This window comes from Schistocerca americana, chromosome 7, assembly GCF_021461395.2.
Source record: "Schistocerca americana isolate TAMUIC-IGC-003095 chromosome 7, iqSchAmer2.1, whole genome shotgun sequence".
NCBI lineage: Eukaryota > Metazoa > Arthropoda > Insecta > Orthoptera > Acrididae > Schistocerca > Schistocerca americana.
The window spans coordinates 599,502,161-599,636,874 of record NC_060125.1 but is presented as its reverse complement, the minus strand read 5'-3'; the positions used below and the strand labels follow the sequence as shown (position 1 = coordinate 599,636,874).

General features: G+C 44.2%; 1 protein-coding gene across 1 annotated transcript; it reads right to left on the bottom strand.

Annotated features, from left to right (window-relative positions):
• Positions 1-51,310: 51,310 nt before the first annotated feature.
• LOC124623138 (paired box protein Pax-6-like) lies at positions 51,311-123,462 on the bottom strand. Its single transcript, XM_047148929.1, has 7 exons — positions 123,396-123,462; positions 87,873-88,040; positions 73,048-73,130; positions 67,110-67,262; positions 59,287-59,481; positions 58,953-59,172; positions 51,311-51,405 (listed from the first exon to the last, which is right to left on the bottom strand). The coding sequence occupies exons 1-7, from the start codon at positions 123,460-123,462 to the stop codon at positions 51,311-51,313; spliced, it is 981 nt and encodes a 326-aa protein (XP_047004885.1).
• Positions 123,463-134,714: the final 11,252 nt, after the last annotated feature.

Here is a 134,714-nt window from a genome sequence, read left to right as displayed (position 1 = left end):
GATAGTTCGTTTAGAGTGTTGAATAATGTTTTGTTGCGACATGTTGTTTGATCACTTAAATCTTTCTTACCCTTCGTGACAGCTTTTTGAATGCGGTGATTTTCTTCTATTGTTAGAAAATTGTGTAGATGATTACTACGTTTTAGGGTCTGGAGGTCTGTTTCTATGCCACTGGGGTCTGCAAATGTGGAGTCTGTGCCGTCAGTTTTCAGTGCTCTTAAATGTTCTGATTATCTTATCCTACAGTTTCTACATGTCTGTCCGGTGTATACTTCGCTGGTTATTTGGTATATACCTGTTTTGTTGTACCGGCTTTTTGTGTATGTGATGCTGAGCGTTTTTGATGTTTTCTGCAATGCATTGTTGTTCCGTATGTCACATCACATTTATACCTCATTTTTTCATAATGTTTCCAATTTTTTGTGTTATTTTATTGTCAACTAGCAGTGTGTGCCAAGGTCTCCTATTGACTTTGGTTCTTCATCTTGTGTTCTCTGCGGGTTCTCTGTTGTGTGGTTGTTAATGGTGTGTAGTGCTGTAATACTGTTGTGTGTGTTCGGTGTCAGTTGTGTTGCAAGGGAATTGTTATGTCCCACGAGAAGTAACGTTATTAATACAACTGTTAAATGGAGCAATAAATAGAAATTGAAGGTGTGGTACAGAACGAACAACGGTATTAGGCCTTTCATTATGGAAAACACTAGTTGTATCGGGACTCATAAAGCACAGACCGAACCTGCCCTCTGTGTATGTGAGTGCGGAATGTACCCCCTCCACTTTCACCCTTCTCCTCCCCTCCTCGGAATAGATGTGCACGACTGCACGAGATCATTAACAAATCTCTAGCGCAAATGTCGTTTGACAGGGCTTAGGGTAAAAAAAAAGCAGCACACATACAATATAAGTGATTGGGTCGCTGCATAATCACAGATCGTGGGATTAATGAGCCTGAGGCAACAGTTGTGTCTTTATGCTGTGGAGGCAATATAGATACACTCATTATCTATCTCCGCCACTGAAAAAGAAAGTTATATGAATACTACATGTACACGGGCATACAATGCTGTCTCTCAGGCTGAATGGAAAACAGCTAAATATGTACGGGAAGTGGATACACGTGCTCATCTCCTTCTCGCCCCTGTACCTGCACTCTTCTCTCTGTCCATCATCTTCTCGTCCTTCTTATTTTCTCCTTCTCCCTCTCCGCATCTCCTCCTGCCCCTCTTTCTCCCTCTCTCTGTCCACACTTCCCCCCCCCCCCTCTCTCACCATTTCCTCCTGCCACCTCACTGTCCATCTCCTTCTTTCCGCTTTCTCTATCCAATTCCTCACACTCCTCTGCCCATCTCCTCTTTCCTCCTTTCTCTGACCTTGAATCTTACTGCAAATTAAAATCCTCTAGTAATATTCTAATCATAATCCAATAAGCCATTTTTTTCTGACACCCGGCTGAAAAGTCTTTAAAGTTTGTGGCGCCCTCCATTGGTAGTGCTGGAATTCAATATGGTGTTGGCTCACCCTTAGCCTTGATGACATCTTACACTCTCGCGGGCATACGTTCTGTCAGGCGGTGGAAAGTTTCTTGGGGAATGGCAGCCCATTCTTCACGGAGTGCTGCACTGAGAAGAGGTATCGATGTCGGTCGGTGAGGCCTGTCACGAAGTCGGCGTTCCAAAACATCCCAAAGGTGATAGGATTCAGGTCAGGACTCTGTGCAGGGCAGTCCATTACAGGGATGTTATTGTCGTGTAACCACTCCACCACAGGCTGTGCATTATGAACAGGTGCTCGACCATGTTGAAAGATGCAATCGCCATCCCCGAATTGCTCTTCAACAGTGGGAAGCAAGATGTCTGCCTGTTACACATTACGACCCTCTTCAACTGTCGGCGGTGGCTGTCAGTCAACAGACGAGGTTGGCCTGTACGCTTTTGAGCTGTACGTGTCCCTTCACGTTTCCACTTCACTGCCACATCGAAAACACTGGACCAATGGATATTTAGGAGTGTGGAAATGTCGCGTGCATACGTATGACAGCCGGCCGGTGTGGCCGAGCGGTTCTAGGCGCTACAGTCTGGAACCGCGCGACCACTACGGTCGCAGGTTCGAATCCTGCCTCGGGCATGGATGTGTGTGATGTCCTTAGGTTAGTTAGGTTTAAGTAGTTCTAAGTTCTAGGGGACTGATGACCTCAGAAGTCCCATAGCGCTCAGAGCCATTTGAACCATTTGAACATATGACACAAGTGACACCCAATCACCTGATCGGGTTCAAAGTCCCTGAGTTCCGCGGAGCGCCCCATTCTGATCTCTCTCGATGTCTAATGACTACTGAGGTCGCTGATGTGGAGTACCTGGCAGTAGGTGGCAGAACAATGCACCTAATATGAAAAACGTATATTTTTGGGGGTGTCCGGATACGTTTGACCACTTAGTATATATATACACGGCTATAAGGGGAAGTCAAAAAGTAAATGATCTTTTGCATTCCTTGCCTAGGGCTTGGTAACACTGCTAGTATCCAGGACTGAAGTATTGTCGTCTGCAACAATTCTACACAACGTGTCACTCCATTCCCGCTTAGTCGTTGTATTGTAGCACACACTGATACAGGACAGTTCCATTGTCGATCTACAGCAAGCAGGAAATGAGAACAGTGATTCGCTTTTTGTTTTTGAAAGGTGTTAAACCTGCGCGTATTATTCGTCGAATGCAAGCGCAGTGTGGTGACACCTGTTTATCGCGAAGCAAGGTCTACGAATGGATAGAAATCTTCGAACAGGGAACACTTTCTCTATATGATGAGGAAAGATTGGCAGGCCATCGACGGCAACAACTCAGGACAATTTGGAAGCCGTTGAGAGTACGGTGACAGAGAACAGATTAATCACAGTGGACGAAATCGCCAGTACCTTGCGTATCAATCATGGTTCAGCGTATTCCATCTTACACGATAGGCTAAATTTTCGGAAATTTGACACCGAAATAATTGTCAGCGCTGCATAAGACGCAAAGGATGGACATCTCTCGTAAGCATTTGGCCCGTTACCATCGCGAGAGACATGGACTTTTACGACGAAACGTGGGTTCATCTTCACTAACCGGAAAGTAAGGCGGCGGACGTGGTTTGGAAACATCCATTATCATCAGAAGCTAAGAAAATTTAAACGTCAGCCATCAGCTGGTATGATTATGCTAACACTATTCTGGGACGTGGAAGGTGTGGCAGACGTTCATTTCACTCGAAGAGGCGAAACTGTGAACAGTGAGAACTTTTGTGATGTGCTGCGAACTAACCTACAGCCTGCAGTCAGATCCAAACGTCGCGGAAAACTGCGGAAAGGTGTCATCCTGCAGCAAGATAACGCTCGGCAAAATTCTGCCAAACGGACGGCCGAAACAATAAAGAAGTTGGGATTCGAATTGCTGGAACACCCGCCACACAGACCAGACCTGGCTCCAAGCGATTTCCATATATTTGGACTATTCAAGGAAGTGCTCGTGGGAGGAAGATTGGCAACCAATGCAAAAGTCATAGATGTGATGCAAAATTGGTCACAGGTGTAACCAAAAAGCTTTTTCTCAGAAGGAATCAAAACACTTGTGCGTTAAAGTGCAGGGAGATAATGTAGAAAAATAATGTTTGTTCCAGTTTTCTATCATTAGAATAAATATTTCTTTTCTCAAAAGTCCCATACTTTTTGACTTCTCCTCGTATTAAACGTATATAGCCTGTATGTATCCAAAGGTTTATTAAAGTAACGTGTACAAATTTGAAGTTCAGCCGTCAAGCCAATTTTTCAACTGAATAGATATTTGGTAATAATGTTTCCCTTTTATGAATTATATATCCATTGTAGCTATATATTTAAAAATGTATATCCTATGTTCGTCTGAATTTTCATTAGAGTACCGTGTAAAATTTTATGTGAATTTATCAAGAAAATTTCGAGAGTTTTTGGTACCAATATTTTCAATTTATGTACTACATATTTATTTATAAATTAGATGTATTTAAAAATAGGTTTATAAAAACACGCTCGTATATGAAGGCAACTTTGTCTCAAAATTTCACGTCAACTGACCAACTACATTTCGACTTCTGCGAGGACAAACATCCGCAGGCTGAATTTTGGTAACAGCCAACAGGTTAAAAAATCGCTTGTAATACCAAACCTTAACCAGAAATGGAATGCTGTTGAAACGTATTGATATTTCTTATGCTTGTAATATTTTTGTTTGTAGTATGCAGTCTACGGTCATCGCTTTTACATTTCCATTTTAGTCCAACGCGATTCGGAGTTACAACTTTATTTTTAGGAATCCGTTAATGTTTTTTGGGCGTTAGATGTGCTTCAGATTGTAACTTTCATTTACTCACGAAATACATCGGTGAAAAACATCCACATTTGCATTTACACTAAAAAAACTGGCCAATATAGTCTTCGAAAGTTGAGTTGTAGCTCCGAAACCCGATAGACTGTAACAAGAAAATAAAATACGTGGACTGAAGACGATTTATGACTCATCTATGAGCTACAGTCATTGGCAGCCCTTGGCGAAATGTCCCATAAAAAATCAGGGTCGATAAGGACTTCCATCAAAATGATTTTAATCTCTGAATAAAATCTGGCTGATGTCTTAAAAAGATGTAAACTTCGTGCACATAAGATTTCCATGCAGACAGATTCTTACAACGTAGCGGGACTGCTAAATTAAATCAGCATCCACCTATATGTAAGAGCGAACAAGTTAAGTATACAAGAGACATTTTTCAAATGATTTGTGCCCTAAATAGTTAGGCAGAAGACAGAGTGCTGAAATTAACTTCTTCGAGTGTATAATCTCTGCCAGTAGGCAGCAACTTTTATTGTTTTACTTCTGCTGCAGATCGCCAGATGACGATGCTTCCGTTTCTTTTAAGTGAATGTAGAGGGATCGATGCACTCAAGGCAGGTGATAGCAAAAAACTAAAATCCTCACACTGCAGCACTCAACTGGATCATTGTAGTTTGTAACTGTCGAACAAAAGTATCCACCTGAGGATATTAATCTTTATTTCTTCATGTCGCTTCCCCCTCTTCGTTGAAGTGCATCTGCAGCACTGACTTCACGGCTAGTGTATACGTTGTCATATTCTTCTGCCAGCGCTATATCTGCTGCTACGGCGTCCGTTGTCAGAAGCAGCGAAGGAAGATTGTTAGATGTTCTGAAGTTTACTGCTTCAAAAAGTGAAAACGAAGAACGCGTTCTGATATATAACACCAGAACCGTTTATTCGTAACCACAAAATGGTCAATTTGTCGTGTCGTCATTCGAACGTGGTCGAAAATCACCGATTTGTGGCGAAGTAGGTGCTGGAGTTCGTTGGGCGGATTAGTTATCGATACTTTGTTTCAATACCTGTATTACTAAACGGCTAACCCGGTTCGTGATCATGGTGCACGTATCTGGTTACTGATTGCCTATCTAACGGTTTACAGGGACAACAAAAATGTGATTATCGGTGTTTCATGTAATTATTTACCGATCAACAAAATTTAAAATGTTGTCATAAATTACTCACTAATAGGAACAATATTATGACAGAGGTGCAACATAGCAAGGCATTACATACAATTTAAACCTTCTTGAAACTTTTTCTCGCTACACGCTGCCCGCCCCTCCCCCTATACAAACACAAAAACAAAATGATGAAAGGAAAAAACTTTAACGCTTACTACATAATCGCTGTTCGTGCAGTAAAAATTGAGCATCAGACATGACATTTCAGTTTATTACTTCTCTAATACTGACACTGTGCATATACACTACTGGCCATTAAAATTGCTACACCAAGAAGAAATGCAGATGATAAACGGGTATTCATTGGGCAAATATATTATACTGGAACTGACATGTGATTACATTTTCACGCAATTTGGGTGCATAGATCCTGAGAAATCAGTACCTAGAACAACCACCTCTGGCAGTAATAACGAAGTGGCCGTGCGGTTAAAGGCGCTGCAGTCTGGAACCGCAAGGCCGCTACGGTCGCAGGTTCGAATCCTGCCTCGGGCATGGATGTTTGTGATGTCCTTAGGTTAGTTAGGTTTAACTAGTTCTAAGTTCTAGGGGACTAATGACCTCAGCAGTTGAGTCCCATAGTGCTCAGAGCCATTTGAACCATTTTTTGATACGCCTGGGCATTGAGTCAAACAGAGTTTGGATGGCGTGTACAGGTACAGCTGCCCACGCAGCTTCAATACGATACCACAGTTCACCAAGAGTAGTGACTGGCGTATTGTGACGAGCCAGTTGCTCGGCCACCATTGACCAGACGTTTTCAATTGGTGAGAGATCTGGAGTGTGGGAGGTCAAAAGACACAGAATATTCAGTTTATTAATTACTGAAGAAACTGTCTAACAAAGAACTAGTAAAGGAACTTCTATTACTCTTTAAGGGCGCTGGCTGGCTTCACTAGAATCACAGTGAGAGGAACCACACAATAAAGTGAGTTTTCGTGTGGGCGATAGTGGTCCAAGGCTGCTGTTATTTTGTCCTCCCGCACAAATAAATCAAATACCTCCCCCCCCCCTCCCGCGTGCGCTCTGCCGTGCACAGCTTAGTAACCCCCCCCCCCCTGGAATACATTCTGATACTACCCACACAATACACCACTGAAGCAGTGTAGCCCTGATGTCAGGTGTTACCAACACTTTTCACCCCACCCCCACTCCGACTCTTACAGGAGCTAGGTGGTTCTTTCCCCTACAGTACTACTTTAGAAACAATAAGTAGTATGGGGTACCAGAGCTGGTTAAAATCGATCTAGAAGGAAACTCAAAAAGTTAAACACTTTTAAAAAGTTCGGTTACCAAAAATCAGAACTTGTAAAACAACATTCAGTGACAACCAATAAAACCTATGCGTAAGTCGTGTCAACTTGGCTCAGATTTTCTTTACGAAAGTAAAAGTTCTTCATTTTTTCAGTTAATACCTATAGCTTTAAAATTATGGGTACAGTTTCAATTCGTAAATTAGCTTTTCAATTTGCAGCAACAAGTTCATTTGGAGTTTACCTTAATATGACAAGACCTCATCAAATCTGTTTTACAATCATATATGTACAGTAACCACATAAAACTTCAGTATTACATATATGTACAATAACCACATAAAACTTCAGTATTACATATGTGTACAATAACCACATAAAACTTCAGTATTACATATACACTCCTGGAAATGGAAAAAAGAACACATTGACACCGGTGTGTCAGACCCACCATACTTGCTCCGGACACTGCGAGAGGGCTGTACAAGCAATGATCACACGCACGGCACAGCGGACACACCAGGAACCGCGGTGTTGGCCGTCGAATGGCGCTAGCTGCGCAGCATTTGTGCACCGCCGCCGTCAGTGTCAGCCAGTTTGCCGTGGCATACGGACCTCCATCGCAGTCTTTAACACTGGTAGCATGCCGCGACAGCGTGGACGTGAACCGCATGTGCAGTTGACGGACTTTGAGCGAGGGCGTATAGTGGGCATGCGGGAGGCCGGGTGGACGTACCGCCGAATTGCTCAACACATGGGGCGTGAGGTCTCCACAGTACATCGATGTTGTCGCCAGTGGTCGGCGGAAGGTGCACGTGCCCGTCGACCTGGGACCGGACCGCAGCGACGCACGGATGCACGCCAAGACCGTAGGATCCTACGCAGTGCCGTAGGGGACCGCACCGCCACTTCCCAGCAAATTAGGGACACTGTTGCTCCTGGGGTATCGGCGAGGACCATTCGCAACCGTCTCCATGAAGCTGGGCTACGGTCCCGCACACCGTTAGGCCGTCTTCCGCTCACGCCCCAACATCGTGCAGCCCGCCTCCAGCGGTGTCGCGACAGGCGTGAATGGAGGGACGAATGGAGACGTGTCGTCTTCAGCGATGAGAGTCGCTTCTGCCTTGGTGCCAATGATGGTCGTATGCGTGTTTGGCGCCGTTCAGGTGAGCGCCACAACCAGGACTGCATACGACCGAGGCACACAGGGCCAACACCCGGCATCATGGTGTGGGGAGCAATCTCCAACACTTGCCGTACACCACTGGTGATCGTCGAGGGGACACTGAATAGTGCACGGTACATCCAAACCGTCATCGAACCCATCGTTCTACCATTCCTAGACCGGCAAGGGAACTTGCTGTTCCAACAGGACAGTGCACGTCCGCATGTATCCCGTGCCACACAACGTGTTCTAGAAGGTGTAGTCAACTACCCTGGCCAGCAAGATCTCCGGATCTGTCCCCCATTGAGCATGTTTGGGACTGGATGAAGCGTCGTCTCACGCGGTCTGCACGTCCAGCACGAACGCTGGTCCAACTGAGGCGCCAGGTGGAAATGGCATGGCAAGCCGTTCCACAGGACTACATCCAGCATCTCTACGATCGTCTCCATGGGAGAATAGCAGCCTGCATTGCTGCGAAAGGTGGATATACACTGTACTAGTGCCGACATTGTGCATGCTCTGTTGCCTGTGTCTATGTGCCTGTGGTTCTGTCAGTGTGATCATGTGATGTATCTGACCCCAGGAATGTGTCAATAAAGTTTCCCCTTCCTGGGACAATGAATTCACGGTGTTCTTATTTCAATTTCCAGGAGTGTATGTACAATAACCGGATAAAACTTCAGTATTACATATATTTTTTCCTTAACATGCTGCTGTGGTTATGAAAGCTGTGTATAATTTTATAGTTATGTGTGTCTAATACATAAAAAGTTTGATATAAGCAGTGAAATTTGCATAAACACTATACTAAAAAGTATTCGTCCTTTCTAGCCTTATTATGTATAACAAACATCTCTCATTCTTTGTTACTTTAATCTCAACTAAAGATCTGACGAATGCTGTAGCGAAAACGACATTATAAATAAAGTAATAGATGTACTAAGCGATCTGGACACTTTCACGAAGTATCCACAATGATCACAGACTCGTTCTGGAAATTTATTTCCTTCATTAATGTTACAGAAGCTACTGTACATGACATGTGGTGATTTGTCTTTACCTTATGCTCTCTCACTGAAGTACATTATAGGTAGCAAGTATCTATTAAGAAATGATGGAAGTAATACATTTGGTGATTGCTAAACTACAGTCTTGAGCAGTTTTATGTTTTATTTTATATGAAATTGTGCTCCATTTTTCCTCCACTCCTCCCCCTTCCATGAGAATGAGGAGTTCCTTATTTCTGTTGACATTTGGTTCAACAAGGTCTTATAGTAATTCTATCTGTACATTATTACTACGGTCATCTTACATTTCAAATAAATTAAATAGCATTTCTTAGAACCTAAAGTGAAATCATCATCTTTCACTGAGTTGGCTAAGATATACAACTATCGAAAACACATATTTAAATAATGGAATTAAACTTTAGGGTCAGATGTACTACGAGCAATAAAAACAATAAATTGATAAGAATATTACTTTCTAGAGTAAACCTACTCATCTGTATAAACTCGATAAGATTGTAATAATTCTCAGATTATCGTAATTGAAAGACAAATTGATGTCTCGTGAGAACGGAACACACAATGCTCTCACTTTTTACTCGGGTTTGTTTCTAGTAACATATTTTTATCGAATAAGACCAAGTAAAGACTAATATCTCACCTCTTCGTATTTTCACTGTCATATAATGGCGTTTCGTTGGCGTTCATTCTATAATGAGGAAGAGATCTGTGACCAAATATCAAACTGAAAATCACGGTCACAGTTCGTCTTGAGAAGATACAGCCTTTAAATTATATCTTACACGAGTTTTGATATTGAAAATCGGATCCCTAATGCCTTCCACTATCGAGTTTTCTCTTAAACTGGACGACTTGTGGGTTTTGGTTACTGAACCAGTAAATCCCCCATCCGCCATTCCTTACAGAATCGAACTCTTACGTATAAAAAAAGCTTCAAACTTCTGATTAATTTACAACATTGGCGAAGCTCTTCAGATTTTTTTGAAACTTAGCCTAACCTAAAACTGATAGAAGATGTAAAGTTAGTTAGAACACAATTAAGCAAAGAAAACAGTGTAAGTTGGTTTTGTATCTTATTACAGTTTCATTCGATCTCACCATTAGTTGAGAGTTCACTGCGTTACGCATGTTACCCAGTTGAACAGTTGGCTAGAGGCTTCTAGAAATAGCCTCTTGTTTCCATGCTTCTGGCGAAAGGGCGGCAGGCAGTCGTGCGTGTCGTAGGAGCGTGGCAATGAGGATTATCTCAGAAGTGAAGATGTGAGTGATTTCGGGCGCTGTTCAGTCCTGCCTTAACAAAACTCGTTTTAGAATCATAATTCGTGAGTGCAAGTGATTAACTGATTATATTATGACTTGTGCAAAGGAAACACTTTTATCTTTATTTCGCGAGTTAGATGACAAACCATTTTCAAGCTGGAATTGTGAAACAAAATGCGCTTATAAAATGTAGGTAATTCACACCATTCTTAGACATTAAAGTAATTGATCGGAAAAAATCAGAAAATTTCAAATTTCTCAGTATAAAAAAGTATCCTTGGCTTACAGGTTGCTCTGTAACAAATAAATTTTAATGTTCCGCATGTACTTGTTTGTTCTGTCTGGGAGTGCAAAAAATAGACTTCGGCTTCTTTCGGAGTACGCGTGACAAAAAATTTTGACGGAAAAGCCGAGAAACGCCAGAATTTAAGAACGCACCTTCACGATCAATAGAGTTTTCAGTTGTTGGGTCATGGACGAACTTAACATCCAGTTTCTGAAGGAGCCAAACTTCTAGCCATAAAACATAGTGCGACTGTGAAACAAAATAGATTAGTAATCGAGGGACTTATTGATGTCATCAGGCCGACCGCGGTGGTCTTGCGGTTCTAGGCGCTGCAGTCCGGAACCGCGGGACTGCTACGATCGCAGGTTCGAATCCTGCCTCGGGCATGGATGTGTGTGATGTCCTTAGGTTAGTTAGGTTTAAGTAGTTCTAAGTTCTAGGGGACTGATGACCTAAGATGTTATGTCCCATAGTGCTCAGAGCCATTTGAACCATTTGATGTCATCAGGTTGCCGTCAATGGGTTGGGTGCACGCAACGACTGTGCTTATATTGGGCTAGATAGAGCAGCAATCAGTCGTGAAATTAGGTTGCTTTAATATGACATTTATAGTCACAACGCAGATCAGATTTCGACCTGTTTCAGGTCATTATCAATGCAGTGCGGAATTGTAGCAGTTGTTCGTGCTCAAGTGAATGCTTACACAGTTCAACCATTACTATTGATGTTCTTTGTTTCTTCGGAAAGCAAGAGCTTGTATTCAAAGGACACTTTCAACACGAAAGTTCCGTGAAAAATTCTGACACCAAAGGCAATTATCCTCAATTATTGAAAGTTTTGCCTACAGGAACAGTTTATTCGTGATCACTTGCAGAGCTCTTCGGCGTACAAAGGAAACTCAAATACAGTTCAAAACGATTTAACTGAATCGGTTACCGATCTCGTTAATGATCGCATTAAAGAAGAGTTACTCCCATGGAGTTTGAGTGCAAGGAGATGAAACGCTGGATGTTTCTTATAAGTTATATGTGAGTATTATTCTCTGGTTTTGTACGTAAGACTGTCCCATAGACATGTTTACTGGTCTTTACAAAGTTACTAATGAAAATTTTGTCAGAAATTCTACTCGGAGCAGTTGATGTTCGGGGAGCAACTGATAAAATAGTGGGACAAATTTATGGTGAAGCAGGTAATCGTCGAGCTCTCCAAAGTTTTGTCAAACAAAAATATCCGTGAGCTACATCTTTGCACTGTTATGCTCATAAATTTAATCTAGTTCTGTTTCATTGTTCTAAAAACATCAAAGCAGTTAGGTTTTTCATTTAGAGGCTTATAGCGTCCCATTCATTTACAAAGACAGATCTCGAAGAGAACATACATTTCAGAAAATAAAGGATTCAAGCTGCCTCGAATATGTACTACACGCTGGAATTTCAGTTCACGAACTGTTTCGACAATATTATCGTAAATACCATGAACTGAAAAACATTTTCCAAAATATCACCACAGATGATGAAGACTGAGATGGAGAGTCGTTCAACAGTGCTTCTAGAATGCTTCATATTCTTAATAGAACTCAATTCTTTTTCCTGCTTTGGCTTTACAAGGAAATATTCGTAAATGTTGACCGTCTCTACGCACTCTTCAACACAAAATTTCATGTGATATTAGTAGGTGCAATGCTGGAATCAAGACGACGATCAGCTTGTTAAAGGAGCTGAGTCCAAAAAGACTGTGCCCTCATCTATTGAAAGCTGTAACAAGAAATTTCACAGTGAAACAGATGTCAGCGACCGTGACTCCCAGCCCCTTAAGCTGCCATCCTATGAGATCTTACACAACATGATAATGCATATTGAAATGCGTTTTATATATCTTCAGAATATTCAGTTTATAGAGTTGCTTGATAAGAATCAGTTTGGAAATTATAAACAGAATTTCCCGGAAAGGAAACTGAACGGCCTTCTCACACCTTACCCATTCTTCAACAAACAAAGACTGGAAATTGAGTTAGAAAACAAAAATGTCAAATGTCTGTGAAATCGTATGGGACTTAACTTCTAAGGTCATTAGTCCCTAAGCTTACACACTACTTAACCTAAATTATCCTAAGGACAAACACACACATCCATGCCCGAGGGAGGACTCGAACCTCCGCCGGGACCAGCCGCACAGTCCATGACTGCAGCGCCTTCGACCGCTTTTTTTTTTTTTTTAATGTCATTTTGTTCGCTTTTGTTCGTTGCATCTGCTCGGGGCGGACGTCGTAAGACATCCGTTTTGTTCGTTGTTGATCGATTAACTCAGTTTTTTTTTGTTACAGGGGGCACGTAACCCTCTGACCGAACACGCTGAGCTACCATGCCGGCATTACTGATTCTTACATTCCCTGTTACTACAGCTTCTTCTGGAAGACGCATGAGCAGGCTTAAAAGAATTAAAAATTACCTTCGCAATTCAATGACAAATGATAGGTTAAGTTCTCTCTGCACAAGTGCACAGAAAAAAGTCTGGTTAAACAACTTACAAGTGACCAGAAATTTAAAGATAACTTAATTGATAATTTTTCTACCAAGACGGAACGACACAAGAACCTCCTTATCAAAAGTTATAAGGTAAGCTTACCCACAATTAATCCATTAGGTTCACCAGTGATTTATGAAGGAGTTAACGTGTTAAATATTTGACAAAATGGTTCAAATGGCTCTGAGCTCTATGGGACTCAACATCTTAGGTCATAAGCCCCCCAGAACTTAGAACTACTTAAACCTAACTAACCTAAGGAGATCACACACACCTGCCCGAGGCAGGATTCGAACCTGCGACCGTAGCAGAAATATTTGACATTAAGCATGTAAGCGAGACGACGTTTGGTACAGGTTTGAAATTTCCCGCAAAGCGGGAGGCAACGGAACAGTAAAAAGTATCGTTTCAGACAATTCAATAAACAGCGATGTACTGTCACTCCTGATAGTGTACGATGTGTTACACCGTTCCACTGTTGCCCAGAGCCGAGGAGGACGCACATGTGTCCTGCAGTGCCGTTCGGATGAGGCGTCGATCTTCTCTGGGGGTGGTGCGACCTGACTCAACTCGTCCTCTTCTACGGCCTTCCGTGAACCATTGTACACACACCCGTTGCTCTGCCGACACACTTCGTCCCACACGAGCAGCAATTTCCGGGTGGATGCAACACATTCTCTCTCACCAATAATGCGCCCTCTTTCAGACTCATTGATCCGACGATATGGTCCACGTGTACGTCTGCGAGGCACCCTGCACATCTGTTCAAGTCACACTGATCAGTTACCTTCGGTTTGTAGCGACAACGAGAGCCGAAGGCACATTTTACCGGTAGGTGGTGTTGCGCCGCGATATAGATGTTGACCTTGAACCCGCGGCCCGAAATGGTCCAATGCTAATCATTTCTGCAGAACATACGAATGTGCATGTCCTCTGAAAATGAACGTCCTACCTCGTTCAAGGTATTGCATTTTTTCTGCACATGAAAACATATAATTTTGCAGGTATATTTACTGGTATGTCCGAATACTACACTACTGGCCATTAAAATTTCTAGACCACGAAGATGAAGTGCTACAGACGCGAAATTTAACCGACGGGAAGAAGATGCTGTGATATGCACATGATTAGCTTTTCAGAGCATTCACACAAGGTTGGCGCCGGTGGCGACACCTACAACGTGCTGATATGAGGAAAGTTTCCAACCGATTTCTCATACACAAACAGCAGTTGACCGGCGTTGCCTGGTGAACCGTTGTTGTGATGCCTCGTGTAAGGAGGAGAAATGCGTACCATCACGTTTCCGACTTTGATAAAGGTCGGATTGTAGCCTATCGCGATTGCGGTTTATCGTATCGCGACATTGCTACTCGCGTTGGTCGAGATCCAATGACTTTTACCAGAATACGGAATCGGTGGGTTCAGGAGGGTAATACAAAACGCCGTGCTGGATCCCAACGCCCTCGTATCGCTAGCAGTCGAGATGACAGGCATCTTATCCGCATGGCTGTAACAGATCGTGCAGCCACGTCTCGATCCCTGAGTCAACAACCATCTGCACGAACAGTTAGACGACGTTTGCAGTAGCATGGAGTATCAGCTCGGAGGCCATGGCTGCGGTTACCCTTGACGCTGCATCACAGACAGGAGCGCCTGCGATAGTGTACGCAACGACGAACCTGGGTGCACGAATGGCAAAACGTCATTTTTACGGATGAATCCAGGTTCTGTTTACAGCATCATGATGGTTGCATCCGTGTTCGGCGACATCGCGGTGAACGCACATTGGAAGTGTGTATCCGTCATCGCCATACTGGCGTATCACCCGGCGTGATGGTATGGGGTACCATTGGTTACACGTCTCGGTCACCTCTTGTTCGCATTGACGGCACTTTGAACAGTGGACGTTACATTTAAGATATTTTACGACCCGTGAAGTCGATCCCTGCGAAACCATACATTTCAGCAGGATAATGCATGACCGCATGTCGCAGGTCCTGTACGAGCTTTTCTGGATAAAGAAAACGTTCGACTGCTGCCCTGGCCAGCACATTCTCCAGATCTCTCACCAACTGAAAACTTCTGGTCAATGGTGGCCGAGCAACTGGCTGGTCACAATACGCCAGTCACTACTCTTGATGGGCTGTGGTGTCGTGTTGAAGCTGCATGGGCAGCTGTACCTGTACACGCCATCCAAGCTCTGTTTGTGTCAATGCCCAGGCGTATCAAGGCCGTTATTACGGCCAGAGGTGGTTTTCTGGGTACTGATTTCTCGGGATCTACGCACCCAAATTGCGTGAAAATGTAATCATATCTCAGTTCTAGTATGATATATTTGTCCAATGAATACCGGTTTATCATCTCCATTTCTTCTCGGTGTAGCAATTTTAATGGCCAGTAGTGTATGATTCAGTTTGTACGGAACCCTTACAATGCTAGTCCTACTCGCACCTGACTAATCTTTTACAGTTATTGCTGTTTCTGAGTTGTCCTATATGTTTTTATTTGCTTACTAAATGTGATTTCTTGTGTTTAAAGTGACCAGTGGAAATCAGTAAAAATTAATGAGGTTTTGATATGGAGAACTATTTAGTGTGGTTAGTTATTCATAGACTTTGTTGCGTATTTTTAACAGAGTTTACTTAAGTTTTCTCGTGCTCATTGGTGAATTATGGATCTTATGATGTTGCTGTGTCTTATACACACTCTTCGCTGCACAGTTTACTTTTCATATGCGCTCTTGACAGTCTTTTGTTTCACTGTTTTTGATTGGAGGTCGTGAAATGTGTGTGTGTGTGTGTGTGTGTGTGTGTGTGTGTGTGTGTGTGTGTGTGTGTGCGACCGCGAATTTTATTTGATCAATGATGCCTTTTTTGCCCTGCATGATAGCTTTTTTAATGTAATAATTTTCTTCTGTTGTTAATAAAATCGATTTTTCAAAAATTTAATTTTCTTGATCTACACAGTTTAACCTCTGTTGTGTGTGAATTTTATCGTGATAGCAGCTGTGTAAATGCCTTTAAATTGTTAAACTGATTAACTCTGCACTGATGGCCAGTCCCACCTTTTCCGACATTTGGGAAACTGCTTGTTTCAGCGGAATTTTTATTCAGTGTGGAGGCTATTTTCTTTCGATATCTTTGGCTGACATCTATATCTCTGTCTGACATGTATCTCTCTGGCTGACATCTATATCTTTGCCTGAAAACTTTCTTCCATGTGGTTTGTTTACGTTTTGACAATACTAACACATATTAGTAGGTGGGAGGTTGAATTCGCAAACCTTTACTTAGAAGTCAAGATTTATGCATAATGGGTGGTGGAAAAACTGTATTTAGGAAACGGAGGTTTCGTGGAAATCGGTTTACCAACAAACAAAGAAAATGAAAGACAAAACAGCTCGAAATGAGGAACATAAGCTTTCAGCTTCAGCATCGAAACTTGGGACAGGAGAATTGTACAGGTGCGTGAATGATGTTGATATGGATTCCACTGGAGTCGTACTTATTTATTTTGAGCTTCTCTGCCAGGCTGTGAAGTTTTCATGTTCATGTGTTAGCTGTAAAAATACGGAATGCATGATTGTTGTTGAAGAAAGAATAGTGGGAACAGCTTGTGATTTTAAATTGATTTGTAAATCGCGTGGCGATGAATTTTCATTTTCCTCCTCCAAAACAACTGACGCTGGTACCTATGAAAGCAATTTTAGGTTAGTATATGCTCTGAGATGCCTTAGACAGGGCAGGGAAGGAGGTAATTTATTGTGTGGTTTTCTGAACATGCCTCCATCTTGTGCAAGGTTTGAAAATAAATGAAGGAATCTATGACGCTGTGTGCGATACTGCCAAAGTTTCTATGAAGAAAGCAGGGAAGGAATTGTTGGAATTAAACCAAAAAGAAATAGATGCTGGGATAGATAATCATGACAGTGAATCTCCTACAAATGTTACTGATCTGTGTGTGTCTGGATATGGGACCTGGATGAAAAGGTGTCACAAATCTCTGCATGGAGTTGCATCTGTTGTTGGTATTGACTCAGGTAAAGTTTTATATATAGAAAATATGTCTAAATACTGCCACCAGTGTGCAACAAGGAAAATATCCAGCAATGAAGACAGAGAGAAACTGTGGCAAGAAAAGAATGCAGTAGCATGCTGTAAAAATTGTAGTGGCTGAAGTGGGGGCATGGAGGTTGCTGCAGTTGTGAGGGTCGTCTCCAGACCTGAGGACGAATATGGTGTCAGATATACTAAATATCTCGGTGATGGGGATTCCTCTTCGATCAAAGCCGTAAAAGATAAAAATCCGTACAGTACAATAATAGAAACGTTGGAATGTGTTGGCCACATCCAAGAGAGGCTTAGTGGTAGGCTTCGTCGCTTGCTGAAAGAGAAGAAAGGTGAAGTACTTGAGGATGGAAAACCACTATGGGGAAAAGACAGGTTTACTCTTCAAATAGTTCAAATGCCTCTGAGCACTATGGAACTTAACTTCTGAGGTCATCAGCCCCCTAGAACTTAGAACTACTTATACCTAAGTAACCTAAGGACATCACACACATCCGTGCCCGAGGCAGGATTCGAACCTGCGACCGTAGCAGTCGCGCGGTTCCAGACTGTAGCGCCTAGAACCGCTCGGCCACTACGGCCGGCAGGCTTACTCTGAAAGAAATTGATTCTCTTCAGTTATTTTCAGGAAGAACACACACAATTTAGAGGCAATGAGGCGTGCTATGTGGACAATTTTTTTCCACAAACTATTCGCTGACCAAACACCAATGCACAGTCTGTGTCCGAAAGACTATTGGTGTAAGTTCAACAACAGAAATGAGACGTACTCACATAAACACTCATTACCAGAATCTATTACGAATGCAATTAAGCCCACATTCAGGTTTCTTGCAAACCCTGATTTATTGAGGAAGCGTCTTCACGGAAAGACACAAAATGCAAATGAAAACCTCAATAATTTAATTTCTATTAGATGCTCAAAAAGGATATTCTGTGGACTTGAAGTACTCAAAATAGATGTCTATATGCAGTTTTATGTTACATTAACGGAAATAATGGCAGAATTGAAATGCTGAAGAGAGTTGGTATAGATCCTGGTGTGTTTACAACAGAAGCATTTTACACCATCGACGAGAGCAGGGTCAAGAAAGCTAACAGACCAGTGTCTTACGTGCAAATGCAGGCCAGGCAGAGTCGAAGTGAAGAGAAGAGAAATCTGGAGGATGAGAAGTATCAGTATGGAGGACTTTAAAATTGGGGTAAGCTTATTACGTGTAGAAGTATGAGAAGAAAATCTTTGAACTTCATTTTCTCTGTTTTACATTTTTTTCGTTATTAGAAACCTTTTCTCACAAATATGAGCTAATGCTGTGAAATTTTCAGGATCTGTTCGCAACTTCTTGCTGTCTCCCTGGAACTAAATAATACGAGATCCTGCAAATACGTTCTGATTTTTAGATGATTTTGTGTAGAAAAAAGTTAATTTTGGATGTGCAAAATTAAAAACTCTGTTAATGTTACAATTTGTACCATAAATTAATAACTGTAGTTCAGTGGTCTTATAACCTTCTCAGAACACTACAATAAAATTTTCAGATTAATTGCATGATTAGAATTTGAGTTATGGCTTTTTATAAAAAAAAAAAGACAGTAAAATAATTAAAAATTCAAATTTCTGGCAAAATATTAATCCTCCATATTTCATTATATTTTTCCGTTAAAACACAGCTCTTTTGCTTCACACATGCAATATTTTAGATTCGTACATTGATAAATATCGCTGTAATGATTTTTTAAATGAATATTTACGTTTTCCGTTACGTCCCACCTTAAATGTTTCGAATACTTATTCTAAAATTTCTACATATCCGTCCAACATACAAAAAGCACTCCGTCTTCAGGTCACAAGTGGCCCATCGGGACCATCCGACCGCCGTGTCATCCTCAGTTGAGGATGCGGATAGGAGGGGAGTGTGGTCAGCACACCGCGCTCCCGGTCGTTATGATAGTTTTCTTTGGCCGGAGACTCTACTATTCGGTCGAGTAGCTGCTCAATTGGCATCACGAGGCTGAGTGCACCCCGGAAAATGTCAACAGCGCCTGGCGGCTGGATGCTCACCCATCCAAGTGCCGGCCACGCCCGACCATGCTTAACTTCGGTGATCTCACGGGAACCGGTGTATCCACTGCGGCAAGGCCGTTGCCCGTCCAACATACAGGGTGGCTATAATTAAACTTTCGCTGCTTGTAACCGAGAAACTATTTACCATATGAGTGCCCAACTTCACAGGAATGACGTTCAGCCTGTGCGCTGCAGAATTTGCGTGGTTAATAGTGTTAGTGTCACGACTCGCAATAGGCGCCGGTGCTTGTACGGCGACGTAGAGTTGAAACACAAGAATCAGTGTGAAACACAGTTGCAGACAATCAACATGCATCAGGACAAGATTAGCAGGGCTTTGCTGGTAGAGATGTTTTACCAAAACGACAGCAATAGTGGTGGTGCTCTTCGCGAGCGTCGATGCATTAAAGGAATACGGAGAGGTCTTCTTGCCGCACTGGTGTTGAATAACATGATTCAGAAGTCCGAATTAACTGGCGATTTGAGAATTTCTCCTGGGAGAGGATGACTGCCAATTGCGCCAACAAATTCATGAAGAACCTACTGGATTCATCAACGGGACATTAATACACGTTCGAGGTTGAAGATGAGCATAGTGAGGCGGGAAGCCAACATCCCATCTGCGATGTTTCGGGCAGCAGTAGGGCAGTCTCCAGCGCAGTTCCAGGCTGTTGTGGATGCACGTGGCCATCACGTTCAGCAACGTTTGGGAGGCAAACACTGTTACCCTACCCTCTCAAATGGAAATTAAAATATGTTTCTTTCAAAGGTCTATTCGTTGTTTCTCTTCCACGTGTCCTTACAAATGTTTCAAGTTCCGATCTCCTACGATCACTCGTTTTTCATGAGGGCCCTCTGCAGCAGCGAAAATTTAATCATAAACACCCCGTATGCTGCGTCGCTATCTTCGCAGATTAATACTGGACTGTGCTGACGTTATCTGTGGCGGTGTTGGGTGTTTTTAATGTTTAACGTAGTGTTGTTTGTTCTATATACAACGTGTAGTCCTTGTTTTATCGTAATTTTTTTTCATTCTGTGCATTATCTTACTGTCAGATTTCAAGGTGTGGCATGTTTCCCGTTTTTTGTGATTTCTTTATCTTGTGTGGAGGAGGAGATTAGTGTTTAACGTCCCGTCGACAACGAGGTCATTAGAGACGGAGTGCAAGCTCGGATGAGGGAAGGACGGGGAAGGAAGTCGGCCGTGCCGTTTCAAAGGAACCATCCCGGCATTTGCCTGAAGTTTATCTTGTGTCCTCTCGGTTTTGTGAGCATTGTTGGTGTGTCGTGCTGTAATACTGCTTTATGTGTTTGGTGTCAGTTGCGTTTTTATTTTTGGGTTCAGTTTGTCTACTAGGTTCATTTTGTGTTCGTTTTCTGTGGCGACCTGTTTGATTATGTTTAGTTTTTGTGTATAGCTATCTTTATCCATTGGAGTTATGTTTAGTCCGTGTAGGAGGTATCTGAGACTGAACTGCTTGTGTGATGTGCGAATGCTAGATCTGTTATGTATCACAGTATTCATTGATGGAGGTGTTTGTATGTTGAGAACCAGTGTTTATGGTTTGGTTCTCTGTTGTGATGCCTAGGAAGTGTTTTTTTTTATCTGTTCCGGTTTCAGGTGTGAAGTGGAAATCTGTGTTGGCGGTGTTGATTTCTCTGTGTAACTGCAGTAGACTCGGATAGTCATTTGTTTCATCGGCAAAATAAATTGCGTCATTAACATAGCGATACTAATGTATTACTTAGTACTGTTTAGGTTTTATTATTTTTCCAAAGATTTTGTTTTCAAGATAGTTCCAGAGGATACTGGCCAGTAAGCCAACTACGGCTGATCCCACGGGGAGTCCTCCATGTTGGGTCAAATAATTTTGCACTGTGATTTCTTTGAAAATGGTTGAGCCTTCTTGCGTCTGTGTTTCTGTTGTAATATTTCTCTGTCTTAGTTATTTTTCAATTATTTTAATTGTTTCTTCGGTTGATATCTAATATAAATTGATACATTGTCAAATGAGATTGGTGTAGCTATGTTACTTACATTCATGTCTTTGATTTTATGGGTTAGATCACTAGTGTTTTCTAAGCTTCGGCTTTTTGTACGTGTGTAGTGTTAATGTGGGAAAATATGCATGTATTTGGCTAACTGTTATGCTGGTGCAGCAACATAAGATCCAGAATTCACCACTGAGCAAAATTGTTTCGAGTTTAAAGGAAAGACAGTCGTTGAGATACTGTTCATGAAGAATGATTCGTGTAGTAATTAGTACATGGGTTGTGAAACTTCCTGGCAGATTAAAACTGTGTGCCGGACCGACACTCGAGCTAGTTCTGCAAGGTTCGCAGGAGAGCTTCTGTAAAGTTTGGAAGGTAGGAGACGAGGTACTGGCAGAAGTAAAGCTGTGAGGACGGGCCGTGAGTCGTGCTTGGGTAGCTCAGTTGGTAGAGCACTTGCCCGCTAAAGGCAAAGTTCCCGAGTTCGAGTCTCGGTCCGGCACACAGTTTTAATCTACCAGGAAGTTTCATATTGGCGCACACTCCGCTGCAGAGTGAAAATCTCATTCTGGAGTATATCGGTTGTTTTTATTCGCTGTTAGTATTAATTACATTTATACACTGAAGAGCGAAAGAAACTGCTACACCTGCCTAATATTGTGTACGGTCTCTAAGAGCACGCATAAGTGCGGCAACACGACGTGGCATGGACTCTACTAATGTCTCAAGTAGTGCTGGAGGGAACTGATCCCATGAATCCTGCAGGGATGTCCATAAATCCGTAAGCGTTCGATTTGGGGGGGGGGGGGGGGGGGGGGGCGGATGGAGATCTCTTCCGAACAGCACATTGCAAGGCATCCTCCCAGATATGCTCAATTGTTCGTGTCTGGGGAGTTTGGTGACCAGCGGAAGTATTCCTGTAGCCACTCTTTAGCACTGTAGCAATTCTGGACGTGGGGGGTGTCGCATTGTCCACTGGAGTTGCCCAGTTTCGTCGTAATGCACAGTGGACATGAATGGATGCAGGCGATCAGACAGGATGCTTACGTACGTGTCATCTGTCAGAGTCGTAGCTAGACGTATCAGGGAACCCATATCACCGCAACTGCACGCTTCTCACAACATTACTGAGCGTCCACCAGCTTGAACAGTTCCCTGATGACATGTAGGGCCAATGGATTCATGAGGTTGTCTCCCTACACGTGCACGTCCATCCGCTTTATACAGGGTGTTACAAAAAGGTACGGCCAAACTTTCAGGAAACATTCCTCACACACAAATAAAGAAAAGATGTTATGTGGACATGTGTCCGGAAACGCTTAATTTCCATGATAGAGCTCATTTTAGTTTCGTCCACCTACGCTCAATGGAGCACGTTACCATGATTTCATACGGGATACTCTACCTGTGCTGCTAGAACATGTGCCTTTACAAGTACGACACAACATGTGGTTCATGCACGATGGAGCTCCTGCACATTTCAGTCGAAGCGTTCGTACGCTTCTCAACAACAGATTCGGTGACCGATGGATTGGTAGAGGCGGACCAATTCCATGGCCTCCACGCTCTCCTGATCTCAACCCTCTTGACTTTCATTTATGGGGGCATTTGAAAGCTCTTGTCTACGCAACCCCGGTACCAAATGTAGAGACTCTTCGTGGTCGTATTGTGGACGGCTGTGATACAATACGCCATTCTCCAGGGCTGCATCAGCGCATCAGGGATTCCATGCGACGGAGGGTGGATGCATGTATCCTCGCTAACGGAGGACATTTTGAGCATTTCCTGTAACAAAGTGTTTGAAGTCACGCTGGTACGTTCTGTTGCTGTGTGTTTCCATTCCATGATTAATGTGATTTGAAGAGAAGTAATAAAATGAGCTCTAACATGGAAAGTAAGCGTTTCCGGACACATGTCCACATGACATATTTTCTTTCTTTGTGTGTGAGGAATGTTTCCTGAAAGTTTGGCCGTACCTTTTTGTAACACCCTGCATAATCCGAAACGAGACTCGTCTGACCAGGCAACATATTTCCAGTCATAAACAGTCCAGTGTCGGTGTTAACGCGCCTAGGCTTCGTCTCGTGCAGTCATCAAGGGTACACGAGTGGGCCTCTGGCTCCGAAAGCCCATATCAATGATGTTTCGGTGAATTGTTCGCACGCCTACACTTGTTGATGGCCCAGCATTGAAATCTGCAGCATTTTGAGGAAGGGTTGCACTTCTGTCACGTTGAACGGTTATCTTCAGTCGTCGTTGGTTCTATTTTTGCAGGATCTATTTTCGGCCGCAGCGATGTCGGGGATTTAATGTTTTACGGCATTCGTGATATTCACGGTACACTCGTGTAATGGAAAACTCCCACCTCACCGCTACCTCGGAGATGCTGTGTGCCGTCGCTCTTGCGCCGCCTATAACACCCCGTTCAGGCACACTTCAGTCTTGAAACCTGCCATTGTAGCATCAGTAACCGATCTAACAACTGCACCAGACAGTTTCTGTCTTATATAGCCTTTGCCGACCGCAGCACCGTATTCTGCCTGTTTAGATATCTCTACATTTGAATACGCATGCCTGTCCCAGTTTCTTTGGTGCTTCAGTGGGCAGTAAGACAGGGGTCACGAAAAATGCGTATGTTTGAAGGGGATTGACAGCGAAACTATTTGAGGAAGCCTAACACAGATGATCCATTAATACTACGTGTGGAATTTGTTTAATAAATTTAAGTGTTAGCACTTCCAACTCTATTTACGTGAGAGTTGGCGATGAAAATCGGCTAAACATTTACTGAACCAGGTGGCGAGTAGTGCTGCTGGACTTACATTCGGGAGATCTGCGGCTCAAATACTCGTCCGCCCATCCAGATTTTGGTTTTCCTCGGTTTCTCTGAGTTGCTTAAGGCAAATTTGGAGTAAGTTATTTCCAAAAGAAGAGAGCCAGTTTCCTGCATTATCCTTCCCCAATTCGTGCTTGTGCTCCGTTTCTAATGACGTCGTCCTCCACAGGACAATAAACTTTTGCTTTCTCCCTCCTAACATCTGCAACAAACGTCATTGGGAGAGTTTTACTTTAACAAAACGTCGGTGGGTGACTGGTAAATCCATTGAAAGTAAGACTATGAATATGAACACATGTAGGACAAGTGAAACATGGACCGTTACGCGAACTAGGAATGGGGCGCCAAATTTGAATTACGGTGGCGCAAATTACAAGCAGTACATTTGAATCGGGAGTATTTTCTGCAGAGACATCAACCATCGTGTACGACATTTGCACCAGTGTATCACAGCGTGCGTGATACAAGATCACTAGTGCCCTTACGTGTGAGTTCTAATCGCCCGCATCTCGTGGTCGTGCGGTAGCGTTCTCGCTTCCCACGCCCGGGTTCCCGGGTTCGATTCCCGGTGGGGTCAGGGATTTTCTCTGCCTCGTGATGGCTGGGTGTTGTGTGCTGTCCTTAGGTTAGTTAGGTTTAAGTAGTTCTAAGTTCTAGGGGACTGATGACCATAGCTGTTAAGTCCCATAGTGCTCAGAGCCATTTGAACCATTTGAGTTCTAATCGGTCCCGCTGTTAACAACCATCCGCCATTGACGAATAAATCTACAACCATGGAAAAGTATTCTGCTGAGAGTAAACGATAATTGGACCGTAAATACGTGTAAGATTGGTATCATTGTGGCCTAGGATACATGTCTGAGTTGTATTAATACCATTTGCGGACGGTACAGTGAGGTAGACTGATTTGTACTTATAGTCAAACTTCTCCTGGTGTAACCAAGGGAGGTTGTGTTGTGGTTAAGACATTGGGCCCTGACATCACATCCCCGCACAACCATCAAGATATGGGCTTCCCGTGTCTCCCTTGTATTGATAAAGGCAAATTCCACGATCATCCCTATGAAAAAGACGCGACCAGTTCCCTTGCCCTTCCTTCACCAGTCAGAGACTGTTCTCAGTTTCCAACAAAAAAAAAAAAAAAAAAAAAAAAAAAAAAAAAAAAAAAAAAAAAAAAAAAAAAAAAAATTGGCTCTGAGATATGGGACTTAACTACTGAGGTCATCAGTCCCCTAGAACTTACAACTACTTAAACCTAACTAACCTAAGGACATCACACACATCCATGTCCGAGGCAGCATTCGAACCTGCGACCGTAGCGGTCGTGCGGTTCCAGACTGTAGCGCCTAGAACCGATCGGCCACCCCGGCCGGCAGCAAAAACATAAACCGAAAGAAAATTTCCAACAGCCTCCACGTGATTTTAGGAGGGGGAGGACGTCAAACGGGCCGACTTGAGCAGGAGAGGCACCACAGGACATTTTATTTTCTGCTGTCTATACTTTTACAAATAAATTCATAAAACTATGTCAGCATGACCAGGAAGGACTCAGGATTCACACTCATAGCAGTGGAAGTGCAAAAACATAACAAAATAATTTTTTTTTAGATGTGAAATTTCATCTTTTTTTCACTTACTGTTTGCTGCATTTGTTGCTATAAGTACATTTTTCTTCACAAGTAAGAGAGATTCTTTGATGAATTTTGCACAGCATACAAACCATACTTACAGGTGCATAAAACTCTAGAATTTTCCAAATCTATTAAAAACTGTGGTAAAAACTGAAATAATTAACTACAAAATTTGATTTTTTTCTAAACTTAAAGTTTAAAACGTAACAGCTCATTCATTTTTTCATAACTTAAATAGATTCTAGAGTTTCAGACACCTGTAAGTATGGTTTGTATGCTGTGCAAAATTCATCGAACAGTCTCTCTTACTTATGAAGAAAAGTGTACCTATAGCAACAAATGCAGCCAATAGTAATTGAAAAAAATGATGAAATTTCACATGTAAAAAAAAATTATTTTGTTACGTTTTTGAACTTCCGCTGCTACGAGTGTGAATCCTGAATCCTTCCTTGTCATGCTGACAAAGTTTTATGAATGTACTTGTAAAAGTATAGACAGTGGAAATTAAAACTTCATGTGGTGCCTCTCCTGCTCCAAGTCGGCTAGTTTGACGACCTACCCCCCCTTAAACAGTAATCTCCATTCGTTTTGACTGTGATTTCTTTACATGGCTACTACACTGAACAGCCAAAGAAACTGGTACACCTACCTAATATCGTATCGAATCCCAGCGAGCACGCAAAAGTACCGCATCACGATGTGGCATATACTCGACTAATGTCTGAAGTAGTGCGGGAGGGAACTGGCACCATGAATCCTTCCTTGTCATGCTGACAAAGTTTTATGAATGTACTTGTAAAAGTATAGACAGTGGAAATTAAAACTTCATGTGGTGCCTCTCCTGCTCCAAGTCGGCTAGTTTGACGACCTACCCCCCCTTAAACAGTAATCTCCATTCGTTTTGACTGTGATTTCTTTACATGGCTACTACACTGAACAGCCAAAGAAACTGGTACACCTACCTAATATCGTATCGAATCCCAGCGAGCACGCAAAAGTACCGCATCACGATGTGGCATATACTCGACTAATGTCTGAAGTAGTGCGGGAGGGAACTGGCACCATGAATCCTGCAGGGCTGCCCATAAATCCGTGAGAGTACGAGGGTACGGCGCTCTCTTCTGAACAGCACTTTACTAGGCATCCGAGATATGCTCAATAATGTTAATGGCTGGGAAGTTTGTTGGCCGACGGAAGTGTATAAACTCAGAAGAGTTTTCCTGGAGCCACTCTGTAGCAATTCTGGACGTGTGGGGTATCACATTTTCCTGCTGGAATTGCCCAACGCTCAGTCCGGAACCGCGCGACTGCTACGGTCGCAGGTTCGAATCCTGCCTCGGGCATGGATGTGTGTGATGTCTTTAGGTTAGTTAGGTTTAAGTAGTTCTAAGTTCTAGGGGACTGATGACCACAGATGTTAAGTCCCATAGTGCTCAGAGCCATTTTTTTTTTTTAGTTGCCCAAGTCCGTCGGAATGCAGACTGGACATGAATGGATGCAGGTGATCAAGCAGGATGCTTACGTACGTGTCACCTGTATGAGTCGTATCTAGACGTATCAGGGGTCTCATATCACTCCAACTGCACACGCTCCACACCATTACAAAGCCTCCACCAGATTGAACAGTTTCCTGCTGACGTGCTTGGTCCATGGATTCATGAGGTTGCCTCCATACTCATACGCGTCCATCCGCTCGATACAATTTGAAACGAGGCTCGTCCGACCAGGCAACACGTTTCCAGCCACCAACAGTCCAATGTCGGTGTTGACGGGCCCAGGCGAGGCATAAAGTTTTGTGTCGTGCAGTCATTAAGGGTAGACGAGTGGGTCTTTGGCTCCGAAATCTCATATCGATGATGTTTCGGTGAATGGTTCGCACGCCTACATTTGTTGATGGCCCAGCATTGCAATCTGCAGAAATTTGCGGAAGGGCTGCACTTCTGTCACGTTGAACGATTATCTTCAGTCGTTGTTGGTCCCGTTTTTGCAGGATCGTTTTCTGGCCGCAGCGATGCCGGAGATTTGATGAATTACAGGATTCCTGATATTCACGGTACTCTCGTGAATGGTCATACGGGAAAATCCCCACTTCATCGCTATCTCGGAGATGCTGTGTCCCATCGCTCGTGCGCCGACTATAACACCACTTTCAAAGTCACTTAAATATTGATAACCAGCCATTGTAGCAGCAGTAACCGATCAAACAACTGTGCCAGTCACTTGTCTTATACAGGGTGTTACAAAAAGGTACGGCCAAACTTTCAGGAAACATTCCTCACACCCAAATAAAGAAAAGATGTTATGTGGACATGCGTCCGGAAACGCTTAATTTCCATGTTTGAGCTCATTTTAGTTTCGTCAGTATGTACTGTACTTCCTCGATTCACCGCCAGTTGGCCCAATTGAAGGAAGGTAATGTTGGCTTCGGTGCTTGTGTTGACATGCGACTCATTGCTCTACAGTACTAGCATCAAGCACATCAGTACGTAGCATCAACAGGTTAGTGTTCATCACGAACGTGGTTTTGCAGTCAGTGCAATGTTTACATGTGCGGAGTTGGCAGATGCCCATTTGATGTATGGATTAGCACGGGGCAATAGCCGTGACGCGGTTCGTCTGTATCGAGACAGATTTCCAGAACGAAGGTGTCCCGACAGGAAGACGTTCGAAGTAATTGATCGGCGTCTTAGGGAGCACGGAACATTCCAGCCTATGACTCACGACTGGGGAAGATGTAGAACGACGAGGACACCTGTAATGGACGAGGCATTTCTTCGTGCAGTTGGCGATAACCCTAATGTCAGCGCCAGAGCGGGGTCAGGGATTTTCTCTGCCTCGTGATGACTGGGTGTTGTGTGATGTCCTTAGGTTAGTTAGGTTTAAGTAGTTCTAAGTTCTAGGGGACTGATGACCATAGCTGTTAAGTCCCATAGTGCTCAGAGCCATTTGAACCATTTGCACCAGCGTCAGAGAAGTTGCTGCTGTACAAGGTAACGTTGACCACGTCACTGTATGGAGAGTGCTACGGGAGAACCGTTTGTTTCCGTACCATGTACAGCGTGTGCAGGCACTATCAGCAGCTGATTGGCCTCCACGGGTACACATCTGCGAATGGTTCATCCAACAATGTGTCAATCCTCATTTCAGTGCAAATGTTCTCTTTACAGATGAGGCTTCATTCCAACATGATCAAATTGTAAATTTTCACAATCAACATGTGTGGGCTGACGAGAATCCGCACGCAATTGTGCAATCACGTCATCAACACAGATTTTCTGTGAACGTTTGGGCAGGCATTGTTGGTGATGTCTCGATTGGGCCCCATGTTCTTCCACCTACGCTCAATGGAGCGCGTTATCATGATTTCATACGGGATACTCCACCTGTGCTGCTAGAACATGTGCTTTTACAAGTACGACACAACATGTGGTTCATGCACGATGGAGCTGCAGCACATTTCAGTCGAAGTGTTCGTACGCTTCTCAACAACAGATTCGGTGACCGATGGATTTGTAGAGGCGGACCAATTCCATGGCCTCCACGCTCTCCTGACCTCAAACCTCTTGACTTCCATTTATGGGGGCGTTTGAAAGCTCTTGTCTACGCAACCCCGGTACCAAATGTAGAGACTCTTCGTGCTCGTATTGTGGACGGCTGTGATACAATACGCCATTCTCCAGGGCTGGATCAACGCATCAGGGATTCCATGCGACGGAGGGTGGATGCATTTATCCTCGCTAACGGAGGACATTTTGAGCATTTCCTGTAACAAAGTGTTTGAAGTTCTGTTGCTGTGTGTTTCCATTCCATGATTAATGTGATTTGAAGAGAAGTAATAAAATGAGCTCTAACATGGAAAGTAAGCGTTTCCGGACACATGTCCACATGACATATTTTCTTTCTTTGTGTGTGAGGAATGTTTCCTGAAAGTTTGGCCTACCTTTTTGTAACACCCTGTATAGGCCTTGCCGACGCAGCGCCGTATTCTGCCTGTTTAATTAACTCTGTATTTGAATACACATGCGTAATACGAGTTTCTTTGGCGTTTCAGAGTACCATGATAGTGTTTGTTCAGTTATTTCTCTTCGTGGGTGGTGAAACATTTGGAAGGGTTAGGTGGTCTTCTGTAAACGAGACTGTCACAGGGATTGGACCCATGTCAGATGTACGATTGATGCTAATCGTCAACGACTGTACTGCACAAAAGTATTCCATGACACTCATGACTGGCATATTCTGTGCTTTTGTGATCAAAAACGTCTTGGTCATTGCCCTTTTGAACACAGAAATTGCCTACGTTCCGCCACGTCTGTAATGGAGGTAGAAGTAAACCTGCCTTCCCAGTGGAATTAAGTAGAGCATTCTCAGAGCTGTTAAGCAAAGGGTGCTGGGTCTCCAATTGTGAAAGAAACAAAGCAGCAGATACACACTAATCAACCTGTCAGCATGTCTCGAAGCGTTATTTCGATCTTAAACTGTCCAGGCACGGTCACCTTATGGCAAAAAAATGGTTCAAATGGCTCTGAGCACTATGGGACTTAACTTCTGAGGTCATCAGTCCCCTAGAACTTAGAACTAGATAAACCTAACCGACCGAAGGACATCACACACATCCATGCCCGAGGCAGGATTCGAACCTGCGAACGTAGCGGTCGCGCGGTTCCAGACTGAAGTGCGTAGAACCGCTCGGCCACTGCGGCCGGCCCTTATGGCAAGAAGAGTTACCAGCAAGAAGTAGCCTACCCATCTTGCGCACCCAGCGACGTCATTTGAATATTTAGTCGCTAGAGTTAGACACAAAACGTTGAGCATGCGTCTCAAGGGGTAGCCCGCAGTCAACAACACGAGATGATGAACGCTACCTACAAATTAAGCCTCGTAGCTCCCCAAAGATAATACACCAGTACTGCATACTGCCATTTTGGAAGCAACAGGAAGCGATGTGTGGACACGTTGAGTTCGCAACAGTCGCGACATGCCTGAATCGTGCGGACGTCCATATTGATACCTTTGCTCGCGCAACGTCTTGAGGTTTCGTTACCTAGCCACCTACGGTTTCCCTGGCACCCGGTAGGTGGCACCGTCGACGCGCCTCGAGCAGGATTTATTCGAACGCGCAGCTCGAACTAGAGGACTTGTGCTGTGTGAGGTAGTGTCCCCTTCGGTTCATTAAAACTCCTGTGCTTTCGTTGCTAAATTTTAATTTGATGTTCTTGGCGTAAGGTGATGCGGCTAACACAGCTGGTCATTGTTTTGGGTCAGCATCCCAGTAAAAGGCGCACGCCCAAGCTAAACATTTGTTCGACTCTAACAAAGCTTTCAATTTATCTTGTTTTAGCGGTTGACCTTCATATAGAAAGGTTAGTCTTTACCTGCACTACTGGTGTGAGGATTTTCTAATTTTAGATACACTCCTGGAAATTGAAATAAGAACACCGTGAATTCATTGTCCCAGGAAGGGGAAACTTTATTGACACATTCCTGGGGTCAGATACATCACATGATCACACTGACAGAACCACAGGCACATAGACACAGGCAACAGAGCATGCACAATGTCGGCACTAGTACAGTGTATATCCACCTTTCGCAGCAATGCAGGCTGCTATTCTCCCATGGAGACGATCGTAGAGATGCTGGATGTAGTCCTGTGGAACGGCTTGCCATGCCATTTCCACCTGGCGCCTCAGTTGGACCAGCGTTCGTGCTGGACGTGCAGACCGCGTGAGACGACGCTTCATCCAGTCCCAAACATGCTCAATGGGGGACAGATCCGGAGATCTTGCTGGCCAGGGTAGTTGACTTACACCTTCTAGAGCACGTTGGGTGGCACGGGATACATGCGGACGTGCATTGTCCTGTTGGAACAGCAAGTTCCCTTGCCGGTCTAGGAATGGTAGAACGATGGGTTCGATGACGGTTTGGATGTACCGTGCACTATTCAGTGTCCCCTCGACGATCACCAGTGGTGTACGGCCAGTGTAGGAGATCGCTCCCCACACCATGATGCTGGGTGTTGGCCATGTGTGCCTCGGTCGTATGCAGTCCTGATTGTGGCGCTCACCTGCACGGCGCCAAACACGCATACGACCATCATTGGCACCAAGGCAGAAGCGACTTTCATCGCTGAAGACGACACGTCTCCATTCGTCCCTCCATTCGCGCCTGTCGCGACACCACTGGAGGCGGGCTGCACGATGTTGGGGCGTGAGCGGAAGACGGCCTAACGGTGTGCGGGCCCGTAGCCCAGCTTCATGGAGACGGTTGCGAATGGTCCTCGCCGATACCCCAGGAGCAACAGTGTCCCTAATTTGCTGGGAAGTGGCGGTGCGGTCCCCTACGGCACTGCGTAGGATCCTACGGTCTTGGCGTGCATCTGTGCGTCGCTGCGGTCCGGTCCCAGGTCGACGGGCACGTGCACCTTCCGCCGACCACTGGCGACAACATCGATGTACTGTGGAGACCTCACGCCCCACGTGTTGAGCGATTCGGCGGTACGTCCACCCGGCCTCCCGCATGCCCACTATACGCCCTCGCTCAAAGTCCGTCAACTGCACATACGGTTCACGTCCACGCTGTCGCGGCATGCTACCAGTGTTAAAGACTGCGATGGAGCTCCGTATGCCACGGCAAACTGGCTGACACTGACGGCGGCGGTGCACAAATGCTGCGCAGCTAGCGCCATTCGACGGCCAACACCGCGGTTCCTGGTGTGTCCGCTGTGCCGTGCGTGTGATCATTGCTTGTACAGCCCTCTCGCAGTGTCCGGAGCAAGTATGGTGGGTCTGACACACCGGTGTCAATGTGTTCTTTTTTCCATTTCCAGGAGTGTATGTTCATTCTTTTTATTGTCTGTTAACCACGAATCACGAAAGAAGATTGTATACCTGGAAGAAGCCTGGAGATACTAGAAGGTATCAGATAGATTATATAATGGTAAGACAGAGATTTAGGAACCAGGTTTTAAATTGTAAGACATTTCCAGGGGAAGATGTGGACTCTGACCACAATCTATTGGTTATGAACTGTAGATTAAAACTGAAGAAACTGCAAAAATGTGGGAATTTAAGGAGATGGGACCTGGATAAACTGACAGAACTAGAGGTTGTAGAGAGTTTCAGGGAGAGCATAAGAGAACAATTGACAGGAATGGGGGAAAGAAATACAGTAGAAGAAGAATGGGTAGCTCTGAGGGATGAAGTAGTGAAGGCAGCAGAGGATCAAGTAGATAAAAAGACAAGGGCTAGTAGAAATCCTTGGGTAACAGAAGAAATATTGAATTTAACTGATGAAAGGAGAAAATATAAAAATGCAGTAAATGAAGCAGGCAAAAGGGAATACAAACGACTCAAAAATGAGATCGACTGGAAGTGGAAAATGGCTAAACAGGGATGGCTAGAGGAGAAATGTAAGGATGTAGAGGCTTATCTCACTAGGGGTGAGGTAGATACTGCCTACAGGAAAATTAAAGAGATCTTTGGAGAAAGGAGAACCACTTGTATGAATATCCAGAGCTCGGATGGAAACCCAGTTTTAAGCAAAGAAGGGAAAGCAGAAAGATGGAAGGAGTATATAGAGGGTCTATACAAGGGCGATGTACTTGAGGACAATATTATGGAAATGGAAGAGAATGTAGATGAAGATGAAATGGAAGATATGACACTGTGTGAAGAGTTTGACAGGGCACTGAAGGATCTAAGTCGAAATAAGGCCCCAGGGATAGACAACATTCCATTAGAACTACTGATAGCCTTGGGAGGGCCAGCCCTGGGGAAACTCTACCATCTGGTGAGCAAGATATATGAGATAGGCGAAATACCCTCAGACTTCAAGAAGAATATAATAATTCCAATCCCAAAGAAGGGAGGTGTTGACAGATGTGAAAATTATCGAACTATCAGTTTAATAAGTCACTACTGCAAAATAGTAACACGAATTCTTTGTAGACGAATGGAAAAACTGGTAGAAGCCGACCTCGGGGAAGATCAGTTTGGATTCCTTAGACATGTTGGACCACGTGAAGCAATACCGACCCTACGACTTATCTTAGAAAATAGATTAAGGAAAGGCAAACCCACGTTTCTAGCATTTGTAGACTTAGAGAAAGCCTTTGACAGAGTTGACTGGAATACCCTCTTTCAAATTCTGAAGGTGTCAGGGGTAAAATACAGGGAGCGAAAACTATTTACAATTTGTACAGAAACCAGATTACAGTTATAAGAGTCGAGGGACATGAAAGGGAAGCAGTGGTTGGGAAGGGAGTGAGACATGGTTGTAGCCTCTCCCCGATGTTATTCAATCTGTATATTGAGCAAGCAGTGAAGGAAACAAAAGAAAAATTCGGAGTAGGTATTGAAATCCATGGAGAAGAAATAAAAACTTTGAGGCTCACCGATGATATTGTATTTCTGTCAGGGACAACAAAGGGCTTGGAAGAACAGTTGAACGGAATGGACAAGGTCTTGAAAGGACGATATAAGATGAACATCAACAAAAGCAAAATGAGGATAATGGAATGTAGTCGAATTAAGTCGGGTGATGCTGAGGGAATTAGATTAGGAAATGAGACACTTAAAGTAGTAAAGGAGTTTTGCTGTTTGGGGAGCAAAATAACTCATGATGGTCGAAGTAGAGAGGATATAAAATGTAGACTGGCAATGGCAAGGAAAGCGTTTCTGAAGAAGAGAAATTTGTTAACATCTAGTACCCGCGATCAACACGCCAGTGCGGGTAACGCTTATAAGCGGTGCGTACTCAGTTTAGTTTGTTCGGCTGTGCACTCGTGTTAGTACAAGCAACCAACGAAATATCACATAACGTTTTCCTGTCTGCAGTTGTGTGTTTTCGTCTTTAGTCGTCTGTGTTGTGCATTGTTTGCAATGGCAGCGAATCAACCGACAGCGGGGCCTTCTAACCCGGAAAAGAGTAGGAAGAGTGAACAATATTCTAACCGTGAGCTACTGAGTGTGTTAGAAAATAGTGATGTTGAGTTGAGAGGGGACGAACCAGAGGACGGTGGCTAGAATTTGGACACTGCAGCGACATATCATAGTGATGACAGTGTGGAAGCAGAACTGTCGAATATGTTTCGCGACAGTTCGGAATCGGTCGATACGGACTACGAAGATGAGGAAATCGTCGACGATAAAGAACCCGCGCTCGCAGAAGTAAGCAAACTAGGTGCGACTTGACATGAAGAACCACATGGGATGCAGTATCATCCGTTTACAAAAGCAGAATATTTGCAGATAAATCCTGCTGGCAATACGCCAATGAGTTTCTTTTGAGTACTGGTTACAGATGACATACTGCAGCTCGTAGTTGATGAAACGAACGGTAACGCACGCGATATATTTGCGAGCGAAAATACGAAATTGGAGACCTGTAGGTATAGGAGAAATACTAGTCTTCTTTGGTATTTCATTACATATGGGTAATGTCAAATATGCCCAGTTACAAGACTACTGGAAGGTAGACCCGCTGTTCGAAAATAGAGGAATAGCGATGAGTATGGGTAGAGACAGATATTTGTTCATCTTACGCTCACTGCATTTTGCGAAAAATCCAGAGTCAAGAGACCCGAAACCAGATGATAGACTATGGAAGGTACGCCTGATATTGAATTATTTAAAAAACATAATGTGTCAGGTGTATTATCGAGGTAGGGATCTACCTTTAGACGAATCAACATTTCATTGGAGGGGACGATTGTCATTTAGACAATATATAAAGTACAAAAGGAATAAATATGACATCAAATTGTACATGCTAAATAATCCAGACGGTTTCGTAAATAAATGCGCTGTGTACACGGGGATGTGTGGTGATATGGGGGAAAAGGACATGCTGAAAAGATAGTATTACATTTGTTGGAAGAGAAGCTGCATGTTGACCATCACGTTTACGTGGACAATTTTTACAACAGCTTTGCTTTAGCTAAATCCCTGTGGAATGGAAAAACGCATTGCACCGGGACACTAAGGGTAAATAGGAGAAATACCCCTAAAGACGTGGTATGCGCACAACTGGGGAAGGGAGACACTATTGCACAATATTCTGACGGCATAATGTTCGGCAAATAGGAGGATAGACGAGAGGTCTCCTATATTTCCACAGAATATCCTTATACAATGGGACGTGTGCCGAATGCACGACAGCAAATAGTCTCGAAACCACTGCCAGTTATCAAATATAATAGTATGTATATCTGGGACCGAAAGGCAGGACCAGATGTTGTCGTATTATTTATGTGAACGAAAGACTATCCGATGGCCCAAGAAACTATTCTTCCATGTAGTTGACATGCTAATGTTCGATTCACAAAATTTGGAAATTTGTGGTAAGGTCTTATGGGACCAAATTGCTGAGGTCATCGGTCCCTAAGCTTACACACTACTTAATCTAACTTAAACTAACTTACGCTAAGGACGACACACACACCCATGCCCGAGGGAGGACTCGAACCTCCTACGGGGGGAGCCGCGTGGGCCGTATTAAGACGCCGTAGACCACGCGGCTTCCCCGCACCGCTTCAATTCACATTACCTATATAATAAAAACTCAGGGCACAAAATGACGTTGTTTGATTATAGAATACGAATAATAAAGAGATTACTTCCACCAATGGACGTTACAAAAGGTGTGCGTAACAAATATCGTAAAGACACACACGTAGCGCAAAAGCGGGACACAACTGTAGGGAAGAAGCAAGTTATGAGGAGGCGATGTACAACGTGGGCAGAACGGGGCAAGCCTACGGATACACCATACGTGTGCATAAAGACAAACCTGGATTCTGAGTGAACTGCTGCACAATTACACATCCGTAATGAAATGGTATGTCGTATCTTCAGAGGAAGATCTGTTCGTGTTTGATTTGTAAAGTGTTTGTATTTGTATTATTTGATAGCCAAGTAAAATATTGTTACATTGATTGTTCAGAACACAATGTTTCTGTACAGTATGTGGACTTTTTTGTGGTTTGCTATAAAAACATCACCTCTACACTTTGCAAACGTATTTGTTATATGCGATTGGGTTTCCATAGCATCACATTGCAGTTGAGTCCTGTTTTTTTCTCCGTTTGATAAATCTTTTGGTGCCAGAATCAGATTACACTCCGCAGCGGAGAGTGCGCTGATATGAAACTTCCTGGCAGATTAAAACTGTGTGCCTGAGCGAGACTCGAACTCGGGGCCTTTGCCTTTCGCTGGCAAGTGCTCTACCATCTGGGCTACCCAAGCACGACTCACGCCCGGCCCTCACAGCTTTACTTCCGCCAGTACCTCGTCACCTACTTTCCAAACTTCACAGAAGCTCTCCTGCGAACTTTGCAGAACTAGCACTCCTGGAAGAAAGGATACTGCAGAGACATGGCCTGGGGGATTGTTCCAGAATGAGACTTCACTCTGCAGCGGAGTGTGCCCTGATATGAAACTTCCTGGCAGATTAAAACTGTGTGCCGGACCGAGACTCGAACTCGGGACCTTTGCCTTTCGCGGGCAAGTGCTCTATCTATGAAGTTTGGGAAGTAGGAGACGAGGTAATGGCGGAAGTAAGGCTGCGAGGGCTGGGCGTGAGTCGTGATTGGGTACCTCAGATGGTAGAGCACTTGCCCGCGAAAGGCAAAGGTCTCGAGTTCGAGTCTCGGTCCGGCACACAGTTTTAATCTGCCAGGAAGTTTCAATCTTTTGGTGTTTTCAGACGCTAATTCTTTCTCAATGAAGCGGATTTATCGCTTGATTGAATTGCATTTTCTTTCCAGTTTGCAATAAAATCAATATATCAGAGGCGTTGTTAGAATTGTTTGCAATAAAAGCAGATGACGCTTGTAAGCGTCAGGCAGCATGCAGCAAATATCACACGATCGTTATGCAGCTAAAGCGTACGTGTGTTTCTGTATCTAACACCACCTCTTGCGCAGACGTTATATTCGCTGTCAATATTACGTACGTGCGCAACATGAACTTACAAGTTTCGCAGGAATATGATTTCAGCTCTCAGCTCATGTGCGCTTACAAGCGTCGGCCCGCACTGGTGACCGCAGCGAACGTGTTAAACTTGAGCTACAAAGATTTGTCCTCACTTGTACTACTGTTGCGTGTACTTTTCGGGTTAACGTATCCAACGTTTTTCATTATCAGTCAAGATTAAAAGGCTTGTGCGCTATTTGTCATTTACATGTTATGTAAATTTACAGTATTTTTTGTTTGTAAGTTTGTAGAATTTTTGCTGAATGGAGCGACTGTTCACGGCATGGGCCGAGCTGAAGCCAGTTTGTTAAAGCATGCTTTTCAGCCCATTTATTTACTTTGCACTTGTCCCAGGTTGCTCTTGCGGACAATGACTTATGTTTGTTGATTTAGTAATTCTCTCTTTCTTATTCTAAAGCCTATTGTCGTGTATACTCTGTTATTGTCAAATTTCATGCTTAATGATTGAAGTGCATGTACAGTACATCGTCATGTTAGTAATATCAGTTTGCAAGTAGCCAAAACTACTGTGAGACCCAGTAAATGCTTCTGAGGCTATTTTCTGATGATGTTGAGTTTGTTTGGTTTTAAAATGTTCTGTACTATTATAGGAACTGTAATTTAAATCTTCAAAAATGGTTCTAATGGATCTGAGCACTATGGGACTTAACATCTATGGTCATCAGTCCCCTAGAACTTAGAACTACTTAAACCTAACTAACCTAAGGACATCACACAACACCCAGTCATCATGGGGCAGAGAAAATTCCTGACCCCGCCGGGAATCGAACCCGGGAACCCGGGCGTGGGGAGCGAGAACGCTACTGCAATTTAAATCTTAGGCTATGTGGCGAACAAGTATTGCTCATCCTTGAGGCTGTCAAATTTTTACCCACTGTGGTAAGTAAATACGTCGAAAGTATTATTTTCTTTGTGTTCAGCACTTTTGCACTCCCAGATCCTAGTTCCCTATCAATTCAACGATTTTTTCGACATCTAAGTATACATTATGAACAACAGTAGAAATACTGCAGCCACCGCGGCGCACTAAGAAGGTGGGAAGGAAACACCTAGGATAAAACGTGAACCAATGACAACGAGTTCTCTTGTGCAAAGACTGCAGAATTAGTCTAACGCCTGGTAATAGTCCTATGAGAGAGTAGTGGCGGCTGGGTTCCATTGTACGTTTCAGGCAACACAGTATCACATGTTCAGCAGTGAGATGTGTCTATCATGTGTTGAGCCGGTGTCGTTCACTCACGTCGGACGCCCCTCATCGACAACAAGGGTAGCTAAGGGCTGCGATTCTGCTAATAGTCATTGGATCTCGACCAACGCGAGCAGCAATGTCGGGATACGACAAACCGTAATCGCGATAGGCTACAATCCGACCTTTATCAAAGTCGGAAACGTGATGGTACGCATTTCTCCTCCTTACACGAGGCATCACAACAACGTTTCACCAGGCAACGCCGGGCAACTGCTGTTTGTGTATGAGAAATCGGTTGGAAACTTTCCTCATGTCAGCACGTTGTAGGTGTCGCCACCGGCGCCAACCTTGTGCGAATGCTCTGGAAAGCTAATCATTTGCATATCACAGCATCTTCTTCCTGTCGGTTAAATTTGGCGTCTGTAGCACGTCATCTTCGTAGTGTAGCAATTTTAATGGCGAGTAGTGTATGTTTATGTGTGTGTGTGGGGGGGGGGGGGGGGAGGCGTGTACATCATTTCCTCCTAAACCACAGGACAGATTTCAATTAAACTTGGTACACATGCCCCTTACTATCAGGCAACAATCGCTCTGGGGGTAAGAACCACCTACCTATCATACTTAAAGAGATATCTCATGAACACTGAGATGCCCTAGAAACTACCGCATCATGCATGACGATTAAATTTATTATTTTTTGCTACCAACTCTCTGCGCAACATATTTCGCCGATAGTATCGCCATATGCCACTACCTACACAAATATATCATAGTGTGACACGTAGTTCAAGTGATATGACCTCATAAACAGGGGTACGCGAAAAAAATACCGCATCGTGCATGAACGTTTAATACATTTATTCTTTACTACTAAGAGATTTCTACAGTCGAGTCAACTTAAGGAAATCCCTGATGCCTGATAGGGCTTTTGACAGCTTTCAACTGCGAAGCGCAAACGGTTGTAGGCGAAAACAGTAGCCGTCGCTACGAACAGACTTTGCCATAAAGACGTTCACAAAATGACGTAAACACGCGAAGCAGCTGCACTCAATATTCGGAAACTGTCTGGGATCATGTTTCTTTATTTGGATACCACACTCCTACATTCGTACATTATACAACCGTTTCAAAGTTGTTTTCACGAATACGCGGCAATGAAATTTTTCGATTCTTTACTACAAACACAGTTCATTTTTTTGTTATGGTTTCTAACAGAAAAGTGGCAAAATGAATACACGGGCAGTGCTGGGTTTGTCAGCTAGTAGTATATATTACTCGTCTTTCCCTATGAGTTACACCTGTTTTCTTGAGAATTTCCAACATCTTGCTCCTTTTTACGTTGCCGAATGCTTTTTCTAAGTCGACAACTCCTATGAAAGTTTCTTGGTTGTCCTTAGGCCTTGCCTCCATTGTCAAGCGCATCATCAGAACTGTCTCTCTGGTACCTTTCTCTTTCGTCAGGCCAAACTGATCGTCATCTAATAGATCCTAATTGACTGTTTGCTACTCCAGTTATTAACCTCAACCCCTTGTACTGCCTGCGCTGCCGTTCTCCAGAGCTCAGGTATTACTGGGCTGTTCCCCTGGTCTGTCTTGAGTCTCTTCCAAAGCTTCGTCATCTGTCTACCTGAGTGCGTGTCTGTGCTTTCTGAGTGCATGAATACTGAGGAAATACCTCTCTGTCTATTGCGGACACTTGTACTGTCGCATCCCGACAAAAGTCCTATCAGTGTGGTCTGCGTAGTGCAATCAGGACACTGACGACAATATTTTTATCATGGACTGAGGTCTGCTACGTCAACATTAACGGGGTGAAACGGAGACAGTCTCCTAGAACACTTAGCACAAGACGATGTGTGAATCGTAGGAAGTGTATAAAGTTGCAAATACTTAAGAATTCAATTTGAGAACAATTTTTTCCCAGCAGTTTAACCTTACTGAGAGAGGTGTTTCACAGTGGCTGTATATTTTTGCAAATTAGTGAGTATGCCCTATCACTCTATAGATTTGGCCTTTCCAGCAGCTTCCGGTTCCTGAGTTCTGCGTTTCGCTAACAGAGACGAGCGCTTTGCTTGCAACTTGTTTTAATGACACACAACATAGTCTAACAGACAGAAAAGTGTTAAAGATTACTCATTGTTTCTAGAGACAAACTTTATAGTGCTTGCTGTTCTCTGACAGGCAGAAAACTCGAGATGATAACTGTTTCGCTTCTATGTGTTGACACGGTTAATGTCGGTCTACTTTCTGCCGGCTGTATGTTACATACATCGTGCGTCTTATTACATTATTAAAGTTTGATAGGACTCACAGTACCAGTGATAGCCGATGCATTCCCTGTTCCAATAGTCGATGCATTCCCTGTTCTAATAGCATATGGAGGCAAAAAAATCCAGTACCTGCATGTGTTCACATCTCCTATTAACCTGTCTTATCCTCTTTGTTGGGCAACATACACGACACAGATAGTAGAATTTTGAAAATTCCTGTTAGCTCCGGGGTATATAGCACTGTTGATTGTAATGATGCGTGAGGAGCAGTGATATATCGTAAATAGACCCCTGCTGTTTACAAATGAAGGTAATGAGGTTCAAATGGCTCTGAGCACTATGCGACTTAACTTCTGAGGTCATCAGTCGCCTAGAACTTAGCACTAATTAAACCTAACTAACCTAAGGACACCACACACATCCATGCCCGAGGCAGGATTCGAACCTGCGTCACGCGGTTCCATACTGAAGCGCCTAGAACCGCACGGCCACACCGGCCGGCTGAAGGTAATGAGTTTCTTCGAAAATATACCAATGCAATCAAATAAATATTAAACTTCCAGTAGAGGATAAACTGCAGCTATTGAATGTAACTGAGAGAGCAGTAGTTTTCTAAAAAATTAGTGGGTTCCTTGTAATTTTCCATGTGGCAGTCAGCTGGTGTAGGCACAAGTAGTATTAAGCAATCTAGTGATAGCTGACTGTTTACGGAGTCTACACATCAAGTTTACACCGATGAGCCAAAACATTATGACCACCTGCTTAATAGCTTGTTTACTCGTCTTTGGAGCGGAATACGTAACTGATTCTGCGTCTCAGGAATCCGACAGTTTGTTGGTAGGTTTGTAGAGGTATGTTGCTTTAGACATCTACGCACAGGTCATGTCATTCGCGTAAGTAATGAGCCACTGATTTGTGTATGCGGTGATGGCGCCAGACAGCGACCCACATGGGTTCCATAGGATTTGCATCAGGCGAATTTGGTCGCCGAGACATCAACGTGAATTCACTGTATTAAGAACCTTCAGCATCGCAGCGCGTTAGCAATCGTTGGTTAATATATTAATAAACTAAAAATGCGCCTCGATTGCGAAAAAAGCTCCTAGTGTTAAGAGTTAACCCAGGTTTCGGCGTAGATAACTACACCTTCTTCAGAACAATAAAACCCACAAGTGCCTAAGAAGACCTTTGTCAATGATTAAAAGAACACCGTAGCTATACATTTATAAACGAAAATGAAAAGCAAAACACAAACAGTACATATGTACAAAGTCAAGACCACAACTTAACTTAATGGTGTACGCTCCACCTCACACCGGCCTATGTTCGATGGGCCATGACCCGCCATAAACTGCAGCTACAAGCGGTCGCTCACTTACAACCCTGACCCGCTATCTATCCACATGCGCAAGACAATGGAAGTTACTTGAATGCGCATGCGCATACGAATACGAGAAAGTTTATACATGGGTCGGGCTAAATAGCCCATATATTCCCAACCGTGGATCAACGTATATCAAAAAATGAAATGGATAGAACAAGAGCCGGCCAGAGTGACCGAGCGGTTCTAGGCGCTACAGACTGGAACCGGGCGACCGCTACGGTCGCAGGTTCGAATCCTGCCTCGGGCATGGATGTGTGTAATGTCCTTAGGTTGGTTAGGTTTAAGTAGTTCTAAGTTCTAGGGGACTGATGACCTCAGTAGTTAAGTCCCATAGCTCAGAGCCATTTCTTTTTTTTTTTTTTTTCTTTTTTTTTTTTTTTTTTTTGTTGGAAACTGAGAACAGTCTCTGACTGGTGAAGGAAGGGCAAGGGAACTGGTCGCGTCTTTTTCATAGGGATGATCGTGGGGGGGGGGGGGGGGGGGGGGGCTGAGGGGACGTAATCTAAATACGTCGTGGTAATAAAGATAAAGGGATGAAACGTGAGGTGTTCAGCGCCTTAAAATCACCTTCATCGTAAAAGGAAAATGAGGATGAAAAGAAAGAAGATGAACAGCTTGACCAACCGCGCTCGCCAATCAGCGCACGCATGCGATAATCCCCAGATCATCAGATTTACAAGTATGAAGAACAAAGTAAAGGCGCGAAACCTTCAAAAAATTTTCTATTTCTTAGTAGGAGTTGGTAATTGAGGATATTGTCTTTAACATGTTGCAGATGCTTAAAGTTCTGCATTTCTTCCAGTTTTAAGCCCTTAACCTCGGCATGAAGTAACTCGATATTAACTGGAGGGCTCGGCGCATGAGCCGTTTGCACAAGGTGTTCAGCATAAGTAGAGCCCTTAGTACCGTCACCGCTTCTAGTAGGAATATGCTCTTTATACCTGAGACCCAGAGCTCGCCCCGTTTGCCTGATGTAAAATTTTGGACAATCCCCGCATTTAATTACATATACTTCTGATTGGGAAAATTCATCGCTCTTACTCTGCAAGGAGTGAATTAAATTCCTAAATAAACTATTATTAGTAGAATAGGCTACTCTGAAATTATGGGCTCTGCGTAAACGCCCCAATTTGTAACTTATATTGCCTATGTAAGGCATAGATATCGTTGCCACCTGTTTGTCATCTAACGCAACCCCTAGGGTGGAAGACGTAATACTATTTTTATTTATTTTCTTGTTATACATCTGTCTTAGCAACTGAGGCCTATAGCCATTATTTATAGCAATATTCCAAAGTGTGACCAGTTTCTGAAGAAGGTGTAGTTATCTACGCCGAAACCTGGGTTAACACTTAACACTAGGTGCTTTTTTCGCAATCGAGGCGGGTTTTTAGTTTTTTAATATATTCACTGTATTGCTCCGAGAAACGGACAGTTATACCGTTGGAAGGTGACGTCCCCGTCGGGGAAGACATCACGCATGAAGGGATGCAGGTGGTTCGCAGCTGTCTGCGTGTCTTCGCTTACTGCAACAGGTCCCACGCAAGGGCAGGAGAATGTCTCCCATCAGCCTGCGTCCGAGGCGCGCTGCACGTCTCGAGCCACCGTTCACATCGATGACTGCGTTGATGGAGATGACCATCAACATAGTGCAGTAAAAATGTGATTCACTCGAAGAGCCGACCCGTTTCCATTGATCGGCGATCGAATTCCGATAGTCCCGTGTCCACTGCAGTCGTAATCGACGATGCCGTTGGATCAATATGTGAACACGTAGGAGTGGTCTACTGCGGAGTTCCTTGTGCAACAATGTGCGATGAATGATGTGGCCCTAAAACCTTGTCCGTTCACTAGGATTGTGCTCTTTCAGCAGAGATGCTACAGATCACCATGTATCCTACTTTGCAGAGCAGACAAACCTCCGAAAACCACGTTCTGTGAAGAGTCGTGCGTGTCCAACCATTTAGCGCGTAATCGTAGTTTCACTGTCCTTCCACCTGTTTCCGAAGATGCTCACGACAGTGGCACGTAAACATTCGATCGTCTTCACCGTTTTTGAGAAACTCGTTCACGAGCTCTGCGTAACAATAACCTGGCCTTTGTCAAAGTCGCTTACTTCAATGGATTTGTCAATTTACAGCCCATATCTTGGCTAGGGTGACCCCCCGTCCCTGTCTGCTCCGCTTACACAGTTTTGTTACCGAATCACCTGCCCACAACGCTAGCAGATGGCATTCAGCGTCGCGTTGGGCAGTGGGCATAATGTTTTGGCTTATCAGTGTGTATGGTTCGGTTCTGTTGAGGTATAATTTGACTCATCAAACTGAAGGTTCACCTTTTTAGTGGAATCCATGGAACACAAAGAATCAATTAATTACCTGTTAATAATTTCTAATTGCCCAATGGCCAGATTGAGGCGACTCCCAGTATTGTTCAGCATGATGCTGTTGGTGGTCCAGGTGTTTTTGTGTATGGAGTCATAATGTTGCACGTGCGTGCTGATCTCAAAATTTAAGAACACGATACGCTCACCAGTGAGCATTATTGTGACAATGTACTCCTTCCCCATGTGCGCCTTTGCAGCGATGCATTCGGCCCTGACTTGATTTTTGCTGATGGGAGAATGCAACCGCAACGAAGAGCGAAGATGGAGGTGATCACACATCCTATTAAGACCCGTATCGCTGTCTTTTGTAATATCCAGGGGACCTTCATGAATCACGATGACTTCAGTGTAATTAATATCTCTGAATCACTGTGTTAGTTCTGTTCGTCTCACTGCGTATTTATTTCAGTTACTGACTTTACTGTATTTTAGCAGTTCTTCTTATGTATGTCCAGATTTCATTGAGCTATGTTACTTGGCAGTGAAATCAGGCGAAAATTGCTTTGGTCCTTAAGTTTTGCACTCCAAAGTATTTGGAGTCTTAGCTGTCTCATCCTTTATGGTTGAGAGCTAAAATACACTGAAGCGCCAAAGAAACTGGTACAGGCATGCTATTACAATACAGAGAGACGTAAACAGGCAGAATACGGCACTGCGGTCGGTAGTACCTCTATTAGACAACAAATGTCTGGCTCAGTTGTCAGATCGGCTACTGCTGCTACGATGGCAGGTTATCAAGAATTAAGTAAGACTGAATGTGGTATTATAGTCGGCGCACGAGCGATGGGACACAGCATCTCCGACGTAGCAATGAAGTGGGTATTTTCCCGTACGACCATTTCGCGAGTGTACCGTGAATATCTGGAATCTGGTGGAGGCTCTGTAATGGTATTGGGCGCGTGCGGTTGGAGTGACGTGGGACCGCTGATACGGCTATAAACGACCCTGACAGGTGATACGTACGTAAGCTTCCTGTCTGCTTCCATTCATGTCCTTGTGCATTCCGACGGACTTGGGCAATTTCAGCAAGACAATGCGACGTCACATACTTCCAGAATAGCTACAGGGTGGCTCCAGGATCACTCTTCTGAGGTTAAATACTTCCGCTGGCCAACAAACTTCCCAGACACGAACATTATTGAGCATATCTGGGATGCCATGCAACGTGCTGTTTAGAAGAGATCTCAGCCCCATCGTACTCTTATAGATTTATGGACAGCCCTGCAGGATTCATGGCGTCAATTCCCTTCAGCACTACTTCAGTCATTAGTCGAGCTCACGCCACGTCATGTTGCGGCACTTCTGCGTGCTCAAGGGCGCCGTACATATATTAGGCAGCTGTACCAGTTTCTTTGACCCTTCAGTGTATATTCTGACGTCACATAAGCATCCATGTAACCTAGCGATGACGATCGACAGCAGAATAATTACTTTCCGAAGGATCCTCCTCCTTGAACCTGATCGCTAAGGTTCCTTCAGTGGGCGAGAGCTTTGTTGGTGGTGGGTACTTTTTTGTGGCATTGTGACTCAGACAACTGATACAGTAAAAGGCATAAATTTTACATTGGCCCAACATTAACTTGGTGACGTCCAGGCTAAAGATTTTATTTTTAAACATCTTACACAAACATTATATTACAAATTATATATGAAATTTTAAATAAAATACATTGTTATGCAGAATTGAGAATGCCTTCAGTGCGTTAACAATCTATATCGACAGTATTATTACTAACCGTCTCGCAAGTGCGAGAAGATTAATTTACAGAAAGACAAAGGAAAAAAACAAAGATTCACACATTTTATTTAATCTGGTTTCTTGCACGGTTACACAAACAGTAATAACCTATAACTACTATCACACGGACACTCCTGTTGCCTTTGACACTGATATGACAGTTTGATTGCACCTCACACAAATATTAAATACGTGATCAATTATTACGCTGTGCGGAGAGAAACGCACAGCGCGGACGCCGCATGCTGTGCTGAAGTACCGCCCGCCAGCGCTTGGGGCACAACCTCGTCCACCGTGTGTTGCTCAGGCTACGAACCCCTGCAGTAAAACACACTCCAGGCGCTGTTACAGAGAAATTACAACACCACAGTGGCAGAACAGTAAGGGTGCTGAGGGAAATTCCAGCTGGGCTCTGGGCTAGCTCCGGTTTGACATCGTCCCGCTCTCGCTTGCTACCTCATTCCGGATGGGGCCGTGGACATTGGGGCAGCAACGTTACTGAGATTCTTAAGCAGAAAAAGCTGCGGTCTAGAGAGCAACCGTCCTTTGTCAGTGCGCTAGAGGAAACATAAGGACTGTGAAGACGGCCACGTGTTTACATTGAATCAGTGAACGCCTCGAAAAGGCATTCCGGCAGTAACTGCTAAGGAATGTGTGACGACTACGACAGGTGAGCATTAATCCGATCTCGTACGTTACCATCCAACTATAAACTTGCCATCTTCAGAGAAGAAATAGTTTGGACCGATGGTGACGAACAGTTACCAGTCATGATACATGCACGAGCACCTCACGCTTTTCGACGACAGAAGACATCAAACGAACTGAATAACAAAATAAATCCAGCCACCTTGAATCAATTTCGCAGAATGAAATAAACAATCTTTCTTCCTTCAATGATGTTAACCGACTCTGTGGATAGCTCCTAGTAGAAGGAAAGTCGTCGCTGGTCGTGATATGGGCTGCTGATTCCAGTCTAAGGAAACGCAAGAATCAGTGTGACAATCTCCATTCAAGCCCCTCGCCTTACCAATCAGAATATTTAGACGAATCTGGACGACCACAAAACAAGTAACGTCGTGGTGGGAGCGCTCAAAAAGTCTTATAGCAACTGCCTCGTCATCGTTTCACTGTGATCTAAAACGAACAACGGTATCCTTAAAAGCTTAAACTCCTCTTTGTTTTCCGATAAAAGTCGTGGGTCAGTTACCAGACTGTTGTAATGTGAACAGTTGATATAGGTGATTAAGCTCGAGCAGAACCTCACTGTGTGAATTAATTGTGTCAGAGCGTGACACAGAACGAGCCAAAAATTACTGCAGGACCAGCAAACTTGCCCTCTCTTGTTGAAGATCACGAGAGGCGAATTGATGATGCCATAGGTGTTTGAAGGACGCTGAAAAGAAAATGATAAAGTTAGTAAAGAAGCAGCAGTAGCAGAGAGAGTGCCGTGTAATGATAATACAACAAAGTTCGAAAGAAGGGTGAACAGATGAGCAGACATCAACTTTCATAAATAGTAGGGCAAGTAGGCAAGTTGTTAATAACAGTGTGCCAGTCGGCACATAATCACCAGCGTCATCCCAGAAGTTGTAAACATGACGTTCATGGCGTTGGTGCGAAAAACGGCTCTTCGCGCGATGCCAAGAGGAAATTCTTTTTTTGGTTTACGACAGATTCCGTAGTGTCTCACCGTTGTGTAGTTTCGTGTTCCCTTCGCTGAAGATGAAAACATGAAGCTATTTACAAATAGACGCTTCACAAAATCTTCTAAACGAGCTCACAGTGTGAGAGAGAGTAAAAGATGCAATAGGTTTGCTTTGGAGTCTTGAGAGGTGAAATTTTGACAAAAGCAAGGCGTGGCGATTAGAAATAATGAAATGAAGAAGAGCCTTTTTGCGTAACTGGTGAGAACAGTGGCGCAAAGTTCTGCCAACAGGTGGTAATGAGTCGTTGCGTGCCAAGTTCCACGTATGTTAGGAACTCTACGTTTGAAATACATCATTTCTATGCCGTGATTCCAACAGCATTCAACGTCCTTGGAGGGACAAGTATTTCCTATATAGCATTCTCATGTTTTACTTGGTATCCTTGTCTTTAGCACTTATGGTTTACTGTGTTTTCGAGGGCTCTGAAGTCGCCGTACAGCAGACTTCCTGTTCACCATTAACGCAGTCATTATGGTAAGGCAGTAGCATACACAGCTCAAGAAAGAGACGCACGTATACGTGATGATCGGGAAAAAGCAAAGTAATTCCTATGAACTTGCGTTTTTAAGAGAAACGTCTGAGACAAGTTGAAACCCATACTCCGTTTTGGACATCTGTATATTAAGGGCTGTGTTCTTACAGTTGAGCCATCTAAGCATATTTCGTGGAAGAGTTTCAACTTGTAACTTTATACTTCGTCAGATCCTTCTTTCCATAATTTCAACAGTGTTTTCCCATATGAATGACGGATAGAAAAACGGGCTGTAAAATATTTAGCATATTTTCAACATCTTTCTCATAAATAGTAGGCTTTAACAATACTAAGTAACTAAACAATCTGGCAAAATATATTTGCATTCATGAAGACTGAGAAGAGCAAGATTTTTTTCCTTCCGGCCGATTGTTGTTCCTCATTCTGCAACCTATACTATACTAGATTAATGGAATAGATAGAAAAGGTTATGAGAGTACCTGTGCTGTTCGTCAGGGACTTGTTTAATGATTGCAAGAATGTCACATGCACGTTGGATAGATCCAGGGAGTGATGCTATGAGAAAGTCCCTATGCATCATGGAAAGGCTCACCTTCGAAATTCTGTGAACGTATGTTGCAAGACGAGATAAGAAATATAGTCCTTCGTCATACATATATCTCGCATAGTGAGCTCAGTAGCTCGGTACGGGCTTTTGTTGAAGTTTCGAGTACATGCCTTCACTGAAGAGTCAAGCAGTATATTGCTCCCTCCTACGTATATCTCGCGAAGAGACCATGAGGATAAAATCAGAGAGATTAGAGCCCACACAGAAGCATACCAGCAATCCTTCTTTCCACGAACAATACGAGACTGGAATAGAAGGGAGAACCGATAGAGGTACTCAAGGTATCCTCCGTCACACACAGTCAGGTGGCTTGCGGAGTATGGATGTAGATGTAGATGATGATAAATCAGACACATAGAGATTGTAGATAATCCGCATCCGGAATAGGGGAGGAAATAACTAACGCCTTTTTCCTAATAGTCACAAGCGTTAATAATGATTCAACGAATTATCTGATGTCGGATGGCCAGATTTCCTGCAATACATATACTAATGGATCGAAAAGAGGTGAGGGAAGTGGTTGAGATTATTACAACTCAGCTTGGCAGACAGCGAAAAAATTTTCGGAACCATAATTAAGCAGTGTATATACTGCAGTTATATTTGGTTCTCAAAATGGAGCAAAACACTAATTGTTACCAACTTTAGGAGCGCTTTCAAGCAATTAAAGCATCGTAAGTGGGAATCTCATTTCAACAGCTGCGTTATGATGTGTGGAATTAATAATGAGAGAAACAGTTGGCATAAGACGGTTAAATGGACGCTCAGGAATTTGGCCCAATGACTTAGTAGTGGACCTTGAAAGGCAGGAAAACGCTACTATACAACTTTCTTATGCCTACTTTATCACAAATTTCAAGAAAAGAGGTATATCAGCAATGGGAACCGTAGTGGCAAAGACTTCAGCGGGAGGAAAGGGTTTTGCAGCGCGTAACATCATCAAAACGACGGTGCAGCCAAAGAATCTTCCGATGAAACCTGTTACACAACTTATTCGCATATTGTAGGAGTGAGGCATGTTTCCGTGTGCACCTTCACGGGATTGCGGTGATAAACTCTCACAGATGCAATGATCATGCGGACGACGACAGAGTTCGGATCCACGTTATGTTGAGATGTACTAAATAAGCTCTGTACCAAAATATAGCGAGGAAACCTCGCAAAAAATCAGATTCTCTTGCCAAAAAACATTAAAACGTTAATGAGAGGGAAAATAATGAAATTAGCAGCGTAATATCGTATTACGTGTAAGAAGCGGACGTACATCTCTGACGTTTCAAATACTGACGTTTGTGAATTTATGCGTGTATAAAATAATTGTGTACTCGAATTTAACTGTCTTAAGTAAAAGGCTGTGTTGTTTCCAGCAAAGAGTCACTAAAATTAAGGAAAACTGCATAGATACACTTGTACTCTTTATCTGTTCAGTGAGATGCGGAGCGCAGACGGAGGTGTAACAGTGCAGGCCGCCCCGATGTGGCCACTATGGCTTATTTTGAAGCTGTCATAACGAAGTATCTCAGACAACTGCGTAAGTCTGATAGCAAGTCGAGAGCGTAACACCCGAAATGTTTTAGAATGGGGAGCAGGAGAAGGGTTGGAAGGAAGCAGTAGGCACGTGGAAGAGGAAAGGTAATGGGCTTTCTGCGTGGAGTGTGACAACGAATCCTCTGGCCCGGACGCGAGGAATTTGTGGCTTACAGGACCACAGCTCGGGCGCGAGCACACGTCTGCGGTAAGTTGAGGCTGGCGTCCCGATCCGATGGCGCCGGTGGGCTGGCGATGGCGCGCCGTCAGCTGCGCAGTCGTCCCAGTCCCAGTGGCAGAGGCGTGGGCGGCGGGGGCGGCGGTGGCGCTCAGTTCCACCAGCGTCACTGCAGGCGCGGCCAGTACTGCGCCGCCACGTCCGCCTGCTGGCCCGGCCCGGGGACCGCGATGGGCACCGACACCCCGGGCGAGATGAGGCCTGCAGACACACACCGCAGAAGCTGCTCGTCACAGGAGAACGACAAAGCACGGCTGTTATCAGATAACGGGAGGGCTGCAAGTGGCAGTACAGGGTGACTCAAAAAGAAAGAAGAGGTTTAAGTACACTACTGGCCATTAAAACTGCTACACCAAGAAGAAATGCAGATGATAAACGGGTATTCATTGGACAAATATATTATACTATAACTGACATGTCTATACATTTTCACGCAATTTGGGTGCATAGATCCTGAGAAATCAGTACCCAGAACAACCACATCTGGCCGTAATAACGGCCTCGATACGCCAGGGCATTGACAAATTGGTTCAAATGGCTCTGAGCACTATGGGACTTAACATCTGTGGTCATCAGTCCCCTAGAACTTAGAACTACTTAAACCTAACTAACCTAACAACATCACACACATCCAGGCCCGAGACAGGATTCGAACCTGCGACCGTAGCAGTCGCGCGGCTCCGGACTGAGCGCCTAGAACCGCGAGACCACCGCGGGCATTGACACAAACAGAGCTTGCATGGCGTATACAGGTACAGCTGCCCATGCAGCTTCAACACGGTACCACAGTTCACCAAGAGTAGTGACTGGCGTATTGAGACGAGCCAGTTGCTCGGCCAACGTTGACCAGACGTTTTCAATTGGTGAGAGATCTGGAGAATGTGCTGGCCAGGGCAGCAGTCGAACATTTTCTGTATCCAGAAAGGCCCGTACAGGATCTACAACATGCGGTCGTGCATTATCCTGCTGAAATGTAGGGTTTCGCAGGGATCGAATGAAGGGTAGAGCCACGGGTCGTAACACGTCTGAAATGTAACTTCCACTGTTCAAAGTGCCGTCAATGCGAACAAGAGGTGACCGAGACGTGTAACCAATGGCACCCCATACCGTCATGCCGGGTTATACGCCAGTATGGCGATGACGAATACACGCTTCCAATGTGCGTTCACCCCGATGTCGCCAAACATGGATGCGACCATCATCATGCTGTAAACAGGACCTGGATTCATCCGAAAAAATGACGTTTTGCCATTCATGCACCCAGGTTCGTCGTTGAGTACACCATCGCAGGCGCTCCTGTCTGTGATGCAGCGTCAAGGGTAACCGCAGCCGTGGTCTCCGAGATGATAGTCCATGCTGCTGCAAACGTCGTCGAACTGTTCGTGTAGATGGTTGTTGTCTTGCAAAGTCCCCATCTATTAACTGAGAGATCGAGACGTGGCTGCACGATCCGTTACAGCCATGTGGATAAGATGCCTGTCACCTCGACTGCTCGTGATACGAGGCCGCTGGGATCCAGAACCCACCGATTCCATATTCTGCTAACAGTAATTGGATTTCGACCAACGCGAGCAGCAATGTCGCGATATGATAAACCGCAATCGCGATAGGTTACAATCCGACCTTTATCAAAGTCGGAAACGTGATGGTACGCATTTCTCCTCCTTACACGAGACACCACAACAACGTTTCACCAGGCAACGCCGGTCAACTGCTGTTTGTGTATGAGAAATCGGTTGGAAACTTTCCTCATGTCAGCACGTTGTAGGAGTCGCCACCGGGGCCAACCTTTTGTGAATGCTCTGAAAAGCTATCACGGCATCTTCTTCCTGTCGGTTAAATTTCGCGTCTGTAGCACGTCATCTTCGTGGTGTAGCAATTTTAATGGTCAGTAGTGTAGTTTATTACAGCCAAAACTATGTAAGACGGAAACACATTGCACATGTCACTGCATACAGGAAAGTTCAAAGTTTCGTGTTCGCATAGACACTATACCGTACTCTCAATATGAGCACCATGGCGCTGAAGTAGTGTCTATGTGCTAATAGTTTGAATGGAATGGGCATAGAAAGATGGGTCGACAGAGAAATGTGACAGAACGGCAGACTGGAGCTGTCGTGTTTGGGAGTGCCCATGATCACTCCTTGGATAAGGTTGTCTGATGTCTTGGTGTAACATATGAAGTGTCTACATGTCTACAAGGAATGGTTTACCACTACAGCTATGTAACATGGCCCAAGAGTAGTGATCATAAAGAGACTCTAGCCGAACGTATTGGAATTTAATGTCACGCCTTGCCTGTGGTAATCGACTTCAAACCCGATTGTAACTACTGCTCTCAGTGATTCAAGATCATCTTGAAGCAGTTTTCCAGGGAATGTTGCGAGTCTGGTATTGTTCACAGCGCAACATAAAATTACGCTTCTTCCATTAGGCGAGGAACACAGGAATTAGACAGAAGCTCGCTGGAGGCGTGTAGTGTAGTCCTACGAGTCCCGATGTTACCTATCTGCCAATACAAGGCGTTTAAAGCGAATATTGTGGAGATTGTACTTCAGGCTGATGAAACTTATGTGATGTTTTTGGAGTGTTTTCCTTACCAGGACTTGAGCCCGGTTATTTACGCCAACGTGAATATAAAACAGGTTTTTTATTTTAACTTTATTGGCTACTAGAGTTACCCTCTCTGCTACATCAGCATAATGAGTATGCTGTGGACACTCTTATCTTCCAAGATGACAACAGGGACGGTCGCAGGTTCGAATCCTGCCTCGGGCATGGATGTGTGTGATGTCCTTAGGTTAGTTAGGTTTAAGTAGTTCTAAGCTCTAGGGGACTGATGACCTCAGATGTTAAGTCCCATGGTGCTCAGAGCCATTTGAACCATTTGAGCCACTATTTGGAACAGCGGGTGAAAAGTAGCAGTCAACACCCCCCTCATTTCGTAGCTCTGCCGTATCTAATCATCAATGAGTGCATTCAGCTGGATTGACGTGCCCAAAGGAGCTTTTACACACTTTTCTTCACCATTATCAAGGGAAGATGCAATGTTAAACAGTATAAGCATGCTGTCTCGCGGAAATGACTAGTTTTTGTCTTGTTTAGCGTTAAATGGAAATATAACGTGGGCGATAAACGGGACAGACAATGAGAATACAGAAGCTTTCATATGTGTCGTTACATAAGAATACTGGAGATTAAATTGATAGATAAGGTACTGATGAAGTTTGTAGGATATATCTTGAGACACTAAATTGGTAATGGAATGAAATAAGTGGGGGTGGGTAAAGAGCGTAGACGAAGATCAAAGCTTGACTACAGTAAACAGTTTCAAGGAATACAGGTTCGGTAGTTACGTATTGCTTTAGTGACTTGCACGGGATAGACTACCGTGAGACCTGCATAAGAGAGAGAAACACTGAAACGGTAGTCTGTTTCATTCCACACACAAATCAACAGGTTCGCCTTTATTGAATCGACAGCTTCGACAATTAGATTTCTCAGCTCGTTAAGTTGTAGCTGGCATAGATGGGGCAAAGGCTGTCTTTTATGTACCTCAACAGACAAAAATCGCAAGGTGTGAGGTCCAGTGATCTGGGAACTTATTGTCCACCTCTTCCAGTCCAACGTTGTCAGGTGGTGATGTACGATAACGCCGCACCTCAAGGCGAAAGTGAAGCGGGGCGCCATCATGCACAAAAATGAAGTAATTGGAATCTTCGTGAAGTTGAGGAAGCAATCAGTTTTGTAGCATGCCCAGGTACAGGGTGTTTCAAAAATGACCAGTATATTTGAAACGGCAATAAAAACTAAACGAGCAGCGATAGAAATACACCGTTTGTTGCAATATGCTCGGGACAACAGTACATTTTCAGGCAGACAAACTTTCGAAATTACAGTAGTTACAATTTTCAACAACAGATGGCACTGCGGTCTGGGAAACTCTATAGTACGATATTTTCCACATATCCACCATGCGTAGCAATAATATGGCGTAGTCTCTGAATGAAATTACCCGAAACCTTTGACAACGTGTCTGGCGGAATGGCTTCACATGCAGATGAGATCTACTGCTTCAGCTGTTCAATTGTTTCTGGATTCTGGCGGTACACCTGGTCTTTCAATTGTCCCCACAGAAAGAAGTCACAGGGGTTCATGTCTGGCGAATAGGGAGGCCAATCCACGCCGCCTCCTGTATGTTTCGGATAGCCCAAAGCAATCACACGATCATCGAAATATTCATTCAGGAAATTAAAGACGTCGGGCGTGCGATGTGGCCGGGCACCATCTTGCATAAACCACGAGGTGTTCGCAGTGTCGTCTAAGGCAATTTGTAACGCCACAAATTCACGAAGAATGTCCAGATGCAGTAATCGTTTCGGATCTGAAAAATGGGCCAATGATTCCTTTGGAAGAAATGGCGGCCCAGACCAGTACTTTTTGAGGATGCAGGGACGATGGGACCGCAACATGGGGCTTTTCGGTTCCCCATATGCGCCAGTTCTGTTTATTGACGAAGCCGTCCAGGTAAAAATAAGCTTCGTCAGTAAACCAAATGCTGCCCACATGCATATCGCCGTCATCAATCCTGTGCACTATATCGTTTCGAATGTCTCTCGTGCAGGAATGGTAGCGGCGCTGAGGGGTTGCCGCGTTTGAATTTTGTATGGTTAGAGGTGTAAACTCTGGCGCATGAGACGATACGTGGACGTTGGCGTCATTTGGACCGCAGCTGCAACACGGCGAACGGAAACCCGAGGCCGCTGTTGGATCACCTGCTGCACTAGCTGCGCGTTGCCCTCTGTGGTTGCCGTACGCGGTCGCCCTACCTTTCCAGCACGTTCATCCGTCACGTTCCCAGTCCGTTGAAATTTTTCAAACAGATCCTTTATTGTATCGCTTTTCGGTCCTTTGGTTACATTAAACCTCCGTTGAAAACTTCGTCTTGTTGCAACAACACTGTGTTCTAGGCGGTGGAATTCCAACACCAGAAAAATCCTCTGTTCTAAGGAATAAACCATGTTGTCCACAGCACACTTGCACGTTGTGAACAGCACACGCTTACAGCAGAAAGACGACGTACAGAATGGCGCACCCACAGACTGCGTTGTCTTCTATATCATTCACATCACATGCAGCACCATCTGTTGTTGAAAATTGTAACTACTGTAATTTCGAAAGTTTGTCCGCCTGAAAATGTACTGTTGTCCCAAGCATATTGCAACAAACGGTGTATTTCTATCGCTGCTCGTTTAGTTTTTATTGCCGTTTCAAATATACCGGTCATTTTTGAAACACCCTGTATGAGATTCCTGTCACAGTTTGCTGCGCAGAAAAGAAAGATCCATAAACTTTTTGAACAGAAACGGCACAAAAAGCAACCAGTTTCGGTTAGTCTCTTCCACGATCCACGACGCCATGATTTTGTGAGTCCTAACTTCTTACATTATGTTGGTTAATTTTACCCGATAGATGAAACGTTGATTCATCCAAAAAGATGACTCTGAGCCGTGCTGGCCCCGCCTTATACGTTGGTTTAAACCTTGACTGTTACTCTGCGTTTGGTTTCCCACGGTTTATTGCGGTTATGCCGTGGTTCTTCCTCTTTCTATGTGTGTCTGCATCGGTGTGTATCGATATTCGCACCTTGTACTATCTTTGGTCTGTTGCTTATAGTTTCCGGCGGCAGTCGGTCGGTTGGAGTGGAGCAGCCAGGAAATCTCGGCGCGGCGCAGTGGGCCGGGCACACTGGCGGCCCTACGCGGTGTCGGAGTGTGTGGGAGCTGTTCAGATTGCTACGAGCTTTGTGGCTCACCTACCCAGGGTATCAAAGTTGAGTGGTGATTCAGTTACCGAATCCAGTCTGTTCACATTGTGCCGTTGGTTTTCGTGGTTGGCTGTTGGGAGTATTCCCGTGAGCAACAGCAAGTGTTCGAGTTGGCGAAGGTTTGGCCACCATCCCGTGGAGTTTAACTGTATTTTGGTTATTTGAAGTCCGAGTGCTCCAGCGGAATTTTCTGCCTTGCGGCCGTTAGCGTTCCGGTTACCTGCCCTGGCCGCCGACGTAAAATTCAGGCAGTGTCCTTTCCTCATCGTGTTGTCGCTGTCCAACACGTGTGTGTAGTTTTGAAAGATTATGCATAGTTGGTTGTGGCCGGCTACGGCTTTTACGTTTTGGCTTTGGAGTTCCTTGTGCACTGGTCGGGTGGAAAGCAAGTCGTCTTGTCGGTGGGTCCGTTGACTGTCTCTTGGTTGGATTGGCGGCGGATCGGATATAGTTGGGCCGACTACCTGTCTCCCCTATGAGCACGTTAATATTTCAAGTGCAGACCGACCTCCGGAAACTTCTGAGCGTAGGTGGCTGTACTGCCTTTTCTTATTGGTGTTTGAGTGTGTATTTTAATGGCTCATAGCCGATGGTTTGAGTTTGTATTCTTCTAGTTGGGTTTTAAATAATGGGCCTTCAGCCGTTTTAAAATTGAAAGTTCCTTACTTGTCAAGTCTTGCATTGTTTGGGCCTTCAGCCTCATTTAAAATATTTTTTTGGATAAGGTTTTGGGCCTTCTGCCTTTTGAAAATTAATTGTAGTTGTGTTTTTCAATCATGGGCCTTCAGTCGTTTTAAAAATTAAAGACGTTGTGCCCTTAAGCTATAAGATTTTGTGACATATTCAGTCGATAGTTAAGCTCGGAAATTTGCCCTGTAATGTTTAGGCAACTAAATAAAGTTATATGTGTTCGAATGTAACTGACAGCCGCTGATTTTTGGCCCCTTTCCACAATTCCAACTACCTGCTCTGTCCTGCGGATTTTATCAGGCGTTTCAGAGTCGACCGGAAAAGATGTCGTCTGCCAGATCCTATAGAAATGAAATGCAAAAACGATAGCGTTCAGGAAGCCACCCAATAACTCTGTCAATCTGGGCTAAGCCAAGTAACTGCTCGCATGAGGGACAGACGTGGACCATCGCGTTATTCACTGGCTCAACTTGCGTAGCTCTTTCTCTCGAATAAATCAGCCAATTTGTCTGAAATTGTAAACATTTGTTTGTCTGTACATGTACATCACATCTGCCAATTTCCGTTCCATTTGGATAATTCCTTCGCGGCGCGTCGTTTTCTGTGTCTTAGAGTATAGTTTGCACTAATCTGTTTCCGCACCGTATATTTGAGGGACTGTATTCTTTATGTTAAGCTTTCTGTGAGCTCTTGGGCTAAAATGTGCAGTTTACACATCTTGAATACAATATAACAAACTAAACTCCATCCGAACAGGCCATGAAGGCCAAACGGTACCGACCGACCGCCGTATCATCCTCAGCGCACAGGTGTCACTGGATTAGAATACGGAGAGCATGTGGTCAGCACACCGCTCCACCGGTCGTATGTCAGTTTATGAGACCGGAGACGTTACTTCTCATTCGAGTAGCTTCCCAGTTTGCCTCACAAGGGCTGAGTGCACCCCACTTGTCGACAGCGCTCGCAGACCGGATGGTCACCCATCCAAGTGTTAGCCCAGCTCAATAGCACTTAACCTCGGTGATCTGGCGGGAAGCGATGTTGCCCCTGAGGCAATATCGTTGGCATCTTAAATACAATACGAATGAAAAATCAGATCGCCCTTGTGGAAACACCTTCTGGACTCCTGGTGGTGGGGATACGTGTGCAAGATTTCGTTGCCTGTGGAAACGCTGCCTAATGCAGACAACCGCAAGCGTGATGCGCGCTACATAGGTGGGCGGGTACTGACCGGTGTAGTCGTAGCACGGCGGCGCCTTGGAGGCGGAGTGCGCTCCTACGCCCACGCCGACGGTCATGGACATGCTGGTGGCGGGCGGCGGCGGCGACTCTCCGTACTGGCCGTGGCCGTTGAGCGCGGCGGCGGCGGCGGCTGCGGCGGCGGCGCAGGCGGCGGCGGCGGCGGGCGACGCCTGGTAGCCGCCCCCGGGGGCGGGCGCCGGCGCCGGCGGCTGCGCCGGGCTGCAGGCGGGCGGCCGAGCCCCGTAGCCCAGCGACAGCGCCTCGTAGCCGTGGCCGGCGGGCGCGGGGGCGGGCGCGGGGGCGGGCCCGCGCGCCTGCAGCACGCACGCGGGGGCGGGCGCGCCACCCTGCGGGGGCGGAGGGCCCTGCGGCGGCGGCGACATGCCGAACGTCGGCATGGCCGCCATGGGGCTGCAACAGCCGCAGCTACTGTCCAAGTCCCTGCTAAACGCCACGTGCGGCTGCCCTGTGCTGAGAACCACCCCGTACTCCAGGAGAACGTGTCCGACACTCACTACCTACATATCACATTATTTTATACATACAAAAGAAGCAGCACATTTCAATTAAGTTCCTTAGAAAAAAGTAGAAATACATTCCAGCAAAGAAAAAGGTTCGTGGCATTTACCATTTTGCCGACTCTGTATTAGATTCCAGAATGAATCTTTCACTCGGCTGCTTAGTGAAAGATTCATTTTGACAGCAGTGCCTTAAGCCGTCGGCACACGGACCGTGTATGCGAACGTTGAGCGTGCCGAGTTTCTGATGTCATAGCGGGGAATAGCACGTTCGGGAGTCTTTCCGAATGTGAAGAGCAAAATCTGGCATGTCAGATATTCCGAGCGTGCGTCTGGGCGTTGACCAATCAGATGGAACAACGCCACCTACGTCACACGCACGCCGGCTCCCTTCAGTACAGAGTTGTGAGGCGCCATATTGGCATTCATTTCAAGCCTATACGTATATATGCCGTTTCTGAGCACCAGCAAGTTGAGAATCACTGGAAAACGCGTTGTTAACTGTGTGATCCGTTCCAGTAAAATAATGAGAAACATCATATTCGTGGCAAAAGAATTATTGTAACTTGTGTATTATGAGAGTAGGCTATTTGATGGCAGCGACACACTGAACATCCACCCAAAAAGCATTGTTCTTGGTACAATTTGTTATAGTTAAATTTCAATTAGTAACATATCTTTAATTAAGGTTTTCAGCATGGGGTAGGATAATGTGGTTAGAGGCAAGGGGTGTGTTGTTGGTGTAGCGTAATGAGTAGCCGGCACGGTAGCTCAGCTGAGTTAATGGATCAACAACGAACTGAAACGGGTGTCTTTCGACGTCCGCCCAGAGCAAATACAACGAACGAAAACGAACAGAATGAGATTAAAAAAAAAAAAAGTTCCGTCACTATCTTGTGTTGAGTTGTATGGTAGAGCAGTGGTTCGCGTCGTGACACTTCCAAATTTTTTCCCCTAACATTCGCGTTTTTATTAGGTTCTGATACTTTATTATTAGTTTAATATAAGTGTATACTATAATATTTGATGTTATGTAAATATAAGTTCACCTTTTTTTGAGGGGCGACTTTGTTCGATTGTATTAATCTACAGGACAGCTTGCGCTACTTGTATAAAGATATTTTGCTCCTTTTTCTTTTACGCTTCGTAATTCACATGTTGGAAAGATTCTGCTAGTGGGTAGGAACAGTGATCAAGTAAGACTGACGTTGGGGTTTTACTAAAATGTGGGAATGATGAAATAATGTTTGTCTTATGCGGAGAAGTATTCCAAATTTTTACCGCACTGTTTGTAATGGAACTTTTATAAGCCTGTGTCCTTATTGATCGGACATGGTACTTTCATTTTTGTGGACGATGGAGGAAATGTGCGTTTTAATAGAGCTAACGTGGGAATTTTACGCGCGCCCGTTGAGTAAATAGTATGATTTACGAACTAGAAACATCCCTCAACTGCCGCTGGAGTGCGTTGCGATCGCGTATACCACGTTGGGGCCCACGTACCGTATGCACAAGTCGCATCGTTCCTGAGCGTTCAGCAGCACGTTGAACTCGGCACGCTTTACGTTAACGTTCGACAGCACGGTCCGTGTGCCGACGGCTTTAGGCTGTGGCCAATAGATTCCTCCGCAAAATCGTTTCTTCCACGAGTGCTAGTGCGTCAAGGTATGCGACACACCTTGCGTGAATTTTCGAAAGTAGGAAAGAGATATCTGTGCAATTGAATCTTGATGATGGCTGCTCGTAAATCTTGTAGGATATCTTAATCAGTGAATGGATTTCCCGGGAAAGACAAGATTCTGGGTTAGAGTAACTGTCTAATATACAGTTTTAATCTCTTCAAAAGTTTTATGTATTAAGATGTTTATGTGACAAATGTTAACTTCCGTTCTTTTTCATAAAATGTCTAAGGTATTCAGACGCTGATATTCGCAACATTATTTTGGAATAAATTTAAGTTCACGTTTTGCAAGTCGCAATGCCCAATTAATCCACTGCAGAGAGCCATTTTAGATTTCTGAGATATCTTGTCACTGTGGGCGAATGACTGGTGGGGTTCCTAAGGTTTAGAAACTGTATCCGTTCATATTATAGTTGTGTATAAATTACCATCCACCTTATATTCAAAACGCAGAAGTAGTTCTCTTTGCTGATGATGCATCTACGGAGATAGATCATTAACTGAACCTGAAATAAGCAAGTAGGAACAATAGAAATAGACAATCAAACAAACGGATGAAGATTTACAATAACTATAATAAGGAATGGATGGGCTACTTAGCACGTAATTTTGGAGGGAGGTAAAAAAAAGGAAGTCATGGAAACGCATGGTATCTACGTTTTTTGTTTTTCTTCTTTATTTTGTTTCAGGCGGTGCCCATTTCACCGGATTCAGTTGTGCGCACTTTCTGACTTACACCTTTTTAGAACAGTTCGGAACGGGAACTTTACAGATGGTGATACATTAACGGTTGTTTGTTGTACTTTATCGTCAGTGCAGTTTTAAAGACGACGTTTATAACTTCAACTTGAATGCATTTTACAGCTCAAATAGACGGATTTTGTGTGCTAAACTGAGCTGACGGTTACATTGTTATTTAACATATACATAACCATTCGAAACGCAAGCTGCAGTTCTGCTCATCTTTGCTTTGTTTCAACACGATTTTTGAAGGGAAATACAAGGCATGCCGTAAAGATTGCTTAATTTACTACATTATGCATCATTTTAATGTCAGACAGTACGATGTATGTGTTTACTGAAAAACCGATGAGAGTAGAACATACGTTCAGATGATAATTTCCCTTCAGGTTCGAAGATAAGTGTTTATCGTGTCGTCGACAGCGAGATCATCAGAGATTGAGCGTAAGCTTGGATTCAGAATGTGTGAGGAGGAAATCATCAGTTTCGTCTAAAATCATCCATTCTGGCGTCTGCATTTAGAGATGTAGGGAAACTGTGAAAACGTAAAAGTATATCACCAGAAAGAGATTTGAGGCGCTATCCTTTCGAATGAGAATCTGGTGTCTTGCCACGATGCCACTAGGGTCGGTGCTTCAGAATCATCAGTACTGTCAGTTCTTGACGTACGCCGTTCACTCCTTAAACGACCTGTACAAATATGTAATAAATGAAGAAAGCAAAAATTTAGTATCATACCTGACTATGAAGACTGGGGATAGACGGAACACTTGGATGGAAGTGACTGATTGAACTCGGGGAGGTAAAAAGAGCAGAAGTCTAAGATACTATGAACCTACCGGTTGAAACATTGTACCAATTTAGGGGAACAACTATTCGAAATACAGTATACCCTAGGAGAACAGAAGTAAAACGTGAAAAATGGGGGAAAATAGAAAAACAGAAAGAAGTATATTCTGAAATGTATTGCCACAGAAAAATGTTAGAAACTGAGTGAATGGATAAGGAGGGAAATAAGGGAATAACACTTAGGGTAAGGGAAGACACAAATCTGTGAAAATGTAGGAGACAGGATGCGACCTTGTGACACGGGACGGGAAGTAAGGACGGAGTTTCGAACGTCCTGTGGGCAGTGATGTCACCAACGACGAAGCGGAAACTCTGACTGTACAGAGGCTGTAAAGGAACTGCGAACGGCCTTACTGAGGTGGCGGGGGCGGGGGGCATAAAGTAACGTTGCTTGCAAAACTCAGGAAACGCAAATGAGGACTGCTGGACGGAGATATGAACCTGTCTGTTTTAGAATAGGAGTCTGGTACCTTAATCACTGAGCTACAACGCTTAGTGTGTTCGAAGATATCGAGAAGCACCTGAGATCGGGAAATTAGTAGAAGACATACTGGATCTATATAAATTGCACTCACGCACACTGAGCAGACATAGAACGTGATGAGCAAGGCAACAGTCCGAAAATGAAACCTTTTCTGGAAAAGAAACAGTTCCTTGATACAGCAACAAAACTGGAAAACAATATTTCAACTTCTTTTGCGTCATTTGTCCGGAAAAAGCATAACAGCTCACTGTTACTCTCGTCATTACCTCGTTTGTAACCAAGTAAATAATGAGATAACAATAATCAGCTTTAAGGTACAGGGGAGAGATTAGAGTACACCATTTACGTATCACTTAATGTCTCTTCTGAACGTAATTCCACTACTTAACAACGGTTAGAGTTGGCCATTGGTACCTCAGTAGGTACTTGGCAACAAACGTAATCATCATAGGCCTGGCAGTACTTTAGTATCACTTTTTTATTCATTTCTTGCGGAAAGCAGAGCGCAGTGATTTAAATATTTGTTACTCTAGCATGGGAGTCTGGAGCGGATTTCTATTTGAAGTTCTCTACTGAGAATGCGTTATACGTCCCAGAAGGCACAGCTCTCTTATTGAATGTGTTTTTATCCACAATATTTCAAAGACTGGATTAGCTGTGAGCGGTAGTGTGAGATATTATCTTGGTCTGGACCTGTAAATATCTCAGAAAATACCACAACATTGCTAAAAACAGTAACATCTTCCTTGATTGACGTGTGCGGCCGGACAAGCACAAGATGATCAGTCGGGAGCTGGTGGAAGAGAAAGACCCGGAAGTGCATCATTAACCACTCATGCCTTCATAACTTGAGAGATAGACCCGGGACTGATTTTCGTTTTACCTACAATCGCCTCAATTGTGAAACGCCGAACATTAACAGGTCGCTGGTTCGAGACGACTTGGCGCTTGGAGGGGTCCGAGTTCTGATGAGCGAGATGCTGATTCTCCAATACGACCACGGTCCTCCGACATACCGTCACGGAAAATTCGTGAGTGTATACAGCAGCACGGCTCACTAGGTGGCGGTTAGTTTTTATATAGGAAGCGTACCGCTAAACCCGATTCAAGTCATAGCACCATTTGTTGTGGTATTCAGTCGACTACTGGAGTTTCTAAATTAATCGTTGGGTTGTATTGAATTAGTGATTTCATGTGCAGCTAGGATACTGTAGCCATACCTCCACTTGCCTGTCTTTTTAGTTGTCATCAGCAATTAACTTTGTTTTTTGTAGAATGTTGAGGCAAATACTTTGCAATTGGTGAATATTATACATTGAAGCGCCAAGTAAACTTATATAGGCATGCTTATTCAAATACAGAGATATGTAAACAGGCAGAATACAGCGCTGCGGTCGGCAACGCCTATATAAGACAACAGGAGTCTGGCGCAGTTGTTAGATCAGTTACTGCTGCTACAATGGCTGGTTATCAAGATTTAAGTGAGTTTGAACTTGGTGTTATAGTCGGCGCACGAGGTATGAGACACAGTATCTCCAAAATGGTTCAAATGGCTCTGAGCACTATGGGACTCAACTGCTGTGGTCATAAGTCCCCTAGAACTTAGAACTACTTAAACCTAACTAACCTAAGGACAGCACACAACACCCAGCCATCACGAGGCAGAGAAAATCCCTGACCCCGCCGGGAATCGAACCCGGGAACCCGGACAGTATCTCCGAGGTAGCGATGAAGTATGGATTTTCCCGTACGACCATTTCACGAGTGTACCGTGAAGGTCAGGAATCTTGTAAAACATCGAATCTTCGGAATTGCTGTGGCCGAAAAAGATTGTGCAAGAACGGGACCAACGACGACTGAAGAGAATCGTTCAACGTGACAGAAGTGCAACCCTTCCGCAAATTGCTGCAGATTTCAATGCTGCGCCATCAACAAGTGTCGGCGTGCGAACCATTCAACGAAACATCATCGATATGGGCTTTCGGAACTGAAGGCCCACTCGTGTACCCTTGATGGCTGCACGACACGAAGCTTTACGCCTCGCCCGGGCCCGTCAACACCAACATTGGACCGTTGATGACAGGAAACGTGTTGCCTGATCGCAGGAGTCTCATTTCAAATTGTATCGAGTGGATGGACGTACAGGTATGGAGACAACTTCAGGAATCCATGGACCCTGCATGTCAGCAGGGGACTGTTCAAGCTGGTGGAGGCTTTGTAACGGTGTGTGGTGTGTGCAGTTGCAGTGATATGGGACCCCTGATACGGCTTAATACGACTCTGACAGGTAACGCATACGTAAGCGTGCTGTTTGATCACCTCCATCCATTCATGTGCATTGTGCATTCTGACGGACTTGGGCAATTCCAGCAGGACAAAACGACACCCCACGCGTCCAGAATTGCTACAGGGTGGTTCCGCTGGCCTCCAAACTGCCCAGACATGAACATTATTGAGCATATTTGGGATGTCTTTCAACGTGCTGTTCAGAAGAGATCTGCATCCCGTCGTACTCTTACGGATTTGTGGACAGCCCTGCAGGATTCATGGTGTCAGTTCCCTCCAACACCACTTCAGACATGTTGTGTACATAGTTCCGCGTAGTCAGCGCGTACACAACTTTCCCACTAGAGCGCGCCCCGCTAAGCACAACAGCGCAGGCGCAGCGCTCGTCCGTCTCCGCACTACGAGATGGCGCTGCCATAGAGACGGACCAAATTCTGCTTCCGCCGATCCGCGTATTAATATGTAATGCAGCCAATGAGTTTGCTAATGTAGAACGTTTTCTCCTCACGGATCACATTCGCGCAGTGATACATGAATGCGTGAGGTATTATAACGAGTGTACAGATCTCCGATTAGTCAGTCTGCATCAGGATGTACCAGTCTACATTTGTCTGTACCTGTCTATAGTCAAGTTTCAGTCTGCACCTAATAAGATTATCTTATTCCTGTACATAGCCATGAAGATAAATGTATAGACACTTTGTCAAGTATCAGAGATATGTGAGAATAAGATTAACATACCAAGACGAAAGGAACGTCAGATTGTCAATTGTAAATAGCATCCAGAACCAAGTTAAGTAATTTTTAGGCTTGTTATTATTTTTAATAAATGGGTATGAAAATTAATCAAGTTCTGCTTAAAGTTGGTTACCGTCAATCTGCTACTGTAAGCGTGCAAGTGGCATTTCTATCGTTTGACGTAACGGCAGAAGATAAACACGCCACGGTAAAGCAACGAGACATATTGCTGACACTCGCCTACTTCGTTAGAGCGACAAGTCAAATAATCTGATGGTGTGTGTACTGAAGGTCTTACAGCACGCGCACCACAAGTCACAAGTCAGGTCCATGCTACGTCGTGTTGCGGCACTTGTGTGCGCTCGCGGGGACCCTACACGATATTAGGCACGTGTACCAGTTTCTTTGGCTCTTCAGTGTAAACCACCGGTTTTGTTTCATTCAAATTTTTATTTGAATGAGCACACAGTTCTCTTCAATCTACTGATTTATTTTACTGTTTGAATGAATAGATATAGTTGGGTTATTGCAATTTCCCACCTTTTTATTTTATGATAGGGCATTTCAAGATAGCGATTCCATTGAATTATTTACGGTTATCTTGGAGTCTTAAGGGGAGTGTGAAGGAGTCTGGGTAGATACATTACTCTGATGGGTTTCGCAGTCTCACGCACCACGGTATATTGCATGTTCAGAGAGGAACAGAATTATACTGAGAGGCCGTAGTAACTACAGCCACTTCTCGGAACAAGTTTGACGGGCACATGGCAGTGTGTTAGCGGGGTGTGAGTGCAGCGCGCAGTACCTGTAGGAGTCGGCGGGCAGGCTGGAGGCGGGGTAGGCGGCCGCCGTGGGGAAGGCGGCGCCGGCCAGCAGGCGCGTCGTGGGCGACGCCGACGCCGACGCCGACGCCGACGCCACGGCCACCGGCTCCGCAGAGCGCCGCTGGCTGCGCAGCTTCTCCTCGCGCCGCCACTTGGCCCGCCGGTTCGAGAACCACACCTGCTCGACAACACGCACCGCGCTACAGCTCCCTACTCGCCTCTCCAGTGCCGTACTCGAGCAGTAGTAATTGTATACCTCCGTTCATAAGTCAATAATATTTGAAATCTAAAGGTACTACACATCAAGAACTAAAATCATAATTCACGTTTAGAGTGGGGAATCGGGCTGGCTCTGAGCGCCATGGGACATAACTTCTGAGGTCATCAGTCCCCTAGAACTTAGAACTACTTAAACCTAACTAACCTAAGGACATCACACACATCCGTGCCCGAGGATTCGAACCTCCGACCGGGCCGGTCGGGTGGTTCCAGACTTAGCGCCTAGAACCGCTCGGCCACTTCGGCCGGCAGAGTGGGGAATCGAAGACACTCTATTTCCAACATATCCATAACGAGTAAATACACTGACGAAAATAAAATTCGCAACACAAAAAAGTAGTGTAATGAAATTTCGGGAATGCATTTGTCTAACTAGTTCATCACTAGGTAGGGGGGTCGGGAGTCGAAATCAGCCAAAAATTTCGGCGCGAGGCCAAGAGTAATTAGAAGCCTGGTTGGATTCCACGCAACGAGTGCACATGACACGAAACTAGCAGCACCTGAAGAAGAAAGTTAGGTCGGTCGTCAAAATATAGAGCGTAAAATGGAAACAATTCGGAAGAACACCCGGAAGTGCATCATTAACCACTCACGCCTTGATAACTTGAGAGATTGACCCGGGACTGATTTTCGTTTTACCTACAATCGCCTCGATTGTGAAACGCCGAATATTGAGTACGAGGGCCAGTTCGTTCTTCGTCATTCGGTCTTGCCTGAGCACACTGAAAGTGCCTCCGACACCTATGCATTGTGTAGCGATTCGAATAAGCGAATAAAAACAATAGATTTGTGGGCTGTTGGAAACAACTCACTCTTATGGCTGTCCTTTTACGTATCGGTTGAGTTATTAATTCATTCAGTTGTTGCTGGTTTCTCTGTCTTAAGCTTATTGCAGTTAATTAAAGATGATTTTACACGAGACACGTTTCACTTTTATTTACAAAGCATCTTCTGCAGTCATTCTGTAAATATTGATACATTAATTGTTGTAGATTAAAACAGTATTTCTTTATAAAGTTGCCGTGTCATTGCTTACGGTGTTTCATGCCTCTTGGTCACATATTCACCAAACTATTAATTTTTCCTTTTTTGTTAGCGGAGGGTGACGTCGAAAGAAACTTCGTTGTGCATATATACTTGCCAGTTCTTGACCTTCTTTCACTTCCTCTTAAGCTGCATTGGCATTATTTGCACTTCACCTCACTTTTGTAATGATGAACATTCCAAATGTGAAATGCTCGTACGTCGATAACCGATGTAACTGCCAGAATGTTGACTGCAAGCATGCAAACGTGCATGCATTGTGTTGTACAGTGCCCGATGTCAGTTTGTGGGATGGAGTTACGAGACACTGCACTCGGTCGGACAATGCGGGTAGGGGTCATGCAGTTTGCAGATGACACTCGAGTCGTGGTCCAGTGATGTCCCATATGTGCTCGATTTGAGACAGATTTGGTGATCGAACAGAGCAAGGCAACATGTCGATAATCTGTAGAATATGTTGGGCTACAACAGCGGTATGTACAGGGTGGCGTACGAAATGTGTTACCAATTGTTTCTTTCACAATTTACGACGCACATTAGATATGCCGCTGGGATCTCTACAGCAGTACCAGCAGAGCTTGGAAAAACAAATGAGTTACGAAATGACGTGTAATTCACGATACTGCCGCTAGGAGACTAGTAAGCAGCAATGGCTGACAATGGAAGACTGACGATACAGCAACGATCGGCAATTGTTACTTTTTCAGAAACGAAAAGCCTTGTTCTGACTCAGAGGCGTTTTCGACAACAGTTTAACACACGATGGTTCCCTTGCAAGACGACCATCCACAGGTTGTACGATAAATTTGTACAGGAAGGAACAGTATTGGAAGCGAAGCGACCTCGGCCTAAGCCTGTTTGTTCGCCGGAGAACATTGAAGCGGTACGAGTTGCTGTACAGAGAAGTCACGGGAAATCGTGTAGAAAGGCAGCACTGCAACAGGGAATGTCCAGACGCACCGTTCAACGCATTCTTAAAAGTGACCTCCATATGTACCCATACAAGATGACCTGTGCACAGAAGCTCACTGAAGAACACAAGCAGCAGGGACTACTGTTTGCTCAGTGGGCGGAGGATAGGGAAGAAACTCTCAACACCGTTTGGCTTTCAGACGAGGCGCATTTTCATTTAGACGGTGTGGTTAACAAACAAAATGTACGCTTTTAGTCCACTGAAAACCCACAAGTGCTTCATGAACGACAACATTATGCTCCGAGGATTACAGCGTGGGCAGCAATTTCCAGTCAGGGACTTATTGGACCCTTTTTCTTTGAAGAAACTGTGAACAGCGAGCGTTATTTCAGCATGCTTCGCAATAACTTCATTCGACAGCTTCTTGCTACTGCCTTGCCCTTCAACACGCAGTGGTTCATGCAAGATGGAGCAAGGCCACATACTGCAAACACTGTGTTGGAGTTTTTACACGAGCATTTCGACGTGTGGATCATTTCACTCAGATTTCCAGGTCGCGTCAATGACGGACAAAATTGGCCCCCAAATAGTCCAGACCTCAATCCATGTGACTTTTTTCTTTGGTGGTACCTAAAGGAAAAAAATTTCCCGAAACGTCCTCGTGATTTAATGGAGCTCAGAAGACTTATTCTTCAAGCTTGCACTGAAATTACGGAAGACATGTGCCGTAGGGTAATCACTAACTTCAGTGTTCGTTTGAAGGAAGTTAGGAAACGAAATGGTGGACATATTGAGCATGTGCTGAGTTAGAACAAATCTCCATGGACGGCTCTTCATTGTAGTATATGTTCCTTTCAGATTATATTGACAATAAAGTTTATATTCAAAAACAAAATGGTAACACATTTTATGCGCCACCCGTAGATTAGCGTTATCATGGAATGCTGGCAGCATAAGGGCTCAAATTATCAGACTGACGTACAAATTTGCAGCCAAGGTGCGTGCGATAATCACAAAAGTGCTACTACTGTCGTACGAAATCGCACCCCAGACAAGTGTAGGTATAGGACCAAGGGTCTAGCACGTAGACAGGTGGCTGCAGGCTCTCAACTGGCCTCCCCCTAACCAACACACGGTCATCACCGGCACCGACGGAGAACCATCTTTCGTCAAGAAACGCAGCAGATCTCCACCCTGGCCTCTAATGAGCTCTCACCTGACACCACTGAAGTCGCAAACGGCGGTGCTTTGGGGCAATGGAATTCACGCTACACGGCGTCCGTCTCGGAGCTGTCCTTGAAGTAACCAGTCTGTAACAGCTCGTTGTGTCACTGTCGTGCCATCTGCTGCTCGAATTGCTGCTGCAGATGCATTATGATGCGCCAGAGCCGTACGCCGAACACGATGGTCTTCCTTCTCGGTAGTGTCACGTGCGCGTCCGTTAGCCGTCTTCTTGTGGCTGTACGTGCCCATGACAGACCACTGCTGCCAGTAGTCAGCTACAGAGGCAACATTCCTACCAAGTACATCTGCAATACCGCAAAAGGAACATCCAGCTTCGAAATCACAGAAAAGCTAAATCTGCATGGGAGCACAGGAACGTGAATCGTTCTCGCGATGGAAATCCAGAGTCTCACAGCTGCACCACCTCTCTCGGTTGGAAAGTTTCAGCATTTTGTTATCTCATAGCCATCTGTAAGGGTTAATGTCAAGTATGCCGTAGAAGATGCAGAGGGACTAATTTTGTGTCGTCACTGAACATGTTTATTGGTACGGTTCGATAACGGCGCGGTTAGAATTACCTGTAAGTAGGTCCGTGCCAAGTCTCCGCTGAGATCTAAGGGTAGTTCTTTCTAGATTAAAGATAGTAAACGCGATTGCAAAAGGATGGAAGTTAAATTAGCGATCTGGTCACATAGTAGAGGTCATGGCGTGGGAATGAATTGTAGAGAAAAAGCTCATGATGTTACTATTAAATAGGAAAAACTTCCCTAATGCTCTGTATCCTATTTAATATTTACGTGACGTTCTGTCAAGCACCGATAGAAAATTCAGTCAAATTAATGATATTGTCACGTAGAAGAAGGTGTAATTAGATGAATGACGAACACTAACTTCACCTAACGAAGATTTATTCAGCACTTGCACATACAAGAGCGCGGAGCGAACTGCCTCCGGCCAGAACACATACAGTATACAGGGTCTTACAAAAAGGTACGGCCAAACTTTCAGGAAACATTCCTCACATACAAAGAATGAAAATATGTTATGTGAACATGCGTCCGGAAACTCTTACTTTGTATGTTAGAGCTCATTTTATTACTTCTCTTCAAATCACATTAATCATGAAATGGAAACACACAGCAACAGAACGTACCAGCGTGACTTCAAAAACTTTGTTACAGGAAATGTTCAAAATGTCCTCCGTTAGCGAGGATATATGCATCCACCCTCCGTCTCATGGAATCCCTGATGCGCTGATGCAGCCCTGGAGAATGGCGTATTGTATCACAGCCGTCCACAATAAGAGCACGAAGAGTCTCTACATTTGGTACCGGGGTTGCGTAGACAAGAGCTTTCAAATGCCCCATAAATGAAAGTCAGGAGGGTTGAGGTCTGGAGAGCGTGGAGGCCATGGAATTGGTCCGCCTCTAGCAATCCATCGGTCACCGAATCTGTTGTTGAGAAGCATACGAACACTTCGACTGAAATGTAAAGGACTCCATCGTGCGTGAACCACATGTTGTGTCGTACTTGTAAAGGCACATGTTCTAGCAGCACAGGTAGAGTATCCCGTATGAAATCATGATAACGTGCTCCATTGAGCGAAACTAAAATGAGCTCTAACACGGAAATTAAGCGTTTCCGGACACATGTCCACATAACATCTTTTCTTTATTTGTGTGTGAGGAATGTTTCTTGACATTTGTGGATACTTCTAGAAGGTACTCGAACCGAGTATAGAAATTAAAATTGTACAGTCCAGGTGAGTTTTGAACTCACGACACTCCATGCAACAGTTTAGTATCATAACCACTACACCACGGTACTACACAGCTTCTGCTGCGACAGTACAGTAATGGTAGATCACAGAACTGAAGCGGGCTTGTAACAGATCCTTTACAGACCTCAAATGAAACAGAATACTACATCTTGCATTAGAAGCTGGACAACAAAGAACTGTTCTCTACTGTTGCTGACTTTTGACCAAAATAGGATGCAACAGGACATGTCAACGCTGAATCTGATAATGTTATGCGCAGTTCACTGGAAGTTTCGCGAAATTTGGTGACCGACGATGTGAGTTTCAATATTTGACCAGATGAAACGGTGTTTGATAAACGACCGTGGTTCATCTCGCGAAAGTGATCTTTCTCGAGGAGAGCATAGTATCGATCATAGTGGGGAAAAATTTGCGTTGGTTCTTCATAAATTTTACTCTCTCATTTAAAATCAACGGATTTGTTCCCATGCCCTAACTTCGATATACTGTTCAGTTGTGGGATGAAGGCAACTGGAGTTTCGCTGCGTCATACACGACATAACCGCACGTAAATAAAATAATGTACATAAAATTCAGTAGTGCTTTTTACCAGATTCAGCAGTCTACCTTGGTAGGACGATATCACTTGGGTTTTTGAATATTGAGAGATAGTGTACGGTTGAGTGTGGGTGTGCAGTGTCCTCTGGAGCTGAGACCGTGCACACGCGGCTAGGGTGGACTCACCTGTATCCTCGCTTCCGGTAGCCCGATCTTGGCGGCCAGTCGCTCTCTCGCAAACACATCCGGGTAGTGCGTGCGCTCGAACTCTGCAACAAGCACAGTGGTCTCTGTACAAGCAGGACACGTGTTCTGTCCACATAAAAAAAAGACACGTGATGCATCCGACCAATAGGAAGAAAGTGAGGCGGAGGTCAAAAATTAGCCAGTAGTTCCAGTAAAGGAACCATTAATATTTTACAAGTTATACGGATTACGCCACTGCCGACTACACTCGTCAGATAATTTTCGGCAATAACACTGTATCATTTGAGATAGTTCAAAGTTATGCAGACTCGAAAGCAAAATATAATTAGTCTTGCCCAAGTAATAATGTAGTGGTTTCTTATTTCCAAATACAATTTCTATAGTTTCAAGTGAAAGTTTTGTCAGGAAGAATAATCTGTCGTCAGTAAAGCAGGTGCCAGATGTGAGCTCATTGGTAGGATGCTCGGAAAATGCAGACTGTCTACAAAAGATTCAAGTGGCTCTGAGCACTATGGGACTTAACATCTGAGGTCATGAGTCCCCTAGAATTTAGAACTACTTAAACCTAACAAACCTAAGGACGTCACAAACATCCATGCCCGAGTCAGGCCGTAAACTATGCTTAAAAATTTCAGGTCATAAGCAAATACAAACTCCAAGTTAGTTTCACGAAAACTATTTCTTTCTTCTTTGGGTATCATTATTTGAGAAAATATGGAATAGAAATGCTTCTTGCTTTTAGAGAGCAAATAATGTCCACAGAAATTCAGAAACCTGCGCTTCATTAATCACAGTTTAGATGTAGTCACAACTCCACAAGTAATTTTAATTTAGTATCATTAAGAAATGTTTCATATTTTCAACGCTTGGTCCTAGATTTTAAAAATAACGAATCGACAACTGACTATCTGAATTTAGCGGTTTTTAATTAAAAATTTACAAAATCGTAACAAGAAAGTTTCAGTAAGTATTAATAGGTTTCGTTGACAACAGTGAGTTGAGTTTGTAGCTAGTTATCCTCAGCTGAGGATGCCGCGTGTTATTTATCAGGAAACTTAAGGCAATGGGTCTGTTAGGCACAAAAATGAGCGAACTCCAAGTAAGTGACCTTGACAGATTTAAGCCGGCCGCGGTGGTCTAGCGGTTCTAGGCGCTCAGTCAGGAACCGCGCGACTGCTACGGTCGCAGGTTCGAGTCCTGCCTCGGGCATGGATGTGTGTGATGTCCTTAGGTTAGTTAGGTTTAAGTAGTTCTAAGTTCTAGGGGACTTATGACCACAGCTGTTGAGTCCCATAGTGCTCAGAGCCATTTGAACCATTTTTTTGACAGATTTAATCCCAAATACGGTTTACAACAAGACGCACACTGAGCCAAGCCGTCACCACCGTGCCCGACACAGCTTTACGACGCGCGGGCGGACGGAGACTCAGCTAAGGAGGCACGTCGCGGCCCGCGTCCGCTTGTAGTGACAGAAGTAGTTGGTCGACATTCCGAGATAGCGGCGGCTCGCTCGCGTGTACGCGTGACACACTGCCTGTACGGCTCTAGCCCTTATAATTATAGTGTTTCACTCAAGTAATGCTATCTCAAAGTCTTGGTAATCGCTACAAGCATAGCGGATCAGCTCTCTCTCTCTCTCTCTCTCTATAAGCTGTTCCGCCGGGAAGCTGCAAGGAATTAGTGTGTAATGACTGGATGCAGTGCAATACGTCAGCTGGAATGTGTGTGAGGAGGTGCGCACTGGGCAGGTGCCAGTAAGCGAGAGGCAGGGGCGGCGGCGGCGGCGGCGGCGCGCCGGAGGCGGCGCCAGTAATTGCGCTATCACCCTCGGCTGCGCCGCCCCCGCTGCAAACTATCGATTTTCGATAAGCGGCTCCTCACGCGACACCCGCCCCCACTTTCCTTGTGAATGCCAGGGGCGGCACCGGCGACAAAAGGAGGCGCGCAGCCGGTCCGCCCCCGCCCCCGCGCTGGCAAGCGACGGCCGCCCTGCCGCGCTTTCTGGCTGCGCGACCCGTCTGTCCCCGTGGCCCGCGGCGCCTTTTTTCTTGCTTGCGAGGGAATACAGCTATTGTGTCACCTGCCTGATAGCATGCTGGTCCATCTTTGGAACGCAGTAGAGAAGCGGTTTTGCGCCGTGTGGATTCGGCAAGTCCTAAGTAGGTATCCGAAGGTATGTGGCACCACATGTCCACGAACGTGTCGAACAATTCCAATAAATCATGGGACAGTGTTTTGTCACCGTCAAAGTGGCTCCCGACAGCGTCGCAGATGCGTTCCGTCGGGTTCAGATCAAGCGAATTAGATGGCCAGGGTGTCAACAAGAATTAGCCATTACGCTCGCGAAACCACTGAAGCACGAGTCTGGTTTTGTGACATGGATAATTATCCCGGTGGAAGATGCCATCGCAGTCGGAGAAGACACCAAGTATGAAGGGATGCTTGTGAGTTGGGGGGATTGTTTGGGGAATAGACTGACCATCCAGGTCATCCCTCTCATCGGATTAGGGAAGGATGGGGAAGGAAGTCGGACGTGCCCTTTCAAAGGAACCATCCCAGCATTTGCCTAGAGCGATTTACGGAAATCACGGAAAACCTAAATCAGGATGGCCGGGGATGCTTGTGACTTTCAATAATGTTCACGTAGTCCCAAGTCGTTATGATACCTCCCTTTTCAACAACAGGCTCCATGGAATCCCTGGTTAATGTCTCCCGTAGCACAGTACCACCCCTACAGGCATTCGTCTGCGAGGCGACATCTGATTCGACCAGGCCATCGACCTGGCGTAGCAAGAAATGTTATTCATCGGAACAGGTGACAAGTCTCGGCTGATTGAAGGTCCACTCTCTATGACCCAAACCCCACTGCGATCGTGATTGACCATGTCGTTGGGTCAACATACGAACACGTAGGGATCGTCGTCTGCTGCGAAGCGCCATGATCAACAATATGCACTGAACAATGCGTACCAAAACACTTGTCCGTGCACCTGAATTGTACTTTGCCTTACATAGGCCACAGACTGTCGCCTTCCCTGCTGTACAGAGCTCTACCTTGACGTTCTGTGATTAGGCGTGGACGTCAATTCCCCTGTAACTTTGTAGGCTTTCCCGGCGTGATATGTATTCGAAGTCTCGTAGAGTTTGCTGCCGGATCCCAAAATCAACGTGATTCAGAATTTCGGCGACCCATCTGTCCACCATCTTCAGGAGAACGCTGCTTCTGCTGAGTCCCACTAAAAACTGTTGCTAAGGATGAAACTTGTCGTCCTCTATAGGCGTACATACCGTACACATCCATCACAGTTGCTGCCCTCCAAGACTGGGCTGATGGTGCTGGATTATATCGTTTAAGATTATAAGTGTGTGTTCCGTTCACCTTCCAAGATTTGGGTACTATTCGGTTCTGTGAAAAATGATGTAGAACCTAGGAAGTCAGACATGTTATTCCGTGTCATTGTGCGAAGGCTTACATCGGCCGTTCAATTCGTGGTGGTCGCCGTCATACGAGGCTACAACAGCCGGAGAAATCAGCGGTAGCGGACGATGTTATACAGGCTTTACATCAATTTTCACGGGTACTCAGCTGCAGCATCGTTCTCTTGAAGATGGCATACAGCTGGATCGCCGAAGTATTGAATCATGTTGATTTTAGGATCGAGCAGCAAACCCAAACAGATTTTCAAGGCTTTATCGTCTACTCGTGTCTTCACCATCGGTCATCACTTTCCGTAAATAATAACAGTACCACGCCAGCGACCGACCAGCTTCGTCATTTCCGAGAGGCATGTTCCCAGGCGCTGGGCCATAACACCTTACCGTGTTTGAAAGTCGCTTTCCCAGTTACGGTCAGTATTGTAGCAGTAAGGTTTCCCTTATTCACATCTGCTCCGCTTGTATACTTTCCTTACCACCTCACGTGATCGCCATGTCACCAGGCGGCATTTAATCTCCCGGTGAGCGCTAGATATGCCTAGGCTCAGAAATATATATTAATAACAATCAAAAGCTAATCAATAGTGACAACTTAATTCTGTAAATAAGAAGGATGGTCGTAAAATATTAATTATCACCTCGAAAAACAAAGTTACTTAACTTTTTGTTTGTTTTTGGGTAGATGACTGTAATCTTGGTACACATGGGAATCACCACACCATAGTACCGTAACAAGGCACTACAGGAAGAACCACAACAAAGTGGCACACCCTATTCAGTTGGAAATTTGAAGGGGAACATTTCTGCAATAATCCATCCGAGAAGGTGGAAGTGTACAGCAAGAATGCAACATAGTATAATCCATATCTTAAGTAGCGAAGACACTTTCAGTGTGGTGCAATAGCCCAAATGACGAATAATGAAATGGCAGAGTATCTCTGTGAAGATTTGGTAATCACGAAGGAAGTGAAGACTCTGATGGTTGAAGACAAAAGGAGTGATGGTAAATAAACTGAAAATCAGTGATGGATAAGTTTTCAACATCTTGCACGACATTAAAAACTTGACAAAGGTCGCCGCCTGCTTTCTCCCACGTCTACTCAGCCCACCGAGTGGAGTCAAGCCAATCCGAACAATTTCTTTACTCGAGTGATAGATGCATCACTATGGCCCTAATACAAAGGACCCAAGCAAGCGATGGAAACATGTGGATTCACAACCGTCAAAAAGATGAAGATTCGGCCATCATTGGGCGATGGGATGCTGAGTGTTTTTTGGGACTATCATGGTCTATTACTAACAGATTATGCTCGTAAGGGGGCAAACTATCGCAGAAGGATATTATCGAAATCTCCTGAAGAGGTTACGGGGGGATGCCAAGACGAAGAGCGGGGAGGATGTGTTTTCGCTTATTTTGCACAGAACATAGCCACACGTGCGACTTCTTTGAGGCGTCAACTATTGCATTCCGTCCCCCCCCCCTCCCCCTCCCTACCCCATTCCCCTCTGACCCCCACCTCCTGCTCCCACGCCCCAGTACTCCGTATTCTCAACATATGGCACCAATTGACTTCTTTGCCATTTCTTGGATGAAAAAACCAGTTCGTGGCATGCGTTTCCGGAACACCGACAAGGTGCTCTTCGTGGTGAAAATTTTCCTGAATAGCCAAAAAATGTTTAGATGTGTGTGAAATCTTATGGGACTTAACTGCTAAGGTCATCAGTCCCTAAGCTTACACACTACTTAACCTAAATTATCCTAAGGACAAACACACACACCCATGCCCGAGGGAGGACTCGAACCTCCGCCGCGATCAGCCGCACAGTCCATGACTGCAGAGCTCTAGACCGCAACTTTCTTTTTTATCTCATTTTGTTCGCTTTTGTTCGTTGCGTCTGCTCGGGGCGGACGTCTTAAGATATCCATTTAAGTTCGTTGTTGATCGATTAACTCAGTTTTTTTATTACAGAGGGCAGCTAATCCTCTGATCGAACACGCTGAGCTACTGTGCCGGCGTTTTTTTTTGTTCGTTTTTGGTCGTTGCGTCTGATCGGGGCGGACGTCGTAAGACATCCATTTCAGTTCGTTGTTGATCGATTAACTCAGTTTTTTTATTACAGAGGGCAGCTAACCCTCTGACCGAACACGCTTAGCTACCGTGCCGGCGACTGCTCGGCTAATCCCGCGCGGCCCTGAATAGCCAATACAATGAGCTGAAAAAGAGTCATGGGATAGCGATATGCATATGTACAGATGGTGGTAGTATCGCGTACACGAGGTACAAAAGGGCACAGCATTAGTGAAGCTGTCATTTGTACGCAGGTGATTCATATCAAAAAGGTTTCCGACGTAATTACGGCCGCACGATGGCAATTAACAGACTTTGAGCGGGGAATGGTAGTCGGAGCTAGACGCATGGGACATTCCATTTCGTAAATTGTTAGAGAATTTAATATTCCGAGATCCACAGCGTCGAGAGTGTGCCGAGAATACCACATTTCAGGCATTACCTTTACGGCCTTCACTTAACGACCGAGAGCAGCGACGGTTGCGTAGAGTTCTCAGTGTTAACAGACGAGAAACATCGCGTGAAACAACCGCAGAAATCAATGTGGAACGTACGACGAACGCATTGTTAGAACAGAGTGGCGAAATGTGACGTTAATTGGTTATGGCGGCACAAGACCGACGCAAGTGCCTTTGCTAACGGTACGACATCGCCTGCAACGCCTCTCTTGGGCTCGTGTCCATATCGGTTGGATCCTAGATGAAAGGAAGACCGTGGTCTGGTCGGATTAGTCCCGGTGTCAGTTGGTAAGAGTGTGGCGCAGACCCAGCGAAGCCTTGGACCCTAGTTGTCAATAAGGCACAGTGCGAGCAGTTGGTCGCTCCACGGCATAAACTGGGTCCTTTGGCCCAACTGAGCCGATAACTGACTGGAAATTGTTATGTTTGGCTACTCTGAGACCATTTTGAGCCACTCATAGACTTAATGTTCCATAACGAAGATGGAATTTTTACGGATGAATTGGTTGGGTTGTTTGGGGGAAGAGACCAAACAGCGAGGTCATCGGTCTCATCGGATTAGGGAAGGACGGGGAAGGAAGTCGGCCGTGCCCTTTCAAACGAAGCATCCCGACATTTGCCTGGAGCGATTTAGGGAAATCACGGAAAACCCAAATCAGGATGGCCGGACGCGGGATTGAACCGTCGTCCTCCCGAATGCGAGTCCAGTGTGCTAACCACTGCACCACCTCGGTCGGTTTTACGGATGACAATGCGCAATGTCCCAGGGCCACAAATGTTAGCAACTGAATTTGAGCGAATGATCTGGTCACCATGGATGTGTGTGATGTCCTTAGGTTAGTTAGGTTTAAGCGGTTCTAAGTTCTAGGGGACTGATGACCTCACAAGTTAAGTCCCATAGTGCTCAGAGCCATTTAAACCATTTATTTGATCTGGTCACCGAGTTCGCTTGACATGATTCCCATCGAACATCTATGGGATTAATCGACAGGTGAGTTCGTGTACAAAATAGTGCACTGGCAACACTTTCGCAATTATTGACGGCTGTAGAGGCAACATGCCTCATTATCGCTGCAGGGGACGTCCAACGACTTTCTGAGTCCACATCGAGTCGCTACACTACACAGGCCAAAAGGAGGTCTGACATTATGTTAGGATGTATCCTATGGCTTTTGTCACCTCAGTTTAAGCAGACTTCTACAGTCAAGGTCTCCGCCAGTTGATCTGTCACTGGGAAAATGTGTCGCACTGAAGGGTGAATATGTAGTGGTTGATTCTCATCACCACCAAACTTGAAGGTCGCAGCTCGAGTTTTTCGAAGTTATAGTTAAATCCTTATGAATGAAATGAGTGGTTTTATTTTGGTATAAATGTTGACCAGAGCTTCGTTACACCAGTAGCAGATGGTGTTTTTGGTTCTAGACGCTGGACACAGTCTGCAGTGCATTATGCTTCACCACGGAATGTAATTATCCTACGTTAAAAATAATCAAAATATAAAAACCTATACGAAATCATTAATCCATTGCCTTGTAAACAGTCTTCTGTTCCATCATTGTAGCAGGTGGCTAATTAGTAGTATTTTAAATTTTTTACTTTGAGTCACTAGTCTTCTCAGTGGTTTGATACAGCCCGCTACGAATTCCTCTCCTGTTCCAATCTCTTAATCTCAGAGTAGCATTTCACAACCTAAGTCTTCAATTATTTGCCGAATTAATTACAATCTCTGTCATCCGCTACGGTATTTACCTTCTACAGCTCTGTCTAGTGCCATGGAAGTTATTCTGTGATGTCTTAAGAGATGTACTGCCAACCCGTTCCTTCTTCTTGTCAACGTTTTCCATATATTCCTTAGCTCGCCGATTCTCCTCATTCCTTACCTGATCAGTCACCTAATTTTCAACATTCTTCTGTAGCACCATATGTCAGATGCTTTGATTCTCTTCTTTTCCGGTTTTTGCACAGTCCATGTTTAACTACCATACAGTTCTGTGATTTAAACGTACATTCTCAGATTTCTTCCTCAAATTAAATCCTGTGTTTGATACTAGTAGACTTATCTCGGCCAGGAATGCCCTTTTCGGCAGTGTTAGTCTGCTTTTGATGTCCTGCGTGTTCCGTCCGATATTGATTATTTTGCTGCTTAGGTAGCGACTTCTTGATCAGTCATCACTTCTGCTACTTCTCATTACTTTCGTCTTTCTTCGAATCATGGCCTTAGTGGCCAGAATATCTCAGCATTAGGGAACTCTGCTCTTTAAGACGCCTCTGTTGTTGAATTGCGATAACTGTATTAACAATATATACGTCTTTTCAATTAGATCTCTGAATCGCTGCCCAAGTATAGGACGATCCGCTGACAAGAGTTCTAGACGGCAGTTGTAAAGATTGTAAGCAGTAATAAATGAAAAAAATCCCCAAATATACGCAATGTGTCCGAGAGAACCCCACTTACAAGGGGAGGCCGCCAATTGTGAAATTCAGATTCGATTCATACTGGGCATAATAAACGCTCATGGCCAAAGGTGTAATGTGGCAAAGCACCAAGATGTACTTCTCAGTCGTTGTCGAGGAAATCGACAGTTAAAAGAAACCGTACGATTAATAATTTTCTACAGCGCAGTGGCGCAGCGGTAAGCGCTCGGGTTCGTAATCCGAAGATCGCCGGATCGAATCTCGCGCCATACAACTTTTTTTTATTATTTGTTTTTTGTAATTCAAATGTACACACACACACACACACACACACACACACACACACACACACACACACACATATATATATATATATATATATATATATATATATATATATATATATATATATAATTCCCGGCAATCAGTTGCAACAATTATGCATATAATAAGTTGTTGAAAGTCGTTTGTCGTGGAAAAACTGGCGACTTCGAACATCGTTATGTTTTCCGCAAACAAAGTTGTATTTCACAAATGTTATTAATTGTCTTCATAATGTTTACCAAGTATAGTTAACGGAAGACGTAGAAACGATATTCCGAAACGAATACGTATAGTGTAAGTCAAACGTTCGAGTTAGAATAGAGACCCCACGAACACAAATTTGCTGTGGCAGGTATGAAATATAAATTCCGTTACTCGCTCGTTGCACTTGAAGGACCAGATGTTGAATGGGCCGAAACGAGCCGCCGCATGAGAGCGTAGTTGCCTGCTAACTTCGAAAGAAGGTAGATCCGGTCCCTAGCGCAACTTATAACATAATCGAAAATCAGTGCGTACGTGAGAGATTTGGTACACCCTGTTAAACAAACGGAAAAATGCAGGCGGTACAGTTGGAGAGCGATCCGGGCCCTTCGCATGAAAGTGATGTGATCGAAGAAGATTCTATACACAGTGAAGTGGCGAAACAACAATTGAAAGATGCGTTGGTGTATTTTAAAAGCCTCCTTCGTAACAGTAATCGCATCGCAGCAGAACCGTCATCATCAATCAACGAAGAAGCCATGATAATTTGGGAAGAAATGTTCCAGAATACGCTGCAAATGCTCGCCGAAAAAACCCTCGTTCATGATGAGGAACTGATAACATTAACGAAATCGACGATAATAAAGCCTACGAAGACGTTGAAACGAGTCCCATTGCCAACGAATCATCAGACTAATACGAGCCGGACGAAAAGAAAAAAAAAGGGTACGACTATATTTCTCTGGATTACAAAATTAGAGCTGTCAATCTGGCCAAAGAACATCCAGGCTGGAGTCTCAAAACTCTACAAAAAAAGGGGTGCTCTCGTTTGACAAATATGGGCTATTTATCCAGGTGGGAAGAGCAAATCAAACGTGGCGGTAGCAAATTTGATAAATATTGTACCATCGAGTCATGGGTGCATGATCGCTTCGTAGAAGCTCGACAAAACTTCCAGCAAGTTACTACTAGAAACCTGCAGCAGTGGGCCTTGGGCGCTGCAAGTCAGTTCCCAGATTTCAACTTCAAAGCTTCAAAAACATGGGTCACCGAATTTAAAAAGAAGCATGGGACTCGGCAACGGAAAATCACAAAATTTGTTTCCCGGGAAGAGACGGCTACCCAAGACGAAATTTTGGCCGCAGCGGACACATTTCGGATCCAGACGCGAACGTTGATAACTAACTTCGACAAAGATTTCATAATTAACACTGATCAAACAGGTACGTAAAGGGCTGTTCACAAATGTCATATAACATCATGATAGAATATGATAATCTGATATATGATAGACAACACAGATTTCGTATATTTCTTATATAAACGATATTTTTATATTTTGTTTGTCAGGGTGCCAGTACCAGTCCACGTTCAACAGAACTCACGCCGAAAAAGGTCAAAGGCTGTCCTGGTAACCCGACACGACATGAACAAGGTGACGCATTCGTATACGGCTCAATATTCAATCACGATGTCTGGACGAGTCTGGCCTCTTGTTTTCGTATGCCTCCAAAGAGTCCACAGCTACGTTTGGACCCAGAGTGCAGATGACAGTCGACGAGTACGCCAAGAAGTATACCAACGTTATTATTACATCCTCCAAATCCGGTAAACTAACAACCGGTTTGTTCATGGACTTCTTGCGTAATGCTTTGCAACCATACGTACAAAAGAAAGAATTTCTCCTTTTGATCGACTCTTGGGGTGGACAAACGAACCCGGCGTTATACGATGAGATGTTCCAGGACGATAAGAGGTTACCAACGTGCGCTATAAAAGTCATTCCTCCAAAGTGCACTCCTCTCGTCCAACCGTGTGACGTGCATTTTTACCAGCAGGTAAAAAATTTGATCAAGCGCCTTCAAAATTGTGCTTTTTTAATCGAGCGAAACCGTGACATCAACTCCAGAGACGATTGTATAAAAATCCAATCCATCGTCCACCACCAGTTGTCTTCTCCGATTTTTGCCTATATGATACGATACGCGTGGTATGCATCAAACCTGACGAACGATAGAACAATTTTTCAGAATGTCAATCAGGTGTGTTTCCCAACAGATAATTTAAAAAACAATTGTTCTTGTAAAAACGCATCGTTTATCAGATGTGCCCGATGTCGTGCTGTTTTCTGCTTTCCATGTTTCTATGATAACTATCACTCTGGTTCGTGCGATACTCCAGCTACTTCTGGTCACTAATTGTTAATTATGTGCGAGTGTATACCTAACTTTTCAATGAATTGTATCCACTTGAATATTATTTGTGATATTGTGTTTTATTTCAAGTATTATTTTTCCACGACAAACGACTTTCAACAACTTATTATATGCATAATTGTTGCAACTGATTGCCGGAAATTATATATATATATATATATATATATATATATATATATATATGTGTGTGTGTGTGTGTGTGTGTGTGTGTGTGTGTGTGCCACTTCGTCACAATGTTTCTTGAAGGAAGAGACACTGCCCAAAGGTACTCCAAGGTTTTTAAACGTGTAGCAATGCTTCAGTGCAGTTTCATTCGGGATGGTATTCACTTTCAATCTAGGTCTTCTATTTAGAAGATGGAAACAACCCACTGCGTTTTTGGATGAGATTGGTTTCGGCCTAAATTCCTGATGGCGATCAGTGAACACCTCTAGTGGAACTGTTGTGATCTTGAGAAGGTGTGAAGTAAGGAAAAAAGACTCGTAAATTTCTATAAAAGGTGTCGTAGGCTCGAGTATCTAGCATAATTTAGAGCTAGTTAGTACCCGAGATAACTGAAGTCGTTTGCTGATTCCCTACTACGTTCGCGTGGTTCGCCCCTCACGTGTCGCAAGGTATGCATCCCACTGTGTTGGATCGAGTTTCACTTGCAGGAACACTGCCAAACAAAGACGTTTCCGCGTATCTTGAGGTACTGCGGCAGTCTGTGTTAGGAATACCTCTCTTCACCGTCACTTGGTGTGTGTGTGTGTGTGTGTGTGTGTGTGTGTTCTTCGAGTTTGGATGCCATTCTGCTTGTCGAAATACTATTGAGATATGTGAAGCTAATAAACTTAAAGAATCTCGGAATTCCGTCTTGAAGTAATGTAGAAATCGGTGCCAAGTTTTTAAAAAAACTAAGCTTCTGAAACGAGACCAATGGATCTAACGAAGAAAGGGGAGGAATTAGCGTTTAACGTCCCGTTGACAACGAGGTCATTAGAGACGGAGCACAAGCTCGGATGAGGGAAGGATGGAGAAGGAAATCGGCCGTGCCCTTTCAAAAGAACCATCCCGGCGTTTGCCTGAAGCGATTAAGGGAAATCATGAAAGGCCGGACGCGGGTTTGAACCGTCGTCCTCCCGAATGCGAGGAGGTGCTAACCACTGCGCCACCTCGCTCGGTTATGAAGAAGTTCTATACGTCCTATCAACGTATATGTAAGGAATATAGGAATGTGCGATGGTGGCAAATTATCGATGCTGATTTAGATTTCACACCTGTCCGATAATAATGCGTTATAGAATAGCGAAAGAAGCAGTATGCTAATACCTCTGTCATAAATATTAATCAATGAATACAGTAATAATTAACATTACATATCTCAAAAATTTGTTACAGACATTAAAAATAACATTTTGAGAGATGTTTCCCCTTCAGTCTATTGAATTGCTGACAGAGAGCGTATCCTGCTTTTGTGAACCTTCTTTCAGAAGCTGACGATGTGGCTATACAGCTCAAATACTTCAGCGCAATTTTTCTAGCTTTAGATAGGTAATACCGAAGATATGTATTCCATATTTCCTTCGGATTTTGTTTACAATCCGGAAGGGTCTTTCGGATATTAAATGAACTGTGATGACGGACCAGTTTGTGCTGTTGTCTGACTATTATTCTTTTCTTGTGCTACTTTTTAATGTTCTCTCCATAAATCAAATTGGTTTCTCTGTTTTTCTGTAATGTATCAGCGTTTTGCCCCATCCTCACTGACAATCATTTCAACAGCTGCAAGCAAATCCTTTATGGTTTTGATTGACTTCGAACATGCTAAAGAGTCTTTAAAGTATATGTTTTTGAAACTAGACCCGAGCAACGTTTATATGGCTAATATGTTCAATTGACAGTGCTTGTTTGATTTATGTTACGATATTTCTCATCAGTTTCTCTCCAATAGTCTGTACTGATTGATTGACAGATATTTTGATATATATCATTCTCGTTATGGCGCATTAGTTTACTGTTTTCATCGCATTTTCCCACGCAAATTTCACAAGTAACCACTTACACAGTATAAGACACAGAATGTCACAAACACGCGCTGTTTACACCGGTGGTGCACTAGTATGACGTTTAATAATACAACCACAGCGATGTCTTCTGAGTGATTTCTTGATCACTGTGAATACTTGCAAGCAGGAGAAGATATTGGTAACCTGGGATTTGTCACAATCACCGGAATTTTAACCAGCATGGCGAACTTACTTCTGTCCCCCTCCCCCTTTTCATCCCCCGGTAATGATGTTGCTTATTGGTATGCGAAACTTGTGTAATTTTCCCCTATAGTATCTTGTTAGCCATTGTAATTTTTTAGATTTCACTAATGTTAGAGCTTATTATATTCCAAACTGCATCCAGAAATTATCCCATTTGGGTAACGATCCTTTGTTGCTGATGATTTTTATTGGATAAAAACCGCCTCACATTGAGGAAACATATCAACAAGTTGTTTCTGTTTTTGGTACATGATGGACAAGTTAAGAAAGGAAAACCTAGAAGCTAATAAATGTTTAATTCGATTGTAGTTTTCTCCAAAAGTCAGTGGCGATAGCACTGCCTACTTGAGAAACGATTATTGTAAATTTGATAGGATCCGTTGCTTGGATTGTATTGTTGAAATCACGATACCAATTTCCGTTGCGCACTTGGTATAATTTAATGTGCCACATTCTTGTAATGACTTCACACGACATTGTATTCAATGGAATCAGGATAAAGCGAGGACTTTCTATTCCTATCACTTCAGAAAAAAAATAATAAAGAGACCTTTTAACATATTCCAGTCCAGGGGTCAAATCTCGGAATCTTTCTGAAAGCGGATTGATTGCGACTCGGCTTTCATTATTGCAACTGGAGTAGTGAGAAGCTTAATCTTGCCTCTGGGACAAAGCGAGGCTGGTGGCCTTCAGTTATGCTGGTTTTATGTGTATAGCAGTGTAGAGAATTAATCTGGGTAAGGTAATAAATGTTTCCGATTGAATCCTGTGACGCACCGAAAGATATACAGGCTTTGTGGTGCGCGTCACAACACGTCACACTACAGATGTTACGACTCTCAGCGATCGTCTCCGGCGGGGAGTAAGTTACTATTTCAGATGAATGATCCATTAAATTTCGAGCATGAATGATCCTTTAAATTTCGGGCATGCAGCCGCGCAAATACTATTGCTTCAACTGACATTTCAGCCGCGTATTGTCCGTCCATCGTCAGAGTGAGTCCAAAGGCGGCCAGACGATAGGCAGCCGAAATCCCACTGAAGAAATAATATTATCGCAGTTGTTTTCCAGAAATTTAATGGATTATTCATTATGCTGCGAGAAGTGAAAAATATTTCAGATGAATTAAATAATTCGTAGCTGCTCGCTTAAATGTGTGCAAGCTGTCAATAGCACGTGACGAAGTTAAGACCCTTAGTGAGTACCTTTTCATCGGCAACCCGTGGGCCCCGGACGGAGCCCAGTGTTCGCGAGGTATATCGGGCAAGGCAACTAGTGTGACGTCACAAGTTCGTTGCGGGCCCGTATTTGTCTCGGGCCCCGGTTGCGGAGTTCGCGCAACACAACGGAGGCTTCGGCGGTATCCAGCTCCCGCCCCATCACCACTCACCACTGGCAGGTAAGCAGTGCACGGGGGGGGGGGGGGTGCGTACCTTTCTCGAGTGAGTCGATCTGCTCGTTGGTGAAGGAGGTCCTGTTGCGCTGCAGCTTGCGCTTGAGCCTCAGGCGCGCCTGGTCCTCGTCGGCGCCGCCCGCGCTCGAGCCAGCGTTGCTGTTGTCCCCGGAGGCCGTCTCGTCGCCCGTGCCGTCCAGCTCCGACCCTGCAACCGCCACAAGTCCGCTTCTGTACGTCCTCGCCCACATCAACAAAACACACTCGTGCTCACAAAGAACAACATCTTGAACGACTAGAGGTAGGACATTCGTATTCACAGGATATGTAAATTAGTATGCTCTGCAGATATGATTACCATTTGGACCACGTCGGGCCGAGGGTTCCAGGTCAACATCGATATCGCGACGCACCACCACCTACCGGAAAAATGTGCCCCCGGCTGTCGTTGTCACTATAAACTGAAGGTAATAGATCAATATGAATTGAGCAGACATGCAGGGCGCTTCGAAGACATATGCGCGAACCGTACCGTCAAATCAGTGAGTTTGGAAAAAAAAAAAAGGTTCAAATGGCTCTGAGCACTATGGGACTTAACACCTGAGGTCATCAGTCCCCTAGAACTTAGAGCTACTTAAACCTAACTAACCTAAGGGCATCACAAACATCCATGACAGAGGCAGGATTCGAACCTGCGACTGTAGCGGTCGCGCGGTTCCAGACTGAAGCGCCTAGAACCGCTCGGCCACACCAGGCGGCAGTGAGTTTAAAAGAGGGCGCATTATTGGCATGGGATAATGTGATACATCCATGCGGGAAATTGCTAATCATATGGGACGAAGTGTTTCGCCAGTGCAACGGATGCGTGCGAATGGTTCACAGAAGGCCGTAGAACACGACGAGATGAGTCACTTCGCACCATCCAGACCACCTCCCGGGAAGATCGACACCTGATCCGATTGGCATTGCAGGACATATGTGTCCTCCTCTGTTCTAGTGGAACACGTCGTACATTATCAGGCGCGACAGTCCGACGCTGGTTATTACGGCATGGGTTACGTGCGCGTCGTCCACTTTTTCCCCTACGTTTGACGAATGTGCAGAAACATGCTAGACAGCAATGGTGCATGGAATATCGTCACTCTGGACAGGAATGGCATCAATAGAGTTTTAGGACGAATTCAGGTTATGTTTGTTTGAAAATGATGGCCGCAGACAGGTTAAACGGCATCACAATGACTGTATTCGCACGAGACATGCAGCGCCAGCTCGATGGCTTGTGGTGTGGGGTGCTATTGGGTACAACCACAAATCACAACTGGTGCGCGTACAGGGCACTGTGACTTGTGTGGCCTACGTGAACGACATCCTGCGACCCATAGTCATACCCTGTCTGCGCGACCTCACAGACGCCATTTTTCAGCAAGACACTGCGCGACCTTAAATTGCTGCACGAACACGTGCCTTCTTGGTGTCATATTGCGTCAGTCTTTTGCCCTGGCCCGCCAGATTACCAGACTTCTCGCCAATCGAAAATGTGTTGGATATGGCGAAACGACGGGTGCAGGACTGTGACCCACTGCCGACCACACAGATGGACTTTGGAACCGGGCAGGTGCAGCATGGATGGCTACTGTCACAGCACCCCATTCCCGCCTTCTACGCGTCGATGCCATCACGCAAAGGACAAGTTATCTAGGCCCATGACGAACCCCATGCCTGCTAGGCAACAAGGCACATGCTGAACAGAGATGACTGAAATGGTAATCATTTCTGCATAACATACTGACGTACATGTTCTAAGAATTTGAACGTCTCATTTCTAGTCGCTCAAAGCTCTGTGATTGGTCTGAAGAGTTCTTAGCGAGTAGAACACGACATGTTATTGAGAGAAAACTTCATACGTAAATGTAGTTTCTCAGGTACTCCAAGGAAATATCGTTTTTGCTTACCAGCATTTATCTTTGTATCTGTATTGAACTGAAATTATCTACAAAACAGTCAAAATGTCGACGGTTCAAATGGTTCAAATGGCTCTGAGCACTATGGGACTTATTGGCTATGGTCATCAGTCCCCTAGAACTTTGAACTACTTAAACCTAACTAACCTAAGGACACCACACACATCCATGCCCGAGGCAGGATTCGAACCTGCGACCGTAGCGGTTCCTCGGTTCCAGACTGTAGCGCCTAGAACCGCACGGCCACTCCGGCCGGCAAAATGTCGACGGCATGCGCAGTGTGTGTTATTCCCGTTCACTCACGATACTGGCTGTTCACAACAGTAATGCCCACTTCACTCAAGCACTCAAGTTAGCATTCAGTACTGCTGGGTCGTGGCTCTGTCTTTCCTTATCGGCAGTGTTAGTTGTACTTTAACAGTGATACACACCAACATGTATAAGTTTGCCGATGAACAGTTGGCCGCTACGCACCTCGTGTATGGGTTCACTGACAAGGGAACCTCCCAATCGCACCCCCCTCAGAATTAGTTATAAGTTGGTACAGTGGATAGGCCTTGAAAAACTGAACACAGATCAATCGAGAAAACAGGAAGAAGTTGTGTGGAACTACGAAAAAATAACCAAAATATACAAACTGAGTAGTCCATGTGTAAGATAGGCAACATCAAGGAGAGTGTAAACACATGAGCGCCGTGGTCCTGTGGTTAGCGTGTGCAGCTGCGGAACGATAGGTCCTTGGTTCAAGTCTTCCCTCGGGAGAAAATTCTAATTTTTTATTTTCAGACAATTATCAAAGTTCAGGCACTCACATATAAGCAACTTCGCTCTCCAAAATTCCAGGACATGTTCAGATTTGCTTGGACATATGCAGGATTTGCCGGTCTACACACGGAAAAATTTGAAAATGTTAAAAACATGTTTTGACAGAGCACAGGGAAATCTGTGCGACTGTGAAACTGTTGCATTCATTTGTTGCAGTTTATGTGACAAACTCTTATGTTTTCACACTTTTTTGTGAGTGATTATCACATCCACAAGAAAACCTAAATTGGGCAAGGTAGAAGAATCTTTTTACCCATTCACCAAGTGTACAAGTTAGGTGGGTCGACAACATATTCCTGTCATGTGACGCACATGCCGTCACCAGTGTCGTATAGAGTATATCAGACGTGTTTTCCTGTGGAGGAATCGGTTGACCTATGACCTTGCAATCAAATGTTTTCGGTTTCCATTGGACAGGCACGTCCTTTCGGCTACTAATCGCACGGTTTTGCGGTCCGGCCGCAAAACACAGACACTAAACTTATTACACTGAACAGAAACGTCAATGAACGAACGGACAGATCATAACTTTGCAAAAATAAAGAAAGTAAACTTTTCACTCAAAGGAAGATTTGAACCAAGAACCTCTCGCTCCGCAGTTGCTCACGCTAACAACGGGACCACGGCGCTCCTGAACTCGAACTCTCCTAGATGATGCTTATCTTGCACATGGACTACTCAGTTTGTATATTTTGCTTAGTTTTTTCATAGTTCCACGCAACTTCTTCCTGTTTTCTCGATTGATCTGTGTTCAGTTTTTCAAGGCCCATCCACTGTGCCAACTTATAACTAAATCTGAGGGGGGTGCGATGGGGAGGTTCCCTTGTGAGATGCAAAGCGACTCTACCCTGAGATACGACGCCCAGCACTGCACAGTACTGTTGCATATTTACATAGGCGTCTACGAAAAACACAAGTCTTCCGCCATAGAATTGAAGTGTCTGGCCGTTGAAGCATAGCAGCTAGGACCTTACCCCTTGTTACCAACAATTTCACACAATTTATTGAAAAGCTAATAGCATATCAACCAGCAATCCTAAGCATAGCAATATATGGGCAGTAGTAGAAGTACTGCACTTTTTAACACCACAGGCACTATAACATCGTACTAGTACCCTGTTAAAATGTCGACTAAGTCACTTAATAGTCTTCCTGAGTCTGAAGATCCGTATCATATATGATAGAAATACACAATGTTTTCCTTATTGCTAGGAAGAATTTGTATGGTTCAAATGGCTCTGAGCACTATGGGACTTAACATCTGAGGTCATCAGTCCCCTAGAACTTAGAACTACTTAAACCTAACTAACCTAAGGACGTCACACACATCCATGCCCGAGGCAGGATTCGAACCTGCGACCGTAGCTGTCGCGCGGTTCCAGACTGAAGCGCCTAGAACCGCTCGGCCACATCGGCCGGCGAAGAATTTATATTCTCTATAGTTAGAATAATCCACTAAAATGTAATATGTATTGTTATAATCACGTATCTGACTATTTTCATTTTTGTTGAGACTTGTTTATAATGAATTTGATATATTACGTCATTTAGTTTTACTTAATGTCCTATCATCTGCTAAAATTCATTGTAATTATTTGAAATTCTGTTGTTAACAATTACGTCATTGTAGTAAAATCTATATAAGGCCCATATGGAGCTACTGTTTTAGGTTCAGTTATGCTTGAAGTTTCGACGCGGCACGTGTGTTGATCAGTTAACATGTAATCGATTGTAAACGGCACAAACTGTACCAGCTCGGTACAGTTGTACACGAAAATAAAGAAAACCGAAGCTCAAAACAAAGTGTGGCACGAATTAATGTGATCAGTATTTGTACCTCCAGGACGTCAATTTATTCTTGTTTTCTATAGCAACTTCAAGGAAGATCAACTCTTCGAACCTGACAACATGAGTTACGTATTTGATCCCAATCCAAGAACAGCTCTCTTTTTATATGGAAACTTCTCACAGTGCACTTTACAGTATTTTTCATTGTCGTGAAAATACTTTCATAGACACACAAACAATTAATGTAACAAACCGAATAAATCAGAATTACGTTATTGCTCTTAAACGACCCATCACAATACGCAGGAAATAGCCTTGAGCACCCTCCGAAAAAAATGGTTCAAATGGCTCTGAGCACTATGGGACTTAACTACTGTGGTCATCAGTCCCCTAGAACTTAGAACTACTTAAACCTAAGGACATCACACACATCCATGCCCGAGGCAGGTTTCGAACCTGCGACCGTAGCAGTCGCGCGGTTCCGGACTGCGCGCCTAGAACCGCTAGACCACCGCGGCCGGCGCACCCTCCGACATTATGTTGCTGGAGTTCGGGTTCGCCTTGTTATGCAGATGCACGGCGTCGTCAGAATGACAGTGTTGGAAGCAGTGGCAGAATTGTGGCGAAGCCGCTTCGTGTGGAAACTAGGAGGGTAACGTAATGGGGGTCGGTGATAGGGTGTGATAAACAGAGCGTGAAGTCAGGAGAGGAAAGGCCTCAGCTGATGAGAGGGGTAGATTTCGGAATCGGGGGGAGGGAATATGCCTACGTTGCGCTGGGGCAGAATATGGAATGTGTGGCGGGAGTACGCAGCGTAGAGTTGGAAGCTTCTCAGTTTGGTAAGGATCCGTAGATGGTGGTTCGCTTAGATGTGGTTTGGAGGGATTACGGAACTTGGAGATGTTCTGGGAATTTGGACAGTTGAAGGATGTGCCCCTGTGGCAAGGTAGGAGTTTGTGAAAGAGCACTCGGTTTGATAATTCTCACCTAATATCATAATCAAAGATTCTGTGTGGGTTGATTGTATCTTTGTTTCTAATGTTTGCATTACTACGTACTAGTGTCTCCATGGGGAGTTGTCATGACGTCACAAACTTGAAGTCATTGTCCTCCATGTTAGTTGCCCCAAACATTAGCTTCTGGTGGAAATGCTTTGATAAAAAAATAGCAGCATGGGTTATTGAGGAGTCTACTAATCGTTCTAATTATCGTCTACGATATAAAGGATAAAGGAATCATAATTCAATCATAAGCGGACTTTTTCAAGCGATATTTTCTTTTATATTTGGTACATGAATTTTAGTTGCATTGTTTGCTTTTACTGTGGTGATTCTTTTTCTGTTATTTGACTTAGGATTTCCTACCTATCAAACCTGTCGGGGTGAAGGTTGTGAGGAGGAGAGATTGTAAACCGACCAAACATTGCAAAATACATCCTCAGTGGAAAAACGTAGACCAACCATGGGTTTTGTCACTCCATATTAAGGAAAATGCTGGATTACGAAAGCAGCCTTGGTTATTCGAAACTTACAACAAAAATAAAGTTACATTAATGAGGCGAAATAGTCATATTATTGGATCAAATATGCATATAAGACCAGAAAAACTACTGAAAATGCCTTCCTGGCACTCTGTTATTCAAGACAGCACTGTAACATGTTCCTACTAAAACAACAGTTGCGTGCAAGCCACAGGAGTTAAGAACAAGAAGGAATGGTAAACAGTAGTCTGCCTATGTTTTGGGGCTTCTAACACGGCGGCGCAGAGTTCAATGCAACGTACAGCGTTAAGTCTGCAGCGCCGTCTCCCCTTATTATACCTCCATGAACGTCTCTTTTGACGCTAGCTTCTGTGGAGGTCACTCACTTGTTTCCTGATACGGGTGTAATAAGCCGAACACCGGTTCGAAATAAAGAAATGTTGGCGGAATATTAACGGTGTTTGTTTTCCAACGTTAAATACGAACCAGGCTGTTCATTTCATCAGTCTCGATAACTAACTGCTGCCCTTTCTTCTACGTGTTCTTTATGAGTTTGTTATGGCCACTCATGCCATAACAAATGATGATAGCCATTATATCCACAGGGCTGCGTGCGTAAGTTCCTCGTTTGACAACCACTCAGGCAGAATGCAATATGTCGATTGGCTTGCTTAATCATCTGATTTTAATTCCAGAGAAAATATCTTTTTTCTACGGGGAAATCAGGTGAAGTAGCAGTCAACATCTCCGCGATTTGCTGGCTCTCTAGTGTCTTCGAGGCTATTTTTTTTTTTCAACCTCAGATAGATTGAAAAATTAAAACCACGGCGAAAATACGATGAAGGTTTGTGCAGATATGTTGTGCAGTAACTCTAGCATGCCCATGTATCGCATAAAGTCACACTTTTCAGTTCTGAGCACGCAGTGAGCACGTAAAGGGGCCTAGAAAATGGATCCCTGGAAGTGTGAGGTGCCTGCTGAGTTGTTTCGCCTGATTTCACGCAGCCCATATAGCGTACCTGTCTTGCGTTTCCTTTTTCATGACCATTGTCGGCCGCATACAGCAGGTGCAACGAAGCAGCTCATGCAGCGTTTCCGACGCGAAGTGTGATCACCGCCAGACAGACCGGACATGGCGCCCTCTGACTTTCATCTCTTCGCTCACATGAACCGCTGGCTATGAGGACAGCATCTTGGCATAAACAACGAACTGCAGACCAGTACAGGAAATTCTATGACGATGGTATTGGCAAACTGTTACCACGCTATGATATAGTAAGAGGGCTATTCGGAAAGCAAGGCCCAGTCGGTTGCCAAATAGAAACTACAGTGAAAATCAAAAATGTTTTATTTGCAACACCTTCCAGCTACTTCTTTACATAGTCTCCGCTCCGACTTAGATATCTATCGTAGCGTTATACCAACTTTCCAATATCCTCGTCATAGAAGACAGCCGCTTGTACTTTCCACCGCTTCTCTACACTGGTATGCAGTTCGTTGTCTGTACCAAAAGTCAGCAGAGATGAACATCAAAGGGATCCACGTCCGGACTGTATGGTGAGTGATCAAATACTTCCCATCCAAAACGCTGCAGAGATGTGCTCATTACCTCTGCAGTGTGCGGCCGAGAGTTGTCGAGAAGAAGGAAATGCATGACAGGTACATTATGTTAGGCTGTATCAAACAGGGCGTAACCTCACAATGGCGACGCACACTTGGCGGCAGACACTATTTCTCTAGGCATCTTTAAGTACTCACTCACTACGTTTACATCTTCCGGAAGACGAAAACGGAATTTCGGAAACCTTATTTACACGTTAAGTGCTGAAGCGTATTTGCTAGCCCAGTTAAATAAGGCGCCTCGAAAACAGCTGCCGGCCGGTGTGGCCGTGCGGTTAAAGGCGCTTCAGCCTGGAACCGCGTGACCGCTACGGTCGCAGGTTCGAATCCTGCCTCGGGCATGGATGTGTGTGATGTCCTTAGGTTAGTTAGGTTTAATTAGTTCTAAGTTCTAGGCGACTAATGACCTCACAAGTTGAGTCGCATAGTGCTCAGAGCCATTTGAAAACAGCTATTGCAGTCTGTGATTTGGTTAGCATAATCGCTATTTATCTTCAATTAGACGAGGTGAAAACAGCTTCATTCTAATATTTATACTTATCCTAAACTGTACAAAAAGCCACTTCGTCCATATTAGCCGAAATTTTTTAAAAACAATACAAAACCTGACAGACCAAGCACGTTTCAAAACCGGCTGCGTTTACATGAGAGTGAAAATCGATTGCGGAATTGGAAACCGGCAGCCAGAAGCGGATTTCCAGAATAGATTTTGAGATGTTTACGTGACTATCTATAAGCGTTATTGAGAAATCGGTTTACGAAATCCGGTTTCGGGAGCCCCATGTAAACTGGTGACTGTGTGCTCAGAACTGAAAAGAGTGATCTGACGCGAACGATTAGCATACTAGAGACACTGCACTACACACCTGTGCAAAGCTTCATCGGATTTTCACTGTTGTTTCCATTTCTCGACGTACTGGATCTCAAATTGGTTCAAATGGCTCTGAGCACTATGGGACTTAACATCTATGGTCATCAGTCCCCTAGAACTTAGAACTACTTAAACCGAACTAACCTAAGGACACCACACACATCCATGCCCGAGGCAGGATTCGAACCTGCCACCGTAGCAGTCGCGCGGTTCCAGACTGAGCGCCTAGAACCGCTAGACCACCGCGGACGGCTACTGGATCTCTCCTTCCAAATATCCCTCATATGTGTAAGTCGTATATGCAGTATTTGGAAGAGACAGCCAAATATTGCAAATGAAACATTTTTGATTTATGCTATGGTTTCGATTCCGCGACGAATCGGAGCTTGAAAACAAAATATAGCCCTCGTGATCATCAAGAAGCAGCCCGGAGCTGGATATGGAATATCTGACGAAATTCACGCGTTCTCTTCTCCGCCGAGCTCAGCACATTATCATGGGTAGATCCAGTTTTACACGGCACTAACGTGATGCCTCCTGGGACCGCAAATACTGTAACTGTTCATCAGGCGGGTGAACACCTCCAGTGAGTCTCGAAACGTCCCCTTAAAAAAATTTATCAATTACTGTGCTGATAAACCTCTTACATTATTTGCTTTTCAAACGGCTGAGCAAAACCGAACGTACTCAAACATTCACTAAAGTGACACACAATATTTTTAGCGCAACGCAATCTGACTTTCAGTAATCGCTACAAAGAATGGCCCTGACTAACATTAACCACTACCTTTCACAAATCACTTACCTCACAAAAATCTTCGTTACTAGAACTACTGCAATTCATCGAGCGCCACTCATCATTCATCATCATCATTTAAGACTGATTATGCCTTTCAGCGTTCAGTCTGTAGCATAGCGCCCCTTATACAGTTCCTCCATGATCCCCTATTCAGTGCTAACATTGGTGCCTCTTCTGATGTTAAACCTATTACTTCAATATCATTCTTAACCGAATCCAGGTACCTTCTCCTCGGTCTGCCCCGACTTCTCCTACCCTCTACTGCTGAACCCATGAGTCTCTTGGGTAACCTTGCTTCTCCCATGCGTGTAACATGGCCCCACCATCTAAGCCTGTTCGCCCTTACTGCTACATCTATACAGTTCATTCCCAGTTTTTCTTTGATTTCCTCATTGTGGACACCCTCCTGCCATTGTTCCCATCTACTAGTACCTGCAATCATCGTAGCTACTTTCATATCCGTAACCTCAACCTTGTTGATAAGGTAACCTGAATCCACCCAGCTTTCGCTCCCATACAACAAAGTTGGTCGAAAGATTGAACAGTGCACAGATAACTTAGTCTTGGTACTGACTTCCTTCTTGCAGAAGAGAGTAGATCGTAGCTGAGCACTCGCTGCATTAGCTTTGCTACACCTCGCTTCCAGTTCTTTCACTATGTTGCCATAGTGTGAGGATATGCAGCCTAAGTACTTGAAACCGTCCACCTGTTCTAACTTTGTTCCTCCTATTTGGAACTCAACCGTTTATATTTCTTTCCCACTGACATTACTTTCGTTTTGGAGATGCTAATCTTCATACCATAGTCCTTACATTTCTGATCTAGCTCTGAAATATTACTTTGCAAACTTTCAATCGAATCTGCCATCACAACTAAGTCATCCGCATATGCAAGACTGCTTATTTTGTGTTCACGTATCTTAATCTCACCCAGCCAGTCTATTGTTTTCAACATATGATCCATAAATAATATGAACAACAGTGGAGACAGGTTGCAGCCTTGTCTTACCCCTGAAACTACTCTGAACCATGAACTCAATTTACCGTCAACTCTAACTGCTGCCTGACTATCCATGTAAAGACCTTTAATTGCTTGCAAAAGTTTGCCTCCTATTCCATAATCTTGTAGAACAGACAATAACTTCCTCTCAGGAACCCGGTCAAATTGCCTTTTCTAGATCTATAAACCATAGATACAATTCCCTGTTCCACTCATAACACTTCTCCATTATCTGCCGTAAGCTAAAGATCTGGTCCTGACAACCTCCAAGGGGCCTAAACCCACACTGATTTTCATCCAATTGGTCCTCAACTAATACTCGCACTTTCCTTTCAACAATACCTGAGAAGATTTTACCCACAACGCTGATTAAAGAGATACCTCTGTAGCGCCACTACTGCCAGCTAAATAAAAGATTCAGACTACTGAAGGCAGTAACTGCTGATAGGCATAGTTAGCAAATGAAAGATTTTGATAGAGAACAAACAAAGTATTTACCGCAATAGTGTTCAAAAGTCATAATGTATATAGCAGTTCATGACATCCAGTCTTACAAATTTCAAAACTCCGCCATCTCTCTCCCCACATCCACCACTGCTGGCGGCTCTCCTCCAACTGCGCAACGCTACGCACTGTTCACATCGAGCTGCCCAACACTACAATGGCAGACAACAATGCAAACTAGCCACAGACTGCACACAGCACAGCCAGTGATTTTCATACAGAGCGCTACGTAACGTTGCCAATAAGAAAACATAAACAGCCTACTTACAGTCTGTTTAATGGATTACGAGTAAAAGTAACTCCTGTGTTCAGGTTTTCGCATGCGCCACTTTGCGCACTGCCGCCGTTCTAGGAGAATTACGACACGACGGGTTATTTGACATGGCAGGAAAGTGCAGCGCAGAACATGGCGGAAAAATGCGGCGAGGGAGGGAGTGGGGCTGCCCATATTGAGGGCCCCGCACGCCACCACCTGGCGCGATGCGTATCGCCGCCCCCGCTGCCGCCGCCGCCACCCCCGCCGCCAGCGCGCGCCGTCACCTCCGGGTGCCGCCCCCGCCGCCCGCGCTATCTGCAGTTTCTGCCTGAGCGCCTCCGCCGCACGCTAATGGAAACCTGATAACAGCCGCGCCGACGCCCGCTGCGGCCGCCATTTTGAAATTACGCGGCGCCGCACAACAAAAGCGGCGCCCTCCGCCTCATTATCATGTCCGGCCTTCTTCCGCTGCCCTCGTCCTTAACATCTGTCGCCGTGTGTGTACGGGCCGATTACAAAGCGTTGCCAGCACTTGGTTTTATCACCAGCGTGCATAGGTAAAACACTTCATAAGAAAGGTGACAAGAGAGACTTAAACAACTATCGACTAATTTCGTTACTAATATCTCTTTACAAAATATTCGAAAAAGTAATGGACTCAAGATTAGTCGCATACTTAAGTAGAAAAAATTTCTTAGCATATCACAGTCTGGACTCCAAAACGTTGCTCGTCTGAGAATACTGTTTATACATTCACTCATCAAATAGTACAAGCCTTAAATATGATTATATCGCCCGTTGGTGTTTTTTGTGACATCTTCAAGGCTTTCGATTGTATCGATCATGATGCTCTATTAGAAAAACTAAAGTTATATGGAACTGAAGGCATTACACACAGCTGGTTTGAATCATATTTTACAAACAGAATGGAAAAGGTTTTGCTGAGTAGTCCAGAAAATGTCGAGAAGGTTGAAAATTTTAATGACTGAGATAAAACCACAAAGAGAGCCCCACAGGGTTCTATTTTGGGTCCACTCCTGATATGTGAGTGAATGACCTTCCACATAACATTCAACAAGCTAAATTCGTACTTTTTGCAGACGAGACCAGTGTTATAATAAATCCCTTTAGGGAGATACGAACAGAAGAGCTAGTAAATGATAGTTATCAAATAACTTAAGTGGTTCTTTGAAAATGGACTCTTCCTAATTTTTGAAAAACGCACTACATTTAGTTATGTCCAACAAATAGAATCGCATCAACCATTGATGTAGCACATAAGTAGGAATCAGTAGATGGGATAGAATGCTTGAAATTTTTGGGTGTATGTCCCGGTGAAACCGTGAACAAGCACATTACTGAGTTTCTTAAAGGATTAAATTCAGCTACTTTTCTCTTCGCATAATTGCTAATTATGCAAACGAACTTATCAACCTACTGACACATTCTGCATTTTTCACTCAGTAATGTCTGACTGAATAATTTTCTGGGGTGACTCATCACTTAGAAAGAAAGCAGGGTTCCACACAGGCGATCAGTAAGAATAATATGTGATGTTCACCCACGGACGTCATGTAGATACCTCTTCAAGGCGCGAGGCATTTTAAATGCACCGTAACAATACATATATTCGCCATTGAAATTCGTCATAAATGGTTCAAAAGGCTCTGAGCACTATGGGACTTAACATTTTTGGTCATCAGTCCCCTAGAACTTAGAACTATTTAAACCTAACGAACCTAATGACATCACACACATCCATGCCCGAGGCAGGATTCGAACCTGCGACCGTAGCGGTCACGCAGTTCCAGACTGAAGCGCCTAGAACAGCACCTCCACATCGTCATAAATAATCATAATTTGAGAGAATAGTGATGTCCATGCGTAAAATAGTATAAAAAATAAGCTTTATTACCAATAGTAAAAGCTGTCAGTTTCTCAGAGATGAGTTAGTTCAAAATGGTTCAAATGGCTCTGAGCACTATGGGACTTAACTGCTGTGGTCATCAGTCCCCTATAACTTAGAACTACTTAAACCTAACTAACCTAAGGACATCACACCCATCCATGCCCGAGGCAGGATTCGAACCTGCGACCGTAGCGGTCACGCGGTTCCAGACTGAAGCGCCTTTAACCGCACGGCCACACCGGCCGGCGATGAGTTAGCGAAGCAGGGTTTAAAACTAACTTAAAATAATTTCTCTTGAGCAACTCCTATTTCATTGACAAATTTCTACCTAAAATCTTGTAAAAAAAACCTTGTTTTTAAGTGTAGTTCCATGAGCAGCACTAAAATAATAATGCATTTATTAATGTTAACACTAATCATGTATACATATCCTGTAATCTGACTTATTTACACATCAATTCGACAAAAAAAATCGTTTACATGATTGACGGAAATGTTACTAACTAACTAAATACACTGAAGCGCCAAAGAAACTGGTATAGGCTCGTGTATTCAAATGCAGAGATATGTAAACAGGCAGAATACGGCACTGCGGTCGGCAACGCCTACAGAAGACACTAAGTGACTGGCATTGATCGGTTACTGCTGCTACAATGACAGGTTATCGAGATTTAAGTCAGACTGAACGTGGTGTTATAGTCGGTACAGGAGCTATGGAACACAGCATCTCGGAGATAGAGATGAAGTGGCGATTTTCCCGTATGATCATAACACCAGTGTACCGTGAATATCAGCAGTCCAGTAAAACACCGAATGTCCGACATCACTGGTGCCAGAGAAAGATCTTGCAAGTACGAGACCAATGACGACTGAAGATAATCGTTCATCATGACAGAAGTGGAAGACTTTCGCAAATTGCTACAGACTTCAATGCTCGGTCATCAAGAAGTGTCAGCGTGCGAACCATTCAACGAAACACCATCGATATGCGCTTTCGGATCCGAAGGCCCACTCGTGCAACCTTGATGACTGCACGACACAAAGCTTTACGCCTCGCCCGGGCCCGTCAACACCGACATGACTGTTGATGACTGGAAACATGTTGCCTGACCGGACGAGTCTCCTTTCAAATTGTATCGAGCAGATGGACGGGTACAGGTATGGTTACAAACTTAGAATCCATGGACCCTGGATGTCAGAAGGGACTGTTCAAGCTGGTGGAGGCTCTGTAATTGTGTGCAGCATGTGCAGTTGGAGGGATATGGGACACTTGGTACGTCTAGATAAGACTCCGACAGATGACGCATACGTAAGCATCCTGTCTGATCACCAACATGCATTCATGTCCATTGTGCATTCCGATAGACTTGGGCAATTCCAGCAGGAAATGCGACAACCCACACGTCCAGAAATGCTGCAGAGTGGCTCCAGGAATACTGTTCTGATCTGAACACTTCCACTGGCCACCAAACTCCCCAGACATGAGCATTATTGAGCATATCTGGGATGCCCCCTCGTACACTTACGGATTTATGGACAGCTTTGCTGGATTCATGATGTCAATTCCCTCCAGCACTATTCAGACGTTAGTCGACTCCCAGCCACGTCGTGTTGCAGCACTTCTGCGTGCTTACGGAAACCCTACACGATATTACGCAAGTGTACCAGTTTCTTTGGCTCTTCAATGTGGATGTAGCGGCAAACGCATACGTTGCCGATAATGAAGATGACTGCGTTAACGACCAATAGTGTACTGTACTTTGTTAATCAAAATTCAGTTATGGTGCGAACAAAGGCACGCTCGGCTGTCAGTCGTCAGCCGAAGTTCATTTCCATCTGGTGGTATAACTCTACCAAATTCGGTAAGAAGGCGTTCTGAAAAGTAAGGCAAGTTGCAGTCCTTTACCGCTAGAGGGCTCCGAATTGTAGCATGTAACATGGCAGTGAGCAAATTAGTTAGTTAGTTAGTTGTATGTTCCATGGATCATTTGTACGATTCTTTTATCGAAATTATGTGCAAAGTCAGTTTACAGGATATGTATACATGATTATACCCATTATTATTTTTAGTCCTACTTATGCAACTACATTTTTTGTTGGCTACCAGTTTTTAAGTAAAAATTCATCATTGGAACAGATAGCTATCGAAGCATGTTTTAAATATAGTTTAAAATCATTCTCATGTATAGCTCAGCTCCTAACAATTTATGTTATTGGGCAGATGGTCAAAAATTTTTGATACTTCATATTGAACTCCTTCCTGAACCACTGACAGATTTAACAGTGGATAAATAATAAAGGACATTTTTTCCTCTACTGTTGTACTTTAGTACATCACTGTTCTTCTCATCAAATTTGGATTATATATGACGAATTTCATTGGCGAATATATGTATTGTGACGGCGCAGTTAAAATGCCTAGCTACATCCAGAGGTGACTATATGACGTCCGTGTGTGAACACCACAGATTATTCTTACTGCTCGCCTTTGTGGGATAGTAGATCTACTTTCTCTCTTTCTAACTGATTATTTACCCCAGAAAATTACCCAGTCAGATATTACCGAGTGAAAAAATGCAAAATGTGTCAGCAGGATGATACGTTCGTTTGCAAAATTAGCAATTACATGAAGAGCAAAAGTAGCGAACTTAATTGTTTGAGAAGCTCAGTAACGTGCTTCTTCCAGTTAAAGTCTTCGTCAATATGTACACCCAACAATTTGTAGCATTCTACCCTATTTAGTGACTCCTGATCATGCGCTGCATCAGTTGTTGGTATGACTATTTGTTGTACAGAACTGAATGTAGTGGTATTTTTTTTCTTCTTTTTTGCGAAAACATAGGGAAAGTCCATTTTCAGAGAAACATTTGATAATTATTTGGAAAATATCATTTACCAACTCTTCTGCCGCTTATTCTCTAAAGGGAGGTATTTTAACCCTAGTATCGTCTGCAAAAGTACGAATTTAGCCTGTTGAGTGCTAAGTGGAAGGTCATTCACATACATAAAGAATGGGAATGGACCGACAATAGAGCCCTGTAGGACTCCCTTTGTGATTTCCCCCTTCCCCCCCCCCCCCCCCCCCCCCCCACCAGACACTAAAATTTCCCATCTACCGAAGTTGTCTGAATATCTTTCCGAAGTTGTCTGAATTGTTCGGCACAACCTTTTGTTGCATTCTGTTTGTAAAGAATGATTCAAACCAGCTGTGTGTAAAGCCATCATTTCCATAAAACATGAGTGTTCCTAATAGAGTACCATGATCTACACAATCGAAGGCCTTGGAGATATCACAAAAAATACCAACAGACGATCTAGTATTATTTAAGGCTTGTACTATTTGATGAGTGAGTGTATAAATAGCTTTATCAGACGAGCAACTTTTCTAGAATGAAAACTGTGATGTGCTGAGTAAACTGTTTCTATTTAGGTATGCTACTACTCATGAGTACATTACTTTCTCGAATATTGTGGAAAAAGATGTCAGTAAGGAAATTGGTCGAGAATTGTAACGTAACTAGGTCGGTGCGAGAAAAACAACGTGCTGTAATCGAGTTTCTGACAGCAGAAAATTTGCCTCCAATTGAAGTCCATGGAAGTATGAAAGCTGTGTGCGGTGATGATTGTATCAGCGTCAGTAAAGTGCGACGTTGGATTATTCCTTCTCCTCATGAAGGGGAACGGTGGTGCTAAACTCGAGTTGACCCTCTCCGATTTTCACCTGTTTCCAAAACCTGAAGAATACCACCGAGGACTTCTGTCTGATACTGGCGAGAAGTGAAACCAGAGGTGGGGTTGCGGTTCGGTCAACAAAGTCAAACGTTTTACAGTGACTGTATCAACAAATCTGTTTTCCTGTTGGGAGAAATGTGTTCGTCACTAGGCTGACTAAGTGGAGAAATAAATATGTAGACATGAACAATAAAGATGTAGGATGTTAATGCAGTTTGTTTTATTTAAAAAGTTTCAAAAATTTTCACATACAAAAATCGGAGGCATTACTTTTCAGCACGTCATCACATTGATGCTCGGAGGCCCGCTAAAACGCTGAAAGTCTTCATAGCTTTTCTTAATCACAGTATAAATATATTACACACGTACTTGTTTCAGATCTAATTCAATAGTCGCTTGCTCTCTCCAGTCAGTCGTGTCCACGTGGTTTTCTGTTTCGTTAGCACTGTGAAAGTGTGTGTGAAGAAACTTCGTATAACGCAGTGACACACAGGCGCAAAAAAATGTTAAAAACAGAGTGCGCGGAAAGTGTCCACTCCTGCCAGGAGGAGAAGACAACAAGCTGGTATGTTTTTGAAAACGTTACGATCTTGTGAAAAGTGCTAAGCGTTGATAAGAAATAAAGTAAATGTCGCATAAGGACCACGAAGACAAGAGAAAATTGGACTCGCGCTGAGGCATATAGACAGTCGTTTCCCCTCGCTCTATTTGCGAGTGTAACACGAAAGGAAAGACTAGCAGTGGTACATGGAACCATCCGGTACGCACCGCACGGTGACCTGTGGAGTATGTATGTAGATGCAGAAGGCACTTAACAATAAACGTGATACTGCAAGTGTAGTGCTTCCAGATCCGGTTTGCAGAAAACTAGGACTCACGGTTTAAAAAATCGGCGGAACATGAACCTTACAGTAGGACGTAAAATTTTAATCATTTAATGATACTATATTATGAACAAAACCGAAGCACTGGAAAAACTGTCCTCAAAAGTATTGTTCTGTTCACCAAAAGTTCCAACTTTAAATATGTGCACTACTGCCCATTAAAATTTCTGCACCAGGAAGAAGACGTGCTACAGACGCGAAATTTAACCGACAGGAAGAAGATGCTGTGATATGCAAATGATTAGCTTCTCAGAGCATTCACACAAGGTTGGCGCCGGTGGCGACACCTACAACGTGCTGACACGAGGAAAGTTTTCAACCGATTTCTCATGCACAAACAGCAGTTGACCGGCGTTGCCTGGTGAAACGTTGTTGTGATGCCTCGTGTAAGGAGGAGAAATGCGTACCATCACGTTTCCGACTTTGATAAAGGTCGGATTCTAGCCTATCGCGATTGCGGTTCATCGTATCGCGACATTGCTGCTCGCGTTGGTCGAGATCCAATGACTGTTAGCAGAATATGGAATCGGTGGGTTCAGGAGGGTAAAGCGGGACGCCGTGCTCGATCCCAACGGCCTCGTATCACTAGCAGTCGAGATGACAGGCATCTTATCCGCATGGCTGTAACGGATCGTGCAGCCACGTCTCGATCCCTGCGTCAACAGACGTGGACGTTTGCAAGACAACAACCATCTTCACGAACAGTTCGACGACGTTTGCAGCAGCATGGACTATCAGCTCGGAGACCATGGCTGCGGTTACCCTTGACGCTGCATCACAGTCAGGAGCGCCTGCGATGCTGTACTCAACGACGAACCTGGGTAGATGAATGGCAAAACGTCATTTTTTCGGATGAATCCAGGTTCTGTTTACAGCATCGTGATGGTGGCATCCGTGTTTGGCGACATCGCGGTGAACGCACATTGGAAGCGTGTATTCGTCATCGCGGGGTGATGGTATGGTCTCGGTCACCTCTTGTTCGCATTGACAACATTTTGAACAGTGGACGTTACATTTCTGATGTGTTAGGAGCCGTGGCTCTACCTTTTATTCGATCCCTGCGAAACCCTACATTTCAGCAGGATAACGCACGACCGCATGTTGCAGTTCCTGGATACAGAAAATGTTCGACTGCTGCCCTGGCCAGCACATTCTCCAGATCTCTCACCAACTGAAAACGTATGGTCAATGGTGGCCGAGCAACCGGCTCGTCACAATACACCAGTCACTACTCTTGATGAACTGTGGTATCGTGTTGAAGCTGCATGGGCAGCTGTACCTGTACACGCCATCCAAGCTCTGTTTGACTCAATGACAAGGCGTATCAAGGCCGTTATTACGGCCAGAGGTGGTTGTTCTGGGTACTGATTTCTCAGGATCTATGCACCGAAATTGCGTGAAAATGCAATCACGTGTCTGTTCTAGTTTAATATGTTTGTCCAATAAATACCCATTTATCATCTGCATTTATTCTTGGTGTAACACTTTTAATGGCCAGTAGTGAAATAAAAAACTTTTTACACAAAATAAAACTGAATTTTTCATTAGCCGTCCTGACATCTAACACTCCATAAGCTTGCCTACAAAAATTATTCAATTCAAAAATCTGCGCATTAAAAGGTTGGATAGGAAGAAATTCCCGCATAATAAAGATATGCATGCTTTTCGTTTTTTAAGAATACTAATGGAATTTTAAAATGTAAGACGGGTAGATGGTTGGGCTTGTTGGAGTAACTATTTAATATATCCAACTGCTTTGTTTGTACTTACTGTGTTTCGAAATGTATACACATTCTGTAAGTTAATTACCAGTCGTCTTTCCACTGATTGAACGAACGGAGACGTCGACGAGTGTTATGTACACACCTGTAAGTCACATGCCTACCGCGTTTTGTTTGTCACCACACACGAAAAATACGAAACGGACAAGTGTGCGGGCGCGAGTGGCATTGACCTGGTGGGTCCCGGCACAGGTCCCATCAAACAACTTGGGCGAAGCAGTGGCCTGTGTAGCGTCGGCAGGAAGTTGACAATGTCGGTTGACGTCTACTAACAAGGGAACATCCCCATCGCACCCCCCTCAGATTTAGTTATAAGTTGGCACAATGGATAGGCCTTGAAAAACTGAACACAGATCAATCGAGAAAACAGGAATAAGTTGTGTGGAACTATGAAAAAATAAGCAAAATATACAAACTGGGTCCTCCATGCCTAAGATAGGCAATATTAAGGGCGATGTGAGCCGAGGAGCGCCGTGGTCCCGCGGTTAGCGTGAACAGCTGCGGAACGAGAGGTCTTTAGTTCGAATCTGCCCTTGGCTGAAAACTTTGCTTTCTTTGTTTTCACAAAGTTATGATCTGTCCGTTCGTTCATTGACGTCTCTGTTCACTGTAATAAGTTTAGTGTCTGTGTTTTGCGACAGCACCGCAAAACCGTGCGATTAGTTGACGAAAGGACGTGTCTCTCCAATGGGAACCGAAAACATTTGATCGCAAGGTCATAGGTCAACCGATTCCTCCACAGGAAAACACGTCTGATATATTCTATACGACACTGGTGACAGCATGTGCGTCACATGACAGGAATATGTTGTCGACCCACTTAACTAGTACACTTGGCGAATTGGTAAAAAGATTCTTCTACCTTGCCCGATTCAGGTTTTCTTGTGGATGTAATAATCACTCCAAAAAAAGTTATGAAAACATAAGGGTTTGTCACATAAATTGAAAATAAAAAGTTAAAATTTTCGGTCGAGGGAAGACCTCTAGTTCCGCAGCTGTTCACGCTAACCACTGGACCACGGCTCTCCTCGTCTCACACTGCCCTTAATATTGCCTATATTGCACATAGACGACCCAATTTGTATATTTTGCTTATTTTTTCATAGTTCCACACAACTTCTTCCTGTTTTCTCGATCGATCTGTGTTCAGTTTTTCAAGGCCTATCCACTGTGCCAACTTATAACTAAATCTGAGGGGGGTGCGATGGGGAGGTTCCCTTGTAAGTCACCTTTAAAGAAGTGAGACGATAAAATCTCCCAGGATGAATAGGGCAGGCGATTCTGGAACTGAGAGGAGAACTTTTGATTTGTACGAAATGAATAACGGTGCAGTCCGCCGCTGGTAGCTGGGTTGTCAGCGCGACGGAATGCCATAGTTTAACCCTATTCCTAGAGGTGTCTTAACAGTGGCTGCATATCTTTGCAAATCAAGTAGTACACCCTACCGCTCTGTATATTGGGTCTTTTCCAGCAACTCTGCCCTCCCCTTTCAGTGATGAGCTCTCTGCTTGCACCTCGTTCCCACAACACGTAATCAGATACATTAACCACAATTGGAGGACCGTGCGAGAAAGCGTTTGTTTCTCTTTGTATTGTGGCAAACACAAAATATCAAATACTACTCGTTGGTATTAGAGGCAAACTCTATGTTGCGCGGCGGGCAAATAAGAGTTGTCACAATGATTAAAATGTTGCAGGAAAGAGTCAGAAATAAAATAAGTGCAAGTAATTGGGAAAAAAAGAAAAAAGTTATCTTGATAAAGATTTAGAAATAAAAATTTCCAACCACCAGAAGGGTTTCAAACTCGCAACCTCTATCTTGTCAGGTATGTGTTTTCTTCCCTTGTGCTATGCCACCAATCATGACGGCACTGTAGCTTTTAATGCTGGAGTCCAGAATGTCACACAGATTCTTTCTGTTGATTACTCACAATTTCTTTAGCCATTTGGTATAATTCCAGCCTTTAAGTGTCCAAAATGTTTCATCACAATAATGATCAGCCAGTAATCACTTCACAACCAGTTTCCATAATGTGCGTGATCCAGTGGTAATAATAAAACAATCTCCCATGGATGTAATTTCCAAACATCCCTTCTTGAACAATGTCCTCTCTTTATTAAATAAGAAAAAAAACTCACATCACAGAGTTGACTAAAGAAAAGCACATTTACATAATCTATTCTTGTTAGGCAACTGATACTTCGGGACCTATATTTGATTAGGTTAGCAAAATAGATACATGCTTAACCTGTAAATGTGACAGCAAACATCACATTTGGATTTTGAAATGAGATTTTAGTCTTCCATACATTGAGTAGAGTGTAAATGTGGTGATGGGCAGATGGCGTGTGATACCAGCCCACTTGTAAGAATACTGGAGGTGTTCAGCATGTCCTTCCCCCTCCTTGTTTCTCAAGTGTAAACACGATAGTGGTTCAAATGGTTCAAATGGCTCTGAGCACTATGGGACTTAAATACTGTGGTCATCAGTCCCCTAGAACTTAGAACTACTTAAACCTAACTAACCTAAGGACATCACACACATCCATGCCCGAGGCAGGATTCGAACCTGCGACCGTAGCAGTCGCGCGGTTCCGGACTGCGCGCCTAGAACCGCTAGACCACCGCGGCCGGCAAATACGATAGTGCTGTGACCCTCGTTGGTATTAGAGGCAAACTCTATGTTGCGTGTTCTTCTCTGACAGGCAGAAAACACAAGATAACTGTTGCTAGACACTTATGGTAAACTCAGTTGACCTCCAGAGTCCACGTAGTTTTACTGCAGCAGCAGCAGCTGAGCGTCACTTTGATGTGCGGCAGAGGTACTACCGCTGACGACTCGCTCATTCTTAACTGTTTTGTTTGATTCCTGGTAGTGACAGCTTCTAGCTCATGGTACTCACGGACTTGGCTCCCTGTTTGGCCGCTTATATACCGATTTGCCAGAGCTCTCAATCGAGTTTCTCTCGTAGTATCGTTTCTCATAACTCTTCCGAAGGTCTTCCTAATGTCTGAAATCTTTTCACAACGTTCTGTCTGGATCAAATGTATTGTTTCTGCTGGATACAGTCACCTTGGTGCCCCCAAGCTGGTGTGGGGTGGTTGTTACTGTTAGTAGTTAACAGCGAGGCCACTTTCTCGGCTGGCCGTCATTTTGCTTTACTCATATGGAGTTCTGGCCCGCTTCCTGGTGCCTACCTGTGGCAACGCCTTTACGTTGCCGTAACATAACTATTTAATAAAGTCTCTTCCTTGTCCAAGCACCCATGACACCTGTTACATTAGTACAACTACACAATCTTGACGCCTTCTACAATAATAAACTTTGACGCCCATGACACAGACCGCCATGGAATGGAAGAGCACTTGCGGCCGGTTAATGGACGAGGGGTGGGGGAGGGGGCGGGGGTGGGCAGAAGTTGAAACACTGTTCAGAAAACGGCGGCGTTGCGGTAATAGTACAACAGTGGGAGCCTCGCAGGTGAGTGTGTTCTGGCGATCGCTGAGCCGTTCCTTTAATTACTCGGCTGATATTGGCCGCCTCACGCACCGTATTCTACCTTACTGGGTTACAGCCATCACTGCGTTGAGGAACCCATTTCTGAACGTTAGTGTACTCAACCATTTTTAAAGTGAATACGCATTATATTTAAAATTCTTGTTAGCAATGCCCCAAAGCCGGGGCCCTGCGTTGGAAAAGTCATGAAACCGTTAAAAATATCGACATCCGGCGAAAATCGTAACTTAAGGCAATACTATTCAAGTGGTAGATACTGGTAACGACTTACCTATTTTTAAAAGAGGTCATTACAAAAGATTAATCAGAAATATTAGTTTTTGGTCCTAAAATAGGAAACAAATTGCGTAGTAGCATATGCAGACTATAATTCTTTGCGGAGGAGCCGATATCTTCGTCAAATTCAGAGATTACGGTGCGGGAAACTTACACTGTATTGCCTCGGTGGACATTTGCGTAAAAAGTACGAGTATAAACTGCTGGTCTGTCACAAAGAACAGGCACTGTGACGACAACAGGCGTTATCAAAGATATGAAATGATTTCGCAGCGCAGTTACGAATAAGGACAACCATCAGATGTATAGTGGAATGACGACAATGAAAATCTGTGCTAGATCAGGACCCGAACTTTGATTTTCGGCTCCTCCCGGGCGGTTGCCGCAGCGCCTATTCCTTCGCTCGTGTATGCACGTGAAAAACACAGGCACTGCATTATTGTATTTATCCGCCGAAACCGGGAAGCAACTTTTGGTTAAAATGTCTCCCCTGTACGGGAACGTACATAATGGATGTAGGCCCACCAGGGCAGGTTGTAGACACTTGGTTGACGACATATCGAAGTTTGGATCTGGCCGGAAGTTGTGCTCGGATAGCCTAATGGTAAGGCGACTGCTCGCGATATGGGGGGGATACGGATTCGATTCCCGGTTCGGCACAGATTTTCATTGTCATTTTATTATACAGCTGACGGTTGACCTTATTCGCAAGTGTGAATACATTTCTCGTGTTCCTCTGTAATGGTGCAAAAGCGTGGTGCCCTGTGACGTCATTCTCGGGCGCGGCGATGCTTGAGACAGCAACACGTCGACACATGAGGCATGTTCTAAAGTAGATGAGTATATGTAGCACTAGGATGGCTTTATAAATTTTGTTGATGATCGATTCCTCTTTAACATAGCCGTTGGGATTTGCATTTCTGAACTGGATACCTCGAATTTTGATAAGGAGAGAGTTGAGATATCATCAGACGACCCACTGTAAAGTAATGCCTTCAGTGGCTTCAGTATTTCGTTATGCAGTAAAATTTGTACAATACGCTATTAGATTAGACACACAAGTGGAACTGTGTAAACAGTGAGCGACGGGGAGGGAAATAGCCCACTCTCCCCTTCCCTTAGAAAGGAAGAAATCTTCGCAAACCTATCTCGGATACTGCTTCACCAGACAGACAGGCGTATCAAATCAGTGTGAGTTTGACGAAAGCCTATGGATATCGACTATAATAGCAAGTGAAGTCTCGAAACAATTTCGTCATTCACCTCAAAATTTTGGTAATTTATCCTTTTTATGAAATGAAACAACTACTATTTGAAGGTATATTGTTTTCCCGCTGGTCGCTGTTTTTCCTATGAATCATCTATAAATGGTATTTGGCATTTTATTATTTCGGCACGGGACTGTAGCACAAACACACTTTTATAATCGTAGGTGAATTTTATCGACAGGATGAGATTTACGTTCTGCCGGAAGGAGATTTCGATGACGTGACAGCAAACACGGAAGAAAAAATACCGCAACATTTACTTGTTTGTTAAATGTATGATGGAAAGAGTATATAAATGCTGTGGGCCTGAACGCCTACGAAGAGATAGTGGGGTGGTCCCAAAAGCTTGCGATTTTCTCACATGATATCCTGCACACCATGGATCGGGGGCATCAAGCACGTTCCATATTCCTAGATTTCCGAAAAGCGTTTGACACGGTGCGCCGCTGCAGACTTAACGAAGGTACGAACGTAGTAGGTTCACACATATGTGAGTGGCTCGAAGACTTCTTAGGCAATAGAACCCAGTATGTTGTCCTCGACGGCCGGTGTTCTTCATAGACAAGTGTATCGTCAAGAGTGCCCCAGGGAAGTGTGACAGGACCGCTATTATTCTTCATACACAAATGAACAGGCGGACAGAAGAAATGGAACATCGTGGTAATGTACAAACCCAGCCGGAAGATACAAGATCACATAAAATTGGCCACGAATGCTCGCAAACCGCTGGAAAAAAAAAACAGGAAGTTATAGGATTCTGTATAGTTGTGGGGAGGTGTACGTGGGTACTGGGATTGACAAATAAGCTGTTGAGAAACTTGCTTTTTAGTCAGGAGGCAACCACATTCATTTTGACAGGTCTCGAGTACTGGCAGCCCCGCAGCTCGTGGTCGTGCGGTAGCGTTCTCGCTTCCCACGCCCGGGTTCCCGGGTTCGATTCCCGGCGGGGTCAGGGATTTTCTCTGCCTCGTGATGACTGGGTGTTGTGTGCTCTCCTTAGGTTAGTTAGGTTTAAGTAGTTCTAAGTTCTAGGGGACTGATGACCATAGCTGTTAAGTCCCATAGTGCTCAGAGCCAACAGCAGAAGACCGCAATCGCCGGCCGGGGTGGCCGAACGGTTCTAGGCGCTACAGTCTGTAGCCGTGCGACGCTACGGTCGCAGGTTCGAATCCTGCCTCAGGTATGGATATGTGTGATGTACTTAGGTTAGTTAGGTTTAAGTAGTTCGAAGTTATAGGGGACTGATGACCTCCGAAGTTAAGTCCCATAGTGCTCAGAGCCATTTGAACCATTTTTTTTGAAGACCGCAATCGACAACGGCCAATTGCGCTCTGATAAACGAAACATGCGATGTCACGCCGCAGCTCAGAAGCACGCGTAAACGGAATTTTGCTGCAGGTAGTAGCGAGCTACGTTGTGAAACTGACACTCGAAGAAGCTACCATCGCCCTTGAAAATGTCCTCCCCAGATGGGGACGAAACGTTGGGTTGAAATGTGAAATACATCCGACCACGACATAATAGCCCGGAACATTTTATTAATTGTGAAATTTCTGGCTGTGAAAGATTAAATTTTACAGCTCTTTCACTGCCAAAGGTGGCTTACCTCTTATCAGAAATGCTACCCTCAAATTAGGAGGAATTTCGGTCATGTATGTGGGTATTCAGTATTAAGCTTAAATGAAAAAAAATTTTTTTCTGATCACCTCAGTCAAGTCTCTGAGTAAGCTTACAGAATCTTGCAAAAACGTGCTGGAATTGGAAGCGTGACACGTAAACTACCTTAGCACGCAGTGAAGCAACACCATAATTCCATCTTTATTGCCATTAGTCAAGGCTCCGTGATTCAAATTTCCTACTAGCCGTGCATATTTCCTGAATCACTTTAGGCAAACACTGCCCTCCCTCTCCCCTTATTGCCCCCTCCCCTCTCTCTCTCTCTCTCTCTCTCTCTGTTTTCTTACAATCAGAGTTTGCATGTTCCCTCTAATAACCTCGTTGTGGGCGGGTCGTTATTCTTGCCATCCTGAAAGCTCTAGACTGTCACTTCGAAGACTAATTAAGTAGTATACTCCCTTCTGTGGCATACATTTCGTACCGTAGCATGACTACGACTGTACAGTTAAAGACATTAACTTAGTGCCGAGGCGTGCAGATACTATGCATCCCTCACATCACCTGTTAATGGATGAGGCAAGGGCCCAACCTACTCCACTCTGTTCATCACAAGTTGAGTCCTAGTGTAAAGAAACGCTCGCTGAACGGTTGGTTGTCGGCCGCAGCGCATATCCACAGGAGTTGAGAGGTTAGCAGGCGTCGACTGTTAACATGTAGAGCTAAAACTGACGTAGCCTGCTGTAGACTATTACAAGTAAGCACACACTATTGTACTTTACCCAGTACGCCTGGTCAGTTAAGATCATAACTACGTAACTTGTACATTAGGTGTCTGCATACCGTCGGACACTGCCTCATCTCGATCTCTTTGTTTGTGTATATGATAAGTATCTTGCTATATTCTCCTAGAAACCGGAAGTAATGATCCGTCTAGAAACTGAGTGAGGATATATAAAGGGCCACATAAGTTACGGTACCTTTTACTTAAAAATAAACAGTATTTACAGCAAAATAGAAATTTCCAATGTTTAATTGAGGTTTTATTCGAAAATTGTATATTTGTTTCGTGAAACGGAAGGATGTTGCAATAAAAAGAAAAAAAACAATACAGATTTATGATACAGGGCTATAATACGCAGTTTCCTCTAATGAAGGTAGAACTGAAAAAAAAAAAACACCGCAAAACAAAAACTTACCAAACATCACTTCAATGCTTCGTCGTGCTAATATGAACCATGTTCCTGTTATTTGTTAACAACTTTCGCACTTGTCAATAATAAAAAGAAACTCTTAACTTTGATCGTGATGAAGGACGTTCCAGTAAGTACAAAATGACGACAACAACTATACAGATTTTTGAAAAGTTTGTGTATGTAAGCTGTACCTGCATCAAACGGAATTGCTTTTGGTTACGTTAAAGTGCAGAAGTTACGCCATCAACTAACTTTTATTACTTATAAAATGCAATTTATTTTTTGTAATGATTTAAACCCCCCCAATGAACCATGGACCTTGCCGTTGGTGGGGAGGCTTGCGTGCCTCAGCGATACAGATAGCCGTACCGTAGGTGCAACCACAACGGAGGGGTATCTGTTGAGAGGCCAGACAAACGTGTGGTTCCTGAAGAGGGGCAGCAGCCTTTTCAGTAGTTGCAAGGGCAACAGTCTGGATGATTGACTGATCTGGCCTTGTAACATTAACCAAAACGGCCTTGCTGTGCTGGTACTGCGAACGGCTGAAAGCAAGGGGAAACTACAGCCGTAATTTTTCCCGAGGGCATGCAGCTTTACTGTATGATTAAATGATGATGGCGTCCTCTTGGGTAAAATATTCCGGAGGTAAAATAGTCCCCCATTCGGATCTCCGGGCGGGGACTACTCAAGAGGATGTCGTTATCAGGAGAAAGAAAACTGGCGTTCTACGGATCGGAGCGTGGAATGTCAGATCCCTTAATCGGGCAGGTAGGTTAGAAAATTTAAAAAGGGAAATGGATAGGTTGAAGTTAGATATAGTGGGAATTAGTGAAGTTCGGTGGCAGGAGGAACAAGACTTCTGGTCAGGTGACTACAGGGTTATAAACACAAAATCAAATAGGGGTAATGCAGGAGTAGGTTTAATAATGAATAGGAAAATAGGAGTGCGGGTAAGCTACTACAAACAGCATAGTGAACGCATTATTGTGGCCAAGATAGATACGAAGCCCACACCTACTGCAGTAGTACAAGTTTATATGCCAACTAGCTCTGCAGATGACGAAGAAATTGAAGAAATGTATGATGAAATAAAAGAAATTATTCAGATTGTGAAGGGAGACGAAAATTTAATAGTCATGGGTGACTGGAATTCGAGTGTAGGAAAAGGGAGAGAAGGAAACATAGTAGGTGAATATGGATTGGGGGACAGAAATGAAAGAGGAAGCCGCCTGGTAGAATTTTGCACAGAGCACAACATAATCATAACTAACACTTGGTTTAAGAATCATGAAAGAAGGTTGTATACATGGAAGAACCCTGGAGATACTAAAAGGTATCAGATAGATTTTATAATGGTAAGACAGAGATTTAGGAACCAGGTTTTAAATTGTAAGACATTTCCAGGGGCAGATGTGGACTCTGACCACAATCTATTGGTTATGACCTGTAGATTAAAACTGAAGAAACTGCAAAAAGGTGGGAATTTAAGGAGATGGGACCTGGATAAACTAAAAGAACCAGAGGTTGTACAGAGATTCAGGGTGAGCATAATGGAGCAATTGACAGGAATGGGGGAAATAAATACAGTAGAAGAAGAATGGGTAGCTTTGAGGGATGAAGTAGTGAAGGCAGCAGTGGATCAAGTAGGTAAAAAGACGAGGGCTAGTAGAAATTCTTGGGTAACAGAAGAAATATTGAATTTAATTGATGAAAGGAGAAAATATAAAAATGCAGTAAGTGAAACAGGCAAAAAGGAATACAAACGTCTCAAAAATGAGATCGACAGGAAGTGCAAAATGGCTAAGCAGGGATGGCTAGAGGACAAATGTAAGGATGTAGAGGCCTATCTCACTAGGGGTAAGATAGATACCGCCTACAGGAAAATTAAAGAGACCTTTGGAGAAAAGAGAACGACTTGTATGAATATCAAGAGCTCAGATGGAAATCCAGCTCTAAGCAAAGAAGGGAAAGCAGAAAGGTGGAAGGAGTATATAGAGGGTCTATACAAGGGCGATGTACTTGAGGACAATATTATGGAAATGGAAGAGGATGTAGATGAAGATGAAATGGGAGATATGATACTGCGTGAAGAGTTTGACAGAGCACTGAAAGACCTGAGTCGAAACAAGGCCCCCGGAGTAGACAATATTCCATTGGAACTACTGACGGCCGTGGGAGAGCCAGTCCTGACAAAACTCTACCATCTGGTGAGCAAGATGTATGAAACAGGCGAAATACCCACAGACTTCAAGAAGAATATAATAATTCCAATCCCAAAGAAAGCAGGTGTTGACAGATGTGAAAATTACCGAACTATCAGCTTAATAAGTCACAGCTGCAAAATACTAACACGAATTCTTTACAGACGAATGGAAAAACTAGTAGAAGCCAACCTCGGGGAAGATCAGTTTGGATTCCGTAGAAACACTGGAACACGTGAGGCAATACTGACCTTACGACTTATCTTAGAAGAAAGATTAAGGAAAGGCAAACCTACGTTTCTAGCATTTGTAGACTTAGAGAAAGCTTTTGACAATGTTGACTGGAATACTCTCTTTCAAATTCTAAAGGTGGCAGGGGTAAAATACAGGGAGCGAAAGGCTATTTACAATTTGTACAGAAACCAGATGGCAGTTATAAGAGTCGAAGGACATGAAAGGGAAGCAGTGGTTGGGAAGGGAGTAAGACAGGGTTGTAGCCTCTCCCCGATGTTGTTCAATCTGTATATTGAGCAAGCAGTAAAAGAAACAAAAGAAAAATTTGGAGTAGGTATTAAAATTCATGGAGTAGAAATAAAAACTTTGAGGTTCGCCGATGACATTGTAATTCTGTCAGAGACAGCAAAGGACTTGGAAGAGCAGTTGAATGGAATGGACAGTGTCTTGAAAGGAGGATATAAGATGAGCATCAACAAAAGCAAAACAAGGATAATGGAATGTAGTCTAATTAAGTCGGGTGATGCTGAGGGAATTAGATTAGGAAATGAGGCACTTAAAGTAGTAAAGGAGTTTTGCTATTTGGGGAGCAAAATAACTGATGATAGTCGAAGTAGAGAGGATATAAAATGTATGCTGGCAATGGCAAGGAAAGCGTTTCTGAAGAAGAGAAATTTGTTAACATCCAGTATTGATTTAAGTGTCAGGAAGTCATTTCTGAAAGTATTCGTATGGAGTGTAGCCATGTATGGAAGTGAAACATGGACGATAAATAGTTTGGACAGGAAGAGAATAGAAGCTTTCGAAATGTGGTGCTACAGAAGAATGCTGAAGATTAGATGGGTAGATCACATAACTAATGAGGAAGTATTGAGTAGGATTGGGGAGAAGAGAAGTTTGTGGCACAGCTTGACCAGAAGAAGGGATCGGTTGGTAGGACATGTTCTGAGGCATCAAGGGATCACCAATTTAGTATTGGAGGGGAGCGTGGAGGGTAAAAATCGTAGAGGGAGACCAAGAGATGAATACACTAAGCAGATTCAGAAGGATGTAGGTTGCAGTAGGTACTGGGAGATGAAAAAGCTTGCACAGGATAGAGTAGCATGGAGAGCTGCATCAAACCAGTCTCAGGACTGAAGACCACAACAACAACAACATGATTTAAAATACACAGCACACTAACACTGAACGGTTCTAGTATTATGAGGAGAAAAAAAAAGAAGTTGTCGTCTGCCAGTTTCTCTTTCACATTCTTTTGTGTTTCTTTCCCTACCAATGGTACCAATACTATCCGTCATCCTACCATTTACTACGTAATTTATACAGTGTAGCAAAAGTATACAACCGTAGTTTTGGTAGAGGGAAACTCTATTAGTAAGTACTGTCTTCAATATTTGCAGGGTGTATATGGGGACAAGGAAAAAAAATTTCCGGATTTCTCACGGATATCCCGTTTAAAAAAATACGCTTTTTCCCGGGCGAAAATACACTTTTTCTGTGCTAAGTGACAGTAGGTTTTCCGTAGATTTTCCCTCGGAACTGTAAAACTTATCAATTCTTTGAATGGTTAACGTTTTATACAATCGCGTAGAACTTCCCGGAAAAAAAGAAAAGAAGGGCAGAGAAGTTTTGAAGAGACTTTTAATTTTAAAAAAAGGAGAGAAGTGTTGGAAAGACCTTTGATTTGCAGCAACATATACGTTCCATATTTTCGTATTACGAAAGTATAAATTCGAATTGCACCAAACACAGCGCATTTAGTTTGCGGAGCGTTGAAACCGAGGTTGCGATGTCCTTTTGTAAGCGAGTCATATCTCAAGCCACGAGATCTCGTCAGCCGATGGCAGCAGCTATTCAGAGCATAGGACACGTGTTACAGTCAGCCAATAGCAAGATCACTGGTTACATAGCGCGAACACGCAAGAGGAAAAGTTAACGGTTTACATTAATGTACACAGTACCGTATATCTACAAGAAAAGCTAAGCTTTCACATATAATATTAGTCTCTAAGATTAACACGCTACAACAGAAGCTAAGTTTTCGCATGTAATATTGATTTTTTTGCGTTTGTTATATTTTAAGATACATCACACAAATGTGCCAGTAAATTTAAAATTATGACATAAATGTCTCGGCTCGAAATTCTTGTAAGTGACTGGTCCTCAAACTGTTCAGTTTCGAACGCTCTGTGATTTAGATATCCATCCCACTTTCTCACACGTAACATAATTCATCTTGCGTAAAAAGAAATTTACTTTGAAAGTAAAGCTTTTCTAACCACCGTTCGCAATACTATCCGAAGACTGTTAGAAATAGGTTCGATTTACGTTTCCAGAGAGCGCCAGAAAACAGGCATTATTGTGCGTGTGCAACTGCAGTGGTGTAGGAAGCCCGTATGTTCGTTTGTATAAAGCACTAAAAGAGCTTACGTTACACCATAAAAGAAACAGGGCATCAGAGGGTACTCCAAAGAGCATCGGAATTTCGTAAACCATACTAAAATGCATAATTCGGCTTGAAGTGCGAATTGGCTTTTTCCAGATTCACAGTGAAGTAGGTCCCATCTGATATTAAGCTTTTCAGTGTGGTTTTTGGGATGTAAATTTTCTTGGAGTACCAGTACTCTACGATCTCATTTTTGGTTCTTTATTATGGCATAATGCCATATATGGCAGAAGATGAGAAAGTGCACTTGAAATTCAGCGAAAAGTTGGAACTAGCCAATACTGTAGAATGAAACACTTCGTTTCAAATAAAATGATTGCCTCAGCAGAAAGATTAACAAAGCTAAATTTCTTTAGCAAACTTGCAAAAATAACTTCACTGTTCTGCAAGGCGATTAATGCTTGACTGCTACTAACTTGGAAATAAAATAAAATCAGAAAACTGAAATTAATAATATATTTCTGCCCTCCGTAATTATGTGAATGTATTTTAATTCAGCTTGATAGCTCCCGGCCACAGAAATCCGTTTTGTTTTCATTTGACTTGGGAGCTGTACACGAAGAGAAACAGCGAAATCACTTAACGTAAACACGTGTCACGTGGAGGTTAACCCCCTCCCCACTACAACTCTGTGCAAGCGTGAATCTGGCAGCTAGGGCGCGCGAGAAAAATTTTTCTCGTTTGCATCTGGCTGCTTGCTGCTGCTACCGATACAGCTAACAGCCAAACTTCAAGTAGCGGGAGAAGGTACTGCTTATACGCGAGTCAAATGCGCCTGCGCAACAGACCGCTGGCAATTGGTCAAACGAACCCAATGTGAACAGTTGTGACGTCATGCTCATAGCATGCAGTTTATTGTTACGAAGAATTACGGTCTGCGCCCTACGGCCTTTGACATATTTTTGCTATTTGCAAACGCTTGTGCGTGCACGGTTTTTTTTGTTGTTGTAAATTGCACATTTCCTTTGTCACTAAAGTTTTATTTTTTCCCCCTCTCGTTTATATTTTATTGCTGCAGTATCATTCTCCAGCAGCAGGATACAATAACATTCTTTCCTAGAGAATCAATTCTGCAGCCAAAATTAAAAAAAAAATTAACTGAAAGCTAAAACAATGAAAAATTCCCGGAATTCCGAAAAATTCCCGGTTTTTTCCGGTTTTCTCCCGGATGAAAAAATTCTCGGGTTTTTCCCGGATTTCCCGGTTGTCCCGGGTCGTATACACCCTGATTTGTTAATATAGAGGAATGTCTGCAACATGACACATAGTTCATGCAGATAAAAATGTGGTATGTTTACTCGGGTTGACGTCTGCCTTACTCTTTTCGTCTGATCCGCTTGTGAAGCGTGTAACCTATCTAGTCTGGCGCAGATCCCAGCGATCCGTGAAGATGGAAAGGCGGATGCATCTTAAGCGCGGACGATAGGTTTGATGTGCTATCCGCGAGACTGCACTATAAATGTACCCTAACAGTCGTACAGACTATATTGAAAGGGGGGGATGGGATTATTAGAGGGGTTTATGTTCCAGGAAAAGGATAATCCAGTGACGTAACAAGAAACACGGATGAATTAATTGCGCAGTATTGGCTTCCGTGTCAGATTTCAGATGGACAGAGTATAGTTTACTACATAACATCTACATACACTGAAGAGCCAAATAAACTGGTACACCTGCGTAATATCGCGTAGGGCTCCCGAGAGCACGCAGAAGTTCCGGAACACGACGTGACATGGACTCGACTAATGTCTCAAGTATTGCTGGAGGAAACCAACGCCATGCATCCTGCAGGGCTGTCCACAAATCCGTAAGAGTACGAGGGGGTGTCCTCTGAACAATACATTGCAAGGGATCCCAGACATGCTCACTGATGCCCATGTCTGGGGAGTGTAGTGGCCAGCGGAAGTGTTTAAACTCAGAAGAGTGTTCCTGGAGCCACTCTGTAGCAATTCTGGACGTGCGGGGTGTCGCGTTATCTGTTGGAATTGCCCAAGTCCGTCGGAATGCACAATGGGCATGAATGGATACAGGTGATCAAACAGGATGCTTACGTATGTGTCACCTGTCAGAGTCGAATCTAGACGTATCATGGGTCCCATATCACTTCTCCACCAGCTTCAACAGTCCCCTGGTAACATGCAGAGTCCATGGATTCATGAGGTTGTCTCCACACCCGTACACGACCATCCGCTCGATACAATTTGAAACGAGATTCGTCCGACCAGGCAAGATGTTTCCAGTCATCAATAGCCCAATGTCGGTGTTGACGGGTCCAGGCTTTGTGTCGTGCGGTCATCAAGGGTACGCGAGTGGGCCTCTGGCTCCGAAAGCCCATATCGACGATGTTTCGTTGAATGGTTCGCACGCTGACACTTGTCGATGGCCAAGCATTGAAATCTGCAGCAATTTGCGGAAGGGTTGCACTTCTGTCACACTGAACGATTGTCTTCAGCCGTCGTTAGCCCCGTTCTTGCAGGACATTTTTCTAGCTTCAGCGATGTCGGAGATTTGATCTTTTACCGGATTCCTGATATTGACGATACACTCGTGAAATGATCGTACGAGAAAATCCCCCACTTCATCGATGCCTCGGAGATCATGTGTTCCATCGCTCGTGTACCGACTATAACACCATGTTCAAACTCACTTAAATCTTGATAACCTGCCATTATAGTAGAAGCAATCGGTGTAACAACTGCGCCAGACATTTACAGGCGTTGCCGACCGCACTGCTGTACCCTGCCTGTTTACAAAATTCTGTATTTGAATACTCATGTCTGTATTAGTTTCTTTGGCGCTTCATTGTGCATGCTACTCAAGCCATCGTACGGTGCATGGTGAAGGGTAACTCGTACCACTACTAGTCATTTCCTTTCCTGTTCCAAACACAAATGGCGCACGGGAAAACGATTGTCTTAGTCCCTCCGTCCAAGTCCTAATTTCTCGTGTCTTATCTTTGTGGCTCTTACGTTGGTGCCAGTAGAATCGTCCAGCGGTCAGCCTCAAATACCAGTTATCTTCTCAGTAATACGTCGCGAAGAGAACGTCGTCTTCCCTCTAGGGATTCCCATTTGTGTTCAAGAAGCATCTCCGTAATCCTTTCATTCTGTCGAACCTACTGGTAATAAATCTAGCAGCATTTACATCTATACCCCACAAATCACTGTGAAGCGCCGCGGGTGGTCTTGTTTGAGCGTACTGGAAATGTCTCGTGTCCAGTGAAGGAAAGTGCCACTCGAGTCTTCTGCCGATTGGTTGGTGTACCACATTGGTGACGTCCAGGGTACTGTTTTTGTGGCCAGATGAGGTACTGAAGCCTGGCCACGTGAATGGTCAATAACAGCCGCGAGCGCAAACAAAGATCGCGCGCTTTGACTGCGGTCCCTCCCCTCCGCCCCCACCCCCACCGCGCACCTTCCCCTCCTTGCCGGCGCCGCGCTCCTCTTCCCTTTTCTTTATGGAGGCCATTTTGCGCGAGAGTGAGGTTATGTTGGGTTAGTCGAGGCATCCATTAGCGCCGCGCGGGCCGTACGTTACCGCGACAGCACCCCCTCCGCCCCCCCCCCCTTTTTCCCTGTGCCGGCGTTCTCGTCCTCCACCGTTTTCTTCGCCATCACTTTTCCCCCTTCCGCCGTCTTCGCTTTCGGAAGCAGCCTCTCCTTTCGTCCGCGTGTTTCGCCACGCGGCTGCCTCACCCTCGAGAAGCGCAGGAGGCCGCCCTCACCCCTAGAAACCCCTCAGAAATAAGATTAAACCTCCTTCCGAGGAGAACAAAAAAATGGGAAAAATGTATTATAAGTCTTGCGCTGGGCGCGATCTCTGGCGCAGAAAGGAATGCGACAGCCGGGAGTGCCAGAAAGAGGCGCCGACTCTGCTGCCGTGGCCCTGCTGGCCACAGTGTCGCCGGAGTTCGGAAAGGAACTACAGATTACAACATAGTGAAGAAATGTTGTTTACAAAAGGCGTGCACCCAAAGCATGTTATGTGATGGCAAGTTGTGCAAAGCCACTGTAACAGGGTGGCATAGTAGTTAGCGCATCTCCCAAGCTATCAGGAGACCTGGGTTCAACTCCCGGTCTTGGTGCAAATTTTCGTTAGTCGCTTCAGTCTGCATAAATACATCATAGATGTTTGAGACTTAAAAAGGTCTCTGGAACCATATAATTTCTATTGACCAAGTCACTCTACATCCACTTCAGCGCAGTTACGTCAATGCTTTGTTGACCATTGCGAGAGGATGCGGCCCATCTGCTCCTCTTCTGTTGGCCCCAGGTGAACGAAGATAGACAGTCATTTTCCTGTTATTTTGATCATATGTTTCGGAAAGCGACATTTAAGGAGTTTATGTGTGATACTTTTATGCCACAGTCTGTCGGGTGCCTTATGAATATACTACAGGAATTTAGAAAAGAGGATCATAAACGTTTTTCACGCTCTACCCGTTAATCAAAGTTGCCGGCCGGAGTGGCCGAGCGGTTCTAGGCGCTACAGTCTGGAACCGCGCGACCGCTACGGTCGCAGGTTCGAATCCTGCCTCGGACATGGGTGTGTGTGATGTCCTTAGTTTAGTTAGGTTTACGTAGTTCTAAGTTCTAGGGGACTGATGACCTCAGAAGTTAAGTCCCATAGTGCTCAGAGCCATTTGAACCGTTTAATCAAAGTCAACGGTCTTACTACTGAGGGAAAGCTCAGAATTTTTAACATGATTATCCTATCACCTATCACACTTTTGGATCTTAAAATTGGTGTGTAGCCTCTAACATACATGTAAAGTGTAGCTGCTCCAAAATCGATTCCTAAGAGTCTGTACTAAAGCTACCCAATACTAGTCAATCACAGAAATGTAACAGGCATTACTATTGTAAATATCCTACAAACAATTCACGTCAAATCTTCAAAATTCTTCCCTCTTGTTCTGAAAGAGAACCTCGTACAAACGCTTATACTTTCAGCTATTGATTATGACGATGTTTTCCTGCAAGGATTTCCTCAGGAAAGCTCACGGTGATTACAGCTGGTTATCAGTGGCTGTGTCCTCTATGTCTGTGATGTTGGACTCTTATCACATGTCACCATCATATGCACAGCTATCCGGCTGCGTGTCTCTACTGTCTTATCGAAGTACACTGTCCCCATATCCCTCCTAGATCTTAACGCTCTTGTCTGAATTAGATGGCAGAAACACCTGTTCGCATCAGAGAAAAGTCCTTTGTGTCCCAACCCATAGTTCAGCCACTTTCTCGAAGTCCTCCTCAATAGCAGGAACCCGTTTCTGGAATAATATCCCGCATTATATTACAGAACTGCATAAGATCTCGAGCTTCAGAAGACAGTTAGTGACATGTCAACTAAAGCAACAGTAATGATTGCCATTGTCCCTGCGTGCTTTCGTTAGCATTGTACCTCCTCCTTTTCAGCCATATCTTTCTCATTTCCCAGTATTGTTATCTCGCGTGTTTCCTTAAATTTCCTTTTTCCAGAACTCCCTGTATCAGAAAACATTTATTTTGTACACCTATAATTTTTTATATCTGCCACTATCACTACTGTTTTTATCATCCTCCTCCTCTTCCTCCTCATCATCACCATCACTATTAGTGGCAGCAACTTCCAGAATTAACTTTATTAGTTCACAATCAGAATTATTTACTCACATTGCCACTATAGATACTCAAATCATCTTAATAGTATTTGTCGTATTAAAATTGTTATTTCTTAGGTAACTACAATATAAAAAAGGTACTCTATGTTTGAAACCGTTGCTCAACGTAAGAGGTCCTGATGGCCCTAATCATATCACGTTAAATAAATAAATAAATATAAAAATTTTAAGTAATGTTACATAATTGCCCTGTAATTACATTAACAATGTACTAAATATCCCTCCCCGCAGTCAAATTCCCCAAGATGATCGAGGTGGCGCAAAGCCAGGGGGGCACAGGATTTGTATTTGGGACGAGGGTCGTTCAAATTTCCATCAGGCGTTCCAGATGTAACTTTTCTGTGATCTCCCTAAAGAGCTTGAATGACGGAATGATTTTTCGGAAAGGGCACGACTCTTTTCCTCTTTCATCTCCTAATCCGAGCTTTCACTGTGCCTCTAATAACTGCATGGTAGCCCGCATCTCGTGGTCGTGCGGTAGCGTTCTCGCTTCCCACGCCCGGGTTCCCGGGTTCGATTCCCGGCGGGGTCAGGGATTTTCTCTGCCTCGTGATGGCTGGGTGTTGTGTGCTGTCCTTAGGTTAGTTAGGTTTAAGTAGTTCTAAGTTCTAGGGGACTTATGACCACAGCAGTTGAGTCCCATTGTGCTCAGAGCCATTTGAACCATTTGAACTGCATGGTAGACGGACCCTAATATTCCTTCCCCAAAATGATGCCGAGGTAATTAAGCAACTAGCAAAAATTACTAACACATAGATAACGAAAAAGCGCTAGTTTTTAACTCAAATCGAAATGCGGTAGTGCTTCTTGATACACTACTGGCCATTAAATTTGCTACACCAAGAAGAAACGCTCATAATAAACGGATATTGATTGGACAAATATGTTATACTAGAACTGACATGTGATTACATTTTCACGAAATTTGGGTGCACAGATCCTGAGAAGTCAGTACCCAGAACAACCACGTCTGGCCGTAAAAACGGCCTTGATACGCCTAGGCATTGAGTCAAACAGAGCTTGGTTGGCGTGTACAGGTACAGCTGCCCATGCAGCTTCGACACGATAACACAGTTCATCAAAAGTAGTGACTGGCGTATTGTGGCGAGCCAGTTGCTCGGCAACTATTGACCAGACGTTTTCAGTTGGTGAGAGATCTGGAGAATGTGCTGGCCACGGCAGCAGTCGAACATTTTGTGTATCCAGAAAGGCCAGTACAGGAGCTGCAACATGCGGTCGTGCATTATCCTGCTGAAATGTAGGGTTTCGCAGGGATCGAATGAAGGGTAGAGCTACGGGTCGTAACACATCTGAAATGTAACGTCCACTGTTGAGAGTGCCGTCAATGCGAACAAGGTGACCGAGACATGTTACCAATGGCACCCCATACCATCACGCCGGGTGATACGCCAGTATGGCGATGACGAATACACGCTTCCAATGTGCGTTCACCGCTAAGTCGCCAAACAAGGATGCGACCATCATGATGCTGTAAACAGAACCTGGATTCATCCGAAAAAATGACGTTTTCCCATTCGTGCACCCAGGTTCGTCGTCGAGTTCACTATCGCAGGCGCTCCTGTCTGTGATGCAGCGTCAAGGGTAACCGCAGCCATGGTCTCCGAGCTGATAGTCCATGCTACTGCAAACGTCGTCGAACTGTTCGTGCAGATGGTTGTTGTCTTGCAAACGTCCCCATCTGTTGATTCAGGGATCGAGACGTGGCTGCACGATCCGTTACAGCCATGCGGATACGATGCCTGTCGTCTCGACTGCTAGTGATACGAGGCCGTTGGGATCCAGCACGGCGTTCCGTATTACCCTCCTGAACCCACCGATTCCATATTCTGCTAACAGTCATTATATCTCGACCAACGCGAGCAGCAATGTCGCGATACGATAAACCGCAATCGCGATAGGGTACAGTCCGACTTTTATCAAAGTCGGAAACGTGATGGTACGCATTTCTCCTCCTTACACGAGGCATCACAACAACGCTTCACCAGGCAACGCCGGTCAACTGCTGTTTGTGTATGAGAAATCGGTTGGAAACTTTCCTCATGTCAGCACGTTGTAGGTGTCGCCACCGGCGCCAATCTCGTGCGAATGCTCTGAGAAGCTAATCATTTGCATATCACAGTAATTTCTTCCTGTCGGTTAAATTTCGCGTCTGTAGCAGGTCATCTTCCTGGTGTAGCAATTTTAATGGCCAGTAGTGTATTAATGCTATTTGCTTGAATTGTTGTATAGGATTCCGAGAGCGCAGCATCCTTTAGGCACCGCACACAGTGGAACGTGTCAGACAGCTGGCAGTGTACGCGAGTGGTTCGAACGGCACCAGGACGAGTTTACTGTACTCCCCTCGCCACCAATCTCCCCAGACTACGAACCAATCGAGAGCCTGTGGGACCACCTCAGTCGCGCACCTTGGATCCTCAACCGACAAATCTAGCGCAGCTGGCCATGCCACTGGACTCTGCGTGGCTGTTCATCCCTGTCGACACTTTCCAGATCCTCATTTACTCTCTTTCTGCAAGTCTTGCACAGATCCCTTTACAAAAGGAGGCTATTCGGCTTTCTGGCAGGTGGCCACATTAATGTGATTGGACGCTGCACTAAGAGTAGTCTTACAGTACGGCGACTATTTGGAAATTAAAATGTGTAACTTTCTGCTCCTGTGTGCACTCCAACACTGATACGTTCTTTAACAATAGGTGCCACAAAATATGATTGGTTGGGCATTAGGAATGCTCCATCACGATTATGTGATACCAGTTGAAATCAGTAAATCACCTTTAGTCAAAATCTGGTCTAAAAAACCTTATCAAATTCAAATTCAAAACCTATCGTCACAGAACAGACTTACAGCACGAATGTGTGTCGGTAGTAAATTACTTAAAATGGAATGACAAAATAAATTTAGCAGTGCAGTGAGGCGTACCACTTATCCATACACAAATAATATACACTATTTGATCAAAAGTATCCGAACACTTGCTTGAAAATGCCTTTAAAGTTCGCGGCCCCCTCCATCGGTGATGCTGGAATTCAGCATGGTGTTGGCCCACCCTTGGGCTTGATAACAGCTTCCACTCTCGCAGGCATACGTTCAATCAGGCGCTGGAAGGTTTCTTGGGGAATGGCAGCCCATTCCTCACGGAGTGCTGCACTGAGGGGAGGTATCGATGTCGATCGGTGAGGCCTGGCACGAAGTCGGCGTTCCAAAACAACCCAAAGGTTTGTTACGGGATTCAGGTCAGGACGCTGTAAAGGCCAGTGCATTACAGGGATGTTATTTTCGTGCAACCACTCCGTCATAGGCCGTGCATTATGAACAGGTGCTCGATCATGTTGAAAGATGCAATCGCCATTCCCGAATTGCTCTTCAGCAGTGGGAAGCAAGAAGGTGCGCGTACAGACGTATGACACAACTGACACCCAATCACCCGACCGCTTTCGAAGTCCGCGAGTTCCGCGGAGCGCCCCATTCTGCTCTCTCACGATAGGTCACTGATATGGAGTACCTGGCAGTAGGTGGTAGCACAACGCACTTAGTATGAGAAACAAGTTTTTGGGGGTGTGCAGATACTTTTGATCACATAGTGTGACACCTAATCAGAATTTGGAGCTTCAAAAATTTACAGCATGCAATTAGTACAGCTGTGACTGGTGTTTTCCGTACTGGGGAATACTGTGTATCGTTTACAAATGTGGTCAAATTTGCTATGACTGTAGAGTTCTACAGATGCTTTCATCTCCTTCAATCATGTCTCAAAATACACTATCTGATCAGAACTATCGGGACACCTATTAATGGATCTTAATATGGGGTGTGTCCACTTGGACTTTACAATGGCTTGAACTCTGCTGGGAACACTTTCAAGGAAAACATCGAGAGAAGGCAGTGACGGGGGACACAGGTGTCGAGTGAAATCGACGTTTTAACTCAACCCAGAGGTTTCACATTTGGTTCAGGCCAGTTCAGTTCAGGAATGTTATAGTCCACAAACCATTGTCTCGCAGATGCTGCCATATGATGAGGTGCGTTGTCAAGCTGATACAGCCAGTCTTCGAACGGTTCCTCCACTGTACCTAGTACACAATGCTGTAAAATATGTTAATATCATTCAGCATTTAGCATTTTCTGAAGGGAAATAAGGCGATCACATCCTATCAACGAAAAACACCACCATTCCGTAACACCACCTTCTTAATTCGCTGTTGGCACTATACTTTGATGGCAGATAAAGTACTCCAGATTCTCGCCAGATCCAAACCGTTTAATCGGATTGGCACGAGGTATAACGTGTTTCATCACCCCAAATCGTTCATTTGCAGTCGTCCACAGTCCTGTGGCGTTGCTCTTTACACCACCTCATGTGTCGCTTAGCATTGACGACAGACCTGTGTGGCTTATGAGGAGCTGCTCGACCATTTTACCGCATTCTTCCCTGTGATGATTATGAGTGATTCGTGGGGCGTTCAACTGCGCGGTCATCAAGCCCCGTACAAAGTCCAAGCTAGCCACTTTCACGAATGATGATGAAGTGATGAGGACAACATAAACACTCAGTCCCCGCGCAGACAAAATCCCCAACCCAGCCGGGACCCTGGGACTCAGAGGCAGCGCACACTCCCTGTGCTAGCTGTGCTGCTGGTAGCACTTTGGAATTCACGTGAGGTTCCTTCTGCTGATTTAATCTGATTTTTTGCAACCACTCTCCGCAATGCTTTACGATCCCTGTCCGTCAGTAGTTGAAGTCTGGCTGGGCTTGGTTTGGCAGCGTTTCTTCCTTCACGCTTCACAATCACATCGACAATTGACGTTGGGAAGCTTTAGAAGGGTTGAAATTTTCCAAATAGATTTGTTATTCAAATAAGATCTAATGCCTAGTCTACGTTCGAAGCTATTTAGCACCGCTGAGCGACCCATTCTGATGTTACAGCTCCTCTACTGATAACAGAATACTCCCCGATTCCTTTTATAATGGCGGCGGTTACTTCTGAGTAGATAGCCTAAGTGTTCCTGGGAGTTCTATCTAACGCACGCATAGCGAAAATCGTTATAATACAACTCCAGAAAAAAATTCGCAAATAGCATTCTCTATGAAACATGCAACATTAACAATCTAGGAGCTTGTAACTACTTAACGTAATGACCAGTGTTTCGCACCAATATTTATCAAAATTCTTCGTGAACTCACGCTGGCCTGTGACATTTATGATACTGTTTTTACGGCCTTCTATCAGTACATTTACGAACATAGCATGTCTTACTTCACTGGACAGAACTGCCAACGCCAGTAACAAAAGAGTATCCTTAACACAATTATAATATTATTAGTAAACTTCGATTAATGACGCAACATAGCTTAAGAGTTACACCAATTCATGTACACTGGTTCGAAAGTAGAAGTATAGCCACTCTCGTGGTTCCTCTTCGTTATAAGAAGCGGAGCGTGAAAATCATATCGATGTTGGTTCGACTCCCATAGGGTCAACTTGTGCCTTCTAGAAGCCCATGTAAGATGTAATCCATAGAAGCCACACCACCAAACCTCTGCTACACTGGGCTAACTGAAGAGCGAGCAGGCGAGTCCGCACTCTCTCCCTGCCCTGCTACGCCACAGGCAGCAGCTACAGGCTGTTTTACGAGGTTGTGCGTCTCTTCCGTAGCGCGACTTCCGAATCCTTGACACTGCGATGCACATACACGGCCAGGGAGTGTTTATTTTCCATTAAATCCGTAAACACTAGACAGAATACATAAAGCATAACAAACAGAAGAAACGCAGATGGACATCGTCTAACTAAAATCACCGCTTGTTAAGCGGGAAACAGATTTTTAGTCGTCCTTACGGCAGCTGTAACGTGTTTCCGGGTGAGGCAGTTCCCTACTGCAAGTCTTACTCACATTTCACTGTAGAGACAGACTGTAACTGATTTCTCAAGATGAATCTTTAAGATTAGCTGGTGCTTGTTTGAGAAACATCACTTTACGTCAAGAGTTCTGAAAAAAATTCCAGGTGTTATTAATTGACTGTGGAAAATATTCAAAATAGTTTCTGATAATTTGAATTCCTAAGCTCTCAACCAATCCAGAACGATGTCACGATTGGCCACTCTCTGTCTGTTCCCAGCCAGAAGCAGCCAGGAGCAGCCAGGAGCGCACTGTGATGATAATCAACTACTCAACCAGTCGCCCAGCTATGCGGTTCAGCCACTCGACCCATCACTCAGCCATGCTGGTCAACCACTCGACCGGTCGCTCAGCCATGTCGGCCAGCCAGTCGACTGTACGCTCAGCCGTGCAGGTCAAGTGGGCATCTGGTTGCTCGGCCATGCTGGTCAACCACTCAACTAGTCGCTCTGCCAAGCAGGTCAAGCACTCAACTGGTTGGACGTCCACACTGGTCAACCACACAAAAGCTCACTCATCTGCAATGGTCAGTCAGTCAACAGGTCGCTCATCCTCACTGGTCAAGCACATGACAAGCCATTCAGCCACTGAAATTAAACACACAAGTGGTTCCTCGTCTACAATGGTCAGGCACTTAAAAAGTAACTCATCCACACTGCTCAAATACTCAGCTGGCTGCTCATCTACAATGGTCAAGCACTCAACCAGCCACTCATCCACATTGGTCAAGCATTCAACTGGATACTCATTTACAATGGTCAACCACTCAATCAGCCACTCATCTACACTAGTCAAGCACTCAACTGGGAGATCATCCACAATGATCAGCCGCTCAGCTCATCGCTCAGCCACATTCGGCAGGTACTCAAGCAATTGCTAAGAAACGACGGTCCAGTGATCAAACAACCACCCAATACACTGCCCAGCCACTCAACCAAACATTCAGCCACATTGGCAGTTCAGTCATCAACAATTGCCAGAGACTCTTGGCAGCCACTCGACTGATTGATCATCCAGTCTGGGCTGTCCCTCATCTATTCACTCAGTAATATTGCACAGCGACTTAATTGGTCAGCCAGTTACACTGGCTAGCCATTCAACCAGTTGCTCAACCTCACTAACCAGTCACTCAACCAGTTTCTCAGATATGCTGGCCAGCTACTCAGCTAGTTACTCAACCACACTAGCAACTAAATCAGTTGCTCAGCTGCAGTAAACATCCATTCAACCAGTCATTCAGACATCCTGGCCAGCCACTTAAAGTCACTCTACCACAACTGTCAGTCACTCAAACAACTGGCCAGCTACATTCGTTTGTCAACGAGTTGCTAGGCCAGTCAGTTAGCCACTCAACATGTCACACAGCCATAGTGATCAGCCACTCAACCAATCACTCAGTCATTATGACTAATCACTCAATTCACTGCTGTGTCTTGTTTGTCAGGCAGTCAACCATGTGCTGAGCCACACTGAACTCAACCAGCTGCTCAGCCACAGTGGACAGTCACAAAAACCAATTAGTCAACCATAATGACCAACAAGTCTCTCATCCACATTGGCCAACCACTCAGCCAGAAAGTAGTTTTACAGCTTCTCAGTGCTTGTGGGAGATCCTCTGACATGCTAATACCATCCCATCTTGTTCTATTGGTTCATTGTGTTGCACATAAATTTCTTTACTTGAACTATAAAAACTTGGGCACGTTGAAACAAAAAATCAGCCAGCCAGTAATAAATGTTTATTGGGACCTTTTACCAGGGTTTCCACAATTTTAAAATTGTCTTTTTCAGAAGGTGTAATGGACCTTGTTACACCAAGCATTGACCTAGGTCAAGGTTTTCAATAAACCTCTATTTGCAATTGTTTGGCTGATTTTTTTCAACCTCTCCAAGTTTACCAACGTACAATTGCTGAATTTACAATCATGTTTACGGTTTTAATTTGACAGTTTTTCAAGGATAGTTTTTCCTAAAAAAGAAATATAGGTATCACTGCCAAGCGAAAGATAGATCTTTGTATTTCTACTGTGTTTAAGCCTATGACTTAGAAGCATCAAAGCATGACAGAAGAAAAAAGTTTCAGGTTTCCCAATTCAACATGTTAATTGTTAAAAAATAAATTCTTTTTTATTTGGCTCTCAGAGTATATTTACAGCTTAAGGCCTTAACAGTACTCTGTGGCTGTGCTGCAGAGTAGATTTGACAGATTCTTATATGTATGATACAATTAGCATAAATACTCACAATGAAACATAAACCTCATATACATCTGAAGTTGTTCTGAGAACATTGATTGGGTTTCTTAGTAATATGAGCAAATGATTGTCACACATAATTTTTTTGTTTTACCTGACGACTGTGTTTTAACTCAAACTTATAATTTATTCACAGTTGTAGGTTGTTTTTTATTTAATCTGTAATAACGCAGCTGTAGAATATATAGATATGAATTAGTGTTTTTTAATTACAGATATTAGACATACTCAATGAAAAACATTGTTCATATAATGTGAGAATTAGGTAGGAAGGAACAATCAGGGTTTTATATATCAGTCTATGTTTACAGTTTTAATTCAATAGAGTTTCAAAGTTCAAACAGTTTTTTCGACTTGGGGTATACCAGACGTGCTTTTCTGTATGTACTTTCCATGACTAAAGAAGGTCCAATGTAAGAGTCAAGTGATTTTCTGAGTTATAGAGTCATCTGACATGATTTTTCTTGAGCTTTTACCAGTACTGGATCTCCAACATTAAAATGAGTACCTCTTCATTTCTCGTTATGGGTCCTTATCCTGACGTTAGCCTGCTTTTTCTTTACCTTTTTGACTACTGATCTCGTTTCTTCAGGCAGCATGGGAATGCGTGGAGGGAAATCAATCATTGCTGAAAGCAAATTTGTGGGTTGGTTGTTGAACATAATTTCAAGTGGGGGAAGTATGATGTAGACTACTCATTAAGTTCTCAGAACTAGATATATATTTGATCCAAGTGGTGTGCTTTTGTGGACAGTAGGTTTGGCATAGACATCCAATTTATTTCATGTATCTCGTGGCAGGATTACTTGCACAGTGATGAACACAGATTGTGTGTTAGATAATATTTCTCTCAAAGGAACATTTCTAAATTTTGAATACAAAC

Excerpts from the sequence above, each read along its gene's own strand:
- LOC124623138 (XM_047148929.1), bottom strand. The coding sequence starts at position 123,462 with ATGGCCTCCATAAAGAAAAGGGAAGAGGAGCGCGGCGCCGGCAAGGAG. Across the intron at positions 59,482-67,109 it reads CCGGCGCCGCCTTCCCCACG|GTAGTGAGTGTCGGACACGT; the intron begins GCGGCCGCCTAC and ends TGTGATATGTAG. Across the intron at positions 51,406-58,952 it reads GCCGTGCTACGACTACACCG|GCCTCATCTCGCCCGGGGTG; the intron begins GTCAGTACCCGC and ends GTGTGTCTGCAG.